This window comes from Anopheles gambiae, chromosome 3 (assembly GCF_943734735.2).
Source record: "Anopheles gambiae chromosome 3, idAnoGambNW_F1_1, whole genome shotgun sequence".
Lineage (NCBI taxonomy): Eukaryota > Metazoa > Arthropoda > Insecta > Diptera > Culicidae > Anopheles > Anopheles gambiae.
The window spans coordinates 74554675-74676570 of NC_064602.1; the positions used below are offsets into that span (position 1 = coordinate 74554675).

Below are 121896 nucleotides of genomic sequence, written 5' to 3' on the forward strand. Positions count from 1 at the left end.
TCTACATGCAAACACACTGTGCTCCCGTTCGCTAAAGGAGCTCAATCGAGTGAAAGCAAAAACTTTGATTCTTTTTATTGACTCAAGAAGTCATACTAGACACTAGATCTACCCAGTCTAATGTGCTGATGTGCTGAATGGTTTCACCGTAATGGGATGGTGAAATATTCAAGCTGTCGTTCGTTGCAGACATAAGACGCTTCGAGGAACTAAAATTCAGACCGATGCTGTCATCATGTGGAAAGTAAGACTTTTTTTTGGCTTTTGATGCTAACACTTCATAAATATTCGCATCTGGAAGGGAACACATTGTGACAAAACCCTTTGCGAATTCTTTTATCGACTTTGCACTTGATGGCTTTGGTTGTTGGATCTTTCTGTTGGAGTGTAAGAAACGCACAGACGAAGATGAGAGCTTTGGTCCAGGAACAAGCTTCCGGAAGCGTAATGTACCAAACATAGACTACCAATATTGATTACACTTCGTATCAAAATGTAGTCGGAGGTCTATTAAAACAGCAAACATCCTTTTCACGTCGGTAAAACCCACATGTTCGAAATGAAAAATCAGTATCCCCGCATGAGTAAATTCCATATCACTCCATTTCGGAACAATAGCGTCCTCCCGCATATTGGAGTTTTTTTCTGCAATTTCCTTTACAAAACATGACCACTGCATACACATTCGATGCAGTAACACATGTTTCGGATCCGCTTTCATAAATTTCAGTTTCCGCACAATAGAAGGCCTATGTGGAAGCTCAGGCTTCCTACTCAGGCTGCCGATGAGATGTTGAGTTAGGGATATTTTATTTACAATTCGTTAGTTTTTGTCCCGTCCTCCACCACCCCGGTTTTAGTACAGCGGACGCAAACATGCGTCCGGTGTGTAATCAAGCAAAGCGGACTGAGCGAACTCTCCATCGCACGGCTACCGCTTGGGGAAAAGATAGCGCGGAACACATTTGCCGAAACTTCAAATTACTGGTAGATCGGTATAAACAAAAGAAGGCAAACCAACGCAAGTACGCAACAATGTCCGCGTGTAGGTTGGTTCAGACTTTCCGGATTGCAGATGCGCCATTGGGCGGTGGCGAACAGTAACATATGCGTACGTGTGTACATACATTTCCGCTGCATGTTCATTTGCGTATAGACAACAACAAAAAACACGACATAGGAAACACGAAAAAGGCTGTCATTCAGATTGAGCTGGAAATGAGAAATCGCAAAAAATGGGTGGAAAATCGTGTCCACCACATAGACACACAGGACACTTCAACCATTGAAGCGTTCCAGTCGATTAGGCCGAGGGCAATTTTCAGGGTTCACAGGCTGCGTTTCCGTTACTCGTTTCCGGCAGTGTCCGTGACAAGCGTAGGTGTCCCTACCACGCGCAATATCGATCGACGGTGAATCCAAATGCTCTAAGCACTCCTGTTCATCAGTTGAGTACTGTCGATGCTTTGCAATATTGCTCGCTCAAAAGTCCGGGACATAACAGGCATGTGCATTTCATTTTCGATATTAATTTTTATTTCTGTTTACTCAGCATAACCATTATCGGATTGGAATTTACCAAAAGAACATGCCGATACATGTGTTCTTCATAATCCTTTTCCAATATGCGATAGGTTCTACACAAATAGAACGTTCGGGTAAACAGTCCGATATGCAACATGCAATTGGGGTTTTTTTTATCTGGGCTCTTCCATCGAACATTATTTCTAGGAAATCCTCGACATGCTCCAACGCCAACCTTCTCTCAGCGCTAGGTTTGTGGAACATTGGAAACATAAAATAATGCAACCACAGAAACCCCACCCGACTGCCTCGTGACTGCATAAGCGATCAGGGAGAGAGGATTCAGTCGTCATTGTTTATATAATCGATCGGCTTTGCTTTGACCAGACCCGTGTAGCTTCCCCCAAATCCCAAGTCTCCGAAATCGGGAGTTCCATCGAACTAACTTCGGGCTGACCATAACGGTGGATTCAGCGGCATTTGCTGCATTTAGTTTCTGGATTTTATGCCGCTCCAAATGTTTGGGCCGCCGTACATCAACAATCGGGTTGTGATATATTGCTTTCCTCCACAGCCCAAGCTGACACAACATCATGACTTTGTGCAATGGCATAACAAACCTCACGAGCTGCATACAATACAGATGCACAGCGTCAGGGACCGTGTTTGTTTATTTTAGACTTTCTATGAAAAGTCTCTATTTTTTATATGTTTCCTTCAACAGATATGCTTTTCGCTTTTACAATTTTGTGTTAAAATCATATCTTAACGTTCTCTTATCACAAGTGCTCACTCCCATTGCTTAGTTTTCGTCAACCCTTGCACCCGCATGGTCGGCGAAGCGTATCACAAGAGAGAAATTCAAATCAAACGACCAAAAAAGAAACGGAAGTAACTAATTCCCCGCTTATTTGACTACACAGCACTCCAATATTGGACCCCAGCGACAAGAGGGCGAAAATAAAACTATCAAAAGATTAAATTTGATCCCCCGGAGAACCCACCATCAGCCTCGAAACAGTCGGAATTGCTGAGATTCTGTTTCCCTTCTTCGCCTTTATTGGTTTGATCTCTTTCGTGCCCGTGCATTAAAATGCAGCCGGGGATTCGAATGCGGGCTTGCTTAAATTTATGCCACGATGCATCTCGGGCCCACTTGGGTTCTCGGACTTCCAATCCATTCGTTTACTTTCGCCGTCATGATTGAGAATATCGTCGACAATCAAGCGAACACTCATCGGAACGCTCATCGTGTCGCATGCAAGAGAGTTGTCCAGACGACCAACACTTCCCTACAGACACGGAGAGCTGGATCGGAAGATGTCTCTATTTTTCCTTTTTGCTATTTCTTCGCTACCCACACGCCCCTCAGTCATTCGACCCTATTCAAACACTAGATATCTTCATCGCAAGCCACGCCACAGCTCAAGATACGATTACTCAGCTTGGAGTTTGCTTGCTACAACAACAGATTCCTCTCGGAATGTGATTGGAGCAGAAAAAGAAGAAAAAAACAATCGTTAAAAAATGTATTGGTCATGCATCCACTGCACTGCTGCAGAACGGCACACAATTCCGTAACCGCTGATTGGTACGTGCTGGAAGCGCGGGGTTTCTACACGCGATAGCTCGACCGGTACTTTGAGCTGCATTCTTTGGACGTTGCAATGATTCGATGCATTTTTTGTTGTGGCTCCGGGAACTGAAGTGTTACAAATGTTCCTCCAAAAACTCCAAACTCCAGACGCGGCTCTGGTTAAGGAAACCGTTCCGTGCGCCGTAACTGTAAGTGATCGGCGATGAGTTTGCTTGATTGATTTGATACAATTGCACAACGAATCATGAGATCATCATCAGCCGGCACTCACAGCTGTGTACGCTCTGATAAATTCAATTTGCTACCGGTCTTTAAAACGTTCTTCGTAACATGCTTTCCCTCGCGTGGTGGAAAGATGGTGGAAGTTTCTGCAGTTGAGAATTACGTTCGTGCACGAACACCTGGCAAGAGAATGAGAATGGTGGTAGTGGTATTAGATTAAAGAGCTTTTTGAGACGAAATGCAACCAATATTCCGGTTGGCAGAAAAAATGTACCGAGCACAAACTATGGACTCGCGGGAAAGTCTCTCATCCCGCTGGAAGGCATCTTATTGTGCCATTGTGCCCGACTGCATTGACGCCGCTTTGTGCTCATATTCACTTCTTTAGCCGGCTATAGAAAAGCTCGGATTCTATCTCTTCGTAAAGGAATATCTCGTGCGTTTTTTGTGTTGCTGTGTGGTAGCATAAATCGATCGGAAAAAGATTCTACCCATCCTCAAAAGGCACGCGGTGGGATCGAGCGCTTATCGTACGCATACACATTGTACTACTTCATCCGGATATTAAATATTACCCACAGAGAGAGAGAGAGTATCACCGTACACCGTAAATGCAGGAGCGCCACGTAACTCCATTGTCACCGACTTCTTTCATGCCAAGTGGGACCAGTAATGGCGACGGGGGAGTTTGCACCACAAACCCCACACTCCAACCTATAAGCCGTCCATTTGCTTGATGGCTCGGTTGGTGCTCTGGTTTCTGCTTTTTTTTTTTTTTTGTTAATAGCACATCCGCTTTCAAAAGGGAGAGCGGGGAGCAGTTTAAAGGACCCACACAAGCCCGAAGAAGCGCACTCTCATGCCTTCCAGCAAAGGGACGGAAATCCATTGTGCAAGTAACGAATAGAATAAACTTTGCATCGTTCAACTTAATCTGATCTGAACGGTATTATCCACGTGGGACGCCGCAAGGGTTTCGCATCTTATTTTGCGCCGTCCCCGGTTCCCTCGTTTGGACCGGTTGCAGCCAGGAATAGGTACCAAAGCACTTTGGTACAGGGAGGAGAGAGAAAAAGAACGCTGGACGATGTTTAACACACCCGGGTAACGGGTTAGACGCCGTACGGAGCGGGATAATGGGGACGATAAATTTACATTTTTCAATTTTGTGCCCAAACGGTCATACCTCCAAGGTCGTTGGGAAGTTTTACTTAGCTTCATTGCGACGGAAGAGCGAAAAAAACCCGACCTTTGCGCCCAAAAATCAATTGAGTTTGCTCCTGACCGAGAAACATATACCCACCGCGAAGGATGAAGGGTTTTGAAGCTTCTTTTTTATGAAGTGATGTAAAATGTACGTAGAAATATTCAAATTTAATTTTTGCTTGATTCATGGTATCTTCTGAAACAGGTACGAGTTTATCATTGTATGTTCTGGAGCAAATCCATGGTGTAGTGACTGACGCCTCGGTCTACCACAACACAGGTCGTGTGTTCATGACGCAACTGGATCCCAAACGCAAAGCTTTATAACTTAATTTGAGGACATTAAAGACAATTTTCTCATACTTGATATAACACCAAAAACGATTCTACTTACCCATCAAACGCTGATGCAGCATAACAAAAGAAATAAGATATTGTTCACTCGACTCACCACACACAGTCTAAAGTATCGTTTGCCCTAACAACACAACCAAACAACACTTTCTTCCAATTTGCTTCACTCTCTCACCCACGATTAGTGCGCAAACGAGAATCGTTGGCCCCCGTGCGTACGGTTGTACCTTGCGCTATCCACCATCGGATAGCGATGCCACCGGAAGCTGCAGGACGATATTGGTACACGTGGCGGTACACACACACACAACAACACCTCTAGGGGGAAGCAGCAGCAGCACAAACACTGTTTGTTTATCGCGCGCACCACTGCACCACTTCACCTGGTGTGACTAAACACCACACACACTTTTTCTTCTTCTTATTCTTCTGAACCAGGTTCGTCCTTCAACGTGGGGACGAACGGTAGAATGAAAGGTCACGTCGTGCTCGCTTCGACTTCGAGGGCGCAAAAAGGGCAAGACCTAGACCTCGGCGTGTTACGCTTTAATTTTCGCTTTGGGTTTTCCTTTTTTGCCACTTTCGTCTTAACCCCGACGCGGTGCCGGCGTTTCGTCTCGGAAGGGAAAATCGACAACCACCCCCCGTGCTTCACACACAAGCGTTTTCGCACTCTGTGAGCCGCACCGTGCGCCGCAAACAACCCGCGGAGGGCCGCGGTCTATACGACATGAAACGCCACTTATCGGCAACCAAACGTACGCACACACTCGCTGCACACCGAAAATTTACCACCGCGAGAGGTGCTCGATTGGGCACTGTTTGTGGTAGCGCTTTCTTATCAACTGCTGGAAACTTTCTTCTTCCCCTGCGAAACGCCACACACGGATGTAGCGGCGGCCCACAACGGCCCGGGAAGGTGGTTTTGGGGGTGACAACAATTGCACTGTCGTGAAAATTGGACGTATTTTGCGACTGCTAGAGATTGCTATTTTTCCACCATTAAGCACCACCCATCAGCACGTTGGCACGTCACAGCACGGTAACGACCTGTGGCATGGGAACGACACTCTCAAGTGCAACGATCTTTGGTGATAGAAATCGGGCAAATTAATACGCTTCTGGCTTGTACCAAAGCCACAGCATTCGACTGATTAACTTAGGGTTCGCACGCAGTTTGACAAACACACAGACGGGGGGCTCGAGATCGTACTGTTGCGGTTCGCGTGCGGCCCAAAAAACGCTGAAAGATACGGCAATCCGCGGCACGAAGATCACGCACGATCACGGAGGGAAAACAGTTCGGAAGCACACCCGAAAGATACTTCCAACCCCTCACACACACACACACAGAAGGAGGCAGGAGGTGTTGTGTGTTTCTTTGCTTTTCCTCCTTCAAGCCTCTGGTGCAGCAGCACTACGCTGTAGTGCAATTCATGTGCGCAGACAGCGCTCAATGATCGCTCAATCACTCTTCTCGGGGGTGACTTCTTCGCGGCGGCCAATATACACGCGCACAAACACCGAACACCGGGCACAGAGGCGCACACACGCAAACTATAAACAATAGAAAGGCGAAGAAATGATGGTAAAAGCCAAAAAACACACACGCGGTAACTTTATGACGTGGGGCTCATGCGAATGAGCTGCGTAGCGTAAAAAAAAAACACGCGCACTCGATGCGCTCGCGCGTCCGTTCGGTCACGTTGCCTTCGTTGAAATAAAAACCGCGATGGAAAAATGTATGCTCTTGCGCCGACTCGAGTCGTTTGAGGCGGAGAATCATCATCCCTCCCTCTTGGGCGAGTGAGCCACAGCTGCGCCGTAATGCTTATGGTGAGAGAATGCTGCAGGGTTGAGAGCGTTTTCGGGGGAAGAAACAGCTGCGTAAGCCAACGGTACGCAAAACTATCCGCAACTGCTTACGGGGGTTGGTAGAGAGCGAGAGAGAAACCAACCCTTATTGGAGAGCGCATAGATAGTGCATAACTGCGCGAGAGCCCCAACCGTCTCGGAATCGGGTATGTCAGGGCTGGTCAATTTGTTGTTTATCTTTTGGTGAGGTCTGTGCTGACTGGGCCTGTTGTGATTGTTTTGAGAACTTTCTACCGGTCTGCTCACATCTGGATGACTCTAGACGCTGAACCAACCGAAAGACAGCTTTTCAAACTTCAGTACTTCAAGAAGTAGCTGCCAAAGTCATTTTTGTTTGGTCTTTAATACATTACATTCTCTTAGAAGATCTTCTTAACCTGCTTAACACCTGTAGACTGGAGTTTCTCTGGGATCTTTGTTATAAATTGACCAGGAATAGATCTACAAAAAACTCGTTCCTAGATCATCAAAAAACGCCCTCGGATTACTTGAGAAGTTACCTCAATTCTCCAGTAAGGGTCTCCAGCAGTTCTTCGTCTGTCATTCGCCTGCTCGTTATTGAGACATCTCAATCTTTTTAAAGCATTATAACAGACTAGACTGGCCAGTGTCGTTGTTATCTATTAGTTAAACGCACCAGCTCCAACAAAACCGGAAGTTATCAATTCTCATACAGCCTCATACACGAAGAAGATCTCACGCAATTACACGAGGACCTTGATCTGGTAAAGTGCCGAATTCTTCTCCATCCATCAACTCAGCCTCTCACTCTCGATCGCCACACATACTCAGCTGGTCACGTTTGTTTACGTGTTTTTCTGCCATATACAAGAGCATCTCCGGTGGCCGCTGGTACGTGCCGATCAACCGGTTTGACCAGCATGTGGCGGCGGCACCCGAGCACATCACCGGGCCATACAGGCCAACACTCCTTCACGCTGGAATGCACCTCTTGTGCGCACACTTCCCGACTCCCGATCCAAACAGCGCCAGCATCCAGACCCCATATTGTGGACCCTTTCGTGCCCGGAGTGTAGTGTGTTCGCGGGCCCCGGCACTTTCTCATTTACCGCTACATCGTTCGCCTACGGTACACCCACCAAGCTCGACTAACGTTCCCTGAGTTCCCGATTTTTCCGATTTTCCGTGGCAAGTGGCGTTAAGTTTATTTCTCCCTTCTTTACCCTCTCGCACCCCCATTGATCCCTCTCCTTCCTCGAGCTTATCAGATTATGTTGTGCCGTCGGCAGTGTGTCATTGGCCATCAGCTTCCGCCATTCCTCGGGCCCCAGACCAGTCAACGGAACCGGTTTGCGGCGAACCGGGTCGGCCACCTCCGACGCAGAGTCGGGGCCACAACAGAAAACTGACTGTATGATTTTGTGTGAATTTTGTTTCTCGCTACCTTACACAAGCGACAACCGCGAAAAACTATGTCATTTGCCGTGGAGCACACCTTGGCGCTTCTTCGCGCCGCTACAGTTCCGTTGCTCACCTGGGTCATATTAGGTTGGCGCGGTGATTGCATCTCATATCTTGGGATATTTTTTCCGTGCGGTGACTTTTTAATTTATTCCCTTTGCTATGCTCTACAAGTTAACTTGGTTTTTATTTTGCGAACCTTCCCCCGTACGTACCCACTGACGTCAGCAAAGTTCCGACTGGCGGCGGCCCCGTTCGGCGTGAAAGCCTCCTGCCTACATCCCTAATGGTTGCAGTTTCGTTATCTAATCACTATCAATTTTTCACTAATTGCTTACCTTTGCTCATCATGTCACACACATAGAGAGAGAGAAAGAGTACCACTACTTCCACTATTATTACTTCCACTATCAAACAGGGAAACTTGAGACACACACCAGGCAATCATTATCATCTTCTTTCATTACTGCCGCACATTACATGATATCGCCTCTCCAGAGGGAGTCTTGTTAATTTTAGAGGCGAAACGGTCGAAAATCTTGTACAAAAACAGACCACGCCTGATGCCTGTGACTTCCGACACCTCACAAACTGGCGTGACATTAGTGATGCTTTGTTGGGTTTTCCAAGGAAGGGGTAGCAGGCAAGAGCAAAGCACCAAACCATAGTTATTCACATTTTCCACCCTAAAAGCCCATCAGTTATTGTAATGATGTGATGGTATGTTTTTGGGGTGGAGAGCTCTCGCAAAATGGTGATTAATGTTTGCCTTGTAGCTGCGGCCATGCTTTGTCATTAGGCATGTTCCGGTGGTGATAATGTACAAGTTTCCTCTGAGATGTTCTTTTTTTTCTTATTCTTCCTCTGTTTGTTTGTTCACCGCCAAGAGCCGCGCTGTCTTTGACCGATTTGCTCAGCCAAATGTAGGCCACTGCCGGTGATCATTTGCATGACCATATAATTTAAACGATTTCTGCGGTCTGCGAATGTGGAGCATTTTACATCGCAGAAAGGGCAACCGCCAGAGCCGTGTGGTTTGTTTTTTTTTTTGGGGGAGATTTATTTGTTTGCATTTAAAGGACACAAAGAAAGTGGGACCCGCGGGAGACGGTCTGTGAGCCGGTGAGCGATAGAAATGATGACAAGGCGAGTAGTAGAGCAAATCCAATTAGCCAATCTATCACCAATTCACGTTGCTATGTTTAGCTACTATTAAACAGTAATTTGCAGAATATATTATGATGATGGTGTTTGCTTTTTATCTCCTCTTTTGTCATGTTTCGGTTCCGCACATGCTGTGAGTGAATTTTAAACGACTAATCGGGAAGTCATCTTTTAGAATCACATTATTTAACTTGCTCCAGAAATTTTGTTTCCCATTACTTTCTAAATCTTCAATAATTTCATGTGAACATTCGAAAAGATCGAGAGTTTGCAACATCAGATTGCCCAACTATGAGTAACGAATTGATTAAATCACACCATAGCTCTATGCGAAATTATTTTTGAATAGCATCCGAATTCTAACGAGGCCCTTAATCATGCCTAATCCATCGGCCCAAAGCCCAAACTCACTCACCAAGCATTGCTCAATAACTAAATACATCCGTTGAATAATCAACCACCCTCGCAATACGTTTGCCATTATCACTGCTGTTCGCTGCAATCGGAAAAATCACGCTGCCGCGCTGATAAGCTGATCGTGGGCCGAACACGTTCGATAACGAGGCCCCGAGGCTCGATCGAACCGCTCAGATAGGGGTGCAAATCACACTTCCAAACAATCAACCCGATTGTACCACCGGGTTGCACATCGAGATACTCATGCGCAACAGAGCTGCCGTACGTCGCGGTTTTTGGACAGCTCGAGAGCCGCACTCTGGTAAATGAAGCAGATGAAGTAACGTGTAGTTGGCAATTTTTCGTTCCCACCCCGAAGAGATTGCTGCTTTGCGCAAGCCTAATCATCCCCAACATCCCTCAGAGTTTCGGAGGCCGGCTGTGTGCTCTGTTATAGCACTAAGTAGATCGACTCGTCCAATCCGTCGGCATTTTGGCATGGCGGAAATGTTTGATACGCGTTCATTATGGATTAGGATCGATTAACCAGCGATGCATCGCGTTAAGCAGTGTTGTGCAAAGTGGCTAGAAAGCTTATCTAACTGTTCTTATGCTTCATCTCTCTTTGTATAATTTCAGTTGCTAGTCGGTTGGGTTCTGCGATTCCTTCCCAGCGCCATTTGTTCATTCTTGATAACATTATCGTTAATTTCCAGATACAATCTGGCATCACCATCTGCCGTTGACGTAATACCGAACAATTTCTGCATATTCTAGGCGAGTTCCAGCTGTTGCTGGACTGAGGAATAGCTCTCTTCGAAGTAGCAAGAGTTCTATTTATACAAAGCAGTGGGTTCAGCACAAATCAAGAATTAATTCTCGACAGTTCCCTGCAGACTTGGAGCCGAAATACGATGCCAAAATTGTTCCGGAAACAAGGTCTACGACGACGTTCCTAGCCTAGAAGGACAATCCATTTCACCCTATAGAGCCGAGTAATGTTCGGGTCTTTCCGGCTCCAATGCTGAGTCATGGTTACATCACTTTACGTAAACAAAACTACTTACTTGTGGTGCTCTGGTTGAATTATTCACATACAAGACGAAGCAACACATTGGTCACCATTATTTTTTCCCACAAAATTCCACAATAAAATATCTTTAGAGCCACTTGAAAAACATTCTTCAAAAATGTTTGCACAAAAGCTGAGTTGCAATCAAGTTGTCAAATAGATTTGCCCGGTGAAAAAACCTTGGTTCTACCAACTGTCAACGTATCGACGTTGTCAACAAAAAGTAAACACCAACAAATTGTGCAAATTGTCTCACTTTATTGTATTTTCTGTATAAATTGCGAAAAATATGCATCGTACAAGTGATTTCCGTATCTAAAACACAGCTCAAAGTGTAATTGAGCGTGCTCTCGACGGCGGAGAGATGAATTTTGCGCGGATCACACTTGCGCGGACCACTAGCATTCCAACGCGGTAGGTACTCTACACGAGCAGGCCGATCATTTCGACGACTCATAATCTAATATGTTCCACAATCATCATCAGCACCACCCTCCCCCACCGTACACCAATTTCCGCAGAATCGCACACACACACGACGCTCTGCCAACCAGGTAGGTGGCAATTTTGGGATTGCGGAGCTGCACGCGAACGCGTTACGCGTGGAACATGGGCGCACGGTTGCAGTTAAAGATTTTAAGTTGCACGTTACGCGCACTTGTGATACCATTTCTTCCCGCCATTTTCCCCTAGTAGCAGCAGTCCGTGGAGGTAGGCAGCATCGCCTGGGCCACTGGGTCACCGCGTGGTTCCGCGGACACCTCAATGTTGCATCATTTCCTTGTTGATGGACTCGATCAAAACGCCGCCATTCGGCCGCTGTCTGATTTCGGCACAGCACCGGGACAGCTCAGGCTAAACTGCGTCGAGTCGGTGGAGGGAGGGCCGTACAGTTTGGACGATTTTAGAGTACAGCGCGGCCGTGCGAGAGTACCGCAATTAAACAAAAGTGATTGAGTAATGCTATTTGATGCACTCTCCGTCCGTCCAAACAGACTGCTGCTGATACCAAAAGGAGGAGGCCATGGGGGAGAGGTTAAGCTAAGCACAACTCGCGTTGTTCAAAAAGGTTCCAGGTCACCATCAGAGTCGGAGGAAAACATTGCCCGCGGTGGCGCGCACGAAAATGTTAAATGTAAAAGGTGCGAAAGCGCTAGACCACCCCACAACAGGAGGAAGTAGTTCAATCGTTCAATCAAAGAAAAGAAAAACATACGCTCACAAAGCACAAACACGCAGACGGACGGATAGAGATAGTGCATAATGATGGGTGCAGGAAGTTTGTAACGTGTAAGCGAAAAAACAAGCAAAACGAGCCGGACGCCGGTACAGGTGGAGATTAACGGCGAAAAAAGGTAGTGGCAAAACACACAAAACACACCAAACACCGAACACATTAAATGCCAGAGGAATAGTATTGGTTGTGTACATGGGGTTGTTCAGTATTTTTTTAGTAATCGCTCATTAAGCTGCCTCTTTCAATTAACGAAGAAATCTGATTTAACCCAAAAGACGACTGATCAGCTGCTGCTGTGGTTGTAATCCTTTCCTTGATGTAACACAGGATTAATGTTTATATAAAGAAGATAGTTTAAGATGATGCTATATCGTGCGTACATAAGCTATTAAGAATCTTTTATCGCTTAGCATTGTACAGCAGAGTTTTATCAGAAAAGCCGTTCATGTACTTACACACACTTAATCGAAAAAAACTTAATCACTTCAATTATCTTGCGTCGATTTACATCGATAAAGCATATTACATAAAAACGTATAAAAACAAACAAATGTACCTTGCAGCAGTAGCGCATCGGGCCCTAACCGTGTAACAAAACACACCGATTAGCGGCTGCGAAACAAGCCACAAAACACACAAAACAAATTCCATTTCAATCAAATATCTAATCATCCATATTTTTATCCGATTTTTGTGTTTTTTTTTTGTTGCAGTACTTCCTCGCCGAGATTTGCTGCCTTCGTTACCACGAAAGCGAACCACAGCGAAACAACGCCTGGTGATAACGTACGCTGGCAAAAGGGGTAACACGTCGCGGTACGGAAGATGTTAGCATAACGCCGAAGCAGCAACTCTCCGTCCAGACAAAAACATAGCGTATGCTCGAATAACATGCTGCAACCTGGGTCGAGGGTGTGATGGCCGTTGAAAGGCATAAAGCGGAGAAGCAGCAGCAGGCAGCAACCTCACCACCAACACCACCACCAAGAAAACGGTACGCGAAGAGCGCGCAGCACCGATAAAACAAAGGCAACGTTTGTATCCACACATGGCGGTGGTGGCTCGGGAGAAGGAAAAGAAAAGAGCGACGGAAAAACAAAACGGCCACGAAACAGGAAGGCGATCATAATAACGGTGCAAAACAAATGAAGAGATATATAAGTACGAGTGGGTGCTTTCGCCTCCCCCTGCCCTTAGCCAACCTGTCCCATTCAGCCAACGTGCAGCCTCTTTGACGCGACGCCTGCAAAGACAAAAGTCGACGGTCCTCCGTCACACTATCTCACCATCACCTGTGCACTGCGGAGGGGTGGAAGTATGTAACCCTTGCCCCCACCACACGGAATGAGTCCCTTTTCAATCGTGAATTATTCCCCGTGGTTTGCTAATTAATTGACATAGTTCTTCTGGGATGAATGCGGGCGGTGGGATGTGTGCCGTAGGATGGAGGGGCTGAGGGGGCATACGTTTCATATGCGGTGGCAACGTTTCGAGAGCTATTAAGATGCGCCAAGTGGAAAGTGGAAAAAGGTTGTTAGTTACCATATTTTCTTTGTGTTTCGCCGTGGCTCAGCGGCTCTCTGTGTTCGCTGTGTCGCTACAAACTCCCCCCTGAGCCGCGGCTTTTCCGGAGGTGTCCCGTTGGGAGGGTTTCTTACCCCGTGCCGGGATGCATAAAGGTGAAATATTTGCTAATGAGATGGAGCTTGTTGTGTATATGCATAAAAGTGTAATTAATGTAACACCGATATGAACGTGATGCTTGCTTTATGGGAGGGAGCGGACCGGGGATATCACACAGTGGGTGAGGAAAACCAACCAGATAGTTTGCTGAACAAAGCTAAAGGGTGATTTTTTAAATTAACTTTGAAAATTGGCGACTTTACTACAATATTTTCATCTTCCCTTTCGGGAAAACCTTTGTGTCGCTTAAATTACATCATTTGATAATTTATGATTCAATCAGCTTCATTTCATTTATCATAAAACTGGTAGTATTTTAATCAAATTAAAAGCTCTCCAAAAATCAATACTTTCACAACTTTAAATTGCATCCATTTATTTCACCCAAAAGCAACAAGACACACAAAAAAGATCCGACCGGAGATGGGAGAGCTTTAGGTGACCGGGGATGATGTCGCCACGTAAACTCAACACCGGTAGCCCGTTGATGTCATAATGGGGACAAGACAAAGGAGACAAAAATTAGCATCCAATCCCACCCAGCTCGTTCGCATTTGTTACCTTTTAATGGGACACACGACCCGGGCGGTATCCCTTTTTTTGTAGAAGGGTCGTTTGTTGTTTCCATCCCCCGTGATGTAAGCAAAACGGTGTCCGGCGTATGATTCAGGATTTTTCCGCTCTGCTCTGTGGCTCCTACAAACTACAGCACAGTGACAATTGAGGATGAATTTGTTTCCACTTTACGCAACTTTGTTGTGTCCCGCTCGTGTCTTACTTTGCCACCGCTGCCAAGGGCTGGAGGGTTCTTTGGGCACGTGAAGTAGGAGAGGAGAGTGCAAAGTGCAAACAATGCATAGTAGTACCTCATCGACCCACAAACATCCCCCCCCTCCCCCTTCCATGGGGCAGGAGGGGAGAGGTTGGACAGCATAACTCAGGTCGGGTTTAAAATGGAAAAAGTGGGAAGCAATTGTAACGATCCCGCGCGCTGCTGCTGCTGCTGCTGCTTGCATTCAAAACATGCAAATGTGGAAAAGTTAGGTTTGTAAATTAGTGTGATAAGGTAGGGCGAAGAAAACAGTTGGTAGCGGGAATTAGAGCAGAGCACACGGCCGCAGGGATGCAGCGAGTGACTCAGTAATGATGAAGTAATCGCTCTACAGACGATTCGGTGCGGTGAGGTGAGATGTTGCCCGTACGGTACTAAAGCAGACCTCCCAATTCCCGTGGTTAAGCCGTTTCCAAATGCATTATTTATTCAATCTGTTCTCTTTCACAACAAACGATAAGGGGAGAGGAATATATGCAAGCAGTTAATGCTCGGGATGGAAAAATGGCTCTACAAATGTGTTAGGTGACAAGGCTTTTAATATATTTCATGTCTACTGCGGTGGCTATCGAGAAGCACCGGCAAAATGGGCAGTATCTGCGGCACTTTACACCGGAGATTACAACCGCTGGCGATGACCGGTGTGGACTATTGTTTGTAAAACTATGGTACGATTATCATTTATGTTATTTGTGGTACTCTGTCAAAGCTAGTTACACCGCAAATGTATTAACATTGCCGACGAGCTTATCATGCCATTGTGTTTTGATGGTTTATTTGTTTTACAAAGACTAGCGAATGACTGCAATTCCTGTGCGTTATGTGTGTTGGTTAGGATGGATAAATTTTAAGTAGGAATTAGGCAGATATTTTAATGTTCTTTAGGTAATGGTACTACACTATGTGCCGTGCTATTGATGTTGTGCTTCTTCGTCTGTTAATACTGCAAATGTTTCTATAATCCATGAGCCATTATGCAATAATTAATCATTTGTTTTATTTCAACTCACAGATTTAGGCTGAAGCTGATTTCTGCTCGAAATAGATCCAGATTTGTAGGTGAGTTCTTTAAACATACAAATAATAATTAATGTAGATAGGGTAAATGTACCAATAGTGGTGCAATTTGTAGTGGTACAGATGTGTTTTAATGGATTTAAAGTGTCAGGAAGGACATTTTTTGAATATTTTAAAACATAGCAATTGGAATATGTTTTATATTCGCAATCACAACCATTTTTACCATGAAACACATCAAATTTACAAAAATTAATTGCCTATAATGGTGGTATGGTTCCTATAGTCGTCGTATTGTGTTCCTATAGTGCTGGTAAACAAAGATACCTAAAAAACAGTGTATACTATCAATGAAACTTAGTTTCGAGGCTGTTTGCATATTCATATTAAGGATTACTGCCATAAAATAATGACTAAACTGCATCACATCTGTCGTCAACCCACATCCGGAAGAGTGTGCTTGATTTGAAGTCAATTTTTCATTCAGCCAAATAAGCGAATTTTGGCCTTTTTTTGGTAAATTGCCTACAGAAAACTCATTTTTGTTGCTTATTTTAGTGAAAACATTACGACATATCAAAAATATCCTCGAAAAAATCTAAAATGTCTTGGTTTTATTGATTTTATAACTATTACCACTATACGAACATGTCTGTTTTGTGTACCTATAATGGCACTATGGTAAAAAAAAAACATTTAAAAATGCATAAATATGGTCAAAAGGCAAATAACTTTAGTAAAACAATAACATTTCATAACAGTTATGTTGAAAAATTAGTAATTGCGTGGTTGTGTGGTCATTTGGAACGTTAACAGAAATATGAGTTTCGTTATGAAATCCTAAAGATTTTGGAAAAATGTGGACATATTTCACAAAATAATGGATTTTTTGGTCACTAAGTAATGGAATGGCCCCATTTATCTTTTAAATCTTTTTTTAAAAACCCAAAGAATATTTCACACTAACATAAATAATTTAATTACTTTTAATTTGCCGTATGGACCGCATTTTAGTGCAAAACCACCACTATTGGTACTACCACCACTATAGGTACAATTTACCCTATTATTAAAAACATTCATTTTTAGGTGCCTGATGTTGGCAAACTGGGAAAAGTGCCACTGCCTAAATCTCCGCAACGATAACTTCTGCCAAACTTAGACGATGTTGCGCTGTGGAGATGCACCAAAATGCAGTTATGCTCAAAATGCTTCCCCCAATTTCATCGTAAATACAAATTGCACTACTGCACACTAGAGGGCGCACTACAAAACATCGCACAGTGGTGGATTCGGCTTTTCTTTGCCAGATGACGCACAAAATCGGTAAAAGAACCATTTGAACGATATCCGTTGGTAGCTCTTGCCTTTTGTAAGCTGAAAATAGTATACTGAGGTAAGTTAGTGAGTAATAATCAGTGTTTTTTTTATTATTAGGTATGCTTGATTTTTGGTAAGTGTAGAAAGCCATTTATTCTACGTAATCATTTCTCCTTTTCGATGAGCTGAGGCAACCGTTTGTTCAGCTAAGAAAATGAAAGGGGATTTCTACGATACACCTGTACACAAAAGTTCGATGTGCAATTTTCGAACTGTTCATAGGTAACAGAAGTCCTAGTTTATTTTCCACTGATGATAACTTTAGTTGAAAGTGAAACGGTCATCATACATAATTAAAAATGTAAACCCACGACGGCCCAGTACGCCGTTGCGATAAGTTGCGAGTCATCAAAAAACTGTTCTACTAAATTTGAAAAAAAAACTGCCAGAAACTGAAGAAGTTTTTTTGCACCAAATGAATTTGATGATTCATGTTTTAGTTTTTACCTACGGGACGTTCGATCTTTTTTAATTAAAACACCAACTTTCGGTTGCTTCATTTTATTCACAAACAATATTTTAATTCAATTAAATCATATTTTATATAAACACGTCCATCCTTACCACTGTGCATAAAACACCCCATCCATCGTGCAAGGAAATTGAAACGCACAATCGTAGCAGCCGTGGGTACGTAGGTTCCACGCCAACATTCGCAGTGCACGTTGCGAATTTCTATAGCAACGGAAAATAACAGCCTGCAGCAGAAAAGTACCTTATGAGCGCGAGCTCGTCCAGAGGTTCATTATTCGTTTTGCCTTCGAACGGAAAGGTCTCCTAAAGGGAAGAAAATTTTATTAGAAAAAAAAATCAGTGTCGAAATTTCAAAGTGTTTTAAAGCTAGAAGCTATCTTTTGGAAGAAATTTTACAACTAGAAGAACCACTGAAGCATTACTACCTGCGCTGGACTTGTGAAAGCAAGAACATCAGAACGCTCTTGAAGCTCCAACTTTGAAGCAATCCAGCTGCTGCGCCACAACTGTTGTACGTATTATACGAGTGGATTTATTAGTGCCCAGTGCTCCCTCCGTTACGGATTGTGCAGCCTTGACCTAGTTCTATCATTGGAATTTGTGGTCTTTGCTGCCATTGATATCCTTCGCTTAAAGTGTAGTTGAGCCCAAGTTCTGATTCTTCATTTCCTCCCCATTCTTTCATTCTTGCCCCGCGTGCAGTGATTTCTCGAAGAATCAATCCATACAAAAAAAACCGAAAATGTGCGATCCGTGCTGTGGTCCCTGCGATCCCTGCTACTCCTGCTATCCTTGCGTAAGACATCACTGCTCTTCCTGCCACAAATGTGACCGCTGTACCCTGTCCTGTTGCACCAAGCACCGTTACCATTTCTGTTACCTTTGCCTGCGCCATCACTATTAAGGGTTCTTTTTTATTGGTTTTGGTTAATTCGCGTGTCCCTTTCGCTTCCATCCTTGGCACCGCCATCTTTCTTTTGCTTTTCATCGTGTCGTTGGGTGTAGGATCTTAGTAGGCTCTAGTTGATTTTCGTACCAACGCTCAGCCTCAACAAAGGTGTGACTTTTGCCCGCTTAGTTGCATTACGTTTGTTACTACTCGCTCTCTTCCTGTCCCATGTCCTTACTCACTGCAAGGCCCTCAAAGGGGAGACCCGGTCGTAGACGCATCTGTCTACCGGATCCGTAGTTCTCCCTCAAACTTGATTGGCTTTCGGACATTAAAACTCTGCTCGCACAACGTGTACTAGGATAGAGTCGTTAGCAATGGGTGTTTGCTACACGTGTGTGTGTGCTACAAATCGATACTATTTTGCGAGCCCCCAACATGGCGCGCGCTCTGTCGCGCTACAAGGCAACACACAACAGCGTGTTTGAAATAGTATTTGAATTTGGATCAATGCCGCCAAGCCTTCCAATGGGCGATAAACTCCCGCCCCTGTCCTGTTCTTTTCCTTTTTTTGCGTGAATCCTCGTTATTTCGATGATGAGCAAAAACAATGGCAACCAACCGGAAGGCCAATCACATTCCGATGGTAGGGAAGGGGTGGAGAGTTACAGAATTAGGGAGTGTGTCAGGGAGAGAGGGAAGAAAGAGGAGTAAAAGTTCGTAAACCTTCGATAGCGCGGGGAGTAGTAGGCTCCTATAACGTTAGGACACACACAGGCTAGAAGGGGTTGTTGGGGACTTGGCCTCGAACGAGCAAAACTTTCCCATAGCAGCGCACAGTGTAGTAGGCCATGGATAGGAGCTTCGTGTGACTTCGATGTTCACGAATGACGTATAAGTTCAAGAATGATTTCGAGCAAATGCAAAGATATTGGAGTGTTGTGCTAATAACCCTATCTGTTTGTTTGAAGGATGTTTCAGTTCGTTGTAAGTCTAGAAGAAGCAGCATAGCAAAGTAGGAGCAGAGATATATTTGATTGAAATCGTTGTGTGTTTAGTGTATCATGTCTGGGAGTGTGTGGGATCCGCGCCCGTGTGTACAAAACAACTCACACAAGAGCACCTGTAATGTATAGATCAAACCCCTCAATATCAAAAATCTATTTAAAGTACATTCCATTTTACAGCCGGATATGTTTAGTATTATGGTACAAGATTATATTGTTCAAATCCAAGATTTGTTGAAGCTCATAACTGTGATCCAAATCGTAGAGTCTGATCGTTCTGAGAAGCATGTTTCCACAGCAGTGTGAAAACAGTGCCATTCGCCGTACAGATCAATCAGAGATGCCCTAGTGGACAGGACGAGAATAGTTTGATTTTCTCCACTCCAATGTGTGTTTAGGTTGTCTTTTAGTTGTGTTTAGAACTAAATCCCCAACACACTCAATTTAGGTACATCAAATATTAGGAACATTGCGCAAATAGGTATATAAAGGACATCAGTAAACAGGAGAGTCTTCACGGCGTAGTTGTAACACGCCACAGTGAAGAAACATCGTAGTATCCTCTGACCCCCATTTTTAGATCACCACCCCTGACAGAGCAAGAGTTTGCGTGTCATAGGTTCGTTTTTCTTCCGTTTTTTTCACTGGGACACCTCCTTTTCCCTCCAAATACCAAACAGTCGACCCCCCGTTCCCCCTCCTATCTGTGTTGGTGGAAGCGTCCATTGATCGTGTGCGACGGTACCGACACGGTACACTACTCCTGGAATCTGCGCCGCAAGGAACCGAATATTCCGGATATTCGGTACGAGGAAATGTACGACCGGTGCGGTCGAAGAATCTTTTAAAAAGAGTGTCCCCAGCAGAGAGGAGGAGTGGGGAAGTGGATGGGGTATGCTATTTTGTTTCCTTTCCACTCATACTCATCTTGTACACAAACACACACACGCAACTGTGTCTTGCATTTGATTTTGTTGCATTACAATTTGCACCATTCTTTTGTTTTGTATCTTATCGCACCGTCCTTCTTCCCATCCTGATTGCCCCCTCGGCATTTTTAGGGTCCCGTTGGACCATGCGGACCTTGTGGACCTTGCGGACCGTGTGGACCGTGTGATCCTTGCGGACCGTGCGGCCCATGCGGTCCCTGCGGACCTTGTGATCCCTGTGGCCCGTGCGGACCTTGTGGACCGTGCGGTCCTTGTGGTCCCTGTGCACCCTGCGGTCCCTGTGGACCGTGCGATCCTTGCGAGCCGACCTGCCGCACGGCCCACGACCTTAACTGCATGCCCCAGTGTCCCACCATCTGTCCCCCGCAACGCTGCGGACCGCGGTTCATTACGGTGCAGCAGCCGCCCCGGCTAGTGGCGCAGAAGAAGGTGATCAACACGTCGCGCACCGTGATCGACAGGCACGTGGTGCCGCAGACGCGTGCCATCGTCGAGCCGAAGCTGATCTACCAGCCGCGCACTATCTGCGAGCCGTGCGTCATCTACAAGCGGCGCACCGTGCCGGAGCCCAAGATCATCTACTACAAGCGCATCGTGCCCGACCCGAAGGTGGTCTGCACGCCGCGCGTCATCGTGGAGCCGAAGGAGATCTGCACCACGCTGGTGTGTCAGCCGAAGCCGCAGGTGGTGCAGGTGCCACCGGCCCGCGACTACTGCTGCGTGCCGGCGGGAACCACGTTCTACAACAATGGGTGCTGTCCGCCGAGCGTGGGCCCGATCTGCGCTCCGAAACGGTGCTAGGAGCAAGGGAAAGAACAGGAACAGCGCGCATCACTTCCGTTGATGGGTAAGTATACAAAGGTGTACGAATGGTGGTATGACCGCGTAACTATCGTGTTAGATTTTGACTTCCAATTCCATCGGAAGGAATTGTTTGAATATACGAACGTGAACGCCATTCCACCCTTGTGTCTTGCCTACTCATCGTGTCTCTCATGTCCCCTGCACAACATTTCAGTCGTATATTAATCTTTCCTATGTTTTTCCTCGCACGCAGACACCTAAACCATGCAAGAGTCGCGAGCTCCGAGGCGGAATTCTCATCTCCAACTGCGAGTGTCTTAAGCGCAACGGTCTCCAACATGACTGCCCACGTTCGGAGTGTCAGGTAATGCGGTTAAGTGGAGAGTTTCACATCCAAAACCTATAATTTGAACATCGTTCTACATTCCTTCCAGGCAAAACCATGCTGTCTGACGAAACCCGAAGCTTCCTGCTGTCCATCGCAGTGGGCCCGACGCTACCGGTTCGTGACGATGGGCAAGAAAAGCAATCCGGTGCGTCCATCGAAGAACTGCTGCCTGCCCTGCGGAGGTGGCGGGTGCAATCCTTGCCCAATCGATCCGACCTGTTGCGCACCTTGTGGACCATGTGGACCTTGCGGACCTTGCGGACCATGTGACCCATGTGGACCTTGTAATCCGTGTGGACCTTGTGGACCTTGCGGCCCGTGTGACCCGTGTGGACCTTGTGGACCTTGCGGCCCGTGTGGACCCTGCGGACCCTGCGGACCTTGTGACCCGTGCTGTGCCCCTGCATGCGGTCCGGTGTGTGATCCTAGCTATCCTCCGGTGTGTGATCCTTCCTGCAGCGTACCTTACTGTAAGTAACTACCATCCAGCAGCAACACAGCCCCCGTACAGCTGGTTTTGTTCGATTGATTGATCTTCACATCATCACAACACCTTAGATCCGCTGAAGCGCATCCGGTCGGCTGTACGGCAGCCTACGCCCCGGCCGAAGATGGCCAAAACCAATTGGTACTGTCCGCCCCGGTACACGATCTGGCGTCCACCGGCGCCCTGTCGTTACCGGGCACCGTGCAAAGCTCACTGCTACAATGTGGAGCGGTTTTGTTGTCCCTGTTAGGGGGCGATGCGTTTGTAGGGTGAAATAAACTCCACTTGTTTATCTAAATTGGTGAGATCAATCGAACAATACCTTTTTTTAATGTTTACCACCTAAAACGTTGAATTAACGATTTTCTCTTATCTCTCCACACAGGCGACCCTTGCAGTGATGGCTGCATACCCTGTGGACCGTGCTAGGATGTTAAGAACCGTGAGGAGCGGTTCACACAACCGAATGCATACACATCCGTGTCTAACACAACTCGCCCCCCATCAATGCCTGGTTATGTAGGTAGTGTGCCAACCAACTCCAGGACCTAGTCTCTCTTTTTACGCCATCGTTATTAGGAAAAGGAACACGCCCACGGCTGCAAGAACGAATATCGGCGATCTTACTACTCCGTTCGAAGAGAAATTACTCGTGTTGTTTCTATGCTTCCCTGTCGTTAAATATCTCTGTTGAGTTTGAAGAAAATTTTATCACACGTTACATAGAGAGGCAGCCTCGCACACCATCGTTAGCAAAGCATCGTGCATATGCTTCCCGTAGAGAGAGAGAGAGAGCAGAACGCATCGATAGGCACCCATTATCACCATACTCCTCCAAACGCACGAGAAAATCGTCTAGCAGCACCCAGTTGAAAGTAGCGCCGAACATATGTTCAGTGGAATAAAAAGCGTAAAAACGATTCGGAAATCAAACTAAACACTCTCTCCGCTTGTTGGCCTTTATTTCTCTATCCTTCGAAAGTAGAATGTAGAATATAGAGAGGGAAGTGGCTCTGTTTGGAAGAGTTTTCTACGGCTAAAGAGAACTTATCTATTTAAATAGGGAGCGCTTCCGTTCGCCTCGTCACACCATCGTGTTTAGCCCGACGATCGGTTGACTTTTGCTGCGCGCCCGATCGTCCCACTTTTTGGCCGCATTAGCGACAAACCCGGGCCGAATGGGAGACGACGAATCGAACTCATCGCGCCCCGAGTCGTCCAGCTTCCTCGTGCTGGTGCTGCGCTGCGAACATCTACATTCGGCACTGTGCTGCGATCCGGTTGGCGAGCTGTGATTCGATCCAAAGTGTGTTCGGATGATGTTGAGCGGTTTCGCAGGTGGTGGCGGTCTCGTGCGATAGTGGTTGTTCGCTGGCATTGGTGCACTGCTCATCTGCATCGCTTCCTGGTCAAACTTGTCGGCCGGGACGTAGGTGCTCCGGCGGGACGGTTGAATGTCCTCCACGAACGAGTCATTGTCATGGTACGCACCAGTCGAGTGATGACGCACGGGATGCCCATTCGAATGGTTCGTTGGCGGACGGTTCGTCGCGTAGCTCGCCGGTCCTGCATCGCGATAGTTCCGCCGATCGCGAAAATCGTTCCGCGGAAGGTACTGTATTTCTTTCCCCGCAATTCGACGGCTTTCTTCGGGCGCACGGACGTGGGCAAACACGGGCACCTGGGCCGACGGGTACACCTTCCGCTCGACGATGGATTCGGCGCTTCGGTTGAGTGGTGAATCCTCCCGATACTCATGCGGCGCTTGATGATCGTGATGGTGATGATTATGCTGCTGCGATGGTGGATGCTGATGCTGATGGTGACCGTTGAGCTGCTCCGGCTTGGACACAACAAACACCGTCGGCTCCGTCGTGTCGGTGGAGACATCTTTCTTCAGCGTTGCTGCCCGGGCGTCGGGTATATCGTGCGCGGTCGACGACACCTCCGTCTGCGTCATGTGCGCCGTCATCCGGGCGAGTGGATCGGCCAGATCGATAACGAACAGGATCGCCACGAAGAAGGACAGACAGCCGAGTATGATCGCATTGTCGTGCAGATCCGGATGGACTTGATCGATCGAGGCAAACACCAGCCCACCTGTGTGAGTATTAGAGAGAGAGAGGAAAAGGCAATACACGTTTTTAAAACAAAAATCCATTGTTTCTCGTTTTAGCCCGAAGCAATAACACTTACCGGCAGCGAAAAACAATAGCGTCCCGAGCGATAGGACGATCTTCTCAAACAAGGTCGGACGTGATTTGGCATCGACGCATCTGAAATGATATGAAATGATCCGTTCAAGCATATGTCTACATACAACTGTAGAAGCAGATTAGACCATTTGTCTGCAAGATCAGCTTCGAGACACTGAGTGCGTTTGTGTCGCTTTTTTAACGGAGCGTACGTGAAGTTGAAGCTGAATGATATCACATTCGTCGCACCATACCATACACAGAGCAGTGCCATTGTTCGGAACAGCGGGCAGGAACATGTGAATTATGCTAAAATTACCCCTAGTGCCTCTAGTGCCGTCCCCCACCCTACACCCTCATTGCGCAAGACACAGTGCACTTGTCAATGGTTCGACTCTGACCTAGCCGCTGGGGTTTAGGGTCGGGAGGCTGAGGAGTTAAAAGTTTGTCACCACAACGGGGGAGAGGGGGGAGTCGCACTCACAGCACCGCACCATGGTAATGAAAAGTCAACCAAGCAGGCTCTGAATAATGGGCATATGATGACGAACATGCGAAAAAATAACCCCCCCTCGACCCAATATCCCCACTCGAACGCCACGCATGCGCAAAAGATGAAGGTCACAGCGGAGGCGCTTAGAACTATCGGAAGAAAAACAAAGCCGTTCCGTTGTTGGATGTGGAAGGAGTGGAAAAAAGTGACCCCGCGGGGGGGAGGGTTATATGTTTTCCGCGCCCCAAACCAACGCTGTGCACTGCTGTGAGAATCTCTGGCCAGATCAGCCAGCCTCGCGTAGGGTTTCCCACATGGGACCATGCACACATGAGTTCAGGAACCCACACAAAAACACGCCAATTGTCTTCCGCCATAAGTCTGGGGACAATATGGACAAACAGCACTGTGCCACGACTAAAAACAACAAACCATGGCAACCGAAACGGCAGAGAAACAACCACGGCCAGGTAAGGTCTTTTTAAACACTTCCAAGGGGACCCCCGCTATTGACTCGCTCGCCTCGTTCGGTTTTTGGACTCTCCCGTAGCGCTCTCTGACCTTGTAATTAACATTAGTGCGATGACTATCGTGTATCCGCCGTAGACGATGTTGGTAAATGCATTTCCACCGCTGCTCCAGGTGATGTTGTGTATCAGGCTCCATTCGCTGGAAAATGGCCGAGCGTGCCGGGAAAAGAAGAGAGTGAAACGCTTTTTTATTGAATTAAATCGATGGAAGTCGTGCGAAAATTCGGGTGCCAGGTGTTTTACTATCTTTATTAGGTTTGATATTAGTAAGAATACTCTTTGCAAAGCCAAATCAAATGTAATGAAGGTCTAAATCTGTATTAACTGGTTTATTGTATCATAATATCTAATATTCATTATCATTTTTATTAGTTCTTCTTAAATTTTTTATTTTTTTTTTATTATACAGAAAGAAAGGCAAAAATGATTTCAGGATAATTGATTTCAAGAACTAGCGTTTTGAGTACTTTTTAAAGCATTTATTTGAGTTAATGTTTTTGATTATGTTAAGAGTTTAGTATTTATTTATGTATTTTGTTATAGATCATTATATAGTTAAAAATTACAACACAAAGATTAGTGCCTGGTTAGCCCAAATATTAGTTTAAAATGCTTCACTACTCCATTTTTTCAACTTCCAATTAAAGTTTCACTATTAATGTTTCTCTACAAACACTATAATTCCTTCACACTTTATTTTTGTTCCGGGATTATGTTACTAAACTCACTCCAAACTCCACCAGTCCTTGAGTAGCATCATTAACGACCCTTCACTGTACATTAGTGCCAATACTGTAGTTATTAGCTACTGTAGCTCTCGGTTAGCTTGTCTTCCACCCTCTCCCCGTTTGCCTTCCCAACACGCTTCATTTTGTGCTCCAATACTTTAATTGTTATGCAAATTGCTCCTAACTGCACAGAAAACGTTGTCACCAACACCGTACACCTTCCATCCCTGCGGAAGTGCAGTGGGCAACCCCTTCAAGGCAGAAGTATTCTTACCGCGATAGCTTCTGGTTTCGCACAAACACACGCCGTGACTCATGGTCGGTGATAATCTTCGTAATAACGCACGCCACACAACCGAGCTGGAGAGGAAAGGGTGGAAAAATGGGTAAGAGAGAGAGAGAGAGAGAGAGAGAGAGAGAGAGAGAAAAGATTGAGGAAATTACAATAGAAACACACAAACACATCACAGAACTTACTAATTCTAGAAACTTAATCACTATTCTTGCCGCTGGCTTCACCATGCTTCTTCTTTTTTTTATGTTGCTTACAACTTATACACCAAATTGCTAGAAATCTATTTGCCTGTTGTTAATTCTTCACGTAGCACCACCCACACACACACACACAATTTGCGTCGTTCGTTTTGGCCAGTCTCTCTGCGCACGCTGGCTCATCCCAATTCATCACACGCCCAGGTACAACACTTTTCACTTAACAACATTTTTCGCTCTCCACAACACAACACAATCGGGAACTAGTGTACTACTACTAGCTTTCACCCTTAGCAACGCGATTAATCAAATTTCTTGCCCGCCAACTGTGTGTGCTAATTGATTAAAAACGATGTCTTGCTGCTGCTGCTGCTCGCACTCGAACACCATGCTGTGTTGTTCGCCGTCTCACGCACCGTTCAAATCTTTCCAACCAGCTCGTTTCGCAAGAGTTGGTTTGATTGGGCCCGTTTGAGGGCCTTACTTTTTTATTGATAAAACTGATAAATAAATGATTAACTGACGAAACCAAAACCTTCAACAACTTTTCTTTATCTGATTGCATTCACACGACGCACACGACTTCACGGAGACGAGATCCCCAGCACAGGCCACCGACTTACTACCGCTCCGTTCGAATGGCTACCGTCGAATGGCTTTTCCGAAACGAGCGGGTGATGCTTTTTCCCACCCAACTGTACCCCCACCACCACCACACACGCACACAAATTGCATTCATCGCTGCACGTATGGGTGTCTGTGTATGCGTTTTAATGTTTTTGATAGGGCAACCGCTGCTTAGCTTAGTCAGAGTGTTTCAGTCATTCCTCAAACCCCGGGAGACACATACTAACAACCCAAAACAGTACCTATGGGTGTGTGTGTGTGTGCATTTTTGCGCGCACAACGTCCAAAGACAATGCTCTTCTAAGACGCGTACATGCACCGCTCACCCTTCTTCCCTTTTCCTTCGCTTTTAAAAGGGTTTTTTGTATTTTTGTGTGTGCACCTCCATTAAAATAGTTCCTCTAAACATGCCCGGCCCCGCCGACCAAAGAGGGCGTTGGATTCGCATTCAGCCGTAACGGGTGCAGCACACACAGGGGCTACCCCCCTCCCCCGCCTAATGCCTGCGCTACATGAATGAATGATGCGTCGGAATGCACAACCAATACCGTTGTCCCGAAAACCAAAAAAAAACACCCCGAGCCGCATTTATTATGTTTGCACGACGCCGTTTGATGTGCCCTGCCACTTTGGATGAATTTTTGTTCGACTTTCGGGCTTTTCCTTTCCGTTTTGCGGTGGTCGGCCAGCACACACACCTAACAATAAAGCCCGGCTGTTATCAGTGGTTATGCGAGAGTTTATTGCAGGTCTTCTTCATGTGCATAGGCAACATAGGTAGGGCGCGACTAGGCCGGTGCGTGTTCCAGATATGCTCTGCAAACGATAGGAAAAAACGGTGAGAAAATGCATTTGAAGGTGTCGAAGCGGTAAACGTTCATTTTCAAAGAATGAGTACTTTTTGGTAAGTTACGTCTAATTACAGGGAATTATTCAGAATAAGCTTAATATAATGCAATTTACATACACAAATCCATAGAAAAGTACTCTCAAACACGCAACGTACAATTTCTATTAAAATAATGGAAATTGTCATTAAAATAATGTTTGCGGTTTTCACCTACACCTGTGCTTGGAGCGGTCGTAGTCCAACGCGTAACTTTTATCACCATTTGTCCCTCGACCTCCATAAAACATATGACACCTGAGTCACCTGTGCCCCATTGTACCGACAGTACACTGCACCCCTTGCTAAAGCACCATGAATCGAGCGTTTTGTTAGATTCCAATTATTCTCACCTACCTACCTGGCAAATAGAGTAGTTAATTGCTCCCCTCCCCAGAGTGGTTTCACTTTTTCCTCCGTCACTTCAGTGCTGTTTAGCACCAGCAATGGCCACCACCACCACCAACACGGTATGGCAATATTTATCTTGTAGCCAAAATGTGGGACTTTCCCGGGTGGGAATACGAGTGCGTTATGCAAATTTTTCAAGACACAGCAAACATCATGCGGTTTAGGTCTTGTTACTGATCTTGTTCCGGAAAGGGTCGCCGACAAAGAGATGGTTTCATTGAGGGTAATTTTGGTTGTTGGTCAGCTGTTCCCATCGCATAAAACGGTGTCATGCACGCTTCAAGTTGTGATAGCAAATACAATAGAACAACCACAACCAAGTTTGTTTCTGACCTTCTTCTGTTCTTGGCAAAATCTTGTTAGATTGAACTCATTAACGTCCACCAGCAAGCAGCCTGTGTTGAGTACATATGAATATGATTGATTAATAAACCACAAACTGCTTCATGAGTCATGACACTCCTCTCTTACCCCTCTTTTCTCTAGGACGCCGCGTTGTTCAATTCCTCCTGCTTTGGAGCTGACTTTTCCTCCATCTCGCAGTACAGACAGCTAAGCGTCACCGGAATCGCGGCATCGTACAGCAAGTCCTCCTCCGCCTGCTGCTTCTGCCATGGCAACCGGAACCGCTTGGCACGGTGGGGCAGTGCGCTCGGTTGCACACGGTAGGCACACCCAATCGCCCGCCCGATGTCGTAAAACGAGTAGTTGTGGTACGAGAAGTATTCCGGATTTTTGTAGCTAAAGTTCTTCGCTGCATCGCCCGTCATCGGTATGGGACCAAGTTGCTGGGAAGAGAAAAAGAATGTATTAGTTTTTTCCCATTACTTCTTTCTGTCGATGTCACTGTTTGTTACATTATCGTACTCCGTCTCACGGAAGACTTTCGGCGACATTCCGGGCAGCAGTTCGTACTCTGCCGGTTTGCTCACTTTGGGCATGTTCCGTCTCGGTGCATCCAAAGGGTAGGTGTCCTAAATAATGAGATTTTTGTGGGTGAAATGGGAGTGTTGTATGGTGAACACACGACCCCTTACCTCAGGTTTACAGTGAAATTTTCGTACAAAACGCAAAGAGCGTGTAATTTTCAGTAGTGACGCCATGACGGTTGTGACACAAAACGTGCCTACTTCGATCAAACATGGAAGAATTGACTGTGGATGAAGGGATCATTTTCGAAAGTGGTTGAACAGAAACGAAAAAATCAACAGACTTATACATTTCTTTCTCTTATTTTATCCGGCGCTACAACCGCTTTGCGGTCTTGGCCTGCCTCAGGAGTGTCCGAAACCGCTCACGGTCTCGCGCCTTCGTCTGCCAGTCCGTTATCCCGGCCTTAATGGCGGACGCCTCCACGCCATCTTGCCACCTCAATTTGGGCCTACCACGCCTCCTCTGTCCTTGTGGACGGCCTAAAAAGACTTTTCGGGCTGGGTCGTCCGTTTCCATGCGTACAACATGGCCAGCCCACCGGAGCCTGGCGAGCTTAATACGCTGTACGACAGTGAGGTCGCCGTACATCTCGTATAGCTCGTCATTATAGCGGCTCCTCCATTGTCCTTCCACACATACGGGGCCAAGTATCCTTCTGAGCATCTTCCTCTCGAACGCGGCTAAGAGGGTTTCGTCAGATTTGGACAGTGTCCATGTCTCAGAGGCGTATGTGAGTACTGGTACTATATAGGTACTATATAGTCCCAGCTTCGTCCGTCGCGACAGGTTCTTTGAGGTGAACTGCTTTTTCAGGCTGTAGAATGACCGGTTGGCAGCCAGCATCCTTGCGCGCAACTCAACTTCCATACTGTTGTCGTTGCTGACCTTTGACCCAAGATAGGTGAATTCTGGGACGACTTCAAAAGTGCGTTCACCTATCTGTACATCACGCCTACGTAGATTTGGATTATTTATTGGTAGGTCCGCTGATGTTGCCACCATCAGTTTGGTCTTTGCCTCGTTTATCTGCAATCCGAGGTTCTCTGCCGCCTGCTCAATCCCTTGGTAGGCTTCTGCTACATAGGAGAGCCGCAGACCAATGATGTCTATATCATCAGCGTATGCCAGGATCTGGGTTGACTTATAGAAGATGGTTCCCGTAGTCTCCACCCTCGAATCGCGGATGGCCCTCTCTAGCGCCAAGTTGAATAAGAGACAGGCAAGCCCGTCCCCCTGGCGCAGACCCTTGGTGGTAGCAAAAGGTCCTGAGAGTTTTCCATCCACCCTCACCTGGCATGTGACGTTGGTCATAGTCATTCTAACTAGCCTTATCAGTTTGGCCGGGATTCCAAATGAGCTCATAGCGTCGTACAGTTTTACCCTGGCTATGCTATCGTATGCGGCTTTGAAGTCTATGAAGAGATGGTATGTGTCGTTTCTGTATTCAGCCATCTTCTCCAAGATCTGCCGCATGGTGAAGATCTGATCAGTGGTTGATTTTCCGTTTCGGAATCCTCTTTGATAGTTTCCTACTATCTCTTCGACGTGCGGGACAAGGCGATCCTGTAGGATCAGGGAGAATATTTTATAGGCGGTATTCAACACCGTAATACCCCTGTAGTTGTTGCAGTCCAACCTATCTCCCTTCTTGTATATGGGGTAGATGATGCCGAGATTCCAATCACAAGGCATCGATTCGCTATCCCACACCTCAGTAACAATTTGATGGATTTCGTTTTCTAGTCGTGCACCTCCATTCTTGACCAGTTCGGCTGCAATTCCGTCGGTTCCGGGTGCCTTGTTATTTTTCAGCCGACGGATAGCCTTTCGTGTTTCATCTATGCTAGGTGGCAGTAGCATGACATTATCTGCTAGTGGCGCTTCTAGCTGTTCGCTAAACTGGTCATTGAGTAATTCATCAAAGTACTGAGCCCACCGCGAGAGGACCTCTGGCTGGTTACTGACCAGATCTCCATCCTTGTTGCGACAGCAGGTTACCTTAGGTACAACGTTGTTTCGGTGACCTGCTATCGCTTGGTAAAACTTTCGTGTCGGTCCGTACGCCTCTCTGGTTTGCTCGAGTTCCCGCATGTTTTGCTCTTCCAAAGCATGCTTCTTGGAGCGGTGAACTCGTTTCTCTTCGCGTCTAAGCCGTGAATATTCCTCTGCGCATGCCCGCGTTCTATGCCGTTGCTGCATTGCTCGGTATGCAGTATTCTTACGTTCGGTCACTTGTCTGCATTCATCGTCGAACCAGCCAGATTTGGTGTTGCCACGACGTGGTGGGAGTATATTTCTTGCACAGTTTATTATTTTTGTTTTTAGAGCGTTCCACCTCTCGCTCGTAGTTTCGTATCTGTCTTCTGGTAGTAGAGACTCTTCTAAAGCGGTTTTGAATTCCTGTTGGACAGCAATGTCCCTTAGAGAGTCCGTGTTGAGCCGAGCCTGCGTGTTTTCTCCGCCCCCATTGGCGCGGGGGCGGGCGATTCTACAACGTATCACTAAGCCAACCAAGTAGTGATCGGAATCGATATTGGCTCCTCGATATGTTCTGACATTTAACAGACTCGACTGTCGTCGGCGGCTTATTAACACGTGGTCGATCTGGTTGAAGGATTCTCCACCCGGGTGCGCCCACGTAATCTTGTGGATTTTTTTGCGCGCAAATTTGGTACTTCCTACAACCAGATTGTTCGCTGCGGCGAACTGGACCAATCTACTACCATTATCATTACTGTGCTCATGCAGACTGTGACAGCCAGTGTATTGGCGGTACATTGGCTCCCTACCGACTTTTGCGTTGAAGTCCCCCAGGATGATTATGAGGTCATGCCTGGGGCAAGCATCTACAATTCTAGCGAGGCGGCCGTAAAAAAGGTCCTTCTCCTCTTCCTCTTTGTCTTCGGTAGGGGCGTGAACGTTTATGAGGCTTATATTAAAGAATTTGCCTCGCATGCGCAGGGTGCATAGCCTATCATTTATAGCCTTGAAATCCATGATTGCGGGTTTCAACCGGGGACCTACGGCGAAACCCGTTCCGAGCACGCGGTGGCGGTCGTGGCAGCTGAAATATATGTCGTAGCAATGCTTACCACGCCTGTTGTGCACACCGTTCCCTAGCCACCGAATCTCTTGTAAAGCTACGAGGTCCATGCTCAGTGTGGCTAGGGCATCATCAAGTTTTTTCAAGGCTCCGGCTTCGCTTAGAGTGCGTACGTTCCATGAGCCCATTTTCAGAGTAGTCCTGGGGCATTGCGTAGGGTCGGTATCGTTGGTTCCGTTTCGATGATTCCTGGTGCTTTCCGTAGTCGTTGATTCATGGGACTGGGTGACTGGCCCCGCGCCCACGTGACCGTTTTGTTTAGCGTCGGGTTGCCCCCCCGACGTTCAGGCACCCAGTTTCCCGGGATACCCACCCCCCTCCTGGTTCGCCATGTGCCACCATCCGCCCAAGGGGTTGGGTCAAGCCCGTGTACCCAAGCTTGGATATGTGGTGACACATGTTACCACTCTGCACGACGAGGACGTGTCGGAATAGGAGTTGGATGGGAGAGCCTGTATTATCCCTCAATGGGGCTTCGGATCCCATCCCATTACAGAGCAACATTTCTTTATCATTTTATTTTTAAAACGTTTTGTATAATTTTGGTAAAGTTATTTCAATTTTTGAATGTTTTTCAACGGTATTTTTAAAACATGCGACATCTAGTGGAGGCTAGTGAAGTTCAAAATTCAAGTTCATTGCACCAGCCACCAGATGGAGCAGTAGTGAAAGAATTGCCTGTTTACAGGGTTCGTAAACTTAAAGAAGGAGATAGATTGACAGACATGACCACTGCTGCAAAATGTCATGAGAATCACGTAATAATCACAAACGAAAATAATAAACATATCCGTGATAGCTTGATGTTCCTGGCCACTTCTATTTGGCGTAACGTCCTACGCGGACATGCCGGCCTATACAGCCTTTGAGACTTAATTCATTACCACGCAGCCGGATAGTCAATCCTTGTTACGGGGGACGGTCCATTATAGGCTTGAACCCATGACGGGCATGTTATTGAGTCGTTCGAGTTGACGACTGTACCACGGGACCGCCCCAATTGCTAATACTCTATAAAAGAGCGTCATGACGTCTCGAACGCGACATACGAGTGCTTGAATTCAACGCGATACTCTGACTGCTGGGCTGAGCTTAATGCCGGCGCAAGCATAATCATGGCTTGTTCTGGCTGTGAACAGTACTGTCAAATGCCACTGTTTCAGTCACCAGCACTCATGACTGAAACGAAGCTCGCACACACACGACTGAGATGATCAGAGGTAAGCCTCAAACAGTCGGTGGACCAATCACATGCTTGGTGACATTTTGTTTAGCACCCAACTCTTGGTCTCTCACAGCATTATCTGTCGGTGATAATCACGACATTCTTGGGATATACTCGCACGCCCCACATATCTCCCATAATGATCACCGTCAGAAAATGTCGCGATCAAGTGACTGATAAAGAGTTGGTTGCCTCTGATCATCACAGTAGAGCTTGTGACGCTGACATGATTTTGTTTCAATCGGAATTTGTCATGACTATGTCAGTGACATTTTGCAGAACTGATCACAGTACAAAAAAAGTCATGACAAAGTTACTGATTAAGCGTTGGTTGCTAAAACATCAACAAGCATGTGATTGGTCACACCAACTGTTTGAGCATCCCATTTGATTATCACAATTGAGTACGTGACGCTGATATGGATTTTGTTTGAGTCAGATTTTTTTATCAACTCATGATTCAACCGAGAAAACACTTATTTTGACCGTTTAATCCACGTGAAATGCAATATTAAAAAAGTTTACAATAGACAGTCAGACACAAAACTACAGAAGAAACAGAAGCTAATAAATAATTTTCTATTTTATTTGATTTTGATATTTAAATACAAGATAGCAAAAACAATCTCAAATTTGTACACACACACTAAAAGATATGTTATAAATCTATTTCTTTTCCCTCACAAATTTCCCTCTGTTTAGTTACGGTTAAGCGCCTTGACAAACAATACGGCCCAAATGGCCCCGTTTAGAATGCACCATCCTTTACCCGGTAGTGATTTGGAGTGCATCAGCAATACTAGAACCCTTCCTACCGCTCTAAATCCTCCCCTTTGCTACAATATATCAACCACGTGGGCGTCAAAGCCGTAGGTCAACAGAAAATTTCTTCAAACAAAACCCTTTTCCCCCCTCATCATGCACACGCCGCTCTCGTTTCGGGCATCATCCGCGCTGGCAACCGAATTACTCACGCACGCACATGCTCACTAACCCAGTTCCCGGATCCCCGGCACGGGCTAATCATAAATTATGTCACCCGGGTCGTCGTCGTGTGATGGGACAGAGGCGAAAATATACAAAAAAAACATCTCTCCCCGGCCAAAGAATGCAACAGAATGCGGCATTATGCGTGCGACAGCTTTGTTGACAATGACCCTTCAACGAGGAAAAGGAAAAGCAAACGCCCAAGCGGGCGACTGTGGGTCTCCCCCTGCAGCGTGGGTCGTTGGTGTGTCTCGAATCCAATTCCAAACTGTCACCAGGATTTTTGGAATCATAGCACAACAATGATTTAATAATCCGTTCGTTACGTGTTTATCCGGGAGCGTTCCTTCTTTTTTCGGTGGTTTAAAATACAATGATGCCACAGCGGCAGCGTGTGTAAGCTGGCTTGGTGCGCAGCACCCACGTATGCCGTTCAATAAACACATTTAGACGTTAAACAATTCCATCAGGTTTGAATGTCATGTGGTAAAACGAGGGGGTAAGTCGACCTGCGTTGGGAACAAGCACCGTCACAAACGTAATTCCATGTGAGAAACACTGAGGCGATCATGTCGAAAGTAGTTTGTCGTGCAATGAAGTTGATGAAGTTATTAGATTTTTATTAATTTTCCTTCCCCGTTCTGTGATTGACACACATTAAAAGCAAACAGAACACAATCCCACAACGGAAGCAAACGACGGAGCGGAGCCTAGCTGCAAGTGCAATTTGCGCAGCGCTCAGAAACTGCAGCCAGGAACAGGGTCATTTGCGGGCGACACTTGTCCGATTCTTGGCTAATCTTGCTCAGGCCGGTTTTGGAGCACCACCACCACCAGCTGGAACCATAAACAAAGGGATTTGTCTCGTAAGTTCTCAGATGTTGGTGATGATCGGGGGCTACCACAACCAGCAGTTCAGCCGTCACCCACGGACACGGGTGTCAGTCACAAGGGCAGCACGCAATGCTACGAAATAACACGCACGGTGGCGCCCGGCCAGTGTCGCCGACGGGAAAAGAAGAATGTGCAATAACTTATTTTTTTATCTAACTCACTAGTAACGTTTACTACAAATTACGCTTCCTTCCTTTACGCATCCGTGCCGTGCCGATCGATTTGTGCCATTAGCCGGAATGAAAGGGAACGGAAAACAATCAGCTATTAGTTAGTCGATCGTTCGAAGGTGTTGTCGCGTCCTCCGCCGGCTGATCCTCCGTGGTCGCGATCGTGAAGCGCATTAAATTATATTTAAATTTATTTCCCTACTATTAAATTGACATCCCTTTATTTTATTAACTGCCCCATCCCGACTGGAATTTAATTGTGTTTAAATTATCAACACACACCTAAGCCAAAGAGCGTGACGCCGGGAAAAGCGCAAACGTGATCGCAAGGCTCACTACGATCAACCCGTTCGCGTCGGCACGTCACAAACGGAACGCGTCGGTTTGATTTTGATTTGGCGATACTGAATTTTCGATGCTACAGATTAAAATCGATCGTTAAAATAGCGGCTCTCGGCCTAGAAGATTTTGGCTCACAGCTTCCGCCTGGCCCAAAAAAGGGGGTTTGCATATAAAAATTAAATTTATCTCTTTCCTTCAAGATTTGACCCTTCTACCCCTCCGTTGGGGCCTTTCCACCCTCACAAAGTGGTGAAGAAATTGCAAATTACCTAGACACACTCAAAAAAAAAGCTCCCCCATAAACCACCAGCCCATATACGATTAATTCGTGCCGTGTCTCTGTGTTTGCGGACGCGATAAAATGAAACTGATCGCTATCGAGAAAGCGGCGAAGGAGTCGATCCATATTTCTTTTACGAGCTTGAATGAAGGATCTTCTCTACCTCTTGCATTCAGTTTTGTTCATTAGTCAAGCAACTGAGGAGGAGTGAGCCTGAGAAGCTTATCGCAAAACATTGTAGGAGAAGAACGATTTTAAATTATTCGCAGTGTCTCTCTCTCTCCCTCTCGCGATCTGATTACAACTGGTGCTTCCTTCTGCGTTGCTTAGAATCATTTGAATAATGTGACATGATTATTCTAGTCGGCATTCCAAGAGACGCCAGAAGACAGACAAAGCTTTCCATCTACAAGTGCATGCCCTCAATCTCCTTTATATCTTATCGATGGAAATTCGTACAAACAACTTGTACGTCCACTCGCTGCTCCTCGTTAATCACCAACCCCTTTTGGCCAAAGATGCTTATCAATCTGATATTTATCATCGACACGCTGTTTTTGGCGAAGAAGATACACGATCGCAACAAAACGATCGATGTGATGTGTATTTAAAACTCATCGCATCCCAAATTTCATATTAATCTTCCCATTTTTTGCACCGACAATAGACACACACACACGCGCAAGCCCTAATACGCCAATCTCTTAATCGCCAACCTTCCATAATCGATCCACCAGTCTCACAGGCGCAAAGGCATGCAAATTTTCGCACACAAAGTCATGTGTAAATTATCATTAAAATTAATGGGCTTTGCAATGGTCTCTGGACCCATAGAACGCCGACCTTCTGTTGCTAATCCGTAAAATTATTAGGTTAGTTTATGTGTTCACAACTACAGGCATCGATCCTTTAAGCGGGGTTGGCACAACACAACGCAGCCTCTCTTTTTTTTTGTTTCATTTGGCAAATGTGCTATGCGCATAAATTTGCATACCATGGGACAGGAACATGGCACCGGACACTAAACGGAACAAACTATCGGACGCTATTAGCGCGACGGGCGATTAGAGCTTAGGAAAAAAAACTCCACAATAAACTACAACACACGGCAAGGCAAGGAAAACAAATTGAAAGCCTATTTAAGATGGAATTTTGCGGGTTTTTGGAGATTTTGACGAGCTTTTCTTTAATTTACGTTGTGAAGAATTGACAGAAGGTTGTGCTTAATACTTTCTTTAATTTTTTCGCTAAAACAACCTTTTGCAAAATATTCAATGTGCCTTAGTAATTTTTTTTTCTAATGTTCTAAAATATTATCACATAATCATTTTTCAATTCCATTTCGTTATATTTGAAATAATCAGTCTCACGCGTTTGGGTTTTCCTGCTGTATTTGAATAAATTTTGAACGAGAATATGGCTTATCGTACACCAAAAGAAATTATATTCAATTCCCCAGCTTTCTGTAATTCACCAGACTGTAAAACATATTGAATTAATAAATTAAATGCATTTCCTAGTGATTCTCCGCTTTGTTCACGGTGAAAAAATAATTTCCCAATAGTTGGAGAATTGAATATCCTTTCTTTTGGTGTACAGTGAGCCATATTCCGATAAATATTCAATGCAATATAGCAAAAAAAACAAAATTTCACGTTCACTTTCACGCAAGGTGAAAAGCGACCTTAACTAAGAAGTACCAAATTAAGAAGAAATATTGAAATGAGAACTAAAACACAAAGAAGATAAAAGTACATATAATCTTAACATATCGTCTCCTTATGAAACGCGATTACAATTCATTAATTTGCAATCACTAAGCCAACGAGGTCATGTGAGTCAAGCCTGTTTCATTGACGGGTTACTTGCTTCCTCCATTGATGCTCCTGATTTGCTTGCCTCTATTTGTCTACATGTACCATGCCGTGCCCTCCGTCGCCGTCCTCCTTTAGATGTGGAAACACGACATACACTGTATTGTTATAATGATCCTTTTCTGTCCTGTCTCAGATGGTTTAGCTACTATCACGATCTCTTTGACTTTAACTCTTCGTTAAATGCTTTCCGTTCTCATGCCCTTTCCTTTCAACCATCCTTTAAATTTCTCTTCATACTTCCTTCTACATTATCTTGGTTTTTTTCTAAGTTTACGATTTTTTCTCTCTTTCTATATTTTTTTTTAATTTTATTTCTACTTCTCCATCATCATTGAAATATTGTAGTTATATTTAAGTTAAGCTAAAATACTCAGTTAAACCTTAAAGGCAGACTGTGAATGAAATAAATGAATTAAATGAATTAAATCACAATCAGTGAAAAAGAAACAGAGGATGAAATAAGAGAAATAAATAAAATAAGAACTAAAAACACAAACAATAGAAAAAGAAGTCAAAATAAAACAAATTAAAATCACTAGCTATATGACATGACTTGTAATTAAAAAGGGATACAGAAATATACAAAGAAGATAAAAAAGGAAATAAAAAAAAGGAAGAGAATAATATACAACCATACAAAAAACCATATTAATTAAAGATAGAATGAGCGAGATATGTTTAGAAAAACTAGGCCCATCAAACCTCATTTTCCGCATTTATTTTTCCGTTGTTTATTTCCATTTTAATAGTTCACATTAAAGGTGCGAATAATAATAATCAAACCGCTTTTATGCGCTAGAGTTAATGGATCGGAAAATAGTATACAGTATCCCCGTAACTGAATTCCAATTAATTCGCCCGCAAGAAGCATCTTATAGCAATCGCTTCCCCAGACCGCACGTCAGCGTCATCTCACCTCAACGGACGGGCGCGTTGTTTATTTGAATGCCCTTTCTGTTGGACGAAATCAAATAATAGCCCACATAAACCGAGCGCCCATGGACAAATAAATTACCCATCCGAGCGGGTTTACAGCGCCAACGCCAAAGACGCCCAAAGGTGAATGCTAATTTATGGACAAAGGAAACTAAAACACACACACACACACACGCACTGTACATCGTCGTCGTCCATCTGGACGGAACGTTTCCATCAAACGGAAAACTAACCAACACCTGCGACAGCCCACTTGCCGCTTGCCTTGTGCTTTACTGACCGTGAATCAAGCTGGCACGAGAGTCCCCAAAAATCGAACACGGGGCAGCACGTGCGGGTTGTTTTCATAATTTTCCAATTCCAAAACACAGACACACACACGCCCGGGAACGCTTTTCCGGGTTCGCGTAAATTGTTTATACACAGTGCCGTAAACGGGTCAAAACAGAGGCTGCAGTCCGTGGCAGGTGTTCACGCATTACACAAGACGCCCTCCCCGTCGGTTCGCCTTTCTTTCAACAATTTCTGTTTGTGTTACCCTTGCCAAAGAAATGCTGCAATAAGGCACGTAAGTTTTGGCGTAAATACTTCAAACAAACACTGCACTGTGATCCTGTGTGGGAAAATGTGTTTATTTCCTACATGCAGTGCCGAATAGGGGCGATTACGAGCTGCAGTTCAGCACAAAGACTTGCTGCTCTCGTATTACCTAACACAACCGAAATAACCTTTCTCCACAGGCACAGCAGGCACACTCTGCACATTAGCATTCCTCTCACGCAACCACTTTTACTCGACAGAAACAGTTAGCCATCAAAGCAGGATCAAGCGTATCGTGCGGCCCCGATTAGCATACGCTACCCCAATGTCATCCGCCAGCTCAAGCTAGATGGAATAGATTAGCGCGAGAACAGCTCGACGACAATGAGGGAAACAAAAACAAAACCGTCCCAATACAGACGACATGCAAGGAGAGCACAGAATGAACGGTGGCCGTTGATTTCTGTGGCGCATTAAAATTCATTACCACAAACGCACCCGATCGGGGATCGATTATCCGATCGATCGGCATCTCCTTACTACCTCACGTAACGATCGTAACAAATGTCTTCGTTTTTGCCCCCACCAAACCAGCCACACAGCCTACGGGATCCAAGGACGTACGAAATGCAGCGAGTTATCGCCCGTGTGCTGCACCTCCGGTGGAGTTACGGGCCGAACCGCTCTTCTGTACTGTACCTTCAGCCACAGTGCAAACGGTCGCACAACGATATAGTACAGTATCTCCGCGATGCTGGTTAAGCTCATGCCGGACAGCAGTGCGAGGATGCCACCGAAATTTGCCAGCTCACCGTTAAAGTTCATATACTCCACGCGCTCGATGTACAGGAACTTGTTGTCCTTGAAGTACACGTACAGTAGCATCGGTTCCATGCTGCAAAAGAAAGCATATTTCCAATTATAAAACACAACTTCCTTATCAGCAAAGCAAAAATGAACCACACTTCCCTACCCTTTCATTTCGTTTTGCCCACCAATCATAGCATCCAGCATTGCATCCAGGTTGAGCCAATCGTTCGACAGCTCCACATCGTACTTGATCGTGGTGCAGGCGGGCAAACAATCGCACAGCTCTTCGCCCGCATCCACCGATAGCTCGTCCAGTTCCATCAACCGGATTACGGCTCGTTTGTAGCAACGCTTTTCGTGCGCCTCGCACACCCGGGTCGTGTTGTCGCGGGGCATGGCGAAGGTAACGCACCCGCAGGATGCTAGCGTAAAGTTGGTGAGACATTCAAACTCACAGTTTTGTTCGTTGTATACGCGGAAGAAGCGTAGCGTACGTTCGTCTGAGAAATAGCACTGTCTTCTGTGGGAAACCAACACCCATAAGTGGTTAGAGGTTCTGAATGTCCTATGAAGTCACCGGAGTTCCCAGAGCACTTACTTGCTGTAGGGGAATCGGTGCAGATTCCTTTGCGTGGTCAGCAGCCGTGGTTTGACAATGAGCGATACGGCCTGCATTGGAGGAATACGGATGTGGTACTCGCTAAGCCGTGGGAACTCATCCGGTGGATGTAAGGTAACTTTGTAGCCTTGGAGAGCACCCTAAAAGAGGATTGAATTATAATATTACCAGGAAGAGCCTTCAAGTATGCCCGTTATGGGGTTAGATCTCACAGCTAAGGTCCCCAGCGCATCAAGAACACCTTCCCAACACTTACAGAACAGATGTACTCCCGATTCTGCTGATGCATCTTCAACAATACAATCGCACCACCCTTAAATCCCCCACTAGCCGTCCGTCTCGGGTATGCCAGTAGATCCTCCTTCAGCGTGTACCCATTCTCCATCGTCCACCCGGAGCTGCGTAACCTAGACGCATGCAGCGAATGCAATCCACCCTTCCTAACGTCTGGATTAACCTCCCGCTCCCGGAATGCCTGATCCGCCGTGTACAACTCCTCACTGGACAGCATGTTAAAGCTGTAGCAAACTCCATTTTCCGTCACCTTGCGTGTCCACAGTGCCTCACACGGACGGAAATTGAAGCTCCACATGCAGGTCTGGAACAGCTTATCGAGCGACTGTGACATCCGGACCAGCTGCTCTACCACACGCTCACTGTTTGGTGTTGATGTATTCGCTTCCTTATGCCCACCGGCCGTCCCATTCGAGCCGTAGTAGTCGGTTTTGGAGCGCATCACCGATGAGCAAACGTGTGACAGGGCACGCATTTTGCGCCACTCGTCTTGGGAGAGGGTTTTGTTTGCTCGGGCCCGCAGATACACCTCCGTAATGTTGAACTTTTCCACATCGATGCGCGACTGGGGGCAGATTGTGATGGCCGGGAAGGGTAGCTTCCACACCGGGATGGGTTTCGCCGAGAAGCTCACAATCATTGGCTTTTCGATCCACTTCTGGTGCCCGATGACGATGGCCGAGATGCAGGTGCACAGGGAAAGCAGTACCACCAGCGACCAGCACACACTGGGTGGGCAAAAGTGGAAAACAATGGAATTATCAATTGTCCTATGGGGCATAGATTTCTTCCTTACCGCTCCACCACGGATAGCTTCGGGTGCACGATGTATGCCATGCCATGGCACGTGCTCGACGCAAAGTACTCCCGGGCTATGTTTTGTACAATCTTCCCAAGCGGTGGTTTCATTGCAGAGCGCGGCGATTCGACTGAGGACGCATGCTAGACGGCCGTGGTCTATATAGAAATCGTGCAATGGCGTGTCGCGTGTCGCCCTTCCCTGGTGACGCGAACCTGTTGCATGTCGAGCTATACATATCGTATGTTTTTACATCAAATGACCTTTCAACACGATATCAGACACCATTCAAATAGGTTAGTTAAACAAACATTTAAAGGGGTTTCTCTCCAATCAGGCCCAAGCCATTCATCTGCAATGTTGTGTTAAATTTCAACAAACCATCCAGGCTCAGATCATCCAAGTTACCATTGCGCCAGTATGAGATGTTTGTTTACGATCTTAAGATGTCTTTAAATACCCTGTAATTCGCTACAGCATGACTCCAAATTGTTACTATTCACTTTACTGTTTGTTGTCAACATTATTACCTAACACATACTCATAAAAACGATATTAAACAACTATAAAATGTGTTCCCTTCAACGAGCTAATCACCTCGTTGAATCGTGTCACCAGAAGCGCCCTGTTTCTCCCTTTGCACTACAGTTCACTCAATAAGTCATGCAATGAATATTGAATGGATATTCCCCACTGGCAACAAAACCAGGACAACATCAAACACCGCTCACCCACCGTACGCACGGAAGCTCTCTACCGTCCGTTTTAAAATTCATCCGGGAAAACTACAACGAACCATAAAACCGACACCCACCGAACGAGCCCTGAACGATGTGCGGCTATAAAGTCACCCCTAAACACCCATTAAACCAACGGCAGCTTAACGACCGCTCCACGGCCACCGTAATCCGCAGTGTGTGTGTGACAGCGCCGGTGACGCCGCTAACAATTACCACTATTTAGCGGTGCAATTTGTGCAGCACACACACTCACACCCGATGCACCCATCCTTTCCAGGGCGCACCAAATTGATACCGACAAAGCGTTAGATGTGTTCAGCGTTAGTCCATGGACGGCTCCAGGGACCGCACATCGATCGATATATCTCATTCTCTAGGTCGCTAGTTCTTTATTTTTTACTCTCTCTCCCCCCGAATAGACAATGGATCGTAAATCCCACGAGGGGAGAATTGGTGATCTAACGCTTCAATACCTCTTCCCCCTTATTGAGCTTCTTGTTCGCTGCTTCCTGGACGCGCAATGAGACACAAATTGCAACCACGTGTCGGTTGTTGCAACCCACTCAAGAGTTTGCACATCCGACACGACATGATTCACAGTGCAGAATGATTAATGTTATCTTAATGATCGTGAGCGATCATAAACACACACACGCGCGCGCGCGGACGGTGCGAGAAGATCCTTCTGTGGATCGGGTTGGCACCGCCGAAAGCATGACCAATGAAAAATGGGATGTTTTGAGCTTGCGGTCGAATTAACATATCCCAATATCGCGGTTTCGGAGATCGGTCGGGAATTCGGGATTTGGTAAAGGAATCGCATATATTTAGCAAAGGATCGAAGGAGAAATGGGCAAGAAAGAAAAGGTGCCCACTGTTACCCCCACACACATACACACACCGAGTAACCTAATGTTCGCACAATCGTTAACGCTCGTCTGTTTGAATCTGCAGATACAGAAACAACCAAAAGCAACATGAGTCCGAAAACCGAGCCCACGAAAATGTTCGCAACAACATTCCAAACATACATATGCAAACACACAAACACACACACATACTGCGACAGATTCAGTGTTAGTGATAAAGTTCGTCGCGAGGAACTTCTTCGCACCACACCAAGCACGACATACGATCGACAAACATTTTTATTAGCATTTGATCGTTTGACCAGTCCGTTGCAAAGCGGACTAGATGGCATCAAAATGCCAAATTTCGCTACTAAACGGGACAAACACACACACACACGCTTGTGACAAACTTTTCGATGTCATTATTAAAGTGTCACATGAAAAAACGCTCATAAAAATGGTACGCTTTGTTTGTGTTACCGGATTTTTCTCCCCGTTTTAAATTCTATTCAAAATGTCCACCTACATATCTAGGGCATGACTATGCCACACCCATATGAATATGGCTTAATTCCAAACTAACGATTCGCTCCTCTTCTCACCACTCCTCCCCGCCAAACCAGCTACAAATCATCCGACACCTTCGAAGTAGCAGTGGACCGCAGCCGCCCTTAACTAGACCGATTTACGGGTCTGCCCTTCCCACATGTGTGTTTGTGTGCGCATCAGCCGCTGTCGAAGCCGAAAGTGAAGAAAACTAAACCAATTAGGAAGGCACGTAAATCTTATCTACACTTCATATGGGGGGGGGAGGGATGACAATTTTCCTGAAGCTGAAACGAAGACGGTCGACGTGACCGCACCGTTTGTCACCCAAATTTACGAGACCAAAACTTTAGTTTTTGGTAGGAGGAGGAGTAGGAGGGGGGTTTGAGAGGTGTAAATTTTCGAACCACACTGGGCGTCCTCGGGAGTCGGGGGTTTTCTATTTGTTAATTGTGTTTGGTGATACTAAGCGACTAGGCGGGAGCACTAGAAGCAAGATGTCCTAAGCAAGAGAGCATAATGATGACAATCTGCTCAACAGCTTTTCGACGCACCTGACTACTTCGGTGTGTAGAGTCTAGATACCGTAGTAAAGGGGGAGGAATCGGGTTTATTTTAAAACTAATGTCAAATTCGCCTGCCTTGTTTCGTTTAGTCCATAATTCACGCTAACATAAGTTGACCTGTACGTGAACGAACTGCGTAAACACAAAAACCTTCTACTTACATCGCCACCGTCCTGCCGTAATCGGAATCGTATGCTGAGGCCAAACTTCGCCTTTTAATAGTTTCGTTTTTTTATGAACCGCTCGCACCAGTGTCATTCACCGGCAGGCACTTGAAACCATATAGCCGCGTCGCGTGGCGTAGCACATAAAACATCACATTAAGCGCGCTACTTTAGTGCTGACCGCATCGCCAACGCCCGTCGGTCAGACGCAGTCTGTGTCCACCAGACTATCGGCCTATTAAAACAAAAAGTCCATCCATCTCAGGTCCTACCTCCCAAGTCTTATCTCGGGCGGAGTAAACCACTCCGGCCGCTATAATCCGCACCGTTTGTTTTAGGACATTCGATTGCACTTTATGACAGCGTGCGATAGCTCGACGATCAAAAACTAACGAAACCATCATTAAATGATGGGGAGCCCCTGAGGGGCAACAAAATAACTTCCAATTCGAATGAGTAATTTCACGAGACAAATATAACGCAGTTAAACTGGATCTAGTTGGATCGTTTAGCAGTAAATTGCTTAACATTTGCGATGTGTGATCTCCTATGTGTGGTGATAGATCACAGCCTCCTTTGTTTACACGTCCCCTGTTCTGTGCGTCCAGTGCGACAGAGTTGCGGATATTGATCCGGTCATCGTGTCTAGCAATTTTTACAAAAAGATCGCGATGAGATCACAAAACCAGAAGGGATTATAATTGACATCATTTATATTATTCTTGCTATATTTACGCATACACTGGAGCGCGTTTTATTCCTTCCTATTTCCTTGAAGTTTCTTAAGCCGGATAGAGCGCAGGCTTTAAACAGTAATCTTCTTACTTTGTTTTCTTCCACCGCCAACAGTCTATTCCATCCCGCCCCGATCGTCCCAAGGCTCGGCTCGGTATTTTAATAACTCAATAAAACACAAAATTATAATCAACATTTTAAGACCGATTTACGACGCACCCATCATTGCGACGTCAGTTTCGGTGGCGAATCTCTTCATCAAAACGGAGAGTTCGCCTCGGTTTGGCCAGTGTGGGAACTCTATACCTTCTTGTGTGTGGGTGTTTTTTCCTCAAGCACACATGATGAAGAGGAACGATACAAATAAAAAAAAGCGATGATCAACCGTGTTTGATCCCTACCGTTCATCACTCAACTTTTAGATTGATCCTATCCATTTTGGCGACATTTTTGCGATCATTTTCTGTGCGTATGTATGCTGGCATCGCTTCATCCCCGAACGGGTATGCAAATTCAGTTGATCGTAATGATTTGATAGGCATTTCTTGCGATTATTAACGATTCATAAATCTTTTCGCCTTCCCGGGCTTTAAAGCGGTGACAGAATCTTTGCAAACCGGCACGCAACAGCCAAGAATGGCTCTGCCCGATCGCAGCTTCATCTATATCACCCCCATCGAGGAGGAGTCTGGCTCGAATTACTACGCCCCGAGATGTCCCGAGGAGTTGATTTCATTTATTATTCATTGTGCTCCGGTCGTTTTCTGCGTTAGTTGACGATTGCCCCATTCATCATTCCCTTCATCGATCGATGCATGATCGCAATAAATCACAACCACATTCAATGATATTTCGGGTCAAACTTTCATCAACGCAACAAGCGCAGAGCGACAACAATGGGGCGTAGGTGAGAAGCAGAAGAATGTCGGTAAATCTTTCCCCCATTGGCAGCAATGAGTCATGTTTCCCTAATTGTTTTATGTAATCCCATTTGACAGCAAATAATCCTGTCTACATAAACTAAAAACTTTAAGTGAGTTGTTTTACGGTGGGAGGATGGTACTTGAATTACACCAACAGTGTGTTTACACACCCTTGATTTGCTGTTATGCGTTTGTTTTGCGTACTGCTAAACCCAAAACACCCCCCTAATCCTTTTTTCTATAAGAGAAACAATCATCAATCTTCCCTCCCCATAATGCACGTACATTTGTACCGGGTTTTATAGTTTTATTGAACTCATCTCGCCCAACCATGGCACCCATTAAAAGTTAAAACGGCGGCGACATTGGCACAGGTCAGGGAAGAAAAGTTCTTGATACGTTCGCGCGATAGTGTGTCCGAGGGAGCATGCCCGAAAAAGTTTCCCTAACAACAAGCCAATAAACATAAATCTTACTGAGCTACGGTCATAAAATTACAATTTGTGTCGCCTAGGGCTAACGTCTCCCAGTGGCTAACGAGAACTGCGGTGGTCGAGCACTGTTCTATTGTGCGCTGTTAACTGCAAATTGGGTGACAATTTTACACAGCAGCAGAGAGTAGCAGTACAAGAGATTTACTATTTTTAAATGAGTAAAATTGTCATTGATTATGATTATATTAATAATTTTATTAAAAATAGCTCAAAAGCTGACAATTTTTTTCACTGTTAATCCCTGCCACTGTTAAGGAAGTCATGATGAGGAAGTTCCTCGTGGTTATGCTGTCCGAAAGCAGCGAATAAAAATAGCTTTTGCGGTGAGGAAATTATTGTCACCCTTGTCTGACATTCCATTATGCGTGATTTAAGCACCACTGGTTTAGCGCACATTTATGGTAGTTAAGGATTAACGCATACGCACCACAGGAACCACACGCAGGATGATGATGATTTCGTTTCCCAGAATACTGTTCTAGAACCGTTTAAATTGTGTTTCTGTTCAAAACTACTACCCCGACATCTCTCAATAAGTCATCGGATAAAGCCACATGGCCGGCCTGTCGACGCAAAACGTGCCGATTGCTCAAAATTTGCGCCCCATCCAATGTCAGCCATTCGTTAGTACACAGTTTTTTTTTTGGGAATAATTCTGAACATTTGATTAGATCATTTGGATTTCCGTTCGAGTGTTAGCGCGCCAGGGTCTATCTTTCCTCTCCCAGGGCTAGGGATCATTATGTCCCTCTTGCAGACGACACATTTGTTTTGCGCAGTGTTGTCGGTTGGACTTTGTTCGCCGGTCCCATTTGCTAAACAGCAAAAAATAACAACGCCAGGTGATTGGCTTTGAGATGCCGACAGGGCCCAGTGGCGCCCTCGGTACAATTTATGGGAATTATTATCAGGCAAAGCTGGGCGGAATGAATGCTGCCACCTAACGGATCCTGTGATTCTGTCCGAAACACAAACACACACCCTGACAGAATGCTTAACCTTTGTATTTAGAATTTAGTGATGCCACGGTACTAATGACCACAGCGACGACGAAACGACCGCAACGACCACGACCGTCACTATTTAGTTCCCGCGCGAACCAGTGTGAAGGCAAAGGACTCGTGTTCTAATATTAACACAACCCAATCAGAAACGTCCAATGTTTACTCAATAGCATAGCTTTCTACAGATATCATAAATAATTCCAAAGACAAAGTGGTTCAGAGCATCACACGCATTAGTACGTCACGATCTTCACATACTTTTTAAACGAAAAACAAAGATGGTGCTCTATAATTTACTGTCACCTATTTCATGAGTAGCTCAATTAAATAACCTTCAGACTTTTCCTCGATAAGAGACAAAAGCATTGCTTCTACGAGTAATGTAAGCCAACGCGAGGCTGACTCACTGGAAAACTGTTTAAAAATAAACCTTGCTCTATCCCTTATCTGCATTCCGTCTCCGGCAAACGTGTGCAGTTTCTGCAGTTTATCACAAAATAGTGCATCCATCCGATCGTTTTGCACAGTGGAATCCCGAACAGTAGTAGTTATCTACTGTAGTGCAGTTCGGGCCGCCAATCACAGTCGCGCTGGTTTACGCGATTTGATTCATAAGCACACAGTCATCTTCGTGTAATTTAATCTACCCTTTGTCTGGGTTATTTATCGCGCACAGGGTTAGTGAGGCGTGAACATTCTTTCGCGTGTTTTGTTTTATAAACGTGATATACATTGATTTAGCTATCTTTTCCAATTAATTGTTATCTCTTGATGTTGAAGAATTAACTACTTGGAGAAAGAAGTATTGAATGTCCTTCTAATGCCAGTACAAGTGTATTCGATGAGTCATAATAAAAATCATGTTCTTGTACACAACTACTATACTGACTCATTGTTTTTGATGTTCTTATACGCGAGTTACTATTTAATAAAATCATTCCTTAACAATTGGTTGCTTATAATTTATTGTCTTCTTAATTTTTTCTTGCATTTCTTGCATATATTTACTCTCTCTTCGTTTCTTAGATTGTTATAATATTGTCCCTCTTTTTATTACTTTTTTCTTCATCTATTTGTTCTTCTTTGGCCTTTGGTTTGTAGTTGTTAACTCTAGGACACTCTTAAGTATTTGAGTCTTTATTTTACAATATGTTATCAAGTTATTGAAGTTTTCATTGCTTAGTTCTTTCCGAAATGATTTTTTTACAATTAACACACAATGAGGTAAGCTTCTCCAGGAACCAAGAATAGAGTTAAATAGAGTACATCATAAAACAATTAATTCTAAAAAAATAACCCAATATATTGCATGTTCCTATCTCCTGTTCTATAAGTAGTTTATAACTATGATTATTATTATTTTCGTGATTTCTTTTTATACAAGTTCAACTTTGATTCTACCGATTCTTCCGAGATGAATTGTTAATTCACATATTTCAAACCTTTCTCCACATATTTAGGTTAATCAATTAGGAAATGCATTAAACATTCCCAAAATATCATATACTCTCGTATACAAGACATTAATTATATCCCTTCACCGATCGACAGCTCCAAACGCGCACACACGCTTTCAACCCAGGCAAACCCTGCACTCATCAACCCCACATCACACACATCTCGCACAGAATTGCTGCTTTTCTCCGCCTTTCTCCGCTACCGGAAGCGCGGTACTCTACACCGTTCGCTCACATTCATTCATGCTCAGCGACGAAAAGACGCACGCAAAACCGCGGCCGCAGCCGCTCCACTCCACTGTTACACCGTTGCGGAGCAGCCGAGCGAACCCCTCCCGCAAACGCTCGCGCACACGGACGAGCCGGCCACAGAGATTCTTGCTCACAGTAACGCTTCGTTCGCCGCTCGTCAGTCAGTTGCTGGTAGTCCAAGCAAACGGTACGGTAGGCCCGGTGTGTGCGTTTGAGCGTTTGTCTCGTCGCTTGCTTTTCGGTGTACTCGAGCATTCGAGCGATCCTTCAGCACGGGGAAACGGAGCCAACGGTTTCTCACAGCTGGCTCGCAACAGAACTTGTGCGAACAACCTGGCGGTACGGTACAAGTGTTTGGAGGAGGTTTTTATGCTTGATTTCTGCCAATTTGTGTCCAAGCTAAAACACGGCGCAGTAGTGTGGTGTCTTTGCTTCGAAACGGTGTAACATTTTGTAGCTTTAGCAAACGAAGCGCACCGTACGAAGCGAATTACAGGTTTGGTGCCAACGAAACAGGATAATTGTGGTGCGTGCTGTGCTGGGTGTTTTGTTAACGGTTGTGCTGGCTCGTGTGTAGTTTTTTGTGATTATTTTGGAGCTCATCCGCGAAGGGAAATTATTAATAATTTGAACGTGTTAATTAGCCTGGCTGGCTCTGCTGCTTGTGTACATGGCGTTTAACGATTGTGAGGAGCCAATCAATCGTATTTAATGATCGGTAATGATGTTGAAAAAGTGCGTAACTTCAACGAAAATGATAACACCCTTACCACATGGGTGCATCGAAAAGTGTGATAATGCTGTGCTAACCGTTTCGTGCTACCAAAAGATATGTAAATGTACGCGCTACCAGGCAAAAGGGAACATACACACCGTTGGCGATCCGATTGTGAAATCGAAATGGAGCCCCAACTGCTCGCGTAAATGTGTCTCCAATAATCGTAAATCAGTGTCGCTCCATCAAGGGTTCAGGTGTGAGCCTCTTCAGGTTCGGGCCGCACTGTCAAACAGTTTTCAACAAGGTTCATTTCCCCCAAGTGACTCAATCCTGTTAATTCAAACAGGCATTGGCAGAGGGTACGTGTCTCACTCAGCCGCAAACGCGGAAAGCTGTGAAGCTCATTCACGCAATAAATTATGCCATTCGGAGGTTCCCGTGATTCCCGCACATTGGCGGACCTGTAGTGTCTTGTAGTATCCCGTGCGTTTGCGACATAAATTACACGCTAATGTGAGTGTGCAGTACTATGGTTTCTATTCGCGACCCCGGGCGCCATACAACCATGTGGAACGCTAGGTGGACGTGTACACGATTTGTATCGCTTTTTTTTGTTTTTGTGGTTTTGGTATGACCTAAACACGAAAGGTACGGTCCATTTCCTTTTTATCTCACAGCATCTAAACCCGTACCATGACGGACGGCGAGCAGCACGTGCAAATGGGACACGTCGAACTGTGTGGTATATCGGGATCTATTGGGTATAGGGGCGCTGAAGCGCGGTGGTTTGTGTGTGACTTTGGTCGACCGATCTGCAGGATTGTGTTCAGTGTGGCAATCCAATGACCTTTTGCTTCTCGACATCTGGACATGGCGCTGGAACACAACAATGTAGGCAATTAATTAAGGTGACTCTCGGACAATAAATTGCAACAATCTGAAGTGCATCCGGCGTTTGGTGTTGGATTGTTCTCGCTTCTCACCCGCGTTCCATGCTAATGGAGCTATTAAGCAATAAACCGAAACCTGTTTACCAATAAGCTCAGCTTTCGAGCTTTTTTGTTTTTATTTTACATAAATAACGTTGCTTCTGTAACAGGATTATCTTAGCGGATATCAGGCTTGGATGGAAGACTTGATTCTGATATTTATTTCCTCTTGAACAACGCCAAGCCTTTCGAATTCTGGAACGTAAAACCCACTCAGCAAAACTCGGGAAGGTCAAACGACGATTCTAAATTGACTGTAAAATTCACTCTCAGTTTGATTCTGCGGAAGTAACAAATTCTTCGTATAATTTAACCCTTGTATTCGCCCCGATAAGCATTGTTAAATGCTAATTAATAACAACATTATCTCCTCCAACTCGGCACCATTACACCATGAGCTTCAAACAACCGGAGCCAAGCTTTCGGTTGGATGCTCCAAACACCAAACGAAGGACAACGAATTTGCCCATAAAAGCTCATAAATTTCCCGATCAGTCTTTGCGATATACGCACGCATCTGTTTGCTCTGGTATGTAAACATTGCTAATACGTCACCACATTGACACACGCCGGAGGAACACCATCGACGCCGATCCAGAAACCTTCGTTGTGATAGGACATGCAAATAGCTCACCATTTAGGTTGTGCCTTGTGTCTTGCCAAAAACAGTAAAAAACCATATCGTCAAATGGACGCAGGACGTTGGTTGGAAGCTGTCAATTCCGAGCTTGATTCGTGCTCTGCCTTTGGTGGCTGCCGAAATCGATCCGACAGTGCCCTCCTCCCCTTGCCGGTAAAAAAAACGTGTTTATTAAAACATTGACCACCAATGCGGTGCGGTTCGTGAAGATGCAAAGAAGCTTGTGGCGGATTGAATTCTACAACACCCGGGCCGGCTACTAAAAGCATTCAGCAGTTGGTGGGTTTTGTTGTTTTTTTTATTGTTTTATATGTTCGTCTGCCCGTGGTGGAATGCGCTGTGAGATAAAAACTTTCTACATTTGCGTTAATAGCACCCAAAAAACAAAACAAAACAAACAAAAAAGCGAACCGAACAAGCTTACAAGATCTCTCACAAAAGCTACACATTAATACATATGTGTACCTCGCTCGATCGGTTCGAACGTTATATTTGCATATTGGTGGGTTTTGTGTGTGTGTGTATTGGGTTTTTTACGCTTGTTTATTTTTGCCCTGCTTTATGCGTGGTAGCAGCAGCAGCCACACGATCAGGTGCGGATTTAATCGAGAGCCAATGAAGAAAACATCACACTGCCGATGGAGCCTGCCACCGCACTGTAGAATGCAGTTCCAGCGAGGTACTACGTGCAAAAATGTCGTACTGACCGACCCTCTCAAGGTTAGACCAACAACCCGTATCAAATCCTGAACCAGAGTCGGTGGGTGTAAGTAAGAATCGAATGCAATGGTTCCTTCTGAAAATGTTAGCCGGCTAACTTCTCACCCGGGGGCTCATTAGGCACCCACTGGGGGAGGAAGGCTAAATTAAGATAACGAACTCCAAAGATCACAAGGACCAGGTTTGTCCCCGACCCCGCTTGTTCGAGCGGACTATTATGTATCTATGTTTATGTGCCACTCAAGCACGCTTGGTGTGAGGTAGTCCCTTCGGGGAGAACATAAAGTGTTCGATTTTGTGGACCACAGGCAGGCAAAATACATCCTGACGAATGAAGAGCTTTGTAGAAACGTCCACAGATAAAGTGAGCCAATTATCAACCGAAACTGCAGCAGTTCCGGGTCGATCTTATTCCAACTTTAAATTGGATAACTTGCTACTTGGAGTAAAAATTAGGAGAAACTACACCATAAAGTTTACATTCAACCAAAATCCCAACCTAATCCGATTAAAGCAACGTGTTGAATCGTAAAATTATTCCCACACTCTGCTTCCTTTGACTTCAATATTTCGAATGCCATAAATATTGGATTAACTCTCACCAACAAAAAAAAACTGCAGTGTTCGTTGTGACACGAACAAGCGTCAGAGCCAACAAGTCAACACAAACAGGAGCTTAAAGCTACATCGCCAACCACATCGTGTGTACTTTTACGGTAATTATTGTTGTGAAAATATTCTTTCGCCTTGCATGTCAATTTATTCCACGCAACGCACACACACACTATGGCTTTGTATGAGATCTGAAGCTCTGGATTCTTTCCCTTTTTAAAAAAAGATCGATTGTACCCGATAAATGCGGGTGCACGCTCATATGCATATTGTATGTGATTCGAAAAGGAAAAGAAAAAAAGCACATCGTACATACCTTGACATGGTCCATCATATTTCATTTTGATGGCGATACTCCATTAAAACTGTCGCTCCACTTTCCACACGGCGCAGCAGCAGCAGCAGCGAGATGCATCCCCAATGCCCTGGTCGTAAAACAGGATCGAAGAATTGGTTATTATTCTTTACGAAACACCCGTAACATCTTCTCTCCCGGTGTGTGTCTCTCTCTATCTCTGATTGTTTGACAAATACCCTCGCCTGTCTCAATGGATTGGAATTTTTGAGACCAATTCCCAGCTCCGGCCCAAGTTTAGTCAAATTAATGACCTAATTTTTCACACATTATGTGTAAATTAAAATACTTCCAGCTTCAAGCTTTTTTGTGTACAAATGCTTTTTTGAAGTTTTTGAGGTCCTGTCCTGGTCCTCTTATCGCTTCCAAACAGCCCCAACCACGCCAAATATCTCGCGACCGTTACCATACGGACAACCACAAAAAAGGGGCATCCATAAAACAAAACCGCCGTAAGATGTTTCACCTTTTGCCCTGATCTTCCGGCTAGTGACGGTGAGTAGTTTTACGAGAAGCAATTTAATTAAAGCCCCATAAAAACGGCCAACCTCACAGATCAGAGGTTTATGATGCATCGTCAAACGTGCGGGAGCGCGCGCGCGCGCCCGCGGGTAACGGAACGGTGCTGTGTGTTTGCGTGAAAACAAATCCCCGGGAAAGGAGAAACCTACGCAGATCCGTAATCTTTCCCTTGTTTATGGTATCTATTTCACTAGCAACACTCCAGCGAGAAGCCTCCAAGATCACACTTGCCTTACCCGAACAGACCTACTAAAAAAGCAACCAAAACCAACCCCCCGAAACTACAATTCATAAATCGCCACCGGGATTGCATATATTACGCGACCGTGGCGCCAGGTCTAACCATTACCAGCGACGCGTGCGTTCTTCCTCCAGGATGGGGCCAATTAAATAAATCCATCCAAATGCTGCCTGCTATTCATAATTCAAAGGCGAACAATTATGTTACCTTCTGTAGTGGGTTTTCCTGGTTTGGAGTTTGGAATCGTGTCCAGGAGATCTCCGCAAAACATTTCGTATGCATCAGTGAGCGATCGAGCGTAAGCATTTAGCACCGAGTGTTAGCATGAATGCATAATGTCTTCCAATGTACCTACCAACATCTACCAACATCTACAGAATTCCCGGTGTTGTTTTATAAGAAATAAAGACAACGAGTTGCTTCCAGGATTGATAAATGTTGCCAATTGTACAATTTAATCCACTTCATATCGATGCAACACTCAATATGGATGGGTCATAACAGAATGCACGATCTTCTGGACGTGATCGGCAAGCAAAGATGGCGCATGGCGCATTCTTTTCTACCAGTTGTTGTTTGCTAGAAATTCTTACCCCTCAAACACCATACTTCTTTTATGGTCAATAATTGGTGTTAGCTCTAGATGTAGTCAAGAATTAAAAAGACATTAATTCTGCACGACTTACAAATTAAAGAAATTGGAAGCAGCCTGCATGCCCAAAGCTTGCAACCATTTTTAGGACATCGCACGTATTCGCACACGCACACGATCCTCGCGACAAGACGCACAAAAAAGACACCGCCACCGTAAAAGCTGTTTTCCGAAAATGTTGACAAATGTTCAGTACTTTCGGCACACCGGACCTATCCGGGGCCAGCCAGCCCGGGTAGGGATGATTAGATTATTTCGCTATTTGTCATGCCCGGCCAGGGCAACTGGGAGACACGCGCCTAACTACACTACTCGCCCGAAACCACAGACCAAAAAAATCGCTTTCCGTTTTCGGTGCGGCGGCATCTTTTCCCACGCCACGGCCTCAAAACCACGCCGACCGACCAGGCGGCGGTGCCGTATTGTTTCACTGCCGATGCCGCGCTGCTAGCTGCGTGGAATGTTATAATTAGGTAAGGGATGCGTGGCTGCCGCCTTTCGGTGGAGCTTTAGCTCCGGCGCGCGATTCTCGACCGACCGACCGACCCGATCGATCGAGATTTACATACAGTGGTGTGTGGTGAGTGTGGCTTGTAAACATAATTTATCACCGTATGCGTGCCGCGGGAGATGATTTGCATACACGATCACGCAGACCATTCTGTTGGCCCATCATTCGTCATTTGGCGTGGCGAAACGGGGAAAGATTGTACTATTTGCCTATTTGTTTCTTTTTTTGTTCTTGGTATGTCTCTCGCTAGGTTAGGGATTGCGTTGTGTTTTGCTTGGGATGGAAAAGATGTGTCCCACACGGGGCAGGCAGGATTAAAATAATCCACTCCACTCGCTCGCTCAAGAGTTAATGAGTGTCGCTTTATTCGTCTGGATGCGTGGCCTAATGGTTTCATGTTTGAAAACAAATGACACAAAGACGTGATCGTGAGGTACAACGCCACTGCAAACTGCCGAAACCGTACAAGCCGGACATAAATCATACCGGATGACAATTAACAAAGCAGCAGCACCCCGCCCCTGTACACATAAGGGCATAAGGAGCAAGAGTTACAACGCCTAACAGCTAGAGACGCGTGAAAGAAAGTGGCGCTGCACCGCGCTCTTCCCGTGTTTTGAAGATCACGATCACCAACGCTAAAAGAGTGACAGGCGTGCGGCCAAACTAAAATTCAGTGACATCAGCACCCGGAATCAGCTTTGTTCCGTTTTGTCGGTGTTGTGTGCGGTGTCAGCAAATTACAATTCTCAACGGAACCAAACAATCAACACCTACCAACCTCAAGCGCCAAACACTAGACGAATCTCTCTTTTCTTCTCCTTCAGAATTCAATCCTTTCAGTGTAAACGTGTAAAGTGGGCCCCGACATAACCGAATTGAGTGAAGAACCGGAAGGCGGACAGTTTCCTTCCACTCGCAAGATTGAGCACGTGCTAATCGGTGGGTGAGAAAATCGGATCTTTCCCAGGCAATAGTGTGTAGCGGCGTGTTGCAATCTTCAAATAGCTGTGCGGTGGACAAAAAAAAATGTCAACGAACGCCCCGCACAAATGGGGCCCGCGATGGAGTGAACACGGTGGCGGCGGTGCTGCTGACGGACGGATTGCCGCCTGTCGCCGTCACGCTCCACGGTACCATTTGTCAACCGGGCGACAAATGATCGTGCTCTCGACGCTGACCGTGCTGTTCGTTCTGACAGGTAAGTCATAATACATGGAGACAAGGGTTTTGCCGAAAGATAAACATTCTCCCGCGCCATCTGTCGGCTGACGCTTACTGTCAATCTTCCGTAGGGTACTACCAGCACTACCGTGAGGATAGAATGCGTTATAGCACGATCGCTCGCAGCCATCTATTCGCTTGCAAGGATTTCTAATTTATTTCACGTTAATTTGTAAACCCGTTATTACCTGGTGGGCGTTTAATGGAAGTAATCACTTCTTAAGCCAACCACATAAATTACCGTAATATGATCAGGATCCGCACGTGACGAACGCTTCGGGGTGAGATATGTCCCAAAGACACTCTTCTCGTGCGCTTGAGTGGGGAGTGTATCATTTAGCCATGTTTTATTGCACGGAAAGGTGGCTGTAGAAATGGATGGCTTTATTTTTTCCTTCCTGCTCCCAACTCTACTCTATCCTACTGGATGTACAACTCCCGTGAGTAACTCTGCGCTCTGACAAATGACTGACCATTACTCACGCATGCATTTACCGGCCTGATGATGAGCCGCCCAACGCACCGTATCTTGGGGGCAGCACTTTGGAAGAGAGCTGCGAAACCTCAGACCACGGCGACGAAGCAGTTTGCGAAAGTTGGAGAGAAATTGAAATTTAATTGCATTCTTCAGGCTATGTGGACGCTTGGGCACGATCACGCGAACGTAGATGTAGATCGTCCGGTATATCCCCCCTGTAGGCTTCTCCAAATGCGATAATGTGCTCGCTCTTGATGAACATATTGTTTTGCCGGTGTCAGCCGGGTCCCTTTTGCTGCATTCTGGGACGGTAGGGCAGGGCTTCGGGTCAAGTAGAATATTTAGCACAAGTGCCAAGTGCTCTCAATGCCCGTGTCACGCTTTTGTACAGTACCTCCGCGCATAACGAGCATGATTGATAACAATGAAGTTAAGGGAGAAATTCGAACCGCTCTTTTGTTCCTCGTTAAAGGATGACCTTATGTTATGATGCTTTTTTCTCGGCTTTATTACCTCTTCCTGTACTGTATATTCACAGTTTCTTCACAGTTTTTACGTTAAAAACGATACCCCAACAAGACTACAAAGTATTCGCGGATTGCAAATACACGTTTACAAACAAGTGCGACAACACGTACGATCGAGTTCGATGTTTCACATTGACACTCTCGATAATGTGTACCATTAACCGTTTTTACAACCATTTTTTTTGCTTTCTTTCTGGACATTCCACACTGTTCGCACCGCTAAAGTGCCCATTTCACGCCATCAACTCAAGAGCTCTCTTCCTGCCATAAGTCTACAAGTGGCTTTGTCAACAGCGTATTAATTTTAGCGCCTACTTCAGAAAGCTAAGCACTTTCACGGTGCAAATTGCCGGTGCTAATGTACCGTCGTCGTTCGCCGGTACTACGGCGAAGCACAGTAAGCGCAAAGCGGTTGCTTCAACCGACGTGCGGATATTGGAAACACATGAAGAATAGAACCGAGCAAACGGGTAAATTATTTTATAAATATTTGCCTAGCATCATCACAGCGTACGGATAAATATTGCTAGAAAACATCCCAAAACATTAGACGAACGGAAAGACACCAAACAAGCGATGTAAACTTCATTAGTCGCCACAACGATTTCGGACACAAAAACCTGAAAACATTTATAATAATTATATAAATGTGAAGCCACGCGAATGCCGCCGCAAGTTCCGTACGGAGATACAAAAAAATGTAATTAAATTATCATCTCAATGGCCTTTGGTTAAATTAAATCGTTTTATTATGCAAACGCTAACTAACGTGCGCTATCGCTTTTGCCCTCTAACCGACCATAATCAAATTCATTTCGATCAATGTCGGGATGTGGCCACAGTGAGAAAAAGAGGCTCCAATAGAGAGAGAGGGGACGAAAAAATGGCTTTCGATAGACGGACGCGATTAGAAGCAAACCACTGAACCCACTGAAACTGATATCTGACAGACGTGCACTCCAATGTCGATCGAACTCCGATCCCCGATCGATGATGATCGTCCAGTTTTTTATTGTCCCAACATAGCAACCAAGCGCAAACGTGAAAAAGACGCTCGCATTTAAATGAGGTGTCAATGGGAAGGTAGACCTCCATATTTCCAAGAGGCGGATCGCGCTCATCATCTTTTGCGCTTCGTAACGTAAACCGTTTCACCGGTGGTGGTGTGATGTACCGGTGTGGAATGGTTAGGATTGGTTTCTAAAATAACCCAAAAAGCTCGTAAAATCTCTAGTTTGTTACCGTTGCCGTTGTTGTCCCACGCAAGAAAGTCATAACAAACCCGCGCTCGCAACACGTGCTGCAACTATTGGGAGGTTCCAAGGTCTTCAAGCTTGAAGTGCCACTTTGTACACATCCACGGGGGCTGGTGTATGAGGTTTTGAAGGGGAAATCGTTTGCATCCCGAGTGATTAACTTCCCGCCATGGGAAATCTTTCAACACACCACAGGAAAGGAGTAAATACCCGGGATGGCAGCAAAATTCGCTTTAGCCAACGCGAAGATGCGCATCAACTTTGATAGACGGCCGGCCGTCACTTCAACTACACAGAGACTGCCGATCGTCACTTCGAAGATCAGCTCACCTACACACACACACACCGGGTTAGCTAATTACTCATTTCTTTTTTTGGGCGTTTTACTTTTGCGATCGACGTGAGAAGCAGGAGCTATTTTTAACAAATGCTTCCTTTTAAAATATTTGGAATTCGCGCGTGAAGAACGCTTCGTGCTTGTTTTCGCCCATTTTTTGCAGGCATAAAACGCGAACAAATTGCCAAAAGGCATAAGCAAACATTTCTTATCCCGCGGAAGGATCATTGATCTTGTCCGTGTCAGTAAAGAGTGTTAAATATATTAGCTCATAAATAGAACTGAACTGTATCCGGAAGGACGCAAAACGAGGTGCATTTTTCTTTACAACTGTTTACCTTGTCTACCGTTTAGCTGATCGGAGCATCACTTGTCCGACCCAATAGGCGTCTCGTCTACCGAAAGCTGACCAAATTAACCTCATTGAACAGAGTGCGCGATGCCCAATAGCTCGCCCGACCAGCCGCATCCTTGGCGTGGGTGGACACAGTTTTGGGAACTGTCAACTCTAAAATCACACCGGTGGTTTCACCGGTGGTGGTGTGATGTACCGGTGTGGAATGGTTAGGATTGGTTTCTAAAATAACCCAAAAAGCTCGTAAAATCTCTGTTCGCGCCCAAACGGTTCGCTCCGACAGTGAACCAGTTGCAGCGCGTGTGAAACACGCAACAGAAGAAAGAGAGAGAAGTTTTAGAACTCTTCACGTTAACGGTTTTTTCATTATTCTCGTGCGCGATCGAATTTATTCCCTCACACCCACACATATGAATTCTTGCGATTCTCTCCCATGCGCGAACGGTTAAAAGCGCGAGCCAGCGCTGAGAGAGTTGTTGTTGGTTTAGAACTTTCGAAGCAGACAGACGTGCAACGGAAAATAAACACAACCAGTTCGGTTTTGGTACTCCGAGTGTATCAATTCCTCGTGTTAGGCAGAAAGAAAATCGGTCTTCCTCCAGGCTGAAGCTAGTGGGCTTCAGCTCTTTTTTCACCGGTTGTTCTCCGCGAGGTGGAGGCCTTACAACCCTCCACTGTTTTCTGCCTTTCCCACGTTGGGGCAGCGCAGTCCCCAACATTTTGGTCCAATCGAACCGCATCATTGTGATACCGGCTTACAGTCCCCGGCGTCAAGGCGTTCCACTGGAAAACAGGGAGACCAGTGGAAGCGACCATCTTGTCCCATTCTGGTCAACCAGGCGACCAGCAAGGTGGAACCACCGATCGCGCAAATCGGTACAATCGGCCATCCGTCGGTCGAACCCAACGCGTGTCCGTGTTTCGCGTGTGTGTGTGCGCGGAGCAATCCCCACGAGAGGAACGCGTCAAGTGTTTCGTAGTCAGTGCGGAACATTCCCGAAAAAACCGTGCCACTGATTCATGAAGTGACAAACCTTCAGTTCAGAAGCAATTCCTTCTAAAGTGCACGTGCCAAGTGTGTGTGTGTGTGTCCATGCACAATACAAGTTATTCTCAAGCGCGCGAGACTTGAGCTTCGTGTGTGTGCGCACGCGCGAGGAAAAGTTCGCGAATTCGTGCTTGTGCGTCCAAACGCAAGCAATTCCTTTAAGACGTGCCCGTGCTTCGGGTGTCTGTGTGCAAAAAACGGTCCCTACCTGAGGGACGCGTCCTAGTGTTTCGTGTGAGAGTGTATGCGCGAAACATTTCCGTTCTAAGCAAACGCGGCTTTTTTCGTGTATGCGAACGCGAAAAGAAGTACGCATATCCGTGTTTCGTGTGAAAGCCGGTGCGCGAAACATTTCTTTCCAAGGTGCGTGTAGTTTTGTTTGTGTGTGCGAGCGCAAAGCAAATACGCGCATCCAAATTCGTGTGAAATTTGTTCGCGAAACATTTTTCTAAAGCGCGTAGCTCTTTCGTGTGTCTGATCGCGATAAGTGCGCGTTCCGTTGTTTGTGCATGTGTGTGTGCGCAAGACAGTTTCATCCAAGCATTGCATGTGCCTGAATTTCGTGCGTCCGAGCGCGAAAAACAATTCCTCTGTCTGGCGCGTGGCTTTTGTCTCGTGTGCGTTTGTGTGTGTGCGCGAGAAGAAGCGCGCGTAGCGAAGTCGTGCGTCCGAGCGCGATAACAATTCCCCTGCCTGGCGCGTTGCCTTTGTCTCGTGTATGTGTGTGTAAACGCGTCGCGAGAAGTGCGCGCAGTAGTGTTTCGTTCGTGTGTGTTCGAGACATTTCCACAAAGGTGCGAGTTCCTCGTATTTTGCGTATGATCCCAGACTCGTGCGCACGCTGTTGTTTCATGCTTTGTGAGTGTGTGTAAGCGTTAGCGTGGCTTAAACAACGCTACCTAAGTGCTTTGAATCCAATTTCTGTTGAATTTCGCAAGCCCGCTGTCGGCAGAAACAAGCGTAAGCGTGGCTTAAACAACGCTTAAGAGTCAAGTGATTCCTTGAACTTTTCCGTTAATTTGAATACCGTGTTCGGTGCAAGTGTGAACAAGCGTGAGCGTGGCTTTAACAACGCTTTCCGGGTAAAAGTGTAAATAGCTTCATCGAAAGGCATACGTACCAAGATGGGTGGCCTGGATCACACTCCGAAGAGATCCCAGGATGAAGCTACCGACGCTAAGGTGCTGATTCACCAGCGTGGCCAAATCAAGCGCAGAGTCACTCTCATCAACAACATGCTAGAGGAAGCCAAAGAAGACCCGACGAAGGTGACTCAAACGCAGCTAAAGGTGTTTGCAAAAAAGCTCGATATTCATTATCAAGAATACTCCGCCGTGCATCGTGAAATCTTGGAATCGATTCCATCATCAAAACTCGATGAGCAAGATGAGATGCTAACGGCATTCGATGTTCTACACACCGAAGCTATGAACAGAATCGAGCAGCTATCTGAAGCGCGGTCGCAGCCTGTGGCCCCAGCAGATAGCACTGTTACGCAGCAATTCATCGTGCAACAACAACCATTGCGAGCGCCTATTCCCAGTTTCGACGGAAGGGTGGAGAACTGGCCCAAGTTCCAGACGATGTTTGAGGACATTGTTGCTAAGGGCAATGACTCCGATGCCATGAAGCTGCATCATCTCGATAAGGCTTTGGTTGGAGATGCTTCTGGTTGGATCACAGTGAAGATGATCCAGGACAACAACTTCGAGCAAACGTGGAAACAGCTGAAGTCCCAGTTCGAGAATCCCCGAGTCATTGTTGACACCCATCTGGCTGATCTCCTGGATTTGAAACCTGTCCTGAAAGGAAACCACAAGGAGCTGTTGGAACTCTTGAAGACAGTTCAACGGCACGTTGGGGGTTTGGAGTATCAGGACATCAAGGTCGACAAATTGTCTGGTTTGTTGTTAACAAAGATCATCACTTCACGGCTGGACGAACAAACTGTTCGGCTGTGGGAACGAACCCAGGAACACGGAAGGTTGCCCGACTTTAACCAAACGCTTAAGTTCCTGCAAAGCGAATGTCAGGTTTTAGAACGGTTCCAGAGTCGGCCCCAAGCAACTTCCGTGAACCAAGGAAGCTCTAAACCATCATGTTCGAAATCCACAAGCCAGAGAGTACATGCTGCAGCACCTACCACAACTAGCCAGCTCTGCCTCTTTTGCAACAGGGCACATCGTCATCACGAGTGTCCCACATTTAAACAGTTCACACTAGCACTACGCAACGCCAAGGTGAAGGAGTTGAAACTGTGTTACAACTGCCTTCGACCCGGTCACCGTTCCAACAACTGTTTATCCAACAGAACGTGCATTAAATGTCAGCGGAAACACCACACATTACTACATGAGGAACCACCAGAACTGCCGGATACCCAAACACAGATGGCAAGCCCCATCCAATCCATGCAGTTTGAGCAGCAGGCTCAAGCATCGAATCATCCAACGTCTAACGCCGCCGTTCCATACAGCCGACCGTTGGAACAAAGGACGGCCATGCTTATGACAGCTCTCGTGAACCTGAGAGACGAATCCAACAGGACGATCCCCTGTCGTGCGCTGTTGGATTGCGGCTCACAGGTGAGCTTCATCTCGAAGGCGATGGCCGATCGCCTCCTCACCTCGCGTATCCCCACACTTGTGCCGATTACTGGAGTCGGTACAGTTAAGACGTGTGCCCGGGAAAAAGTCGTCGTGAACATCGAATCTCGATATTCAACCTTCTCAACAACCGCCGAGTGCCTCGTGATTCCTAAGGTCACAGGAATCATCCCCACAAGCCAGCTGAACGTGTCGAAATGGCCACTACCGCCCGATATCTTTCTTGCCGATCCTGAATTTCATACGCCTGGTCAAATCGACATGTTACTGGGTGTGTCCCATTTCATGCGTCTTCTCAAGTCAAACAGAATGCAGCTACGAGAAGATTTGCCTGACCTGCAAGAGACTCATCTCGGATGGGTCGTTGCTGGAGACGTCGAGGACGAGTCGACCAATCAGCAGAGCTTCATCGCTACCACCACTACGCTTTCCGAGACCATGAATAAATTTTGGGAAGTTGAAGACATCGGAGATATAGATGAAACGACCGAGCATGAAGAATGCGAAAGGATTTTTCTTGCTACCCACCGACGTGACAATGATGGAAGATACATTGTCGCCCTACCATTTCGTGAGTATCCACCTGTACTAACTAACAATCGAGAGCTTGCTTTGCGTCGTTTCCTCTCTTTAGAACGGCGAATGAAGAAAGATCATTCCCTGAAGCTCCAGTACTCCAAGTTCATCGATGACTACGAAGCTCTTGGTCATTGCCATGAAGTCAAGGAGGAATCCGACGAACCGAACAAGGCTCGCTACTACCTACCTCACCATGCTGTCCTACGTCCATCGAGCTCCAGTACGAAGCTGCGAGTGGTCTTCGACGCAACCGCCAAGGCTACAACATCCGATGTAGCTCTCAACCAAGCCCTAATGGTGGGTTCAACTGTGCAGAACGACATCTTTGTCATCCTCGTCCGTTTCCGGAAGCACTTTGTTGTGTTCACAGCTGATATATCGAAGATGTATCGGCAGATCAAGGTCATCTCCGACCACTCGTGCTTTCAACGCATCTTCTGGCGTGCTGATCCAGCACTTCCTCTTCGCGTCTTAGAGTTGACAACCGTCACTTATGGAACATCGTGCGCTCCATTCCTTGCGACTCGGTGCTTACTGCAGTTGAGCATCGACGAAGCGTCATCGTATCCGAAGGCAGTCAACATCATCCGAGACGACTGTTACGTTGACGACATCCTATCCGGAGCCAGCACTGTGGCTGAAGCAATTGAGTGTCAAACCCAGCTCCTAGGGTTGCTCAATTCCGCTGGGTTCCCAGTTCACAAGTGGAGTTCGAACTCTCCAGAGCTCCTGAAACACGTCCCCGAAGCTGACCGTGAGGAACTGGTAACTCTCGGCGACGAAACTGAAGGTGTCTTGAAGACACTCGGATTGACATGGAATCCACATCGAGACGAATTTGCATTCGTCGTTGACCAGTTCATGCAACATTCCAATCCACCAACCAAGCGATCCGTTCTTTCCGAGATAAGCAAACTATTTGACCCGATTGGCTTGCTCTCGCCAGTCATTATCATTGCGAAGCTTATTTTGCAGAAGATTTGGTTGGCTGGACTTCCATGGGACACTAGCCTAGAAGGAGAACTGCTGCAAGAGTGGCTGCAGTTTCGTACATCCCTGAAAAACGTGAATGGCATCAGAATACCTAGGTGTATGGTGCTTCCTAACCACAGTGCTGTTGAAGTGCACGGTTTTTCTGAGGCAGCCGTCAAGAGCACTAAGTACCATCTCAAACGAACGCTCAAGGACGCTAAACTGACATTCGAGGAGTTTGCAACGGTCCTGACTCAAGTGGAAGCTATCCTAAATTCGCGACCGCTGTTTGCGATCTCCGCTGATCCCTCAGATCCAGAAGTCATCACGCCCGGCCATTTTCTTGTTGGTCGTCCTCTGATTGCTACCCCCGAGCCAAGCTACGACAGTACTCCGATGAATCGACTGTCTCGGTGGCAATACTTGCAACAACTGAGGGAGCAGTTTTGGAAGCAGTGGAGAAAGGACTATCTTCAGGGCCTGCAACCACGCAGCAAGAATCAACAGACACTTCCAAACATTCGCCCTGGAATGATCGTGTTAGTTGAGGAAAGAGATTTGCCTTCGCAGACCTGGAAGCTGGGCAAAATCGTGAACATCTACCCGGGACCAGATAACCTCGTACGAGCTGTGGACGTTAAAATCGCCGGAGCGATTTATCGACGAGCCGTATCCCGAATTTCCATCTTGCCAATCGAAGACAACTGCAAACCTGATTGCAGTGCTTCAGAGGATTCTTCTCAGCCCGGGGGTGCATGTTCGCGCCCAAACGGTTCGCTCCGACAGTGAACCAGTTGCAGCGCGTGTGAAACACGCAACAGAAGAAAGAGAGAGAAGTTTTAGAACTCTTCACGTTAACGGTTTTTTCATTATTCTCGTGCGCGATCGAATTTATTCCCTCACACCCACACATATGAATTCTTGCGATTCTCTCCCATGCGCGAACGGTTAAAAGCGCGAGCCAGCGCTGAGAGAGTTGTTGTTGGTTTAGAACTTTCGAAGCAGACAGACGTGCAAACGGAAAATAAACACAACCAGTCCTGTTTTGGTACTCCGAGTGTATCAATTCCTCGTGTTAGGCAGAAAGAAAATCGGTCTTCCTCCAGGCTGAAGCTAGTGGGCTTCAGCTCTTTTTTCACCGGTTGTTCTCCGCAAGGTGGAGGCCTTACAACCCTCCACTGTTTTCTGCCTTTCCCACGTTGGGGCAGCGCAGTCCCCAACAATCTCTAGTTTGTTACCGTTGCCGTTGTTGTCCCACGCAAGAAAGTCATAACAAACCCGCGCTCGCAACACGTGCTGCAACTATTGGGAGGTTCCAAGGTCTTCAAGCTTGAAGTGCCACTTTGTACACATCCACGGGGGCTGGTGTATGAGGTTTTGAAGGGGAAATCGTTTGCATCCCGAGTGATTAACTTCCCGCCATGGGAAATCTTTCAACACACCACAGGAAAGGAGTAAATACCCGGGATGGCAGCAAAATTCGCTTTAGCCAACGCGAAGATGCGCATCAACTTTGATAGACGGCCGGCCGTCACTTCAACTACACAGAGACTGCCGATCGTCACTTCGAAGATCAGCTCACCTACACACACACACACCGGGTTAGCTAATTACTCATTTCTTTTTTTGGGCGTTTTACTTTTGCGATCGACGTGAGAAGCAGGAGCTATTTTTAACAAATGCTTCCTTTTAAAATATTTGGAATTCGCGCGTGAAGAACGCTTCGTGCTTGTTTTCGCCCATTTTTTGCAGGCATAAAACGCGAACAAATTGCCAAAAGGCATAAGCAAACATTTCTTATCCCGCGGAAGGATCATTGATCTTGTCCGTGTCAGTAAAGAGTGTTAAATATATTAGCTCATAAATAGAACTGAACTGTATCCGGAAGGACGCAAAACGAGGTGCATTTTTCTTTACAACTGTTTACCTTGTCTACCGTTTAGCTGATCGGAGCATCACTTGTCCGACCCAATAGGCGTCTCGTCTACCGAAAGCTGACCAAATTAACCTCATTGAACAGAGTGCGCGATGCCCAATAGCTCGCCCGACCAGCCGCATCCTTGGCGTGGGTGGACACAGTTTTGGGAACTGTCAACTCTAAAATCACACTCCATTAACCTCCACTGACCCGCAGGCGGACGAGCAGACATGACGGAGACCAGTCTGCCTGGGGATACTGGGTGAGGGCGTCAAACACTTGCGGCGTCTAACTAACAGCCCGTCCCAAACCAAAACAACCTCGATTCAATAAATCTTCCCTATCTTATTTGCACTATCTTCTCTGTCCCTCGCACAGTAGAGGTGTGCCGCCGTACGGCTGTACGCAACTCCGTGGCACGTCCCGGATGCAGCACAGAATGGCTCACTTCACTCGTAGACGACGACACTGGACACACGGAACGCCGTAGTAGTGGGTCAACTCGATACCCTACTGTGACTAAATTACTACCACTACTCTTACTACTCTACTGCTCCTCTTCGAAGCTGCTCTGCTTCGCCCTGGTTAGTACACACTCCTCTCAAGATGACATGTTCCGATATGACAGTCAATTAAAATTCAACGATTGCAACGATTTTATTTACGCCCATGATTGAATCATAATTTCGCCCGTCATTACGCCCGTCGCCCGGGTTCGTTGGTGCGGGTGTCTGGCTCGGCGAAGCAAAGGCTTACTTGATCGTCTCCCGGCTCTGGTGCTGCAACAAACAAGTGTGGCGCTACTTACGTTTTGGTCTGCCGGTTTCGCACGCGACAAAACTGAGTAAAAAAAACCACCTGAAAGGGTCGCTGCCGAGACCGAGGCGAGCCTGAGTAGCGTTTGAGCAGTATTGTGTCGCAATTTAGTCACACAGAACACCAGGGTAGAATGAGTTGTTTATGTGCATCGGCTATGGTTTGGTTGGTTTCCCGTTCGGCGAGCTTACCTTAGCATTCGCTGCTGGGTGTTTATTGCACACGATCGTTGGGGATCTTTTGTTTCTTCTCAGTATAATGAGCTTGAACCTGATATAATGAGCAAGATATGTTGAAATATGCGTATTTTCAGAAACAGGTCCTTTGGACAGCTTCACAGAACGTAGCCAATAACTTAGAATAAAATCCAATGTTGTCGTTCTACAAATTAAATGCATTTCCCATGTTTGCATTCGGACTCCGCTCCCAACGATACGTGCGCCAATGCCAGCCTGCAATTCCATACACGTCACGTCAACAAGGTTTACAACTAGAATAAATATCCATTACAATTCCCATTCGAACCTAATCACACAGATCGTTAGATACCTTCATGGCGTTCGTCAATCATACACACTACCCCCGGTTTCAAGTGCAGCCCCATTTAGCTCGTGTCAACCGTTCAACATTGCCCGCAAACATTGTTCCCATGTCGACCTAATCATCTATTAAGCATATCAAGATGTCATCGTACAATACGCCGGACCGATCATGGTGCAACGATAGATCACGGCCAGCAAACGGTCTGGATGCACACTCTCGACGGCATAGAGTTAGAGCCAAACCGGACACACAAAACGATTTTTCCCGTGTCGTGTGTACACAACAAACAGGACCTAGTACTTTAATTAGTACGTGTCGCGAGTACGCTGTCGCCCGGGTCGAGGAAATTAGATTCACTTAACTGACCGCCATCAATCACCATCAGCGTGTGCAGAGCGGGTTGCAGCAGCAGCACAGACGTACTGCTAGTTAGTTGCAGTAGCAGCAGCAGCAGCAGCAGCGGCAGCAGCAGCAGCAGCAGCAGCAGCAACTAGTTGGATTGTTCTACACATGGCCAGCCAGTTCGAGGCCAGTTGACAGTTGACAGTGCACACGGATGTCTCTATTCCAAAAGGCTCTGACGTGGCTCTTCCTACAGGTCAGGACGAATTGATGCATCAATGTCGCTGCCTAGTGGAGAGCGCGCGCAAGTACAATAGACTCCCGTCCCACAGAAGCGGAAATTGGAAAACGGAGATGGATGACTTTTTAATGCGCTGTCATTAGGAATGGTGTGTGCGCGAGAACTCAATCTTTACGTCTGAAGAACTCTGGCACTCCACTCAATTTCACACCCTTCCTGGTATGCAGATTTGGTACGGGTCTCACTCCAACTGAAGGTTGTACATGTTGATAGTACGATAAAGCATCCATACCCACGGTAATTGAACGCCATTTGTTGTCCACCGGGATAGCAGAGCTTTAAATAGCGCACCCCATCATCCCAACGCTCGGTCCTCGATCTCGATCTTACGTCAATCGTGGCTAACGATGCATTTAGCAGATCGCTTAAGTACCAGCTGTGAAACAAAACCAGCCACGCTCCCTCTTCCCAAATTTTCCACCCCAAAAGGCAAACCAAATAAACTATTCTGCTGCGAGCGAGGAATGCCAAACAAAACTGAATGCGGGAAGGGAGAAAATTTCACCCACCCTCAAGTACTTTTGCTAACCCTTCTTTTTTCAGTGTGTGTGTGTGTGCTGCAAACGAATGCAAACAAACAAGAACGCACATCACCGTCTCCACCCGCTGGGTGATGGTGTTTATTTAGCAAAAATTTCTTCCCCTTTCTAACAAGTTCCTCTATCCGCTGCTTGCCGATAGTGAGCAGGCACCAACCGACCAGTGGGTGCCAATGTTTGTGCTAGAGCGATAGAGCGTCTACTTATCTTGGATTACGGCTTCGGGAATGGCGAGAATAGTGTTCCGTAATGTGAAACGTTTGCTGCGAGCGAGAGAAGCAAGATAAAACTTATTCACGTGTTTGCTCATCATTTCAACCTTTATCGGGAAGTGTGTTTTATCTAATCAGACTACGCAAAAAAAGGTTCCCAACTGTAATGCTATTAAATTATGATAAAACGACACGTGTGACACATGCCAATTCCGATGTCTGCACGCATCTACATCAATCTTCAACTGTGTAAAACCACAGCCTCAACTTCTCTTGCTTGTTTGCCCATCGAACGGAGACAGCACGATCGACTCCGGCACGATCACATCCGGTGACAGTATGGTGTCGAATTTATTGAGCAATTTGATCGATCCAGTCCATCGATCAAACAATTTGCGCTACGACAAGCGCTGCTACCACAAACGTCTAAAACCACACGGCTTCAAGCGCGATCGATCGAAGACACATCTGCAGCACAGCCGGGGGAGTTCGATCGTCCACAATTGCTTGCAGATTTTTCGTGCACTAGTGAACCGCAGCAAACATACCGAGCTCAAGGTCGCCGCAAGAGATCAGCAGTAGAACAAATATTTATTCTCCTTTCCCTTGTTTCCCCCTGTTCTTTCCCATTGCTGCTTGGTTTGCAATAAAACAAAACTAATCACATGGATCAAATCAAACGCTCATCAGACGCGTCTGGTACTTGTGACGGTATGGAACTATTTTGATAGATAAATATTTACTGCAAACGGTTTAGTGGCTGTTCCGTCGCTTCCATTCCATTTCTATTCTGCAATGTACTACTCGCCTGTTTTAAGGAATGTCTATTTATAGTGGAAACGCTTCATAAATAAACTTAAGCGCACGGCTATTCGGACATTCGGTCCATATAATAGCAATAAAAAGCGATGCAAATTTTACTCGCTACAAATTCACTCTTCACTATGACACGGGAACCTTTTGCCAACAAAACGGCTGTATCTACCCGCTCAGTGCCATTAATCACATTTTTACGGTAAACTGAGCAGCTCATTTCGGGTATTGCAAATCCACATTTCACACACTGCGAATTGCATATTAATCATTTGCAAAGCCAACAGCAAAAGGCCAAACAAACAGGCAAAGAAATAATTCACTTTGAGCTGCAATTTTGATGCACACGGAATGACAAGTCCTGCAAGTAGAAAACAAACAACATTCCACGGGCTTGCAATTGATTTACAACGCGCGCTGACCATTGCCATTCGATGTCCTCACAAAGACCAAAAACCAAATTCCATTATTTCTTCCTAACTGTTGGGATTGACATTTAGTTAAGCGTTTTTCTGGGGGTGCATTTTTGAGGACGTAAAACACTATGTTGGAGTCAATTCTGTCGCCTAACGATCTGTACAACAAGCTGCACACACAAAAAACAGTGTGAACGCTTTAAAACAAGCGTATAAATAAGTGTAACTCATTTCGCAGTCAAACTAGCGCGGCTGACTGTCGATACGCACGCTTCTTTTTATCTTTTCCTTTATTTCTCTCACGCTTACGCGAGATGAGACGACCAAAACGAAACTCTGCTCGAGTGAATTCATCCATCGGATGAATTAATGTCCTTCTCGCTACTATCCCCGCGGCCCCAGACCGAGACACCGTGACGTCTGCTAACAAAACCGTTCTCTCGTTCTCTCACTTAACAGACTGACGGAGATTTTATCTGCCTTCCCTGCTGCAAGCTACTGCAAAGCGGTGGGAAACATTACACTCTAGCCTCCGCCTCCGTAGCGATCGTAGCGGCAATATGTAAGATTAACCGCCGAGCGCAAATCGTCAAAACATACCATCCATCATTCGCCTAACCCGGCGTCTAACAACGATGCGATAGCGACGTGATGAAGTTTTTAAGGTGTTGGACCATTTGTTTCCCGGGTTGTGCATGTGGGTTTTGTTGAGTGATTTCTCGGCCCTGCCCGGCGCAATGTGCCTAACGTGACCGCAAGATGTCATATCATTCGGCAGACCCGCACCAATTAATTCCCCGCGCAGCCAATGCGGCTAAAAATACTAATCGCTAATGGGTTTGGTGAAAGTTTTATTTACTAAATCGGCATCAGTGTGGCATGAATTGGCAGGCTGATCATTCATGCGTGTTCTGGTCAAACGAATGTTGTACAGGCGTGGACAGACATCTGCTTCCAGACAGGCCGTTCATTACCGAGTGGCCGGCGGAAATCTTCTGAAATCAGATTTTTATATAAACAAGCGTAAATTTACTTTCATACGCAGGATACGATCACCGTTCTGACGGCATAGGGACACGATGATCGTTCCATATCCTCCCCGATCCCAGGAAATGCTTTTAGTCGCGTATTTTATGTTCCAAAAAAACCAATTACACAAATCAGAGTGTAAAACAAATTGAAAAAAACACAATTTTTCTTGCAAATGTGTTCCCCGCCAAACAAAACACACAAGCGGAGCCGCATTGGCACAAACTGTGCCAATAAATCAAGTACTTCCATAGCGTTCCCCGCATCATAAATAAAGACATTGCCGCCACACAAAACTCTGCACCAACCACCACCACACATGGAGAGCAAAATGCCAAAAAAAACGCAGAAAAACAATAAAGATTAAGGCTTTTTAGCTCTTTGTTCTTAATAGTTTTCAAACCCGTGAAAAATCAAGAAAAATTGGCTTTTAATCTTTTGCACACACAGCGTGCTCTTATGCCGTTGAAATGTTTTGATTGCTCCGGTATCGGTTGCTAATAGATTTATGCCTTTACCGTTGGAGCACATTTGACTTTTTGCTTGCAAATTCTGTTGGAATCGATAAAGCCTGCGCGCCAGTGCGCCAAGAAGCGTTAAAGAGGATTTGTTTAAACTTACACCCCGAAAGGTTATAATGTGCTTCGAAAGGTAGAAAAACTAATTCACCACCCGCTGCGAGCTTGCGGCGAGATGCAGCGCACTCGGGGGAATACGGTCCCCGAATGGTAGCTGCAAACCACCGCCGCCACCCAGCGAAACCTATTAAACGGTCCCGCGACCGAGCCGGGCTGCGCCGATCCCTGGAAAACAAACGCAAACATCAAGACAGTTTTTGCACAACAAACGCTCCGTGTGAAAAAGGGGCCCATAAATCATACACCGAAGGCCAATTCCTTCGTCGGTATCGCAAACACAGACACACATACACATACCGGGGCTCGTAAAACCAATATTGAATGTAGAGAGGTAGAGCAAAGGTAAGTCTACGAAGAGCAATAAAATGTAAAACGGCTCAGTAAACAACCAACTGCGCGTGTGCTCTGTCGGCGCGCGGTTTTGCACAGGAACCACAACATAATATCCATAATATCCTTCACGTCCTGTTTTAATGGAGTGTGAAAAGTGCACTCCGTCAACAGCGGACGTAGTGATGAAGCCGTGCAATGCCGTCGCCAAGATATCTTGACCTCCAATTGGCACTGGAAAGTGAGAAAAGTGCTCTCGTTATACTGCGGCTTGCGTCCCTTCAAGAGCATCAAGAGTCGAGCAGTTCATTGGCGTCGTAAGTCAACTCGTGTCAACTGTCAAACGGGGCAGCCGTTCACGTTGCACTGCGTACGCGCAATCACCACCAACGGGTCATAACCACCTTCGATTGGATTGAACCACGAGGACCCTTCGCTTCGGCAGTATTTACAGCCCACACGCATCGCATCGCCTTCGGGATTCAATTGTGCCACGTCACTGACCACTGGCTGCGATGTATTAGCATACCCTGTAACTAGCAGAAACTATCTGCAAACTATCGCTGCAGATCGGAACAGCCTCAATTAGGCGGGCAGAGTTGAGTGCAGAAATTGTAAGCCTTTACACACCACAAAAGATCCCAATTACCATCCCCCTGTTCCGTGTTCCAGGAGGGGCGCCACACACTTATTTGGAGGAGACGCCCCGAACGAAGTTGATGGTGGTGATGACAGGGCTAAATCGTAACAGAATGCAGTATGCGTTAGAGGTCAGAAAGGGGTACAGAAAAAAAGCGGGACATTAAATGACATATTGTGTTGCAGATGCAGATACGCTGGGTACGTGCGTCTAATGAACGTCTTGACAGGTTGCCAAAAACGGTTTGACGCTCTAGTTGAGTCGGGTGCCCGTTTTTCCCCTCTCAAAGTCATTCTGCGTACATTACGCCTGGCGGAAAGGTGGTGCATCAGGATCGGTAAAGCACACAACATCAAGTTGTATCAACTGGGAGCTGATGTACCTCAAAATGATGGTGTCTTTTGCTTATAGACAAGTCATACCAGACATGTTGAACTTTTTGCTGAACCAAACAGGCAAAAACAGACACAGTCTTGAACGCAGCGTCCAATTAGTGGCCCGGGGAGCTACCAGATGATTACAGGCTGTCGACCATACTGCGTGAACACTTCATAACTGCCCGGTGCTATTAGTTGCTGGTAGCAACAGACGATCTTCAAGGTTCGCGGCCGAGATCGTCGTCCGAAATGGATCGTCACCGTTTGGGAAAGAATTAATTAGCGACGACAGCGTACAGATTCGGTGTGCGTTTCGGGCAGGGTATTACTGTTACTACCAGTTACTTTCTGGTAGATGTCATCATCTTGTTCTATATCTCGAATTTGTATGTGCTTTCGTCATAGCATTGCATCTGTGCAATGTCTCCCCTCAATAATGGTTTGCAAATTCCTATGAATTCCATCAACGAAATAAAATATCCTCGACATTTTCCACATTCTTCAAATTCCCCACTGGGGGATTGATAAACAAATAGAATTTGCGAACGATCGCACACGGCTTCCGCTTCACTTCAAACTATCGGACCGAGCTGACGTCAGGAAGCGAGGTGTGGTGACGTGCATCATTTCTCCACCGGAAGAAATCGGATCCTCCACATGGTACAGGAAGACCTAAAAATAGTTCATTGCCAATGATGGAATTTGCATGGCTAGTTTCATTGATACACCTACGAGTTCAATGCTTTCCGAGAGGGGTGGATCAGGTGATCTAGTTGATAGATGCACCAGCTCCTACCAAGCCAGTGAGGATCGTATGCTCATTGAAAAAGTTGTCAAGTATTTAGTTACGGTCTAAGAAGTTATCATGATCGATCAATAAGGATCGTTAGAATCCAAAAACGAAGACCAATGATCAATGAATGCCCCTGAAAGGCACAAATACACAGGCAAGAACAAGTGGATCCCATCCAGAGAGTGGTCAAAGAACCGGTCTCTCTTTCTGCATTAAAATCGGTCAATGTGCTACATTTGGAAGCGTATTATTTATCGCCCTTCCTTTTTCGGATGGTACTTTGCCGTAACCCCTTCAGGACATTCTCTTTTCCTTGTTGTTCTCCACAACAGCAGAACGGGAATAACAAGCCGGATCATTCAGCGTTGGGATCCCTGTTCCAAAAACTCTTAAAAGCTCTTAAATCTCCGCTTCCATTATCGATTCTCTCGCAACGATGGCGCTAACGAGATGGTTATTCTAACGTTCTTCCCTGAATGAACAACAGTAGCTCCAAAAGAAACCCGAAGCGTGATGCAGCGATCGCGATCAAGCCTTTCAATAAACTCCTATCAGCTTAATTAACCGAAACTTGGAACGTCCAAAACTGCACATCAGTTGCAGAAAATGCACTTCATTACTTATATTTCGTTTTGATCCTCTTCTTTTCGCCCAGAAACTTGTCTCGAAACAATCGGAGCGAGTTTTTCATCGTGCTTTTGTGGTGTGCAGCAAAAAAAAACTCTTGATTTTGCTCCATCACAGCCGTTTTTTTTTGGAGCATTATGACGCGTTAAAAATGCCTCATGCATATAAATATGTTCCAGCGATCCTCTAGCGCAGATAATCATACCTTGATTTATGAAGGTGTGACATTAGTCAGCGTGAAGAAACTATCTACCATTAGATGGAAAGATCACCGCAGGGACACCGTGCAACAGTGCGCCAGCGACGGCGGGTCGAAAAGATTAATGTCACCGATAATTATTCAATTTGTTGACAGCTTCTTAGCCTGATTGCTACCTTATCGGTAAGAAGCATCGGATCGGTCGATTGACTGCGTTCTGGAGGTATGATCACGCTTGGCAAGCGGCTTGAGAGCCCGTTTGTCGGTTACAACAGTGTTACCGTCTTTCAATTACGCTGCGATTACAACGCTCAATTTGAATAAACTTACACCCTGGAACCCTGGGGGCGTATTATTTATGTTTCTTGTAGTCTTTGGAAGTGGTACAATGTAATTCTGGCTTTTAACGATCATTCAATGCCTTCCAAACCCCAACTCTTGTGTGTTCATGTTAAACTTAATTTTAATTATGATTCAAAAGCGCCAAAGCACCATGACAAGTAGGACACATGTTTGCAAGCTAATGATCACATCTGTTCTCGTTCGCTTATGCCACATTAGTCAAGATTTTTGCCCTCACGAAGCCGCCACAGTGTCTTACAGGATCGCTCCGTTGCGGTTGCGGTTCGTTCCCGAGATCCTTTTCGTTGGCGAATGGAATGCAATTTTGGCGGCTGATTTATAATGCTAAACTTCCACACCGCCAAGCGTGTACAAATCATAAATAATTGACCGTATAAGCTAAATAACACAACCGTAGCGTCATTATTAATTGACCCGAGAAGCGCTGGTGTGTGAAATTTCTCTTCCCAATCAAGGGTGGTGTTTTGGATTAATTTTTCCTCCGCTTCCTTACACCGTAAATGAAAACATGGGTAATAGGATTTTGGATTTTGTTAGTATTTTGTCACGTTTTTATATAATTTCCCTTCTTTCTCTCTCTCCTTTTTTCTTTTCATGTTCACACAGCCTCGCTACCTGCTGCAATGGGCCACCAGAGAAGTTACAGTATCGAGCCAACTGCATCGAATGCATCCGATGGAACAACTAACAGGTTTGCTTTAGTGTTTTTTTCTCCTTCCTTCTGCTGCTGCATCTTGTATACAAACTTGTGCGTGTGTTAGTGTGTGTGTGTGTTCAACGTTAGTCGATCTGCATCTTTTAGAGCGGCTGTATGCATGCCTTCTCTCTTATCAAACGCTTTTAATCATGACGCTCGCAAACGGGTGCAGTATTACGACGACGACGACGACGACCGACCGACCGAATCGAACAGGATTTGCGAATGGCATGCAGTTGCTGCGATCCCTGTGTTTCAGCGCAAGAACGCACAACTATTTTGTTTGATTTATAGACGAGCAAGTGCACACTAGGACTCCTCAATATTTGGCGCGCGCGCACACACACGCACAGCTCAAACCCGCATCATATTACGTTCCTCAAAACCCGAAAAACCTTGGAGCAAATTTTTAATGAGGTGTCCCATATGGAAGATCCAAACGAGCGAGCGTTTTGGTAGCGACTTGTGCTATTGCCAACCACCTAATGGTTAAACGGGCACAGCGGGGCAGAATGTTGGAACAAGCATGCATAAGTTGTATGACCCCAGGAGGTCCAGAGGGTGCGCGCTCTCTCTCGCTACTCTTCACAAGTTTTGCTCGCAGCGTAGAATCAACTCCGAAGAATTTGGTTTTATTACATATTAGTTTCCGAACGAGATCATTTTCCTGTTTGTTCGGCCGTTGTGCTACGCTAATAATATGCCACTTTTCCCCCTGTTTTCCCCCCGAATTAATAATCCCATATTGGGTCTTTTCAAGCCACACATTTGCGTTTTTGTTGCAATGTCCACTCGCCTCCAGACGCCTTTTAAAGATTGCTTAATTAATAAACAGACTGGCGTTGGTGAAAAATCTCGCCCCATGGTGCATAACGCGATCGATAAAAACAAGGTGCGGGAGAGTCTCTGGCTGTGGGTGATAATAACCTGCTGAGAGAGTGGAGCACCACAAACCCAAACTGCTATAGACCACGTCAATTTGCATCTGCTCTGCTGCTAATAGGATTAAAGACTCACTCGACGCAGCGGCGCTCCGGCAGGACACAGGTAGCGCCTGCACACATGCAAAACCCCATTCACCAACACTATTTGTCTGCCTAATGATGCTGCAGAATTCAGTTTCGTTCCACTCATTTAGCCCAAAACTGAAGGCTCCCTACTGTGCCGAAGAAATACAAAGATGCGAAGGTTTCTATTTTTTCCCCCGTGTGGCGATGAAATGCAAACCATTTAAAAAGACATTTTTCAAAGCCCATCCTTTCTGGTGGGAAAACCAGGGATAAAACTGACTCCAAATGAATAGCTAACGAAGTCACCGTGCAAATCTAGGGTCTGGCGTTTGCATTCCAATCTCATTTGCTGGAGTGCTAAAATCGAATCAGGCATGATAAGCGAAGGTAAACGAAACAGAAAACGGCAACAGAATTCATATCTTACCATTTTGAATTGCCGTTTGAATAGAGCGTTGCATATTTTAATAAAGCCTGCGATCATAACTGTCGCTTCGATTGGGTGCCAAAGATGGCAGTTGAGCAAAAAAAAAACGGGGGGAGTTATTTCAAACATTTCAACCAATAAAACTGTGTTCCGAGAGCCTTTGCCGAGAGGTATCAACTTTCCAAGCGCGGTTTAATGTGGAGACCTTAAGGCATTCTCCGAGGATCAGAAGGTGACTTAATGAAGTTATCGCTTCTACTAACATATGGCTTTATTACATTGATCGCTCTACAGTACAGCTGTATTAGCATTGCAATTAAAAGGAATGCTTTACTACATTCGCTGTAGCAAATCAACATTCGAATGCGGCCTCCGATAACCTAATAAAACTGCGCTAGCAATTTAAAAACCGATTCGTCCGAAAGACATTCGACCCCTTATTGCATCCCGGTGGCTCGAGCGATCTTCGAGCAACTCTTTCCGCAACAACAACAACACCAAACGACAGAACAGATCAATCTCGCTACCGTCGAGGGAAGGCGGTCGCTTCCATTCCGTAACGATCAAAGCTGTTACTTGCTTGCGCGCACAAGTGTACCGGCGCGAGTATGTAAATTTTCTAATTCACTTACCCCTCAATGCCTGTGTGTGTGTCAAGATCCAAGGGTAGCCTGCTGCCCTGTCCAGTCTAGCGGGAGTTCCATTCGCCAATGTTGTGTGACGACGGCTTGACGCGTGTTCAAGCGTTCGGCGGGGCTCCACCATGTTCCAGCACAGAACAGAAGTAAAACGCTGCGCGAGGGAACAAGAGGTGAAAAATTAATTAATTGACATTGCTATTGACCATTGGATTTATCTAGCCGTTTATATTCCGTTTCATTTGTAACTGCCCGAGCTGGCAGCCGGTTGCACCAACCGAACGCTAAGCCCAACTCCCTTGCAGACTTGCTGCCATTTAAGCCTTCCGGATAAAATAAGCTACATGGAGCGGGTCGATCGTAACAGCAGCTGGAACCGCAACGAATTCACCCACCGTGAGTTATTAGTTCAATCAAAAGGTACTAATCCCTGGTGGGTGGAAATTCGCAATCATCAGAAGGTGGCAACGAAGGCGCTGTAGAGCCCTTTTAGTAACAAGAATGCATGGTGTTAATAACTCTGGGGGAGTGGAAGAAAGGGCAAACTACTGTGCTCGCTAACGATCACATAATGGGTAGTAAAACATCTTTATCGACTGACCCTAATCAGTGGAATAGTACCACCTTTTAGCATGCCTTAGCACAGACAACCGGACTTGGAAAAGGAACCAGTAGCCAACTGCAATAATGGAAAAGAGGCAGGCACACACAAAAACTCCATTTTTCCATTTTTCAATTCACACGCACATGTAAATGCCTTCATACCTTTGTCGCTTTTGCCTTTCTGGGCAGCAGCGGGCAGCCAACTCGGTGCAAGATAAATGTGCATTTTCAATTTATGCATCCCGCGAGGTATTATTACGCTACAGGCAGGGCTCGTGTAGTCGTTGCAAAAACGAACAAGCGATGGAAAAAAGCACTTCGATTAGATTAGCAGATGATATGTCAATTAGTGTGCCGATTACAGGCACACAGACACATCGATTGAAATACGGTTTTGCCTCTTTTAACCGTAATCTATCAACGACTTCCGGCGTGTAGTGCTAGTTTCAGCGGATGCTTTTAAGTGTACACTACATACTTTCGCCATTTCTTGGGCTCTGATTGCCCTAATTGGACAGTCATAACACGATAAGTCCTAACGACATTGACAATCCGAAACTACAAGACTTAATACCGACGATGGCGTATAATTTGCCAAGTCACATGCCGTCTCTCGATAACTCTCACTCTCCTCCAAAGCCACCAGAGTAAGGCCACGGCATCTCAATTTGCATAGTCATCAATCCTAGACATTGATCGCTAAATAAACCAATTTATCTGCCCGATGACAAATAATCCACCCACACATGCACACGCACACGAACACATCAAAATGCATACATTCTCTCCACACGACTTGCAGTTGCACTTGCACTCCTTCTGCTCCTCCACATTGTGTGTGTGTGTGTGTGTGTGTGCGTGTGTGTGTGTGTGTGTGGCGCGCTGTTGCGTGCTAATTCCCCGTCCGCCAGCGGTAAACAAACATTTAGTCTTCGCCAACGTCAATCATCCCCGACCAGTCAGTCGGCAAAGGGTGGAATGATTGATGAAGAGAATTCGCCATACCGGTTGCAAATCCCCAAGTGTTTCCCCGCAAGCCCTCCTGGCTGTTGAGCAGATGATACAACCGCGGTATTCGGCCAAAACTGGGTGGAAGTAAGGACGTTGGACGTACGATATAGTATTTCCACAATGCTGACCTACAAAAACCGGCCCGGATACACTTGGTTACACCCCGAGAACGCTAGAACCCTCAGGAAACGGACCTCCAACGAAGATTTTCCCCTCCTGGTGATGATGATGCGAAGAAAATGCGGGAAATAAAACCAAATTATGCACTTCTACCGCGCCGCGCCTCTTCGGAAGTTGCCCAGAAGCTGCATCAACATGATTTGGGGATGAGAGGAGGGAGCATGGGAATTATTAACCGATCAACTTCTCCCGCATACCCGTGCAAAGGAAGAAGGGGTGCAATTATCCGTGTTTCTGTTTTTGTTTTGACGTCCTGCTTCACGTCCTGCGCGCATTTGGAGATCATTGCGTACGTGGCTGTAGACGCGCCCCGAGGGATCGCGGTTCATCTTCTGATTCATCGCCAAACCAGACCACACCACCTGTTTCCGAGTGTTGCTTCGTCTGCGTGCGTGGTGTGTCTGGTGTGTAATTACTATCATTTGCAAGCGAATTATTTGTTCAGCCTGATCGTGTCTAACACAGTTGCATGCTAATAAAAAAAAACATTTGGTGGGAGATAAAGATTGCTAATATCATAATTGAAACCAATGAAGAATGGATATTAGCGTCTCTGAATGATCGGTAACGAGCTGAATCGAGATCGTTTCTGGCGGCAGACAGAGATTGTTATTTTTAAATACCCATCCTTGATGGGATGAGAACGGTATGGAATTGTTTTCGTAATGTCCAATATGGGGCATCTTCAAATTGGAAAACGGACCTGACAGACTGATGCCTCGATCAAAATTTAGCATTTTTTGAGACCTTCTTCTTTGTTGTATAATACGTCCTACATTAGAATATCATTTAATAATAATTAAACTTGTCTACCTTTTTAAAAGCTAGTGCGTCTACCTAATAGACCATCGGATCATCTCCATTTTAACGAGCGTACTAACAAACAATAACCTGTGTGTGCGACAGATCATCGCTATCATGCGCTACAATGTAAAGCTGTCTTTAACTTAATTATACAAGCCGTTTACTTCATACAGTAGAGTGTTTTTGTAATGCATTAACTAGCATTATTGCAACGATATTACCCGCATCTCTCTTTCACGCAAGCGTTTAGTGTTGCACGTCAGGCTGAGTTATGAGGCTCCCAGGGCCGGACACGATCGTCTCGGATACATAAATACTCGCTGTGGCACCTCGCCGGGTGAGATTAGATAAGTGAACGTGAACACGGTAACTCGATGCTTATTAATCCAAAACCCCTTCCTTCAAGAGGAAGCCACACAGTGCCACATATCGCCCAGCGACGCAGTTTCACTCCTTCAATCTGCGTTTACTTGCGCACATATTGCGCATATGCACATATGACCGTGTGTGTGCAGAATATCTAACAGTTGTGCAGTTTTAATGCACGCGCCTGTTAAAAACATATTTCAACGAGACAAGATTAAGATGATGGCCAATAGTGCCACTTGACACATGGCGGACCGCCGTCTTTCCCACCATTTGTTAGTGACGAATCCTTTGATGTTCCTCTCGAGAGCTTGATCGACATATACACACACACACACATGAGAAGATCCATTCCTTTTTTCATATACACACACACACGCATACATACTCGTTCAGCCCTCCCACCGACGGTACCAAGTATCTTGCTCGATTTCCACTTCAACAGAACCGCCAGTACGCTCACCAAACGCACCGCCGGTTCGCAAACAAACGGTATGGTGGTGCCGCTATGGAGTGGACCGACGCCACTAGCAACATCCGTACCGGGTAGAGGGAGTAGCAGCAGTACCACGTCGAGACGGCGAAACATACGACCGCGTCGCATACACCACACGGGAGTTGTTCGTAGCGGGCGCAGTAACACCGGCGGAACCGGCGATCAAGTAGTAGCTGCTAGCACTCATAGACACCATAGCAAATCGATCGATCGGTAAGCAAGTTTTCATCTCCCTCTCCCACCCATTTGGCACGATTTTCCCTGTAAAAAGTTGTACAAAGTTAATAATTAAAAAACACTACAAAATTCAACAAGTCGTCAGACACACGCGACACACCAGACGGAGAAGTTCGCGCGGTAGTTGTATCGATTTATCGATTTGCATCTGCAGTACAAACGAACGCTTATCACGCAATCATTCCGCCTAAGCAGTCAGCTGTCGCGGTAGAATCGTTTATGCCCTTCATGCCCCGTTGTTGCCTGTACATGTGCGTGCCTTCAATGTTATAGATAAATGTGTATAGTGGGGGGAAAAGACGGGGACACTCTGTTCGTGCACTTGACTAACTAGTCCCGGTTGACTAACCATATCTCGCCTTCCTCCTCCACCTCTAGCAGAGTTTCATCGACTAGACAGCAACAGCCGATGGTGTACAAGAACCTCCAGCAAGGCTCCATAACGCTCGAGATGGGATCACATGCATTTCTGGCGCCGGATCAGAACCGAACGTTAACGTACCTGAACAGAGCCGACTCGACGGTAAGTGAGGTGGTTCTGTGAGACCTTCTCAAGGACGGGGAGTTGATTTATCGCCCGTATCGATCACATCTCTTCCAGGTAAATCGACATCGCGCTCCCTCGATGAAGCGAAAAAATGGACGCCCACCACAGGGTTACCATCATCGCGTTAAGGCTCCCGGTCACTTGGTATCTGGAGGTGGTGGTGGTGGTGCAGGTGGAGGTGGTAGCGGTGGCTCTGGTGGCTACAGACGCAATCACGGCTCACCACTGCACCCAAAGTCGACAACGGTTGGTGATCTTTGCATAAGCTGCCCGCCGGAACGGACGGCGATCGCCCGCAAAGGCCTGGACGGTGTGCTGATTGAACCACCATGCCTGTCCACCTGCAACGGGCGCCCAATTTCCAAGGAACTGTACGAGCTGGAAACACTGTTCGGCCCCCGGATGAACTTCATTCTGCCGCACTCGAACGGTCCACCGTACAGCTTCATGGCAAAGGTGGTCAGCAAACAGACGGGCAGCACGGTACTGACATGCGATCTACGCTACCGCGTAATCGTGAAGCAGTGCAAACGGTACAAACCGAAAAACCGTGACCTCAAGGTTAGCTGCAGCCTGGAAAACATCTGGGGCTCGCGGTGCACGTTCCACTGTCGCAGCGGAGGATACCTGAGCCGGCCAAACTCGTACGTCGAATGTGGCGAGAATGAACTGTGGGAAGGAGAAGAACCGTACTGTATATTTAATGGTAAGGGATTTCGATCGAATGAAGCCAACATTCTTTCTCAATATTTTGTATCCTCTAAATTTTAAGATGCGAATATAGCCAGCAGTCTCTCTAAACATAAATAAATACATTTCTCTTCTCCCCCAATCAGATGTGTCCGACGATTATGCGGCCGATAGTAATGTGTCCAACATGGCGGGTGACTGTCAGCTTGATATTCCGCCGGAAAATGGGCGCTTTGCCTGCGATCTGAAAGAGAACGAGGGTGGTGGCGCTAGCAGTGAGCTGTCCGTGCCTAACGGAACCGCCTGTCAGGTGACGTGTAATGAGGGCTTCCATGTCCCGGCGCATCTGCAACCGGCCACCTTCTTCGGCTGTAACGACGGTCAGTGGAACAACACGATGCGACCGTTCTGCTACAAACCAACCCCAATCCCGGGCAGTAGCAGTCAACGTCGTCGAGGATATGGGTAAGGGGGCACTAGTAAAGGTGGGTTAAATAAACCGTCCACCAAGATAGCGATAGAGATAGAGGGAGGGAGAGCTCGAAGTATTTCTTTTTTTTTTTGTAGAAGAGTATTCGCGGTGAGACATATTCGGAGAGTAGTTTAAAAAAAGCCAAAAGGCAGTAAATGTCTTTCATTGCTTCTGGGAAATACATTAAATTATAAACAGGACTTTTACTTTACGCCCGATAAATCGACCTAACAATAATAAACGAACATGCCTTACGCAATTAATGTAATGTTGCCATATAATCGTCATGGAAGCGCGTCCATATGGACAGCCGGTAATGCTCGGCATCTCTAGCTCTAGGCTAGACAGACGTCCGCTGTAGTAAACTCTCACAGGTGCCCAAAGGATTGCGTATACATTTAAAAAAAACTTCATTTCATCGCTCTTTGGCATCACATTGCAAAAAAAAAACGAAATAAAACAAACAAACTGGCATCGGGAACTACTAGGGAATGCAACCAAGTTGCGCCAAAGCTAAGCAAAATGTGAACGTGTTCCTTACTTAAATGCAGCCGTATTAAGATTGTTTTCGCTTTTCGTAACTCTAACCAGCTAGGGGTGTTAAGTAGCAGAAAGAGTTGACGATTCGAAAGATTTGATGAAGGAGTGTGCGCAACGAAAAGCATATTTTAATGTTTAAGGTAGCTCCGTGTGCTGCACGTCCTTGTAATGAAACATAACAGTGCGTAGCGTAACGTTAATAATAATAAAACAGAAACCGAACTGTTGAGCAAATAGACTACGATATCTCTTCCTGCTGTCGTGAGATAACTAATTCTTATTAATTTGTTTACAAATCGTTTCAACTGAACAACGACAACAAATGTATATTTTAGGCGTTCTTCTCTAATCACCAATGATTCAAAAAGATGTAGTATTGCTAAAATCAACTCAAAATTTTCCCGCTTTTACATGATAATTTATACAAACATTTTGTTTTTCTCTAAACGGTTCAAAAATAAAAATGATATAACTGAACTAATGTACGTGTTGCTAGGTCTTTTATTAACAAATGTTTGAAAGAAATGGACTTTTTTCGTAAATGCAGGTAGGCGCAAACGTACAACGAAAATGAAAAGATCTTAAAATTAAACAAATTGTTCTTTCTCAATAAGAATCGTGCTTTTTCCACGCCTTACGATTTCATACACTACACGCTATTTGTGAATTAGTGTGTTTATATATTTCAATTAATCTCATTCTAAACAACAGAGGTATACATCATACATCTACCAAATTGCGCTACAACAGATGCAGTGGTAGTGCACGCACGCTTTCTTTTAACCAATTCATATACTCTCCCTCCCTTCTTTTGCTTCTATTAAAGCGCTGTAAGTTTTATAAACATCGTGGTTCTAACATTGTTTGGTTTTTGGTAGTTTCCTCTTGTGAATTCTAATTTAATATTTTCCCTTTTTTTGTTTTTTGGCAAATACGTTGAATGAACTACACAGAAAGTTGCACAGACGCCAATCTCGCTGGAAACTAACTCTGTTTCTTGATTGAGGATTAATCGTGTCCAACACCCGGTATATATTGTGGTTGGTATACTTTGCTTATATAAAAAATGGACATTGCTAACAGGCGACGGGAGCATACAAAAACAAAAACTCTACACATAAAAAGCATTGCGCATTTGCGTTGATAGAAATGGGGTCGGTAGCCTATCTTTCCCATCCAGCTAGGATGAAATGGGGCGTACTTGTTGTGGCAGGTGGCGAGCGGGTGGAAGGGATAGAAACGCGCCGTTACGTTCTTAAAATCTAACATCATTTCCGTTTACCTAATGAAAAAAAAGCAACGATCGCTCTACCAGACACGCGGGGACAGAAAAAAGCACAACTGCACAACAAGCTGGAATTGCGTACGACGCTACAATGCGCGACTGTTTGTGTGTTTGTGGGAGAAAGGAATCATTTTCTATGCTCTATATGCAGTCCGTCTCACATGGCTAGTGCTTCTCCTAATTGTTCCCAATCTACTCCCCGCTCGGGGAAAGATCGATACAAAAATGGGCTCATTTGTATGTTAGAAAGATGTGATGAAAATAAAAGGTTGAAAGTAAAATACAAGTTAAAACTTGTTTTCAGGAATCTTCTTTTCACCCCTCATCCAAACCGTTTGGGGTCGAGAATTAGGGCACCGGCACTGGCGAAAGGTGTTCAAAAGTGCCGCATTAAACCTCGAAAGGTTTGTAGTTGCTAACCAGTGACGTGACAAAAAATACATCTAAAAGAAGTAAGGGGAAAAACGGAAAACGATTTTCATTAGTGAAGGTTGTTTTTTTTCTTGAAATAAAAAAGCCGTTTTATCAAACACGGTCAACCAATCGGGTTAGCCACAACACGCACAGCCATCGATCATTCGGGTGAGAATCGAATTCCACCAAATAGATCGAAAATTAGTAGAGCTCGTCTGAAACTATCAAACACACTGCACACAGCTGCATACACATTTTCATTCACTCATGCAAAAGGACGTGGGGTAACAAGAGGATCGCGTATTAGCACACACACTCACACACAAACTTCCATCGACAAACTTCACATCGTGTCGGTTGCAAAATGGTTCAATTAAGTTCTAAATTTTGCTGCGTAATCCAATCTGTAAACCTTAACCAATAATTGTAGTAGTACACAACCGTCATCTTTACGCGGGGAATGTTTTGTTTACGTTCATTGCAATAATTTGACCGTTTTTTTTCTTTTACTTTACGGCGCCTGGAGAAAGGTAGTGGAAAACGTAGTTGTTTTTCGTTTGGATATGATTCTTTGTTGATTGCTTTGAATGCGTTTCCATGTGTTTCACAATCTTTGTTTGTTTGTCACAACTTTCTTTACGCGCTAAGGAGAGTCACTCTAACTAACACTTTTTAAATGTTTCGTCTTGCTTATGGAAAAAATACATATCTTTGACACTGGAATGTGCTTAATTTTACTGCTGTGTGTATCAATATGCCCTTAACCTTACTATGTTTTTGATTAGTTATGTTTCTATACTTGGTGTGTACCTGCTTGGCATATCGATTGATTACCGATTTCTTTGATTTTCAACTCGTACCAGTATTTTGTTGATTGTAAAGAAAAAAAAAGCCTTCTCTATCGTACCTATTATGCATCCAAAATGAACCAAAGATTCGATTCAAAACTTCTTACTCAAGCGTTTAAATGCATCAAAAAACAACTCGAAAATGCTGCACCTTTGGCAGACACCTGCAGTATGTAATCGTAATTGGTGGGTGGTGTGTATATAAATGTACCGTTTCTTAGTGGAGTGTTTGTAAAGTTGCCAATTATTGGACGTTTGCACTCTAACGTAACTAGATTCTTAAGCGAATTGGAAAATTGTAGAGAGAGAGATGCACATTGGTAACAGGTGATCTGGGGGTTTTTGCCCGATAGGTTTGTAAGTTGATAATTGCTAGCACATAGCACCGGTTTCAATACCGTGTGGTTTGTCGGAAGGGGTCATGTTTGGGTTTCGCTATGGCGGCAATACTAAACAATTATAAGTTCACTTTCTTTTATGCAAAAAAGAAGTTGAATTTCACGCATGTTAGTAGTGATCAAGCATCAAAAAACAAGTCAGTTGTCAGCACACAACGGATGGGTGGGGAGTTGGTTATGTTTCGGGGGAGGAGTTGGTCATTATCGGGTTGCTTTGTCGGAATCGGAGAGGGGCGCACACGAAACGTCGGAACGAAACAGTGTCCCAAGACACAATTCACTCGTCAAACACACGGTTCAAGCTAACATTGATACCTTGGCCTTGCTGCGTTTCCAGCTCGCGGACGATAAAGTTGCGCAGATCCTCGTACGCCTGCTTCAGGTTGTTGTTCTGCACCACCACATCGAAATTGCCCGCTTCCGTGCCTAAAAATCAACGACCCAACCAGCAATTAAACATATTGCTTTCTGGGATGCTCTTGTGCGGTGACGCCACCGTCCAAACTTACCATACTCAATTTCTTTACGCGCGGTATTGAGCCGCTTCTGCAGGCTTTCCTCCGTTTCCGTCTGGCGGCCGCGCAATCGGCGCTCCAGCTCCTCGATCGAGGGCGGATTCACAAACACCAGCAGCGGGTTTAACCGGTCCGAGTTGCGGATCTGTTTCACGCCCTCGATCTCAATGTCCAGCACGCACACCTTGCCCTGGTGCTGTACGTTCTCTACCGCCTTTTTGCTGCGCAATAGCCGATGATGTTGTGGTTAAACCAACGTGTCTTGGATGTCATAAAACGCGAATTTTGCTTACCTAGTTCCGTACATATTGCCACTGAATACCGCCGTCTCGATAAACTCGCCCTTCTCGATGGCGCCCTGCATTTCCTCGACCGAGACGAAGTGATAATGTACGCCATTTTCCTCGCCCGGGCGCGGTTTGCGCGTGGTATGGGAGACGCTAAAATATGCAGAAAGTTGATAAGCTTCTTTTTTCTCATGAGTTTGCTTTCTATCTTACCTGAAGCCGAACGTATCGGGGAACTCCTTGAACAGCTTCTTCAGCAGTGTGCTCTTGCCCGAGCCCGACGGGCCACAGATAACGAGCGGACGCGGTCCTTGCTTTACCATCTTTCCGTTAAGGCTTGAAAATGCTGCTCAATATCGCCGATACAAGAGAATAAACCGTACAAATGGATTAGTTCCAGATGCTGCACAGTAAACGATTCCGATAACACGTCCAAGTAGCTACTACAGCAGTCTCCCGCGGGATACTACTTTAAATACTTTGTCTACGCGAACATTTCAATGTGCTAACACACACCTTCAAATCGACTATTAATTGATACAGCAAACAATCATGCAAAAAGCTGGCAACTAATGAAAGCAAATGTCCATCAAACCAACCTACCTACCAGCACGCAGCACTCCTGTACTCTTCCTTCTTTCCCCTTAGCACACTAATTAAACCCTCCGAAATGGGATATCCGTTCCAACACGCAATAATTCGAACTATAACGCGACCTTTATTTACTATCACCAATGGCGATCTGGCCGGTCCACTCAGGAGGAGCAAACAACTGTGACTCACACAATTTTCCTCGCGATCCTCTTCTGTCGCTCAAATGCAAAACAACCCGCGAAGCACACAAAAAATACTTATTTTTCTTCTCCGGCACCCACTACCACGACGGCGCAATCAGTTGCGGGGTTGAGGAAGGGAGCCGTTGGAAAAGAAAGCTAATACGAATAAAGTCCCCGTTTAAGGAATTTTTACACAATCACCATCCCCACCGTCGTCGTCGTCGTCGCCGTCCGGCTGACAAGGTCGACGTGTCCGCGACCGCGTGTACAGTGTTGCAAATGGCGCAGTAGATACGCTCTCCGGTCCTCCCGGGTTCTTGATCCAGCAGCGTATGGATATGGACTGAGTTCGGGACGGTTCGGGTACGAGAAGATATTCTCATTCAAACCTCATTCCCTGGCAATCGGGGGACGTTCGGGCGCTACTTCGGTTAAGGGTTTTTCGCCCAACGGATTCTGCCCATGCGCAAAGGGGGTATACCGTTCCCGTTCGGCACTGTGGCGTGGGCGCAGGCGCAACGGTCGCGCAAGAGGATCGTCGATCTTTCCGCTGCCATCTTTCGCACAAAAACAGACTTTTCCTCGGCGACCAGATTTTTACCTTGCTCGCTACTCTCCGGTTGCTAAGGGGACCGTCAATTTCCTTTCTCAGCAGGCCGCTCGGTTTGGTTGTGTATGTGGGGCATCCTCATGCACATCTAAAAGGGAATATTAATCATCACGTGGTGAGGAAATGGCGGAAAACTAGCTAAGCCAACCGAGCTACGACATCTTGCGCCAACGGCAAAAGGGGATTCGGGTTCTGTATTATTAGCCCCGGTCGGAGTTTGTGTGTACGATTCGATTCGCATCGCATATAGGCCAACCAGTAGTGGCACCCTTAATGACGGCAGACCGCGCTGCTAGACGTCATCGTTCCAACATCAAACGAACGTAAATTCGACCCACTGCTAATTACAACATCGTACACAATTGTTAAATTTAAATGGGCTTTTTTGGTTGGTCCTGAAGCGCACTGATGCATTTTTAGACCTACACCTAAGATAGTATTTTAGGAATGAAGGCAGAAACGCCCCGCATTTGCATTTAGAATCAGATTCATCATGGAGCGGTTAAGGTTTCCATCGTGCAATTGGCTTCGTTACCTTCACACCCGAGACAGATCTGGCCCATCCTCGCACTGTACGTCTCATATATTTTGCCCGCAATTCGCGAAACCAGAGCGCTGTTGGCAACGTGCACGCATCTATTAATAGTACGCACATCGCGACTATTCGCAGTTATTAAAACAAGAACGCACCCATGTTTCTTTATACGGCACACACGACCAGTTCGGCCAGGAGGGAAGGGAACCGGGGAAGGGCATGTGGGAACCGGCATGATGCTTTGCCAATGGAAGAAATTCGCTCGCCAGCAGCGAGTGACTAAAATCAAGGTTCATGTTTTGGTAGGGTCGGCTTTCTCTCTCCCAGACTGCAGCAGCAGCAGCCGCGTTTGCATTGTTCATTGTTTCGCCCACATCCCCTCAGAGGGTGCATTGTTTTTGTGCGCTTTTCTTTGCAACAGACCAAGTGAAGAAGGATCTGAACCTTCCCTTCCTTCGACAAACTACTATTAGGGCCACATAGCGTGTTGTGCGCGAATCGGGATTGCGATGGAAGAAGAGTGAGTGAGTGAGTGCGCTTCTGGCATGTTCTACAGTGCGTGTTTCTGCAAAAAAGCAAATCATAAGTTTAATATGCGACTAACTAAAACAACGACAAGAGGCATTCCATTTAGACGAGCAGAGTGGTTCGAAGGGCTACGGAGAGGGGGTTTTGCAAGGACATTACTCACCCCTTGCAATCAAGACGGTTAGTGTAAGCATGTTGAAGGAGTATTAGGCCAGGTGATGATGCAGCACACAAGGTTGGGTTAATTACAACAGGTCAGGAATGTTGCTGCTGGATGATTAGTCGTGCGATTCCTAACGTTAAGCTTAGCGCTTCTAATCTCACACAGCCGCCGTAATGATTGCCTGTTGCCACTGTGTTCCCTCCTCTCTCAGTGTTAATCGTATGCACCGGACGCTTACAACGCTTACAAATTGGCTTAAATGTACAATTTAGCTACGGGTGATAGTAATGGAACCGCGACACCGAAAGGCCGTTTGCTGCGAGGTAGAACCGTTTTGCGGTTTTTTTTATGCTTCCTATTTTGGCACAAGGTTACACTCCGTGTGTGGTCGTATGGGTGTCGCGTTATAGACTTAAACAAAAGCAAGCTCTCCCGGTCACCATGCCATTCGAAACCGCATGTGTGGGAATGTGACGTGCCTTCCCGCAGCACTTCCGGGTTTTGCTTTCGTCCGGAAGAAGCAGAAGAGAAGTTAGGCCTTACGCTTACACCTCCTCCTATTTACCTTTGGCTAAATACTGTTGTAGATTGTGCTGACGCTGGACGTTTGGCAGACAGAGGAAAACAGTCCTTTGGCAGGGTGATGCAGAGCGGTTCCCGGTCACACAAAACCGTCTTGTCGTCGTAGCAGCAGCAGCAGCAGAAGCACTCCGGCACAGAACGTTGTTAAGTAACATCAGGTGGAAATTTCCACGCGGTCCGCTCTAGCGTTCGGCCGGCTTGCCGGTGTCGATGATGTTTTTGCACTGACCGAATTTGCACCACCAAATTTGCCACTTCGGGCGAACGAGCTGCTGATTTTCCCTTTGTATGTACGGGTGCCGAAAACAGAGGCAGAAAATTACGCAGAATCACACCAACACACACGCGCACACATACAGGCGTGCTCGTATTTTTGCAGCTGCCGCGCGGCTTTTGTGTACATTTGTGACAGACCTGTCAAAACGGTTGCATCGTGGGAGACCAGGTGGACATTTTTTTCACTTTTTTACTTTTTACTACTAAAAGTCAATAACACAGGTAAAAAAGATTCAAATTATAAAGAAATAAAACATAAATAGGGAAAATACCGTTATAAAAAGCGCATCCCACTATGCAAAATTTTAAATTCAAATAGAGTGACCAGCCAAAAGGCGGGCACATGGCGTTGCACAACTTCCTACTTTTCTCGAATATCAATCAATGCACCATCGAATCCATCGCATCCTTTTCGTAATTCCTTCCCATCGAAGCCATCATTGAACAGTGTGTGTGTGCGCGCACGAGATACAGTGCACCGTGGCAAACATGTCCAAATTTCTTTCTCTTCGTCGCCCGACGACCATATCCAAATTGGCCCCTTTCGTACCACAGCATCCGGATGCACTGCCGCGTGAAATCGTTCCACAATGGGCCGATCTGCTGCCTTCGGCGAAGCTGCCCGACCGTTGCTGCCCAGTGCACGCGAAGGACCTTTCCCGAGGAGCACTAGGGCAACCGGTGTGGGAATTGCCCCCCGAGCATGGGTTTGATCTGCAGGATCCGGAGCTTCGGGTGGTTCGCCGGAGCTATCTTGAGCTGCACGATAAGCATTTGCGCGAATTCTGGACGAAAGCGCTTAAAAAGGTAAAAAAATTGGTTGGAGTTGTAGGACAATAAACGAATTTTCAGTTATTTTTACATTAATTTCTTTCAGAACTTGAAGCGCCGTGGGCTCATCAACAATGAAGAGAGAGTTATGTGCACGCTAAGGCAGCTCAACCAATATCGAAGCTTTCTTTTCCAGCATTATCGATTGCAGTTGAAGCGACTTCTGCAAAAGCTGGTAAATGTTTGCTTGGGGAATCAGATGCTTTTTAAGCTTATTTAACTAAAAATAACCTCGTTTTTGCAGGGAAGCGATAAGGCAATGGATGACCACACCGCTAAGGTACAAACGCACATGGAAACTATCCCAGGCTTTGAGGAAAAGTTGTTCATCAGACGTAATCGAGCCGCTGGAATCTATAGCAAGAAAATGGACGGGTAGGTAGAGAATTTCCATTTTGTATCCAATTTATTCAAGACCGCTTTTTATACATATCCATAAAGCTGGAAGCAAACAGTTGAAAAGTACAAACAGCAGATCACAAACATTGTGAGGAATAATGAGCTGAAAAAGCAACAAAATCTCGCCGAAGGGCACCAGCGTGATTTGAAGAACATGCATCGTTACTACGAACTTTTAGATCTTCGCAAAAGGTTAGCTAATCAGTTTTAAGTAGAATTTCCCCCTTAAATCTCTTAAATTGTTGTAGAAAACTCCTAATACTCAAGCGACGATTGCGGGAACGAGACACCTCCCTCCAACGACGACTCCTCAGCAACCAAAGAAGAAGGCAGGAGATCAAAGCCCGAATGGTTTGTACACTTAGTTCGCTGGTGTTCAAATCGTCAACTCCACCACTGTAAACGGGCGCCTCTCTTTTCAGCAAATCGAGCACTTTCGCATGCACTACGTAGCGTACCTGAAAGAGCGCCACGAAAGCCGCCAGTGTTTGGAATCCTTCCTCACGCAGATGCAGCACAAGGTGCAGGACCGGAAGGAGATGTACGAGCGCAAGCACAAAAAGCTGGCCGAAGAGCTGGTGCGGCGCAAAGCGAGAAATCTAACGAGCAAATACCGACGGCGCAGCAAAGCCGCACTGGTGCAAGCGCTCCAGCGGGAGTGCAAGAAGAGTGTGCTAGCAAAGGCGGGCGGCGGGTCCGGTAGGGCGGCCGCGATGGCGCAGCAGGAACGCATCGAGCGTGCAATCGATGCGGCATACGCCATTCACACGGCCATCAGTCCCACGACCAGCAGCACCCAGATTATCGATACCGCCAGCCAGTTCGTGCTCGATCTGCGCGACATTCCGATCGATCCCTTGCCGCAGGATCAGCTCATAACGGCTTACGTCGTGTGTAAGCTGCGTGAAGCGATGAACGAGATCGTGGAACGCTCCGTGCAGGAAGCGCGCGAACTAATAGAGCAAGTGGCGGTTAAAAAGATCGAATCCCTCCACCAGGAAGAGCAGACGGTGCGGTCTTCCCTCTCGAGCCAGGGCAGCATCCCGAAGCTGCCCTCCTTTCTGACCCGGCCCGGCGACCGCAATCAGTCCCGCGTGTCGATGGGCCCGGTAGCGATCGTGGAACAGTACGAGACGGAAAGCTTCTCGCTGAAAAAGTGCCGCAACCGACCACCGACCCCCGTGACCTCGGTAACGTCGCTGGTCGAGCGTACGTTACGCCAGTCGCACGAGGAACGGGCAAGCATTAGTGCGCTGGAAGTGACGACCGAGGCAGCGCTGGATGTGTTGCAGCGCATCCAGTCCGATTCCTACCCGCTGATACACGTGATGCACAGCCAGCGGCGCTATCTGGAGGGCAACCTGCTCAAGTACCGCATGATCGTGCAACCGTACGTCGGTCAGCGCGTGCTGGCCGCCCTCGATCTGGAACGATTAGCCATCGTCAGGGACTTTGCGGACGAAGAGGACGATGAAGTCGATAACGGTGGGACGGATGCGGCGCGTGACTCGATTCTTCAGCGCACCGCTAGCGCGCTTTTGCGGTTTCCGGAAAGCAACCGCCAGTACGCAATCGCTCTCTGCGACACCGTCCACTTGCTATCAGTCCAGGCGATTGGAAAGATCCAGCAAATACTGAACGCACCGTAATCAAGGGTGTGACGACAAGTGCGGTTTCGCTTATCTAGCCAACTATCAGTTAGTTTTATTGTGCTTCGGCCCCACGAACAGAACGATTCCTTTGCAACAGAGAGAGTCTTAATAAAACGCGGTTTGTCTTTACACTTTACACGCTTACACGACTGGAAGGATGGAAGAGTAGAAAGCGGCTTCGAGCGGATGATGGTGGTTTTAGGCCAACATTTTCTGTAACCGACCGTCGTCGTACATCTTCTTGATGTCGGTACCGCCTCCGACAAAGTTGCCGCCAATAAACACGCGCGGCACCTGTTTTTGGGGAATATGAAGACACGCGAGAGAGAGAGACATTGAAATCAGATAAAGGCATGATTCATGAAGGCTGACGGGCCATAATCAGCAGTGCAAATGATGTCATTGTTGACCACTTACCGTGCGGGCACCGGTCAGCTCGCCGAGGACGGACTGAATCTCGTCACCATCGTTGCGCTTGTCCAGCTCGTAGCAGGCGTACTCCTGGTTCAGCTTCTTGAAGGGCTGTGAAGGGACATTAAACACCGGAAATCACACCTCAAAGCCACGTCAATTCCGATAGGCAACACGGGTTTTCCCCATGTTTTGAGTCAGCCGACTCCGAGCTTCAACTTACCTCTTTTGCCATGGTACAGTAAGGGCAGTAGGTCTTCGAGAAGATAACCACCTTATCCTTCGCGATAGCGCTCTTCACAAATTCCGCCACGGGACCGCTCATGTTTGCTGGAACGCTTCGGCTAACCAATGAACCCATAAAACGAACTGCGGCTGCGTTTTGTGTTGTTAAACTCTTTGGTGACTTTCACCTCCTGGCGTAATCGCTGGAACGGGGGAGAGCCTGACTGTGGGTGACAGTTTACAGTGGTTTCAGAACAACCCGGAACAAGGAAGAATGGGGGAAGAAAAGATTAAAAAATCAACCAAACGTATTGCTTATTTACATGATATGAATGCATTTCAGTTATTTTAATCTGAAACTGCTCATTTATATGGATTTAATTACAAAAGGTGCTAATTTCACAAAAGGAAACATTTTCAAAAATTGCATTAGTGGTGAATATATGCTCCGACCTCAACTTGACACTCAACTCACCACGATCCGGCAGCTGTCAACAGAGTGACCAGAAATACCGATTGAACAAAATGACCTTCAAAATTTGAATCTTTATTTCGAATGAAAATGCTTTAAACATTCAGCCGTACCGGCGAACTCGTTCGACGAAAAACATTCGTCGCTCATGAGTGGACAGGGTTGTACCGCTAGGTTGGCCAGTACAAAATCTACACGGTTTTCTTATTTTTGATCTAGAGGGTTATGAAATGAGTGAAAATGAGCGTTGCGGCGAACGTTCCCAGGAACGAACGAGTTCGCCGGTACGGCTGATTAACGCCATCTCTAAAATGATTCGCTAACTACTTTGACACAAGCGAAAAACTGCTGGATGTGCGTTATGTTTTCCTCCCCAAATTCCAACGCGCATTTTTTTATCCATTTCTCGCTTCTTTTGTTGTTATTTGGAAACATATAAAATGATTTGTCCAATTATTCTTACAAAATCTTGCCTCACCCTTCCATTCGCTATTTGTTTTTGGAATTCTTGTTTCATTCCTAAGCAGCCACGAACAGAGCTCATTTTGACAGAGGTGATCGCCTCCATTGCAAATGGCAGTGCTTTCGTGTGGGACACTTTTGTAACGCAAGTGCCACGTTGGTTCATCGGTGACCTAAGGTCCGTGACTGGGTTTCGTCAGATGCGATTAAATCGAACGTGCTGTTAAAATAGTATAGAGGACTTGACAGATAACGGTGATTAATTAACAGATATCGATAGGACGTATGATTTCGTCATACAGTCTTTCCCCGAGTTACGCGAATAATGCGTTCCGCAGACATTCGCATAACTCGGATTTTCGCGTAAGTCGAATATCACATGTTACAGCAAAAATATACTTTATTTATCATAATTTTTGATTGAAGTTAGTTCATTTATGTAATTTAATACTTATTTGATGCAATTGGTGTAGAAAATTTGGTTATTTATCGGTAATTATTTTTCATTTGACATTTGATGGAGAAAATTGTACTGATTTGACATCTGAACTGTCAAAAATAAAAATTCGCGTAACTCGAATTCGCGTAACTCGAGTGTCGCGTAACTCGGGGAAAGACTGTACAACGGAATAAAAAAAAAACAGATTTGATCAGTCAGTGTAATTATTTAAGATTTCTAGGAACAATCTGTTTTTTTTTATCATTTAATTAAATACCTTATCCAAATAATCGCAATTTCAATCAAAATTGTCAATCGAAATAGTTCACGATAGCACCGATAAAATCGCATCCGATGGAGTCCTGCCACGGCTCCAAGCGGGCCACGTGGAGCCCCAAGAAATGGAATTCGCCACGGCTTAGTAGAAAATGTACGTCTCAATCCTTCTTTGCCTTGTTCAATTTTCAGATTGACACTTCAGCAGGACCTGCATTCGTGTGGCCGCTGAACCAAATCTAGTCCATCGCCTTGAAATTGATAAAGGATGCTTTTTCTTGTATTATGGAACTTTCATTTTGCATATAAGACCCCCACCACCTCCCGGTCAACACTTCTTTCTAACTGTGTTTCAATTGTTAAAACCTTCCAAAAATTATCGATAAAATTTTAGTGCTCCCAGCGAAAACCGCCAAAATAATCTGGTCACACTGGCTGTCAGGCGAATGACAGTTCTCGAACCAATCGCAAACAGTGGTGGTGAAAAAGGCAATTCCGTGTGAAAAGCCGATCTCGGAAAAGGGCTTAAATTTAAGGCCCCTTTTTCACGTGTAAATTACATTCACGCGCCTCCGATTTGTCGCCCGGCTGGTACGGCAAGGTAAGTGGTACAATTTTCACTAACACTGGGAAGGAAAAAGGGGACAAAAATCCCGCATAATAAATCAAAAGTTCCTCCACCACGGTGGGATGGAAGCATCGCGAAAAGCATCGATGCATCCCGCACACATTCGGCCATGTTTGATCGTGTTGGCTACGTTGATGGAATCCGTCTTGTGCCCGGAAACCGTCCGGCAGGAAAACCAAAATAACATTTCTTTTGTATTGGCTAAACTTTTTTTAAATATTTCTTATAATGTACACCTCCCAACCGAGTTTCCCTTACGCACACACATACACATCCGCCTACAACACCTTCCTTTCCCTAAAAGTCGCATTTGGAAATCGCGCACACACACACAAACTTGCTTGTAATATTTCGTCGCCAAATGAAACACACACACAAAAAGTCTCTTAATCGAAACTTGTTTCGCTTCGTTTCTTATTATTATCCTTGCTATACTTGAAGATTATTCCAAGTTTCCGTCTACCGCCGCCGGGTTATTAGCCGTCGAAGCGATCGTAATCGTCGTCCCTCGGAAGAAGTCGCCGTCGTCGTCGTCGTCGTGAAAATCCGTGTTCCGGTTCCGGTTTCCGAGTGCATCGGACAGCGCGCGACTATTTTATTACCACGACCCCCCGCCGGTTCCGTCCTTCTAACCGCGCGTGTTAGGCCCGCGAGCAAACCATATTACGCGTATAACTCCCCCCCGTATCCATTGCATCCTCCGCGTGCCCCGGCCCCGGGGCATGAGCAAAGCGGTCAAGATAGATTCGACAAGCGAAAGCGGGCGGGAGCTGCCGCCCGGTACGTTCAAGCTCTTCATCGGCAATGTGGACGAGAAGACGCAGCCGTCCGAGCTGCGGCCACTATTCGAAAAGTACGGCACGGTCGTCGAGTGCGACGTGGTGAAGAACTTCGGGTTCGTGCACATGGAGAACGAGGACCAGGGGCGGGAAGCGATCCAGCACCTGAACGGGTACGTGATCGGCGGGCAGCCGATCAAGGTGGAGGCGGCCCGGAGCCGCCGAGCCCCGAACGCCAACACGACCAAGATCTTCGTCGGCAACCTGACGGACAAGACGCGCGCGCCGCAGGTCCGCGAGCTGTTTCAGAAGTTCGGCTCCGTCGTGGAGTGCGACATCGTGCGCAACTACGGCTTCGTGCATCTCGACCCGACCGGCGACGTGAACGAAGCGATCCGCGAGCTGAACGGCATGATGGTGGACGGCCAGCCGATGAAGGTGCAGGTGTCCACCAGCCGGGTCCGGCCGAAGCCGGGCATGGGCGACCCGGAACAGTGCTACCGGTGCGGCCGGGCCGGCCACTGGTCGAAGGAGTGCCCGCGCCTGATCTGGGCCGAGCGGGGCTTCCGCGAGCGCAGCATGTACGCGCGGGATCCGTATCCGCCGCCGCCGCCGCCGCCCTTCCTTCGCGATCGTATAATGGACGGATTTCGGGTAAAAATCGAACGCTCACCACTCTCACACACTCTCCGCCATCCCTCCTGCTCGCTCTCTTGCTCTCTTTCTGCTATCCTTCTTTTTTGTCACAATCCGCACGTTCCGTACGTTTCCGTTAGTTCCTTTTTGCTTTCTATCTTCCAGTAGAGTTTCCCTTTTAAAAAAAGCGAAACATTTTGCTATAGCACGACACGATTTGGCTTGCATTTCTGCCATTTAAATGACACCAAACACAAACACACTCATGGCGAAAAACAAAATTCCTCTAAAGTAGTGCTGTGCGAAGCGTTCCCCTTTCAACAAGCCCTATTTCTCGCCTTTCCCCATGTATTCGCTTCCACCAAAAAAAACTCCACACGTGTCTGCTTACCTTTTGGCGCTATGTCGACGCTTAATAATTCGTCCTAACGTCCTCCTCCGCCTTCCTATAGGACACCTTTGACTACTACGACCGGTATGAGGATCCGCGCGACCTGTTCGAACGCCGGTACGGCATCCGGGGACGTGATTTTCCCCCCATGAGGCGGGAACCGATGCCGCCGATACCGCCCCTGATGCGGCGCAGCGTCACGGAAAGCAGCCGGGCCAGCAGCAGCAGCTACGAGGCGATCTTTAGCCGCCGAACGCCACCACCGGCCAGCCGGAACGGTACGAGCAGCATCAGCCGGTTCGGCGTGTACGAAGACTTTAGCCGCGACTCGTTCGACGATCGGCGTGGGCTGCGCGGACCGTCGCCCACCCATCGATACGCACCGTACTGAGACGGATGGAATTAGGGCGGCGGACCACTCCGCCGCCATTGTGGTGGGAAAACGGGGGAGAATTTCTGACAAATTCGATGGACATGGAATCGAATGTTGCTCACAGCCGATGGAATTTAGTGGGGGAGGGATATTCGTGTTGAATCGCGCAACAACTGCAACAAAACACACTCAAATGTTTGTGTATTGCACACACTCTACTGCAAAAGGGATGGAAAAGGGGGACGTAAAGATTGATTGTGGAGCCAGTGCCACACGTGGCGGCCCCTATACCATGCTCTGGTTGGACGCAATGATGCTGCAAGGTTGTACTTACAGCTGTTTAGAAACTGTAAAACGAAGAGAACAGAGAGGCAAACAAGGCATATTACAATTATCCGTTGTTATCTGTAAAGAGAGGGGAGGGGGTGGTACACTATTGCAGCTATAGTGCCCGGGTTTACCGAGAAAACGTCCTAGAAAGGAATAACAAATTCTCACCAATCGTGGCGAGAGTGCATTTCCTCTGCAAAACATTTCTTCATCCATATTTTAGTTTACACATTGTGAAGTATTTTCACCCAGTAGTTCGTATGAACTATTTTATCAGCGTTACTCATCCTCATTTGGACTTTTTTCTTTGTGCTTTTTCTGTTTTGTCGCTTTTATGTGTTTAACCGTTGCTACATTACAGTACAGCCGTAAATATTGTAAAGTTCTTAACGCGCTAGATGGAGAGGGAGAGAGAGGATTAACAAGGGGCGGGATATGATTCCTTTTTTTATGTGTTCATGTATGATCATTTGACATTGAAATCTTGACGTCCTTGCGGAGGATTTACAAAGTCAGCAGTCTCGTGCTGAGACCGAATGATGAGCAAAGAGATCACGAACAGAGTGCAGAGAAACGGGCTACAACTGAAAGCTATAACTTGTAATAACTATTCTTAAGCTACTACTGAAAGATATAATAAAACGAAATGTTTTAAAATACCTTAACGAATGAAAAGTGTCTTTGAAAAGTCTTTATTTTCCCCAAAGAAGGATGGTAACCTGCCATGGCCTGCCTGTCTGCTCTACACGGGAGGTGTGTAGATACGAAAGCTTCACTATTCTAATCACAGTACAGTAAATTATGTTCTTTTCCATCTGTAGTTCTCCCTGCGCTGCACCTACAGCTCCTTCCAGCCGTATTTATTCTTGTCCTTTCCCTTGTCCCGGGAGTCCTTGCCGTAATCCTTCGATCCTTTCGAGTCGGCATACTTTCCCTGCTCCTGTCTGGGCGGTGGTGGTGGTGGCGATGATCCTTCCGTCTTTTCAGGTGGACAGTAACAGCACCGTTGCTGCGAGTCTAGGTACGATTTGCAGCCGAGCGTGAGCGTGCCGGTAAACAGCATCTTGGCGGCCGCTTTACAACCTGCGGAATTAGGGAATGGATATTTTAGAAAGGATAGAAAAGGGATAGCGAAGCGATGCCTTGTGATTGGAATCTCGGCATCATTTGATATTCATCAGGATCGTCTTGTCCATTTCCGAAACGGAATTCCGGGGAAAATCAACCAATCATCTTCACCATGCGGCAGATATTGGAGAAGATGGTAGAATACAGACCCGACATATGTATCATATCACTTCATTGACTTCAAAGCTGCATATGATAGCATCTTCCTTTTTTTTTGGCACTACAACCATTGTCGGCCAAAGCCTGCCTCTGTACCCCACTAGTGGACTTGGCTTTCAGTGACTTACTGATTACACATAGCAGGATTGTCAGGACGTATGGAGCGGCGCCCGGTCCATTTGGAGCTTGAACCCAAGTCAGGTACATATTTTGTTAAAGTCGTACGAGTTGACGACTGTACCACTAGACCGGTTCAATGATGTGATGGCATAGCCAGGGTAAAACTATACGACGCTATGAGCGGGACGACTCTGGAATCCATGCCAAACTGATAAGGCTCATTAGAATGACTATCACTGAATGAATAAATCACTTGCCAGGTGAAGGTGGATGGAAAAGGACTGCGCCAGGGGGACGGACTTGTCTATCTCCTATTCAACTTGGCGCTAGAGTGGGCCATCCGCGACTCGAGGATGGAGACTACGGGAACCATCTTCTATAAGTCAACCCAGATTCTGGCATACGCTGCTGATATAGACATCATATGTCTACGGCTCTCCCATGTAGCTGAAGCCTACTAAAGGGATCGAGCAGGCGGCAGAGAACCTCGCATGGCAGATAAACGAGGCAAAGACCAAACTGATGGTGGCAGTAAGAGCTGCCCTACCCAAAAAATCCAAAGGTCAAAGGATTCATCATGGTAGCTGAGTTTCGTGCAAGGATGCTGCCTGCCAACCGGTCATTCTGCAGCGTGAGAAATCAGTTGAAATCAAAGAAACCGTCCCGACCGACGAATCTGGAACTAAATAGCACTTATATAGTACCAGTATTCATATCAAGAAGGTGTTCGACAGCGATCCCCAGTTTGGCATAAGGCGCAGGGGAGTAAAGCGAACACGATGGCTGGATCAGATGAAGCGACAGCCTCTGAGACATGGACGCTGTCCAAATCGGACGAAATCCTCCTAGCCACGTTCGAGAGGAAGATGCTCAGAAGGATACTCATGTTCCCGTATGTGGGGAAGGATAATGAAAGATGCGTTATAACGACGAGCTATACGAGATGTACGGCGACCTCAGAATCGTGTCACCTTTGACTACTACGACCGGTATGAGGATCCGCGCGACCTGTTCGAACGCCGGTATGGCATCCGGGGACGTGATTTTCAAGCTCGTTAGGCTCCTGTTGTACGCATGGAAACGAACGACCCAACCCGTAAAGTCTTGTTAGGTTGTCTACAAGGACAGAGGAGGCGTGGTATGCCCAAATTGAGGTGGCAGGTTGGCGTAGAGACGTCCGCCATTAAGGCCGGGATAACGATTTGGTAGACGAAGGTGCGAGACCGTAAGCGATTTTGGACACTTCTGCGGCAGGACAAGAGGCTTTGCGGTTGCAGCGCCGAATAAGTAAGCAATTTTAGAAAGGCGAGCTGAAATCTGCATTCTAGTGAATTCTGTCTTACCCTTCACTACGATATCGCCCACCACGTTCTTCTCGTAATCGTCGCAGTACCGATAGAGGCAGCGCTTAAAATCCAAATCGCACAGCTCCTTATCGCTGTTGCACGTGTCGTAGCAGATATCGTGCGCATTGCAGCACTGCTCCATCTCGACGGCCGGCAGATATTCCGTGCTAATTTTCATCCCCAGCGAGCCGCACCCGTCCGACTGGGGGACGTAGAATTTATTGCGCGTGGGTGTTATGTCTACAAGAAAAAGTGAAAGTAACATACTAAGACAGTTGTAGGGACAGGAAATCAGCTGCAATCGTAGCGCACTTACCGCCGGGACATTTGTACACACAGTTTTCCTCCACCGCTGCATCAAACACTTCGTGCACGACTTTGAACTTTTTCGCCACATGGAGCACATTCTTCATCACGTCCCCGAAGACGGCTTCCGCCGCGATGATGGCATCCCGCAGGTTCGCTATCATGTTCGAACCGTAGCCGGTGTACGCGTACGTCAGGAAGGTCAGCGAATAGATCGCCACCTTCATGTAGGGGATTTGCATTTTGTCCGGCCGGGGGGCTTTGCTTCTGTTCTTAGGTAGTCGGAGAACTTCCAGTATCGTCGTCGGTCTTGGCTGTAAAAATGGGACTGATTTGCGTCACTGCGTTTGTCGTTAACGGTGGGTCGTTCTCCCTTCCGCCGCAGGTGTGTTCGGTTCCGTTTCAAGATCACTGACGTGGCCAACGGCCGTACTTAGCGGTTGTCGTTCGTAATGCGGCAATTTTCACCAGAAGTAGTAAGCATTTTAGCAGGATTCAGTGTTTATTTATAGCTGCCCGCTTTTTTTTATTTTATCTAGCTTGGTAGCTGCTTCAAATAAACAGGTGCTGGATGGAAGGGAGAAAGCCGGGAACAAAGGGGCTGTTTGTTTTGTTGATGCTTGAGGATATACACCGCAGTTGAATTCTTGCTCCGTTGCCGATGTGTCATTTTCATTTAAACATTTGCTTCATTCTGTTTTTTTTCTGTAAATTGTATAAATGACCTTATATAACTAATTTAAAATAATAAATATTGCTCTAGATGTAAAAATCAATCAAATTTACCTGCAATTTCTCTAACCATAAAGTACTTTGTGCCGACAAAAACCGAAATAAACCGACCCGCGCCGGGACGCCGTTTGACAGTTGCCATTTCAAAAACTGTTCATCTGTGTGTGTGTGTGTGTGCCCAAGGTGACAGCCAGTGTTGTGCGTTCCTTTTTTCCCTCCCGCTCTTTGCGCGATTTTGGCATCGGAAAAAAAACAAAGCAAAAAGTTGATCCGCATTTCACACGCATTTTTCCACGCTGAAAACTGTCCCGCAGCAAAGTGTACTACCGAAAATGCAAATGCGTGGACTATGTACGGTGCTGGCTTGAAAGGGGCGTCCGGAAGCGTGCGCAATCCAAAGGTAAGATACGGAGGAACGGCGGCGGCACCAGCATCCACCTCCGCGCACCGTCCCCCTGCCGGAGAAGCGCACGGCGGCGAGGAGGAGCATCAGCATCGGGCTCGGGAGCAAAAATCCATCGGAGGCGCTCTGCCACCCAATGTGGAGGGTCGTGCTCGCGGTACGCTGACGATCGGGTTTGGCAACTTCCTAGAATCTCCCCGTGCCTCGCCGGCAGCACCGGGCAGTTCCGCCACCACCGTTGGCATCCGGTGGAACGGTACGAAGGTGTACGTAGCGGTCGATTTGCAGCTAGTGTGGTGGGGCCAGAAGGCATCCACCCCGGTCGGAACGCTTCACTGGGCACAGGGAAGGAAGGACTGTGCCAGCGTCCAGTACGAGGTGCGCACCAGCGGCGAGCTTTTCCGTCGCTACCTGAAAAGCTGTGAACCGATTCGACTGCGGCTGTACTCGAGACGAACCGAAACCCTCATCGGCACGGCAAAGGTAGAGGTGCCGGGGAAAATCATCAATTTCACCGACTGCGGACAACCCATTGCGGCACAAGCTTCCGGTGAGATACTGAGCGTGCGGGGTTTTCGGCTCGGCGAGCTGTGCTTGGAATTTGCGCTCAAGCTCGACCCCAAGGAGCAAGTGCAAACAGCAAACCCTCCCAAAGCGCTCGTTCCCACTGCATCACAGAAAGGAAAAGAAAATCGAAAAATGTTGTGCGTTGAGCAACCACCGATGAAAAGCTTCCCATTGGCGGCGGCGGCACCATCAAACGCCTCCCTGGCCGTGGAAGGCAAGCCGGCACCACTGCACGAAACAAAACAACGTCCACTGACCGGAACAGCGTACTATCTGACCGCAGCGAAGAAAAAGTTCACCACGCTCGATCACGACTCGAGGCGCAAAGTGTTGGACTACCTTACCGGCAAACCGTTCGACGAGGATGACCACTCCCGGCCGTCCTCTGAGCGGTCAACGCTGAGCGAAATCTGTTCCATCTCGCCAGCGGAAAGTATGCTGGAAGCGTTGGCCCGATACGACGCAGCGCCGGAACGGAACAAGCACAGCCTCCTGCAGGCCGTCGATTGCGTACGGGTGCTGGTCGAAGGGCTGCGGCTAACCCGGGCGGGGCAGAAAGAGCTGCAGCACCGAACGAAGCACCAGTGGCATGCCCCGACCGCCCCGACCGGGTTCATTGTGAAGCTGAAGTTTTCGCGCAATCCCACCACCACGCTGCTCAAGTTCATCTCCAGCCCGGTGGCGTTCGATGAGGTGGAGGTGTCGTTCGACAGCCAGCCGAAAACGACCCGGCTTGTGCTGCCTGGGGCGGGTGGCGATGAGGGGGCAACGTTCGAGTTCGGGCTGCATCTGAACGTGGGCAGCACGATTGCCAAGGCGCGACTGTTCCACCTAGGATCGGCTACGGTGACGCTGCGCGAGCTGTTGGACGGTCGGTTGGGCTGTCACAAGCGTTGCCCCGTTCGGCTGGCCGCGGATGACATTCTGCTCGGCACGCTGACGATCCGCATGCAGCTCGGTCGACGGGGGCTTCACTTTGGATCGGAGCTGATCGACGCTGTAACGGGCAACGAAGACAATGTTACGCTGGAAAGTGACTCGAGCGATTCGAGCGAAGACTCGTGGGATGGTCCTGCAACGGAACCGCTACCTAGCCGCCGGCCACTGCATTGCTCACACGCTCACAACAGACCACGCTCTTGCGGGCTTCAGGCCGCTAGGGGAACACACCACCTTCGCTCTCATGGACTGTTTCCAAGCGCTAGCTGGACGTGTACCGGACACACCGGATGTCCCTCGGAGCAGCAACGCCAATCATCGAACGCTTCGGAAGGTCAACAATCACATTCCGCCGCTGGCAAGCAACAACAGCAGCCCAACGAAGCGTCAACGAACGAACGAAATGGCGCACCGAATCGTCAACAAGCGGGCCCGAACGCAATGGAAACGGAAACAAGTGCCCCCGCCGAGCGGGCGAAACTTCTCCACGGCTTGCTTCATCTCGGTCAGCTACGATCGGTACCGGCGAGCGAATACTTCCTCGTGTCCCATCCCTTCTGGACGGAGGATACGACCACGCTCACGTCGGAACTGTGCCCCGAGGGTGGCAACTTTAACTACCTGCGCACGTTCCCCGTGCTCGCCGACGGGGCGTTTATCGAGCGCGTCCGCAACCAGCACATGGTGGTGGAGCTGTGGCAGAAGCCGCGAGGCGAGCCGGAAAAGCTGCTCGGCCTGACGCGCCTTCCCTTGCACCAGTTCTACATCGCGTTCCGTGATGCGCAGCTGAGCGAGCATTTGTCGCACGCCAAGTTGCCGGTCATTTCGATCGATGGTTGGAGCGGTATCGGATCACCGTTGGCGGGTGAACCGTGCGGTGACATACAGGCTATTCTGGCGATCGGGACGGAGGAGCAGATTGAACACTTTAAGGCGATGCGCAATCTACAGCACGTGTCGGCGGATGTTCCGCGCTCCCTGGCGCATGCACCACGCGTCACAGTGCCAACGGCAACGACGGTAAGCTCTCCGACACGCCGCATCTATCCGCGGCCGGAGCACAAATCGATACAAACGATGAGCAGCGGCACCAAGCAGCCGCAAACGTCCGAGGTAGCGAACATGCTGTCCGCGTTCATCGAAAACCTTGCGCAACGGTTGCCCATTTCGTCGGAGCGCAGCACGGCGCCGAGCTACGATCACAGCAACGCGGCGGCCGATCAGCCAATGGACGGCACGCACGTTGGCTCACCGCACTCGAACGCGAATCGGCCTCAGCTGCGCAAAACGGCCGACCTGCTGGACAATCTGCAGAAGGCACTCTCACAGCGACCGTCCGCTGCCGCCCTGGAAGGGTTGGGTGGGTTGGGCGGTATGGCTTCGCTACTCGGCGCTGCTTCCGGTGGTGCACCGCGGGCCGATCAAACGCCACCGGCGGCGGGTGCTGGGACGGCCAGCGGACAGCCTCACGATGCTACGACGATTCCGGTAACGAAGCAGGAGGATGATCATCCTCCGACAGCCATGTCTTCGGAAGACCAGCCAACCGACTCGACGGAAAGCTCTTCCTCCTGCTCCGAGAGCAAAGCGTCGCCAAGCGGTGAAACCGGTACAGCGCCACCGATCGATGAGTGTAAAGTGTTTCGCGTCGCGATCGAGATCGAGCAGGCGGTCAATCTGCCGAAGCTGACCATCAGCAAGAAGTATGCGAAGCGGCACAAGAACCGCAACGTGCCCGTCGACACGCTCGAGCTGGAGCCGAGCGCGTACGCCACGTTCGAGGGCTACAATCTGAAGCCAGGCATGCCGAACACGGTGAAATCGCACGAGGGCATCGTGTACACAACGCACGTGCTGGAGCGCAACTGTGCGCCCGGGTGGCAGAAACGGTTCGAGGTGCAGCTGCCGGTTGATCTGATGATGAATGTAAGTGTTTACTCGCCTTCCACGGGGAAGTGTGTTGCTCGAATTAATTATTTAATCCATTTTTTTAGGATGAGAAACGATTCATATTGAAAGTTTGGCGCAAAGCGGCACTGAGTGATGCGCCCAAATGTCGGCTGCTGCCCGCCCCGATGGAGGACGCCGTGATTGGGTTCTGTGCGATCGATCTGAGCGTGCTGCTGTCCGGCATGCCGTACATCCTCGGCTGGTACAACATTATGGACTTTTCCGGGCGCTGCAACGGACAGATTAAGGTACGATCGCGAGACCAGAGGGCAGTGACAAGAAATGGCTACATAAAATTATCCTCTCCTTTGCTTTTAGGTGAACGTACAACCGCTGGAAAACGTGCAAGTGTACAAAACGCTCGACGAGCAAATGAACTTCCAGATACCGCTCTCGATCGACGTGGACTGCAGTGGGGTCGGGCTGGATGCGGCGGCCAGCAACACTTCGCTCAGCCGTGCCCTGAAGCGCAAGTTTACCGAGCTGGAAGAGATCACCGAACGGCTGAAGGCGCGACTGTTCGACGTGACCGGCGATGATGAGGATGATGACGATGGGGATGCGGACGCCGATCCGGACGATGAGTTCGAGCGCGATCTCAACACGGAAGCGGCAGAGGAGGAGGAAGAGGACGATGAACTGTGGGCCGATCAGTTCGGGGATATGTCGAACCAGAAGCGCAACAGCCAGTATCCGAACGGTGCGCTAACGCTAACGACCAACACCTCGTCCTACTCGATGTGCGCTACGGATCGGAGTGTAAGCGAACGGCCGGAACGTAGCCTTACCGGCTGCTCGAACCGGCAGCTGCAGCTGGAGGAGTTGCTCCAAACGCACGACATCGACACGCTGATCAATCCGGCCATCATGAAGAATCTCCTCAATCCGTCCAACTCGGACGAAACGCCTCCGCTGGCGGTGGACGATGGTGGTGCGACCGATGCCGATATGAGTGACGGGAATGCATCCTCCCGATCGTCACTGCTGCCGAACGATGAGGCGAAGCAGCAGCAGGAAGCGAATGGAGCACCGCCACCGACGGGCGACGTGAAGGTGCGACAGATCGCGTCCGCCCTGCAAAGGACAACCATCTCCGACGCGAACTGTGGCGGCATGAACAAATGTCGGGAAGCGCCCGAAGGCGAACCGATGAAGAAGGATGTTAACAATTAAGGGTGAGATAGGACTCCCTCGATGTAGTTTGCACTAGTGATGGGTAAAGTTGGCAAAAATCTAGAGTCGACTCCGATCCTAATTCGACAATTTCAGAACCGACTTCGCAAGATAGGTTCGCCGAGCATTATACGGAGTCGTTCGGAGTTGTCTGGAGTCGACCCGAGTCGTATGAAGTTGTCCGGAGTCGTACGGAGTCGTCTGGTGTCGTCTGGAGTCGGAGTTATCCGGAGTTGTCCGGAGTCGTCCAGAATCAATCAGTAATTGTACAGAATCAATTCGTAGTTGTCCGGAGTCATCCTAAGTCATCAGATGTCGTATGAAGTCCTCAGGAGTCGTCTGGAATCATCAGAAGTCGTCTGGAGTCGTCTGGAGGCGTCCAGAGTCGGTCGGCAGACAAAAAAACACAAAGAAATGAAATTCCTAATAACAAGCACATTACACCGGTCGACTCTGATCGACTCTGGACGACTGCGAATGACTCCAGACGACTCCGGACGACTCCGGATGACTCCAGAAAACTACGGACGACTCTAGATGACTCCAGAAAACTCCGGACGACTCCAAACGACTGCGGACAACTTCGAACGTCTTCGTCCCGGACGACTTCGACTCCGGGCGGAAGTAGTGGTTCCCATTTTGCCGTATTCGGAATCGGACTAACAATAGCCGGAGTCGTGAGTGCGCTCTACAGAGCACACCATTGATTTGTACAACAAGCAATTTGCATTTTCATTTTAATCGTTATTTACCGATTTTATATGTCATCTCTTCTTTAGTGGTTAGCTTTTAATATTTATCTCGAAAACAAGCGCACACAAACACACACCACACTACTACACTATATCGTAATAATCGTGTACTTCTGGTTCGGACTCGGAAATTAAGCACCTTCAGAATGACGAGTTCAATCTTTCGACAACGAATTGTATCCAGCTTTTAATCAATAATAAGCTTCAATTAATGTGTTAGTTTACGAATCGTGTTTTGCTTTAGGCAGGTGAAAGAACAAGCGTGTTTGTTAACTGTAAGAAAAGCTTATCATACTGTTGCTCTACCTTAATTTATTAGCTTACCGCCTTCTGCCCCTCACTCAAACATTGAAAGGTAATTTTCTAACCGGAACTTTCGCTTCAACTGCTTGTTGCTGATGAATTGGATCGCTGCGCTGGTCTTATCGTGCCGGTGATAGTATGCACAGTGCCGAACACGCTGTAGAAGGCAACAACAGTAAGTCCGTTTAACTATAAACCAGGAACATCCCAAACATGCCAAAATCGCCTTACCTTATACTCGTTCAGTGCATCCAACCGTTTCTTCTGCTCCGACTTGTGCTTCGAGCAGGACCGTGCATCCTCAAGCTCCTGCACCATACAGCGCCGGCAAAGCGATCGCTCCGTTCTTAGATTCTTCCAGTAATCGACTTCTGGCCGCTCGTCGCACCGCAAACATCGGTCAAAGTTTTCCGTCTTGCAGAGCGTCCTTGCGGCGGGCATAATTTTGATGGTACCACCAAACGAATGATTCCGGATGTCTTTGCGCGTTTTGAAGAGATACGTTCCAACACTAATCCGAAGAAAGAGTAGAGTGAAATGTCTACCATAGATACAAAAGCCTGAACTCATCTACCACTTACCCAGGATAGGCAAGCGAACGATCCTTGGTACGCTCATCCGTTCCACTCCCGAACGGTTTGGCCATCTGCTTTGGTTTCGACTGCTTCTTCACTAGCTCGTAATCCCCCACGCCCGGGCTGTTGCTCACTTCCTCAAAGTTAAACCGCACACTGTTGGCAACGAGCGGCCCGTACCCTTTACGGCTGATGGGCTTTCGCAGTGCCGGATGGTCCTCGGGTGTCCCCGGGTCGTACCCGATGTTGTGCGCTCCCGGTGCAAGATTCTCTCCCAGCAGTTCCGGTTGACGGCGGCGCATCAGCGAACTCAGGGCCGGACCTCGCAGGGGTACCGTTTCCCGCTCGATGCCGGAACCGAAGAAGATCCTTGCCTGGGGAGGGCGCTGGATGACGTACTCGAAGCCTGAGGAAGATACTAAAACGGATTAAACCACAGGGGCCAATTCGGAAGGTTCTTGGCATGATTTTGGAGAGTACTGAGGCACCACTTCTTCACCGATTCGCACCAAACTCATTGCAACGTCCGAGGATAAGCTGATACTCTTTGCGCGCTTCCCGCAGAAGCAGACGTGAGAATTCGTTCATTTCAATCATCTCCAGAAGATCTACACTACTTTATGTGAATCCCCGAATGTTCCTAGTGTTGTCTCACCGAGTTCCATAATCAGACTGCAAAGTTTGGAGAAAGCAGCAGAGTCTTTGCCACCGAAAACTCTATCCAACGGAAGAGGGGGAGGATACATAACTCAAACCCCTTTCAGAACTTCCACCAAAAAGCAACGAAAGCAACGACCACGTGCGCCGTCACGTTGGTGAAAAGCGTGTCTTCGTTTGGCGGCATAAGCAGGGGGGCAGTGACTCCTTCCCCGTAGTGTGGGGGCGCAAAAGTAAACATGCCGTTAAGTTTGCATAGATTGTAAGGCGGTAAAGAAACAAAAGCATTACATCGGGAAATGAGAGTGGAGGGGGGGAGAGAGAGTGCGGGGTTTATTGGTATGTGATTTATTTTCCCCAAGACCTTAACTCAATCAAACGAAAATCCCTTTTCCCCCGGGGGGGTTCTTGAAAAGGGGTATTGGGAAGAAAAAGACGAAGAAAAGCATGGATCAAAATTTGAATCTACCCACTGTCAATCGAACCGAAATCGAACCGTGGGACAATTGATTGGCCCATAAATTGTGCTTGTTTTTTGGAAAACGACCACCATCGGAATGGAGACGGCAACAAGGCAGGGTAAAAGGGTCCGTAGAAGAAGCTAGTCGGTTGATTAATGAGATGCTTCCGGGGTGAATCGAACGAAGATCCAAGTAGGCTCTCAATACTGCAGTGAAACCCAGAATTAGCAGAGACGTACCTGCAAGAGTAAATTTCAACAATTGGAGATTTTACATTCATATTTGTATAATAAACAATAAATCCCATTTCCCGATTAGGTAAGTCCCGGAAACATGTGTATTTCCGTGCCGGTAGTGTGTCGTACTAATGTGGTACATTTTCAATTTCCAAAACCATTCATGTCTGAAGATTTATAGCTTCATACCGAAACTGTGCCGCTGTGGCTCGGAATAAGAGATACGGAATAGCTCAAACCCCAGACTATCGACACGACTCGTCGCGTGACAATCGGAAACTCATAGCTGGCGAGAACTTGTTGGAGGAAATCGACCGTTTGAAGACGACTTCCACTGGGGAGGCAAAATATGAAAACTCCCTGCACGGGTTCTTCACACTTTCGCGCGGTAAGAGTTTTTTTGCTCGTCCGTTTTATATCCGTCGAACGCGGGTGAAGATTTCATCGACCGTTTTAGATCCTTGTCCCGTTCCTTCGGCTTGTTAACCCCCATATATCCAATTTGTGGTTGGCGCTCCAGCTGTGTGAGTAGCTCCCTGAACACAAAACGAGGTTAGACACAAGGCAATAATCACCAGTTTCCAATCTTTTTCCTTTCACTTCACTCCAACAACAAAAAGGGCAGATTATGATAATTAGAACTCCACCAATTAGCTTTTCCGCGACGAATAAGTTATGAAGCTTTGCTCCCGGTGGTGGAGAGCATGAGTCAGCGACATTAGAACTTTATGACGATTCACGATGATAATGAGGATATTCTATACCCGTTTGTTAACTTGCTCGTCCCTAAAGAGGACACTTTTCTTTGTTGTCTGTGGGGTCTTTTTCCAGTGAGAGGAGGAAAACAAACTATGCTAATTTGTGGTTTTGGTTTACCTTCCATATCACTTTGCCAATCGTTTAATTGGTGGCGCTGAGGGACTGGGCGATTTTGAACTCTACAACTGTACACTTTCACCAACCGTCTCAAAAGCAGCAGCCCAAGGGGCCAATAAATTCATCGCTTCGCACTCCGCGCACAATTCCGTCCGGTCAAGCAAAAATCACAATCTTTTCTGTGGGGGTTTGCAGTAGTAACTGACGACGGTGACGCGTGCAACAGTTTTTTCCTTTGTTGCTTCGATCCGCGTGACGAAAGGCTAGAAAAGTAGCAACAACAAAAATGGAAGAAAAAATACGTTAGCAAAGCTCATAAAACCCCATCCGTGGAAGGAAATATGCTGAATTGGTGGGGTAGGTACCGGACCGGGTGGTGTCGCGTGTGAAAAGTAAACATTGTTGCAACCGCCTACCCCAGTCCTTCCCAACATAGTGCCCGGGCCATTGTTTGTTTAGTGTGCGAGCAGGAGTGTCTTCGCAGCGACGGAAGAATATGTCCTTTGGTGTCCTTCGCCTACTTTTTTGCCTTTGCGGTTTTGCTTTACGTCTGACCACCGCTGCCGCCGCCTCTCGCGCGCAGCGAGGACTCTATTCGTGGTTTTGTCGCCTGGATTGGCCTGCCTGGATTGCTTCGGAACAGGTGATCTTGGTTTGCGCGCCAATCGATACACAGACGATGCGCGGTGTGGATGTGCTTTAACAAGTATATTTTTGGGTTTTTTATTTTTATTTTAACAAAACACACGATAACGCTTGATTTTATGAAAATAACGAATGGTGTTATTCGAAAGCGCCGGTCCCGTGGTACAGTTGTCAACTCGCACGACCTAACAACATTCCCGTCATGGGTTGAAGACCCGAATGAACCGTACCTCCATTTGTAGGAGTGACTATCCTGCTAAAGGTAATCAATAAGTCACTGAAAGCCATTAGTGGTACAGGTAGGCCCTGACCGACAACTGTTGTTGTGCCAAGTTAGTCGAAAGCAGCGTGCTCTAAAATCTAGTGCCATTGGAAACGATAAGTGATAAAATGTCACACATGATGTCGAAAACATAACATTTCAGTGTGTCTTCTAGTAATGGGTAAAGTTGGCAAAAATCCGGGGTCGACTCCATTTCGACTCCGATAATTTCGGAACCAACTACCGAAACTAGGTTCGCCCAGCATTATCCGGAGTCAGTCGGAATTGTCCGGAATCGCCCGGAGTCTGCTGGATTCGGCCGGAGTCTTCCGGAATCGTCCGGAGTCGTCTGCAGTTGTTGGGAGTCGGAGTCGTCCGGAGTCATCTGGAGTCATCCGGAGTCTGAGTCGTCCGGAATTGATTGGAGTCGGAGTCAACAGGAGCCGTTCGGCCTTCGAAACAAAGGCTTGTATACGAAGTGCACGAGCAAAGTAACAGCCAAAAAACACAACGAAATAAAATATCTGATCACAAGCACATTGCGTCGGACGGCTCCTGTTGACTCCGACCGACCCCGATTCTGGTCGACTCTGAACGACTGCGAATGACTCCGGCTCCAAACGACTCCGGGCGACTCCGGACGACTCCGACTCCCTAGTACTCCGGGTGGTTCCAGGCGACTTTGAACGACTTAGATGACTCTGGACGACTCCGGACGACTCCGGACAACTCCCACTCCCAAGGACTTTGGGTGACTCCGGACGACTCCGACTCCAGGTAGTAATAGTAGTTCAGATTTTGCAGTATTCGGACTCAGGCTAACAATAGCCGGAGTTGGATTGGAGGCGTGGGTGCGCTCCAAAGAGCACGTCACTAGTGTCTTCATATGCAGCTTTGATGTATCATTCCACCACTAGAATGCTGTTAAGCAGCACCAGTCTAAAACATGTGACAAACTTGTCTGATTGCTTTTAGGCCTGGCCCTGGTTATGAACATGAAGATTATTTTCTATTCGTTTTGTTCGATTTGTTGCTCTTGGCAATTCTTCCATACAATTTGGCAAAACTCAAAAGTCGTCTAAAAAAGCTAAATAGGCACATTTTTTTAAAATATGATTTTTTATATAAACTTTTTCTGCTTTTCGGCAATTACTTTGGGATTTTAGAAGAAAAAACATTGATATTATTATTGTAGCATATTGTATTTAAAAATGCCATCCATCAAATAACGTTTCATAGAAAAAATGCTCTGATTTTTAGACAAGCACATTTCTTATTCGACTACAGACGCTTAACGGACTCCTAACGGCACCGTGCGCAGCACAACTGACACCGGCTGACAGCTCTGTCACCGGGCGCTCGGCGGGAACGTGCTGTCACACCGAACACTGTCAGCCCGTGCGCACCGGGTCGCGGCACTGCCAAAGGGGGAACCAGTCTAAATTTACCATGGAAAGATTTCCTGAATACTAGCGCCAGCGGTGTGTGCGATGTGATTATGTGGTGTGTAGCGGCAATGAAATTGAAAACGTTCCTGTCGAACGAAATTGCACATGGCGGCGGTAGAACATCATGGAATAGGCGCTCCGTAGAAACGCGTCGGAAAACAGGTACAAACCGGGTGCTTTCGGGCTAGTTTTTGCGGCAAAATGCGTTGGAATGGTCGGTGAACGGGTGGCCGCTGGAGTTGGTGCCAATTTCGGGCCACTTTCGTGGCCAAACGGGCCCGAACGGATCGGTTGCTGGCTGGCTGGCTGGCTGGGGTGGATTTTCCAGAACCGTCCAATGAACTCGTGCGACGGGCGGTGGGTTGTTCGTCCATCGTTCTCTGGTGCGGCGGAAGGCTAGATTCGGAGCCAATTCTATGTGAATATGAGTGATTATGGTGCTTAGAATGCATTTTCGGGTGCAAGTTTGATAATTTTAATGCAATGAAATGAATCTTACAAATTTCTTATAGACTCTTCAGAGCGATAAATAGTCAACGAGACGTTCTTGTGAGATAAATGTAAGTGCTTGGAATGTAAATCGCAAATCGTAAGGTGGAATGAAACTAGAAAAGTGATCTTTTGCCGCAGCAGCAGCAGCAACGGACAAGCGGACGGCCAACAGTGTATCGTAATGGTGTCGATTATCAGAAAGGGGCATCTCTGGCCGTGCCAACTATGTTGCTATGTTACAATGGTGTGTGGTGCCCGTTTTGTAAAAGATGAAGGCTGCTCATGGTGTGTGCGGTGATGGTGCCCTCGTTTCGGCAAACCTTGATCCAACTTGGTCAATGTAAAATTGTCTCGTTTGGTATTTTAAAGTCATTTTGGATTTTCTCACCAAGCAAGTTTGTGTGTTTCGAGTTTCCTACACTTAAAAAAAATCTACAATCACATGCAATCAAATGAGCTTAATTTATAAATCTGTAACAGTCCCGTAATGTGCAAAATCAAGAGATTTTTTTTGCGTTTTTTTATACGACGATGCACCGGCGGTTCAACAAAGGGTCGTTAAATCGCATTTTGCCCATCATTTTCGTACCCATGATTCATACATCCGCGACCGTGTCGCCCATGTATGTGTGTGTGCATGTGAAAGTGTGTGCTCATGCATACCACGAGATTAATTTGGGTTCGATGGAAGGGGTTGCTGTTGGAAAAGCAGGGGACTTTAAACTTTTCCTTTTATTCGCCATATCATCATCCGCATCATCATCGTCATCACAGGTTTATTTAGCAGGGGGATGCAAGTTTTGATCCTGTGATCCGCGGCGTAATCGGAGAACGAACACACACATACAAACACATCTATCTTGTGCATAATCAAAATTTTTAAAATGGTTGGAGATGACTGATACATCAATGCGCTATCTAAAACGAAGAAAATGCATAGAAAAAGAAGTTATTTTTTTTATATTCCTTTATTTGCTAGATGATGCAATGACTCATACATTGTTTGTTTTTTAATTACTCTCATTTTAGGCTGTTCATTCCAATTCCATCCTCCCTAGGAGAAAGACAATACATTCACATACAAACACATTCGTGGTCGATAAGCTGGCCAGAAATTGTTTTCCCTCCCAAAGCTGCACGCCCCGCAGGCAAATTGAGTTCTAGATCGGCGAAAAAGGGAGAAGTATTGTTCCTTTCTTCTTCATGGTGGTGCAGCAACATTCACAGCCGCACCGCAGCAGCCTGGTTGACTTGAGCGGTCGTTAAATTCAGAGCCAACCAACCCGGCGTATAATTCCCCCGCTGGGGTGGCTTCAAACGTGTAAAAAGAGAAAAGAAGAGAGCAAAACAATGACCACCACGCGGGAGGACGTGCTGCTGCAGATGGGGGAGGTGCGGTTCAAGAAGGGCGACGGAACGCTGTACGTGATGAACGAGCGGATCGCGTGGATTGCGGAGCATCGTGATACCGTTGCCGTGTCGCATCGTTTCCAGGATATAAAGAGTGAGTATTAGAGAGGTTAAAAAACCATTAAAAACAGTTCTTTTTAATTGTATTTTTTTTTTAATTTTGTTTTTAGTGCAAAAAATCTCCCCCGAAGGCAAGCCGAAGGTGCAGCTGCAGGTCGTGCTGCACGACGGCAACAGCTCGACGTTCCACTTCGTCAATCGGCTCGGCCCGCCGGCCCAGATGGCCGACCGGGACAAGGTGAAGGAGCTGCTGCAGCAGCTGCTGCCCAACTTTCGGCGCAAGATCGACAAGGAGCTGGAGGAGAAGAACCGCATCCTCACGGAGAATCCGTCCCTGCTGCAGCTGTACAAAGATCTGGTCATCACGCAGGTGCTGACGAGCGAGGAGTTTTGGGCCCGCCACGCGAAAGACTACATGAACAAGGAGCAGACGGTGCGGCAGGACATTGGCGTGTCGGGCGCGTTCCTGGCCGACATCAAACCGCAGACGGACGGGTGCAACGGGCTGCGGTACAACCTGACCGCGGACATTATTGAGTGCATCTTCAAAACGTACCCGGCCGTGAAGCGGAAACACACCGACAACGTGCCGGCCAAGATGACGGAGGCGGAGTTTTGGACCAAGTTCTTCCAGTCGCACTACTTCCACCGGGACCGGATCGTGGCGGGCGGCACCAAAGACATCTTCACCGAGTGCGGCAAGATCGACGACCAGCAGCTGCGCCAGTCGGTGCAGGAGAACCTCGGCGATCCGCTGCTGGACATACGGGCGTTCGAGGACAACACGCTGGAGGAGGGGTTCTGCAGTTCGGCCACCGCCAAGCAGCAGACGGTGAACAGCGGCAACATTGTGCACCAGAGCATGATCAAGCGCTTCAATCAGCACTCCTTCTCGGTGCTGAAGACGTGCACGGACGTGAAGACGCTCAACTGTGGCATCGGCGCGATACTGAACGCTACGCCCGGGGCCAACGACGGTGGAGGAGGAGCGGCCGCCAATGGGCAGACGGGGGTGGCGAACGGGAAGGAGAAGCACAACAGCAACAGTCTGCCGGCGGATGGAGCGAACAATAATAACAACAACAACAACACGGTGAATGGGTTCAGCAAGAAGGACAAGCGATCGCACGAGCTGGCGAACGGTGGGACGATGAACCACCAGAATGGGGTGCACGTCGAGCCAACGATTAAGCGGGCCCGCATTCAGGCCAAGATTACCTACGACGATCTGGAGGGCGAAGAGGACGAGCGGTCGCGCGTGAAGCAGCTGAATCTGACCAAAATCGAACGTTACCTGCATGGGCCGGTACCGGCAGCGGGCGGCAGTGCCGGCGGGCATGATGCTTCCCTGTCCGGCCATCCCAAGCGTGGCGGCGACGGGAGTTTGCATGACTTCGAGACGACCCACGCGATGATACTGGAGGCGGCCAATGGGACGTGGAGCAACCGGACGCCGCACAAGCTGCTGGTGAGTCCGGCGGCGGCCGTCAGTGCGCTCGGGGACCTGAGTCCGGGCGGTGCGCTCATGAGAGGATTCCAGGAACAAAGCCTTGCCCGTAAGTATTCGCTGGGGAGGGGAAACGGGGGTGGCCGGTACATATCGCCTTGCTCCAAGTGTTCAATCGCGGTTAATTTGCTACGATCGCGGTTGGTCAATGGCAAGGTAGAGTATGAAATGCTTCAAGTTCCACACGAACCGAACGTCTCTTTTTGTCGGTAGTAAATCGTACTAAAGCTCGAGGACATTTTAAATTCAACCGGGCGTGTCCAGTATCCAATCCTTTGTGTCACTAAAACTAACGCACATTGAACCGGCTTTCCAGAACTTGTGCCTCCCGATATTGAGAAGGAAGTGCGTAATCTCTACCTTTCGCTGCTGGAGCTGCTGAAAGAGTTTTGGAAATGTTTCCCCCCGACCACGCCGCAGCTCGAATCGGAAGCTACCCGCATGCACGACATACTGCAGCGCTTCGCAATGGTCAAGCTGAAGCCCTTTGAGGTACGGTAATACAATCCTTCTTGCCCAAGGTGCGCCTCTAATGGTGTAAAATCATGATCATTCTTATTTTTATAGGACCGTGCCATGAGAGAACTGTTGCCATTGGGCTCCTCGCTGACGCAGCATCTGAACCAGCTGCTCCAGTCGGCCAACCGGAAGTACGCGATCTGGCAGGAGCGGCAGCGCCGTACGCACAGGTAGCACCACTGCTCCACCACAACGCTCCATTAGCGGTCTCCTCTCCCACCAATGCCCCAAGGGACCCAGCTGCTGCTGCTGCTGCTTCTTTCTATCATCATCACATTTCGATGGTCCCTGCCGATGCCGATGCCAACCATCACATACAGAATTCGATGGCCAACTTCATCTCACCCGTATATTGTCTGTAGTGTGTGTCCGTCTCCTTCTGTCCATCCACATGCCTTTTTGGGGTCTATTTTCGTTCGACATTGATGTGTAGTGATATTCCCGCTCTAAGCGCACTAGTAGCTGCGATTTTCGTTCATTAATGTGAGCTCAAATGTTGGGATTTGCTGGAGAAAGGACAAACAATGAATCGGACATAAATCGTAGAAGTTGCATTGTATGTTTTGGTGTTCTCCTCCTCATTCCTCATTTGCTGCTTTACACGTGGTAGCGCTCCAAAATATTGCGTTGAGGCGTGTTTATTGTCGATTTTTTAAATGTGGCCTATGAACGGCGGAATATAAGCAGAGTAGAAGGGTGTGTTCGAAGGAGGCCTTAAGCCTCCCAAAAAGCGATGTGTTAGTATTACTGATAATAATTGGGGATGGGTATAACGGGGCAATGAGACAAATGTGAAGAAAGGCAAATATAGGAGAAGGGCAGTGAAATTTGAATCGATTTAAATGAGCCAATTTTGTCATAAAAAAAAAGAAAAGAAAACTCAATTAATTCTCAAAGATACAATGAAATACATTCATATCATCTTGGAAAATTGATAGCCACCATCACGCACATCGGTTTGTAATTGTTTGAGAAACGCTGCAGAGCGAAACAATTTGTGGAAAATTTAAAAAAATACTGTGCCCGAGTTAACAAAGGCTATGAGGAGGATGGTGCCGATGGAACGAGAAACAGCAACTAACGTGTGGGCGGGGAAAGTAAAATCAATCCTCAAAACTCAGCCCACTGCGACAAATCAAATTAAACGCCTGTAACTGGTGGATGAAAATAATCAAACCTAAAATCAAAGGGCGAGAGAGAGAGAGAGAGAGAGAGAGAGAGAGAGAGAGAGATGGAGCGAAAAATAAAACATATATGGCGCACAGAAGAAATGTGAAACACTAACAAAATTAAACTGTATTAGTGATGAAGAATAAATTTGATAGAATGTAATAAAACTAATCGGTCGCTATATTGTACACCGCAACGGCTGCAGATTATAATTGTAGATGCGTAATTATGGAATGACATGTTTCCAATAAAATGTGTTTGGTCTTGTGTGGCTAAAAATAACCACCAAATTGACAAAACGGAAACCTAATTTAAAAAATTCTGATTCAAATTCCCCACGCCAGACAAGAGTTCTGGAAATAACTCAAAACATGTTCTGTAAATGATTTTCAACGGCTAATTCAAATGCCTCCACAACTGTCAATCCCAGTCCTCGACTGTCAGCTGTCAAACTGTACTAAATGAGTGACCGTTGTCGCTGACGGGAGCTCACTTCCCAATTAACAATTTCCGTAGCCATTGGAGCAAAACGCTCGAAACGCTTCAGGTTTGTGCCGTTGCATTTCCGTACATTTGTTATGTTGCATAAGCCCAAAAAAAACTATCCTTTATGAAGTATTTAAAGTACACCAAGAAAATATAAAACATGCTCTATTTGTTACATTTTTCATAGCTTTGCTTCCCGTAACTCATTGCCGGCCTGCTGCGCATCGGGCCCAAGTGGTGAGTGGCCTTATCGCGCGACTGCGAGCCCCAGCCCGTGCGAACCCGAACGCTTCGCGCGCGGCGCCACTCATCCACTGTACCAGCAGGGAATCATTGCGAGCGCGTCCGCAGGAGCGACAAAATCGGGTTCTTTCGGTCGGTGTTTATTGTGATTGTTCAAGGTAGAAATTGCTAATTTTACCATTCTCCAGCGGTGTAAAAGTGTGGCACGAGCAGCTGGCAGTAGGGCCAGTGGGAAGAAAACGGTTTAAAATGGTTCTAGTAGCTGTAAAAAAGCACTGGTGAGATGCCGTAGAGCGCACAGGAGGTGGAGGTGAAAAAACCACACAGAGTGTATGAACATGGCGTTGGTATGGTACCAATGGGCGAGGAAAAAAGGGCAAACAATAGTGTGTGCACCGAGCTGCCGAGACAAATTGTAATCACGTTCGTGTGTGTGTGCGCAATTTTCGGTCGCAGTTGTTTTGTCGATTGAAGAAGAACTCTCCCCTCGAAAAATAAATGGACCTGCCAAGAGTGGTGTGAAAACAGTGGTGCAGCGGGGCGAGAGGAGTAAGGAAATGAAAACCAGAGGGCAGCAAAAATCTGTTTACAGTGTGTTGTGCGGTGTCCGG

General features: G+C 46.9%; 14 protein-coding genes and 1 long non-coding RNA gene across 33 annotated transcripts in view; 7 read left to right on the top strand and 8 right to left on the bottom strand.

Annotated features, from left to right (window-relative positions):
• Window positions 1-6640, bottom strand: part of LOC4577508 (myosin-IIIb) — a 51704-nt gene extending 45064 nt beyond the window's left edge. Inside the window, exon 1 of the mRNA XM_061655191.1 lies at window positions 4944-6640. The gene's annotated coding sequence lies outside the window, so the exon portion shown is untranslated. The remainder of the gene's footprint in view (window positions 1-4943) is intronic.
• A 4428-nt stretch (window positions 6641-11068) lies between these two features.
• Window positions 11069-13942, top strand: LOC133393560 (uncharacterized). Its single transcript, XR_009766250.1, has 3 exons — window positions 11069-11246; window positions 11319-11386; window positions 12783-13942. It is a non-coding gene; the product is annotated as an uncharacterized LOC133393560 (long non-coding RNA).
• Window positions 13943-17717: 3775 nt separating this feature from the next.
• LOC1270825 (keratin-associated protein 5-2) lies at window positions 17718-22918 on the top strand. Of its 3 annotated transcripts, XR_009766036.1 has the most exons (6): window positions 17718-17966; window positions 18158-18251; window positions 21359-21469; window positions 21540-21963; window positions 22052-22281; window positions 22366-22918. XR_009766036.1 is itself a non-coding variant. In XM_061657114.1 (5 exons), exons 2-5 carry the CDS (start codon window positions 18198-18200, stop codon window positions 22407-22409), a joined length of 633 nt encoding a protein of 210 aa, XP_061513098.1. In that variant the 5' UTR covers window positions 17719-17966; window positions 18158-18197; the 3' UTR covers window positions 22410-22918. The 3 variants fall into 3 exon arrangements, 2 of the variants coding, with proteins under 2 accessions (XP_061513097.1, XP_061513098.1); XM_061657114.1 differs by lacking the exon at window positions 22052-22281 and having other exon boundaries at window positions 17719-17966; XM_061657113.1 differs by lacking the exons at window positions 21540-21963; window positions 22052-22281; window positions 22366-22918 and adding an exon at window positions 20413-21148 and having other exon boundaries at window positions 21359-21473.
• Window positions 22911-28508, bottom strand: LOC1270824 (bromodomain-containing protein 4B). Its single transcript, XM_061657111.1, has 6 exons — window positions 28293-28508; window positions 26404-27861; window positions 26201-26286; window positions 25230-25337; window positions 24177-24256; window positions 22911-24080 (listed from the first exon to the last, which is right to left on the bottom strand). The coding sequence occupies exons 2-6, from the start codon at window positions 26446-26448 to the stop codon at window positions 23065-23067; spliced, it is 1335 nt and encodes a 444-aa protein (XP_061513095.1). The 5' UTR covers window positions 26449-27861; window positions 28293-28508; the 3' UTR covers window positions 22911-23064.
• A 12-nt stretch (window positions 28509-28520) lies between these two features.
• On the bottom strand, window positions 28521-29502 carry LOC1270823 (uncharacterized). Its single transcript, XM_309544.5, has 4 exons — window positions 29380-29502; window positions 29200-29316; window positions 28814-29130; window positions 28521-28737 (listed from the first exon to the last, which is right to left on the bottom strand). Exons 1-3 carry the CDS (start codon window positions 29443-29445, stop codon window positions 28825-28827), a joined length of 489 nt encoding a protein of 162 aa, XP_309544.4. The 5' UTR covers window positions 29446-29502; the 3' UTR covers window positions 28521-28737; window positions 28814-28824.
• A 9191-nt stretch (window positions 29503-38693) lies between these two features.
• LOC1270822 (pickpocket protein 28) lies at window positions 38694-79576 on the bottom strand. Of its 2 annotated transcripts, XM_061657430.1 has the most exons (7): window positions 78888-79576; window positions 53879-53987; window positions 42149-42381; window positions 41315-42080; window positions 41038-41198; window positions 40603-40959; window positions 38694-40524 (listed from the first exon to the last, which is right to left on the bottom strand). In XM_061657430.1, the coding sequence occupies exons 3-7, from the start codon at window positions 42259-42261 to the stop codon at window positions 40233-40235; spliced, it is 1689 nt and encodes a 562-aa protein (XP_061513414.1). In that variant the 5' UTR covers window positions 42262-42381; window positions 53879-53987; window positions 78888-79576; the 3' UTR covers window positions 38694-40232. The 2 variants fall into 2 exon arrangements, with proteins under 2 accessions (XP_061513414.1, XP_061513415.1); XM_061657431.1 differs by lacking the exon at window positions 53879-53987.
• Window positions 49940-85316, top strand: LOC1270821 (uncharacterized). Of its 10 annotated transcripts, none has more exons than XM_061657437.1 (7): window positions 49940-50222; window positions 56671-57044; window positions 76728-76812; window positions 82303-82566; window positions 82969-83113; window positions 83192-83843; window positions 83974-85316. In XM_061657437.1, exons 2-7 carry the CDS (start codon window positions 56873-56875, stop codon window positions 84294-84296), a joined length of 1641 nt encoding a protein of 546 aa, XP_061513421.1. In that variant the 5' UTR covers window positions 49940-50222; window positions 56671-56872; the 3' UTR covers window positions 84297-85316. The 10 variants fall into 10 exon arrangements, with proteins under 10 accessions (XP_061513421.1, XP_061513416.1, XP_061513423.1 ...); XM_061657432.1 differs by having other exon boundaries at window positions 49975-50070; XM_061657439.1 differs by having other exon boundaries at window positions 49975-50070; window positions 82972-83113.
• A 182-nt stretch (window positions 85317-85498) lies between these two features.
• LOC1270820 (guanylate kinase) lies at window positions 85499-91935 on the bottom strand. Of its 6 annotated transcripts, none has more exons than XM_061657443.1 (6): window positions 91764-91935; window positions 88800-88932; window positions 88593-88739; window positions 88294-88520; window positions 88100-88210; window positions 85499-86567 (listed from the first exon to the last, which is right to left on the bottom strand). In XM_061657443.1, the coding sequence occupies exons 1-6, from the start codon at window positions 91933-91935 to the stop codon at window positions 86515-86517; spliced, it is 843 nt and encodes a 280-aa protein (XP_061513427.1). In that variant the 3' UTR covers window positions 85499-86514. The 6 variants fall into 6 exon arrangements, with proteins under 6 accessions (XP_061513427.1, XP_061513428.1, XP_061513431.1 ...); XM_061657444.1 differs by lacking the exon at window positions 91764-91935 and adding an exon at window positions 91199-91754; XM_061657447.1 differs by lacking the exon at window positions 91764-91935 and adding an exon at window positions 89190-90395.
• A 397-nt stretch (window positions 91936-92332) lies between these two features.
• LOC1270819 (uncharacterized) lies at window positions 92333-95074 on the top strand. The gene is made up of 6 exons (XM_309540.4): window positions 92333-92863; window positions 92934-93062; window positions 93132-93262; window positions 93329-93478; window positions 93535-93637; window positions 93709-95074. Exons 1-6 carry the CDS (start codon window positions 92546-92548, stop codon window positions 94933-94935), a joined length of 2058 nt encoding a protein of 685 aa, XP_309540.3. The 5' UTR covers window positions 92333-92545; the 3' UTR covers window positions 94936-95074.
• On the bottom strand, window positions 94960-95959 carry LOC1270818 (uncharacterized). Its single transcript, XM_309539.4, has 3 exons — window positions 95573-95959; window positions 95356-95460; window positions 94960-95232 (listed from the first exon to the last, which is right to left on the bottom strand). The coding sequence occupies exons 1-3, from the start codon at window positions 95708-95710 to the stop codon at window positions 95137-95139; spliced, it is 339 nt and encodes a 112-aa protein (XP_309539.2). The 5' UTR covers window positions 95711-95959; the 3' UTR covers window positions 94960-95136.
• A 1605-nt stretch (window positions 95960-97564) lies between these two features.
• Window positions 97565-101025, top strand: LOC133393272 (RNA-binding protein lark). The gene is made up of 3 exons (XM_061657451.1): window positions 97565-97824; window positions 98293-99284; window positions 99719-101025. Exons 2-3 carry the CDS (start codon window positions 98574-98576, stop codon window positions 100046-100048), a joined length of 1041 nt encoding a protein of 346 aa, XP_061513435.1. The 5' UTR covers window positions 97565-97824; window positions 98293-98573; the 3' UTR covers window positions 100049-101025.
• Window positions 101026-101036: 11 nt separating this feature from the next.
• Window positions 101037-104011, bottom strand: LOC1270816 (group XIIA secretory phospholipase A2). Its single transcript, XM_309537.4, has 3 exons — window positions 103430-104011; window positions 103111-103353; window positions 101037-101443 (listed from the first exon to the last, which is right to left on the bottom strand). Exons 1-3 carry the CDS (start codon window positions 103659-103661, stop codon window positions 101199-101201), a joined length of 720 nt encoding a protein of 239 aa, XP_309537.4. The 5' UTR covers window positions 103662-104011; the 3' UTR covers window positions 101037-101198.
• A 297-nt stretch (window positions 104012-104308) lies between these two features.
• LOC1270815 (uncharacterized) lies at window positions 104309-110159 on the top strand. Its single transcript, XM_061657450.1, has 3 exons — window positions 104309-107986; window positions 108055-108258; window positions 108329-110159. The coding sequence occupies exons 1-3, from the start codon at window positions 104501-104503 to the stop codon at window positions 109181-109183; spliced, it is 4545 nt and encodes a 1514-aa protein (XP_061513434.1). The 5' UTR covers window positions 104309-104500; the 3' UTR covers window positions 109184-110159.
• Window positions 110160-110227: 68 nt separating this feature from the next.
• LOC133393273 (uncharacterized) lies at window positions 110228-113227 on the bottom strand. 2 transcript variants are annotated; one of them, XM_061657453.1, is made up of 4 exons: window positions 113044-113227; window positions 110820-111219; window positions 110470-110749; window positions 110228-110395 (listed from the first exon to the last, which is right to left on the bottom strand). In XM_061657453.1, the coding sequence occupies exons 1-4, from the start codon at window positions 113048-113050 to the stop codon at window positions 110273-110275; spliced, it is 810 nt and encodes a 269-aa protein (XP_061513437.1). In that variant the 5' UTR covers window positions 113051-113227; the 3' UTR covers window positions 110228-110272. The 2 variants fall into 2 exon arrangements, with proteins under 2 accessions (XP_061513437.1, XP_061513436.1); XM_061657452.1 differs by lacking the exon at window positions 113044-113227 and adding an exon at window positions 111323-112998 and having other exon boundaries at window positions 110820-111231.
• Window positions 113228-115327: 2100 nt separating this feature from the next.
• Window positions 115328-120600, top strand: LOC1270814 (general transcription factor IIH subunit 1). Its single transcript, XM_061657454.1, has 5 exons — window positions 115328-115560; window positions 116920-117394; window positions 117471-118916; window positions 119184-119359; window positions 119435-120600. The coding sequence occupies exons 2-5, from the start codon at window positions 117241-117243 to the stop codon at window positions 119558-119560; spliced, it is 1902 nt and encodes a 633-aa protein (XP_061513438.1). The 5' UTR covers window positions 115328-115560; window positions 116920-117240; the 3' UTR covers window positions 119561-120600.
• Window positions 120601-121896: the final 1296 nt, after the last annotated feature.

Coding starts and splice junctions, on each gene's coding strand:
- LOC1270825 (XM_061657113.1), top strand. CDS start 18,198: ATGTGCGATCCGTGCTGTGGTCCCTGCGATCCCTGCTACTCCTGCTAT. Junction 18,252..20,412: donor GCTACTCCTGCTATCCTTGC/GTAAGACATCAC, acceptor CGGCATTTTTAG/GGTCCCGTTGGACCATGCGG.
- LOC1270824 (XM_061657111.1), bottom strand. CDS start 26,448: ATGGTGAAGCCAGCGGCAAGAATAGTGATTAAGTTTCTAGAATTA. Junction 25,338..26,200: donor CGAAACCAGAAGCTATCGCG/GTAAGAATACTT, acceptor GCCATTTTCCAG/CGAATGGAGCCTGATACACA. Junction 24,257..25,229: donor GCACTAATGTTAATTACAAG/GTCAGAGAGCGC, acceptor ATATCATTTCAG/ATGCGTCGATGCCAAATCAC.
- LOC1270823 (XM_309544.5), bottom strand. CDS start 29,445: ATGGCGTCACTACTGAAAATTACACGCTCTTTGCGTTTTGTACGAAAA. Junction 29,317..29,379: donor AATTTCACTGTAAACCTGAG/GTAAGGGGTCGT, acceptor CTCATTATTTAG/GACACCTACCCTTTGGATGC. Junction 29,131..29,199: donor GTGAGACGGAGTACGATAAT/GTAACAAACAGT, acceptor TTCTCTTCCCAG/CAACTTGGTCCCATACCGAT.
- LOC1270822 (XM_061657431.1), bottom strand. CDS start 42,261: ATGAAACCACCGCTTGGGAAGATTGTACAAAACATAGCCCGGGAGTAC. Junction 42,081..42,148: donor AAGCTATCCGTGGTGGAGCG/GTAAGGAAGAAA, acceptor TTGCCCACCCAG/TGTGTGCTGGTCGCTGGTGG. Junction 40,525..40,602: donor GGGCAAAACGAAATGAAAGG/GTAGGGAAGTGT, acceptor TTTCTTTTGCAG/CATGGAACCGATGCTACTGT.
- LOC1270821 (XM_061657437.1), top strand. CDS start 56,873: ATGTCAACGAACGCCCCGCACAAATGGGGCCCGCGATGGAGTGAACAC. Junction 82,567..82,968: donor CATAGCAAATCGATCGATCG/GTAAGCAAGTTT, acceptor CTCCACCTCTAG/CAGAGTTTCATCGACTAGAC. Junction 83,844..83,973: donor ACCGTACTGTATATTTAATG/GTAAGGGATTTC, acceptor TCCCCCAATCAG/ATGTGTCCGACGATTATGCG.
- LOC1270820 (XM_061657443.1), bottom strand. CDS start 91,935: ATGTTACTTAACAACGTTCTGTGCCGGAGTGCTTCTGCTGCTGCTGCT. Junction 88,933..91,763: donor ACAACAGTATTTAGCCAAAG/GTAAATAGGAGG, acceptor GATATTGAGCAG/CATTTTCAAGCCTTAACGGA. Junction 88,521..88,592: donor GGCAATATGTACGGAACTAG/GTAAGCAAAATT, acceptor GCTATTGCGCAG/CAAAAAGGCGGTAGAGAACG.
- LOC1270819 (XM_309540.4), top strand. CDS start 92,546: ATGTCCAAATTTCTTTCTCTTCGTCGCCCGACGACCATATCCAAATTG. Junction 93,063..93,131: donor AGCGACTTCTGCAAAAGCTG/GTAAATGTTTGC, acceptor TCGTTTTTGCAG/GGAAGCGATAAGGCAATGGA. Junction 93,638..93,708: donor AGGAGATCAAAGCCCGAATG/GTTTGTACACTT, acceptor CTCTCTTTTCAG/CAAATCGAGCACTTTCGCAT.
- LOC1270818 (XM_309539.4), bottom strand. CDS start 95,710: ATGGGTTCATTGGTTAGCCGAAGCGTTCCAGCAAACATGAGCGGTCCC. Junction 95,461..95,572: donor ACTGTACCATGGCAAAAGAG/GTAAGTTGAAGC, acceptor GTCCCTTCACAG/CCCTTCAAGAAGCTGAACCA. Junction 95,233..95,355: donor AGCTGACCGGTGCCCGCACG/GTAAGTGGTCAA, acceptor CCCCAAAAACAG/GTGCCGCGCGTGTTTATTGG.
- LOC133393272 (XM_061657451.1), top strand. CDS start 98,574: ATGAGCAAAGCGGTCAAGATAGATTCGACAAGCGAAAGCGGGCGGGAG. Junction 99,285..99,718: donor GTATAATGGACGGATTTCGG/GTAAAAATCGAA, acceptor GCCTTCCTATAG/GACACCTTTGACTACTACGA.
- LOC1270816 (XM_309537.4), bottom strand. CDS start 103,661: ATGCAAATCCCCTACATGAAGGTGGCGATCTATTCGCTGACCTTCCTG. Junction 103,354..103,429: donor TGTGTACAAATGTCCCGGCG/GTAAGTGCGCTA, acceptor TTTTTCTTGTAG/ACATAACACCCACGCGCAAT. Junction 101,444..103,110: donor GGGCGATATCGTAGTGAAGG/GTAAGACAGAAT, acceptor CTAATTCCGCAG/GTTGTAAAGCGGCCGCCAAG.
- LOC1270815 (XM_061657450.1), top strand. CDS start 104,501: ATGTACGGTGCTGGCTTGAAAGGGGCGTCCGGAAGCGTGCGCAATCCA. Junction 107,987..108,054: donor CGGTTGATCTGATGATGAAT/GTAAGTGTTTAC, acceptor CCATTTTTTTAG/GATGAGAAACGATTCATATT. Junction 108,259..108,328: donor GCTGCAACGGACAGATTAAG/GTACGATCGCGA, acceptor CTTTGCTTTTAG/GTGAACGTACAACCGCTGGA.
- LOC133393273 (XM_061657452.1), bottom strand. CDS start 111,410: ATGATTGAAATGAACGAATTCTCACGTCTGCTTCTGCGGGAAGCGCGC. Junction 111,232..111,322: donor CGGACGTTGCAATGAGTTTG/GTGCGAATCGGT, acceptor AATCCGTTTTAG/TATCTTCCTCAGGCTTCGAG. Junction 110,396..110,469: donor ATGCACTGAACGAGTATAAG/GTAAGGCGATTT, acceptor TGCCTTCTACAG/CGTGTTCGGCACTGTGCATA.
- LOC1270814 (XM_061657454.1), top strand. CDS start 117,241: ATGACCACCACGCGGGAGGACGTGCTGCTGCAGATGGGGGAGGTGCGG. Junction 117,395..117,470: donor TCGTTTCCAGGATATAAAGA/GTGAGTATTAGA, acceptor TTTTGTTTTTAG/TGCAAAAAATCTCCCCCGAA. Junction 118,917..119,183: donor CCAGGAACAAAGCCTTGCCC/GTAAGTATTCGC, acceptor CCGGCTTTCCAG/AACTTGTGCCTCCCGATATT.